This window comes from Hakea prostrata, chromosome 2, assembly GCF_041222555.1.
Source record: "Hakea prostrata isolate BN-2017 chromosome 2, UWA_Hpros_2, whole genome shotgun sequence".
NCBI lineage: Eukaryota > Viridiplantae > Streptophyta > Magnoliopsida > Proteales > Proteaceae > Hakea > Hakea prostrata.
In genome coordinates this window covers 44,567,984-44,712,162 of record NC_142601.1, presented here as the reverse complement: position 1 = coordinate 44,712,162, position 144,179 = coordinate 44,567,984, and the positions used below count along the sequence as shown (strand labels likewise).

Here is a 144,179-nt window from a genome sequence, read left to right as displayed (position 1 = left end):
TCATCAGTCACTCTCCCATTTCCATATCTTGGGAATGCCCGGGGAAGATCTGTAAAGTCATAAAAAAAAACCGTGGTAAGGGGATCGGTTACCGCTCTCTCACATCACCATTTGGTCAAGTACTGGTGCATGTCACAGTAAAGCCTAGCCCAATGCAAGTCATCTACTCAGTCGGTCATGTCAGATTCAGATACGTCCATTCCTCGCCCCCGACGATCCTTTCCGGTATCCTTCACACTAGAGTCAGCGAAATCCCGGATTTCGGACTCATCAACCCTATTGGTCATCCACATATAGTAAACGGGAAGCTCTCACGTCCTCTCACGGATTGTTTACCGGTCTTGAGCGTCCGTGAGCCCAAGTCTATCCATATGCAACTCTACCAATAAATGGCCCCTTTCAGGTATCCATAGCATGGTTTATGTTCCCTACCGGATTGGTTACCGGCCTAGAGCGCCCATCCAACCATACACTACCACGGGTTGTTCGGTCTCAATGCCCTTCCGATTCGGGTTTGACACGACAAGGATAAACCTAGCCACCCAACTAGACAATCCTATGTATGTCATCCAATAACCCGGGAGAGTGTCGATAGGCACCATCGGAGAACATCCCATACTATTCCCTCCAATGCCCAAGGACAGAAGTGTCAGTAGGACACCCCCCAATCCCAAGTCATACGTAAGCAATCACATATCCAATCTCATCATTTCTCATGCATCCAATGCATATCCATAATAGTAATCAAATCATGATATTGAAACGAATCATTATAAACATAAGCAAATCAAAATGATAAAGTAACACAACAAGAGTATAAAGATTTAAATGCTACTGTTCTAACACATATGTAACAGTCTTATAATGATTGAAAGAAAATTAAGAGATTTCATTCTTTAAATAAAACACAATTCAATATTTGATGACTTATATGTTTATGAAGATAACCATCCTTACCTTGGATGAATTGATGATGAATTGAGAATACCAAGAATAGTCCAATAGAATTGTTAAGGCCCTAAACAAACATCAATAATAAGTTAGAAAAGAAGTTGGGAAGATCGGATGTTAATTGGATAAACATTGGCCAAGGTCGCTGTCTGCCAACATTTTGGTCGATGGTATCGACCAAAAGGATCGACCAAAATTTCCTTCGAGACAGAAATGTGGATTTTCGGGGTTTTCATCCGAAATGAGTCTTCCAGTGTTCGGATCAATCTGGAACTTGGAGGCATACTTAACAATAGTAGTAGGACACTATAAATCAAGAAATTTACCCAATCCAATGGTCTAAACAAAAAGCCCCAATTTGAGCTATCAAGTTAAAGTGATAAACATCATGGCATGACTTGGAATTGATTGCATTGATGAGGAATGGCATGTAATAGTTAGAGGAACTAATAGAAATTCGATTGGAATCATATAGAAGTGATAAACATGAACATAGCATGCCCTACAACTCAGTTTGGTACTGATACGGAGAAATTATGATCAGATCGGGTTCATACCTGGTCCGACCCTCGACCCCGGTCGAAACGGAGGGAACCGACTTGCTCCCGAGCGAACCGGATCCAGAAGATGGCTTGCTGAAGAAGAAAGCTTATTCGGCTACAAGCGTGCCCGAATCCTACTTATGGATTAGGGTAATTACCCTAATGATGGCAGACTCGAATTAACGGCTGCGGATAATCTTTGTCGAAGGGATAATCATCACATAACCTAAAGGTTATCTCAGGAGTCCTCTACTAGTCCAAACTAGTAGAAGTCTATTGCTCAACGGATCTAACTGTTAAGATCCAACGACTACCCAAAGAAGGCTCAAGTGCATCCAACGAAAGAGATTCGAAGGTACACTCTATATAAACCTCACTACCATACAAGGTGAGGGGATCGAAAAAACACAATCTGAGACTCAGGTTCAGATACATACTGATAGACTTAAACTATCAGGGCTCTGCTATCTAGATCACCTTTCCCAGTTCTTCATTCCTTAGCTTTGTGCTTCTAGCAGAGCCGTTTGTGATTAAGTTCATCAACTGACTTAGCCTTCGGAGGTGGACTCCCGACCCCAGCGGTCGGGCCACATCTGACGCTTTCGTTTTGCAGGTCATCACGAGGAGATCTAAGGGCTGAGCAGATTTTGGACGCATCATTTGGCGCCGTCTGTGGGAAACGACTTGAAAAGCCATGGTGACTAGATCAGCAGCCGCAGCAGCTGCTGCACAGCGCAATTCCGGTGTTCAGATCCCTGGAGCGAATAATCTAGATATTCCCCAGGGAAGCCAAAATCCTATCGAGGTAGATGGTGGCCAGGGAGGACGTAATCCTCCTCCTGATACACTCCAAGATCAATTGGATCAGGTAAAGATTCAACTCTTGGAGGTGAGCCAAGCACTCCGCATGCTCACCGGACAGTGGTTTTACCACAAGAACACGATCAACACGATTCGGGGAGACGTGCATTGCCACGTGATCGGAGATTGGTGAAGACCGGAATATCGGTCGGAATTTTCGTGAAGGAGACCGAGGACTTAGGAGGATTGATGATCAACCTAGGCGAGACGATCGGTTCGACGGACCGCAAGAGAGTACAACTGATTCAAATACAAGGTTGGATACAGGGGTAAGAACTCACTCACCCATTGTCAGAAGAACCGTTCGTGATGATCGAGTAGTTCGCGACGAGCGGAATGCTCGGGAAGGACGGGCTGTTCGTGATGATCGAGTAGCACGGGATGATCGTGTTAATCGAGGTCGTGATCATATTGCTGAAGATCACCCGACCCAGTTGGTCGGGAATTGGCCAACATCAATGAGAAATTAGGGCGGTTGGCTAAGGGAAGAATAGCGAGGATATTTACTCGGTCATTCGGAAGACTCCCTTTGCCGAGCCAATTGCGGGATATCGGTTTCCCCATAACTTCCGTTTGCCTACCTTTTCAACATTCGATGGCTCCGGAGATCCAACGGCTCACATCGGCTATTACCAACGGACCATGGCGGTTTGGGGTAATTCCGATGAAATTTTATGCGGGGTTTTTGGTTCATCTCTAAGCTGGAGCAGCACAAAGTGGTTTTCAAACCTCCCCTCGGAAGGATCGTAAACTTTGATGATTGGCGCGCAAATTCATAGGGCGTTCGAGTGGAATACGAGGTCAAGAAAACGGAAGAAACCTTGTTCTTGTCGGACAAGGAAGGAACGAATCAATCGGAGAGTTTACGAAAAGATTCAACAAAGTAACGATGGAGATAGAAAATTTGGATGAGCAAGTAGCCAAGCTGCTCTATTCACGGGACTCACTAATCGGAAACTCCTGGAGTTATTACTACGGGATATGCCTGCGACTTATCTTGAGTTGGTACGGAGATGCAGAAGCGGCTGAAGTCATGGAGATTCTAGATGCGCGCCAAGGAGATAATAAAGTCTCCAATAAGGAAGAGAAGGCTCTGAGCGAAGCGAAGCCAAAGAAAATGTCCGTGATCGGGTTGGAAAATCTCGGGCTTGGCGCCAAAGGTCCCCCGGTAAAAGTGAGTACACTCCATTGAATGTTCCTCGGGCTGATATTTTAAATATCATCAAAAGAAAAAATATTTTGAAGTGGCCGCCTAAAATTCTTTTGAAACCGGAGAGCAGCGGGATCGAGAAAAGTTTGCCGATTCCACAAGGACTATGGTCATTATACTAATGAGTGTCGTCATTTGAAAGCTGATATTGAGAGATTAATATCTCGGGGACATCTGTCAAGTTTTGTTAGCAGAAGGAGGGAGGAGCCACGTGAGCCACGTACGGCTGCTCCTAAAAGGGATCGTTCGGTTAGTTCGGAACGATCAAGGGAGGCCCCGAAGTCTAAAAGGGCAAGGAGGTGATTGAAGCTACTCGGTCACCGATCCTTACCATCTTCGGGGGACCAGAGCCCGAATCACTCCGGAGTCGAAAACAAAATCCAAATTTGTTGGAACCGGAGAGACGCGAAGCGGAAGAAGTTGAATGGTGAAGATTCTATCCCCTTTAGCGAGGAGGACGAAAGAGATGTTTGTTTACCTCATGATGATGCCATAGTCATCAAGGTAGAGATTGCATGTCGGGAAGTGCATAGAGTTTTGATTGATACAGGGTCTATAGCTGACCTAATTTCTTACGAAGTGTATCAAAATTGAAGGTGGATCGGGACTTGATGAAACCTTCATCCACACATCTATATGGTTTTGCGGGGTCATCTGCGGTGGCGGAAGGATCGGTCCAGTTGGACTTATCTATTGGAAGTTTTCCTAAGGAAACAGTCCGAATCAATTTTTTGGTGGTTCGGGAGCTGCCGCTTATAATATGATCCTCGGGCGACCATCTTTATCCAAGATAGGTGCTATTGTTTCGACAAAGCACCTGAAGATAAAATTCCCGACTGATATGGGAATTGGTCAAGTCTCCTCTGACCAGAAGATCTCTCGGCAGTGTTACGTTGCCTATTTAAAAGACAAGGAGGGCCCGAGGAAGGTAACTGCCCTACCTATAGAAGTTCGAGACGATCGGGAAGAGCGAGAGATGCAAAGACCCGAACCGGTGGAGAAGCTGGAACAAATCCAGCTATGTACCGAGGATGAGAAAAGATTACTTATATCGGGTCTTAGCAGTGGAGGAATTTAAAGATGAGTTGAAGTTATTTCTTCAACGGAATAAAGATGTATTTGCATGGTCTGAGGACATGCCGGGAATCGATCGGGCCTTCGCGAGCACAAACTCGGATAGATCCTAAGGCGAAACCGTGATACGAAAAGAAGAAATTTCTCCATTGAAAAATATGAAGCCGTTCGTAGCGAAGTTGAAAAACTCAAGAATTCTGGTTTCATAGAACCAATTGAATGCCCAACTTGGTTGGCCAACGTAGTAATGGTAAAAAAGGCGAATGGGAAGTGGAGGATGTGTACGGACTACACGGATCTTAACAAGGCTTGCCCTAAAGTTGCTATCCGTTGCCTCGGATTGACCTCTTGATAGATGCGGTGCGAGGATATGAAACTTTAAGTTTCATGGATGCCTACTCGGGGTATAATCGGATCCTTATGAATAAGGAGGATGAGAAGTATACGGCTTTCATGGTGATCGTGAAAGCTATTATTATAAGGTCATGCCTTTTGGCTTGAAGAATGCGGGAGCAACATATCGGAGGGCCGTCAAGAAGATTTTCAAAGAGCTGTAGGAAAGAATGTTGAAGCTTATGTTGTGACATGCTAGTGAAAAGCTTTACAAAAGCAAATCATATTGCAGATTTGGTGAGGTATTCTCGATCTGCGAAAACATCAAATGAAGCTAAACCCGAGAAAAGTGTGCCTTTGGAGTCTCCTCGGGCAAATTTTTGGGCTTCATGGTATCACGAGAGGGAATTGAGGCTAATCCTGCCAAAATACAAGCTCTGGTTGATATGGAGGCTCCCAAAACTGTTCGTGATGTGCGGTGTTTAACGGGGAGAGTTCTTGCTTTGAATCGATTCATCTCCAAGTCGGAGAAAAATGTTTGCCTTTCTTCAAGGCACTAAAGACCTGAAGGGCAGCAAGGAAGCAAGGAAGCAAATGGTGAAGAGTGCAGAAAGCTTTCGAGGAGTTAAAAGAAGCACTTGGACAACCACCGATCTTGTCCGGACCGGAGAAGGGGAAATATTACAGCTATATCTAGCGGCGTCCCTTTTCGGTCGGTGCAGTACTTGTTCGTGAAAAAGATAAAAAACGGTGGCGATTTACTATGTAAGCCACGTGTTGCTAGATGCGGAGACAAGATATTCACAGATTGAGAAGCGGGCTCGGCTCTCATGATGGCCGCCGGGAAGCTAAGGCCATATTTTCGGGCTCATCAATTGAGGTATTTACAACTTTTCCTCTTAGTAAAGTTCTTAATAAACATGATTTGTGCGGAAGGATGGTGTCTGGTCGGTTGAACTCAGCGAGTTCCAAGTGAGCTTTAAGCCCAGAACTGCAATCAAGGCTCAGGCATTAGCCGATTTTGTAGTAGAAACTACTGCACCGGTGGAATCCACCATCGAGGATCCCATTATACCAACCACTTGGGAGGTATATGTGGATGGTTCGAGTAATAAAGATGGAGCGGGAGCTGGAATTCTATTAAAAAGTCCAGCGGGATTTATTATTCGATATGCTTTGAGATTTGCATTTGAAGCAAGCAATAACAAGCGAATATGAAGCTCGATAGCGGGACTTCGGTTGTCAAAAGCATTATCTATTGCAGATGTTACTATTTATAGTGACTCTCAACTTATAGTCAACCAAGTCCGGGGGGAGTATGGTATTAAAGAACCACGCTTGCGAAATATCAAGAGATAGTGCGGGCATTTCAAAACCAATTTTGGAATTTGAAGATATCTCGGATTTCGAGGAATGAAAATTCGATGCGAGATGAGCTATCCCGACTAGCCAATGCCAAAGAAAAGAATCTAGACCCTTCGGTCTATATTGAAGAGATAACTTTTCCAAGTTATCATGAGAAAGAAATTTCTTATATTGAAGCAGAACGTTGCTGGATGGATCCGATAATCGAGTATCTAAGAGATGACAAATTACCTGAGGATCCAAAAGAGGCAAAGTTGATCAAGATTCGATCAGCTAGATTTGTCATGCAGAATGGGAGACTATACAAAGATCTTATTTGGACCCCTTATGAGATGTATAGGCCCCGAAGGAGCAAAATCAGCTTTGGCTGAGGTTCATGAAGGAATTTGTGGAGCTCACATGGGTGGACGAGCCCTGGCTCACAAAATTCTGAGACTTGGGTTATATTGGCCTAAGGTCCAAGAGGCTGCTATGGAATATGTTCGTCGATGTGGTAACTGTCAAATTCATGCTACAGTATCGAAGCGTTCAGCGGAAACCATGACTTCAATTCTAGATCCCATTCCCTTTGCGATGTGGGGAATTGATATCATGGGCAAATTCACCAAGGCATCAGGCGGATGGGAATATCTGATAGTAGCAATTGATTACTTCACAAAATGGGTTGAAGCCGTTGCGGCAGCAATTCTGAGAAAAAAGTGGAGAAATTGGTGCTTGAATCAATCATATATCGCTTTGGGATTCCAAAGATTATCGTCACTGACCATGGTACTCAGTTCGACTGTCCGCAATTTGAGCAATTTTGAGGAACATATATGATCGAGCATCGTATGTCCTCGGTGGCATACCCCCCGAGCAATGGATGGGTAGAGGTTACTAACCGAACGCTCTTGGAAGGAATAAAGAGAAGACTCGAAGGTGACAAAGCTTCTTGGGTCGAAGAACTTCATAATGTCTTGTGGGCTTATAGAACTACGGTTCGAACACCCACAGGAGAAACTCCATTCAGGTTGGCATATGGATCCGAAGCATTGGCACTAGTGGAGATAATGGCGGGGACATTAAGGGATCGTGAGTTCGAGGAAAAAGCAAATGAACAAGGACTGCTTGATAGTCTTGATTTGTTGGACGAAGTTCGGGCAAAAGCAATAGCACGAACTCAACATTATCAAAGAAGGATAGCGTCTCATTATAATACTCGAGTGAAGAATCGTCGGTACTTAGCTAGAGATTTGGTGTTGAGAAACACCCTAGCTTCCGACCAGCGTCACCAAAGAAAATTGGACCCTTCTGGGAAGGACCTTATATGGTTGTAAAACCGGTTGGTTCGGGAGCTTACAGGCTGAAGAACATCAACACCCAGAAAGAGTTGGATCGTTCGTGGAATGCCAGGCATCTCAAAAAGTTTTATCCTTGATGATGATTTCAATTTTGTTCGCGATGTAATCATTTTCAACTCAATCAATGCAATTTTTGGCTTTCAACAAGCTATCTTTTGATTGGGGGGCATCATACACTACATTCAAGAACAAGATCCAACTATAAGGCATCGGATGAAAATTCGTGTGGGTCCTTCAACACTTATGGAATTTTTTCGGACTTTCTTAAGTCGAGGCATCGGATGAAAATCCGAGTGAGTTCCTTTTGCAAGGCGTCGGTTTGAAACCCGAGTAAGTTCCTTCAAGACTTATTGAATTTTTGAATTATCCTTAAGTAAAGGCATCGGTCTAAAACCCGAGTGAGTTCCTTCTCAGACTTATTGTATTTCTCCGGAAATCCTTAAGTAAAGGCATCAGTTTAAAACCCGAGTGAGTTCCTTTTGAGACTTATTGTATTTCTCCGAAATCCTTAAGTAAAGGCATCGGTTTAAAACAGTGAGTTCCTTCTCGGACTTATTGTATTTCTCCGGAAATCCTTAAGTAAAGGCATTGTTTCAAACAACTAAGACCTAATTCAACAGCAATTCAAGTGAATAGCAAAGCTCAAGATGAAGTTAATTTCTTATTTCTTCAAAAGATCAAAAGAGGCCAATATCAAAACAATTACAAAACTGGATACAATCTTCGGTCAAAAAGAAAGTCATCATCGGTGAGTAAGAAGTTATACAAGATCGACGCGACTTTGCTAGAACAAGCATATGAGTCAACCATGGTGTGGATTCAAGGTAAAGAAGAGAAGAAATGAGGATTACAAAAAAATTGGATCATAAAATCCGAATCAACGTCCGGCTGTCGGGAGAAGTATGGTCCTCGACCAAACTTGCATTAAGCGAGCTTGTCATAATTGACTTCTTCCGGGGAGAATAACAGGAGAATCTTCCAATAATCTCTGGATCGGAAGGTGGAGGATCAATCTTATCTTTGGTCCAGTCGAGGAGGAATACCCAGTCGTAAATACCGGGATGGCCGATGTAGGGAGTAGTATCAAAATGAGGATCCTTCCTAATATTGATTCCCCCTCTCACCATCCCCCAAGTTATAAGCATTCACATATCAACAAAGGGTCGTGTAAATACTAAGCGCTGCGAACATCAGTTGGAAGGATTCGGGCAAAGGACGAGCTTGCCTTTGAGGTAACGTTTCAGATCCTTTGGCTCTGACTTACGCCGCTTCGGATCTTCTCCTTGGCATCATCCAAGTCTAAGATGACCGATCATTGAATTCTTTTCTCTTGCCACCTCCCAAGCTAGTTTCGAAGGCGAGCAATCTCGGCATCTTTAGCTTAGATTTCAGCTGGAAACTTCTTGCTCACCTCGAGCCTCTGCTTCCACTGGTTGTGGAAGTTCCATAAGACTAAACACAGTTAAAAAGGAGCAAGAGTAATTTTTCAGAATCGAAGATAATGAAGAAAGACACATCACGGTGACTTCGTAAAGACTTCATCTAGTTTGGAAAGAACTCGCTCTCGAAGTCATTCGAGCGCGGTACACCATTACGCTCTGTCAAACTCGTTTGACACAATTGGCGAAGGTAGAAGGATGAGCTACATCAAGAGAAGGATGGTGCATCACTTGTCACCCCGGCTCTGGTGGCAAATCCTCCCTCGAAGGAGAGGAGGAGGATGCCAAAAACACTAGTTGGAAATAGGGCAGCCTGTGGGACCACACCTTCATCGGATGCCAACATAGTTGCCTCGGATGCCCAAAGGGTCTCCTTCGGGGGTGCACCAACGTCTCACCAGCCGCGCACCATCGACGGGTGATCAAGATCTTCTGGAAAGCTCACTAAAAGAGGCAGGACATCAATAACGTAAGACGCAGGTTACGCTGGAGGATTCACGGACCGAAGATTCGCTAGATTTGCTCGATAAAGTTGGTTGATCTGGGAGCCACAGAAACAACAGCGTATCGGAAATCAAACGGACAAAAAGAGGAAAACCCTAGTTTTCTATCACTTGACAAAACCAAATAACTAAACCCAAGTATACACGGGTTTACTCGGGGGAAGTGGGGAAAGAGATGAGTAATCAAGAAACTCACTGTTGAAGTTGATAGAGCGTTGTTGGAGTACGAGGAATACGGGAGCGGCGAAGGACGGAATGTCGCTTTAGCACTTTAGCAAATCTAACTGAGATAGCACGATAGATGAAGAGTACCCACGAAGGCTTTAAATAGCCTCGGGTATTAAGATGACGGTTGAAGGCTAAGGACAAGACGACTAGATCGAAATGGAAATCGAGGAAGCAAGATCAACGGTGGGAGGGATGCCACATGGAAACATGTGGAAGCGAGCACGACGAGAGATACCTCCAATCGTGCACTAAAATAATGGATGTATTTCCGATTCATTGGAAGCTGAATGGTATACAAAAGCAAGAAAACGTTTGAACTTCGAGAAGGAAACGTTGGACTTTGCAATAAATGAAGTAGTGGGGAAGATTAATGCATCTTTCGAAACGCATCTTCACAATATTTCTACAAGATTATTATTCGGCGAGGAATGTAAAGTTAAGTGATAAGTTTTATCATTTATACTTTGATATTCAAGGCAAGATTTGGCGGGAGACGGGGAAATGTAAAGGCCAACATGAAAAAGAAATGTCTATTCATTAATAAGAGGGTAAATCTTTACAATAAAAGATAACTCCTAAGCCTCTTCTTCATTGTTGGGGACCCGGTGGAGGACTTTTCTCGGGATCTTGAGAAGAGCCTTCCTCAAGAATGGCATCGGTGAGTCCTCTACGGCTTGAGACTCGGTTGTGATTTCTCCTCTCGAAGCGCGGCTCGTCAGCCGGGTATGCCTCATATTGAGGGTCGCTGGAAAAGGATCATCTTCTTCCCGAGCCCGGTCCGGAGATCCATGCCAACTTTCCCGAAGACCTCTTTGTGGCACACCTCACGAAAGGGAGCGTATCAAAGGAAGGGATTGATGCGAGTTCGCTCCCAACGTCGTTCGCCCAGCGATAAGCTTATGTTGTAGGCACCTAGCGCTCGGAGAAAGGTCGTTGTTGGGTATTTCCGAACACCTCCTTCCGAAGCTCGGCTTTATATGCTCGGGCTTGCTAGGGATCGCCAACTTCAGATGTTCTTCGAGCTCCCTGCATTTGAATTCAAGCTGTCACCGACACGTGGCAGCTGCTTTTGCTTCTGGCCTCGCGCTCGGCGGCGGCGGCATGAATCTTGAAGCTTTGAGGGCCTCCTTGAGGGAGATCACTTCTTCCTCATGCTTTCTGGCTCTCGGCGGCTGCGGTCGTGGTCTATTTCAGAATTGGCCTTGGCCAAATTCTCCTCCGGGTTTGCGGCAAGGAGCTGGTGCGACCAACCCGGCTCAATGCTTCATGTGTTGATAAAAGCTCAACACGGCATTCTGGGAAGGCGGAAAATATCGAGAAGAAGTCATAAGAAATTATGAAAAAATAAGTAAGCAAGAAGCCGGTACCTTGTAGATTGACTAACAAGGGAGATGTCATCCCGGGGCTTCAAATTCTGGCGTCGAAGGAGCAAGGCGAGGGAGCTCCACTCTGCGGCTTTCTCGGGATCCCGAGTCACCTGTCGGTCGGCTTCGGGGTCCAGGGGGTGAAGACCTCCTCACAATCCGTTGAAGCTTTGGATTTTTTATGGGAGGAAGCATCATTGTGTCATGCCTCCTTTTGGTTTGGGCGGAGGGAGAGACATTAGACCTCTCCACCATCGGTTTTTCCCTTTACCAGAAGCATCGGCCACGGGCCTGATATTCACGATACCCCTATAAGAGGGGTCGGGAGAGGGAAGAAGCCTCTTGATCTACGGTCAAGGCTCACGGGTGATCGTTGCTCGGCTGTCACAGCGGCCCTAGCGGCCTTCACTCGCGAGGTTCTCGGGGTTCATTCTTGGAGGCCTTGCAAAGAAGAATGACAAGAGTGAGAATTAAAGACATAACACTTGAGTAAAATTAAAGGATGGTGGTTAGAAGCTCACAATGAGCCAAGCCCCGATCTTGAAGAATGGAGTTATACTCCACTTCAAGTCCATGTATCTCTTGATACCATGGAATGGATTTGATCTTCTGACGGCCGCCTCGTCTTCTCTGGATAAGGGAAGGCCTCGGTTATTCTCGGAAGAAGAAGTACACCTCCTCCGGGCGGTTGGGAAGTTAAGATCTGATGGAGGCGCTCGACAGAGAAAAGTATCGTTCGCGCCATCTTTTGTGGTTAGAAGGGCAAGTTCCTTTAACAAGGATGCTGCCCCTCCAATCAAGTTCAGCCTTATTGCGTTTGGACGGAAAAACCCATCCGGGAGGATGGGAGATAGAAAGAACATGAAAATGTACAAAGAGAGAAAGAGATGGCGTAATGCCAAGTTCAAAACACAAACCCAAGAAGCCGACGATGAGACGCCGGCTATTGGGGAGGAGCATTCCGGGACAAATGTCCCAATGATTGAAGCTGCGGAGAACAAAGGATTAAAAAGGGAAAGCGAACCCCGCTCCGGTGCATCTATATACGGAGAAAATTCACCCGAAAGGGTTGGATCAACCCTCTCATTAGGGTGGGGAGCCCTAACCTGATAAGAGGAAGGAAAATCAAAATCTTGGATGGGTGAAAGAAGGGTTTCCTCATTATAAATGGAGGGAGCAGGCCGGGTCCACCATCGGACTGGGAGTTTGAGGCTGCCTAGAAGACTCGACAATCTTGGAAGATCCGGACTCGAGGAGGGCGGGAGAAGTTTTGGTTTTCTTTCTAAACCTTTTGAGAAACTTCAGCAAATTCGCGCCGGAGGATAGTTAGGGTTTTGTTATCACTATCCGATGTCGGGAGCGGGAGAAGCAAAAGCCTCTTGCTATTACCAACAGGTACCGAGAAAGCCCCATCGTCGCCATTACTTGTTTCGAGTAAACTACAAAAGAAAAAGACCAATAAACTTATCGATTCGGTGAGGCGGAAGCTTGAGAGCAAGAAGGCGCGAAGCGAACAACAAGGTTCAAATTCAGACGGGAAGAATGAAACCTACGAAGACAACGACCGCTTTTAAAACTCCCGCACGAGTGTTTGGGAACGAACGATCGAGATTGAAAGCGTTTTGAAAGCTTGAACTCACGAATCCGAAATAGGCGTTCGGAAACCGTCGCTTGGATGACGTGAGCCATGACAGATCAAGCGCAAGGAGATACGTGGCCTTACACTCACAACGCTCGAGGAAAAGTGACCACCGCATTAAATGTGATATGACATTTAATGAACCACGCAAGATTCTCATCACCAACGCAACCCATATAAAAACCAAGCCCTGGGATCGACCGAACGTTTGAGCAGGGGGCAAGTGAAACTGATAAAGTAAGACAACAAGGGTCATACAGGTCCGACCCTCGACCCGGTCGAGACGGAGGGAACCGCTTATAACGATCGAAAGAAAAGATGGCTTGCTGAAGAATAAAACACAATTCAATATTGATGACTTATAGATTAGGGAGATAACCATCCTTATCTTGGATGAATTGCGGATAATTGAGAATACGAAGGGATAGTCACACATAACCTAAAGGTTAAACAGACCTCTACTAGTCGAAAAGTAGTAGAAGTCGGTTGCTCATCGGATCAACATGGCCAAGATCCAACGACTACCCGAAGAAGGCTCGAGGGCATCCAACGAAGGAGACCCGAAGGTACACTTTATATAAACCTCACTACCATACAAGGTGAGGGGATCGAAAAAACACAATCTGAGACTTCGGTGTTCGGATACAACCGACTTGGAGACTTAAACTATAGTAGTAGGACACTATAGATACCTTTGAAGTTTCCAATCCAATGGTCTAAACAAGAGCCCCAATTTGAGCTATCAAGTTAAAGTGATAAACACATGGCCTGAGGTGGACTCCCGACGCATTGGTGGGGACATGGCATGTAATAGTTAGAGGAGTCATGCATGATTGGAGATCATATAGAAGTGCTAGCAGATTTAGGATGCCATCAGTACCAAATGGCATGATGTTAATAGATAAATCATAAATACATATGCTAGACATGAGATAGAGGCATAGCATCAATGAATAGCTAAGGAAATCATGGATTGAACATGAGTAGACACTTGGAGTGGTGGTTGCAAGGTTGCAGCACCATTCCCAATGTCTCATCAGCAAGGTGGCAATAGAAAAGAGTAGAAAATGGTAGGGTAGAGAGTGGAATGATGATTCATACCTTAGTGTGGAAGATGAAGACAAGAATCAATGATAAACAAAGAGTTTTTGATGAGGTGCCCTTCACACTAGCCAAGGAGCTGCTTTGGGAAGCTCTCCCCACATTTCCAGGTGAGAAAATGATTGCAAAAGGGCTCAAGGCTCGAGGTTATAATAAATAGAAAAGGAATATTCCATGGAATCATTAACTTGGCAGACTGGGATATTTTGGTCGACGGTCCTTGGTCGATGGTATCGACCAAAAGGATCGACCAAAATATTTCCAGCAGAAAACTAAGGTTTAGAACAACAACTTCAAGTAGGGATTTGAAAGGCTATACAATGTCAAATTGAGTGAGGTTTTCTTCCACAATTCAATCAAGGAGTCTAGTTTCGGGGAATACCTTCGGATTGTGCACAGGAGGTCATTTGGTACATCAACTATATTAATTTTCTCTGATGCGCAGACTTTCCTTAAACACCAACAATGCATTTAAGCAAAGGGGTATCATTGTCAATGTCCATGGGCTCAGTCTCCGAATCATGATCATCAATCAGAATGGTCCATAAATCTCTTCTTCCACCGCTTCGGGTCTTCGGACCTGAATACAATAGTGGATCCGGGTCAGGGTCAAGGTTAGAATAGGGCTGGATATTACACTAAACCTCTCCAACAGTAGGAAGATCATCTTTTAATAATCATACTAGATATAGTGTTGTTAAACAAAACAACATATTTTCTATCCAAGTTTAAGGTTCAACCCTTCAAACTTTTCCATCTATTTTCACTTACATGAAAGAGTACATAAATTAGATACCAATAGATAGCAATTCTAATTGTGGTCAATATCCAATTTCAAGACCATACTCTTTTTGCTATTTTAAGCCAAGATACTCTATGAGTATAGGAAATTGCAATATCCATATGATTCAATATTCCCATACCAAAGTGAAAAATAAAATTTGAGTTACACATATTGATCACACTAGAATATTATCTAGCCCATATGTTTATGCAACTCATCCGTTCCATAATGCAATTGTGGATCCATAAACTCCAAAACATTCTCTTTGGAAATACCAAGATAGATTGATATAACAATCACGTGAACCAAGTAAACACATTTACTCATGAAAATTGTAAACCCAATGAACTTCTGTAGTTCCAAAAGAATCATGCCTTTAACTTTATTATGAAACAATAAACTCAAGGCTAACAACTTTGATCATTTAGAGTTTTTGGCCAACCCAACAAAAGCAAATCATATTAAATAAAACATGATAAAGTTGGGTAAATACCTTGAACAAAGTATCTCACAGAAGAATAATATTCACAAGATGAACTTAAAATCTTCTTTTATTCTCATACTTCTTAACGAATTTTTAGCCATCACACTTCAATATGTACTAGATGAACTAATTGAAATCATAATTTCAAAACACCTAGTATTTGAAACTAATAAGAACCAATGTAATGGTTCCTTGAGCTTGGGTAAGCAATTTTTTAGAAAAACCTTTTATTTACCCATATTTAGCACAGGAAGATGAAAAACCATATAAGCAGTACACATCATCATCTTCTCTTTCTTTCAACTTTATTTCTCCTTACATTAAATATATTGAGAAAGTAAAGTAAATAACATTATAACCTATAATGTTATGTTAAAATCCTAAACAACCAAATAAATAGATGAAAACCCATGGTAGTCATCCTTGTAAATTCATTCTCATAATTTAAGGAAGGTTTTCATACTAATTAAAGCAACAACCACTATGTAATATCTCAATGAGGATTATTATTAGAATTACATAAACAAACAAACATATAACAGTCTTGTACTGATGTTTCAAACATCATAAAAATAGGTGGAAATATCAAATGATTCCCTTTCATTAGGTCCTTAGGGAAGGAGCATCAAGCAATTTAGATAGTAGTTCATGGAGTTTCTTAACTGCTAAAGAGTCTAAGAAACTCTCTGCCCTTACCATGATATCTAATAAATCAATTGAAGAGGATAAACTCTTAGCAATAAAGTCAAGATGGCTTTCACCATGCTTGCACCAATCACTAAGTATTTCAACCACAGCTACCGTCCACTCATTTATAGCACCATCTGCAGTAAGTAATTTATCTTTCCAGAAACTCAAAAGATTATCAAGAACTAGCCCATCAAAGGTTTCCATCTTCTCATTCAGAGATTGGACTTCTTCTATTCTTTGACGCTTGGAATAAGAACCAATGTCTTATACCTTAAAGAATTTGTTTTAAGATTGTTGGACAAAATTGATAATATAATGAGGGGAATAAAGAATTAAGAGAAGATCCTTAAAACACACTTAGCATTCTTCTTAAATCATAAAAGAAAACACAACCCAACTACCATCTTCACCAAGGGGGATCCCTATTTATAGAGGAATTCTATGTCTCTTTAACTAGCTTGAAAGATGAAAAGCCATAGTCATTATTCCCCAAACTTAATGAATTAAGTTTTGGAAATGAAAAACTTTATTAATAACCAAGCTAGAAACGAGAAGTTTCTTGGAAATCAAGAGTCCCCAAAACCCTCCATAATTATCTTAGGGAAATGAAAAGTTTGTTGTTAGGAAATAGAAGGTCCCATAACCTTCATTCATGAACTCACCTTGGGAGATGAAACACCCAAAAGTCCATACATATTCCATACATTTATTTCCACAAATGTATTTATTTCCACAAACTCTCCATATGAATGATTTTCATTCACATTCACTCATGCTCAAAGAGCATATTCCAACATAAATACATTTTTGTTGACAACAAAGGCATGCCCGATTCTAGGAAATCCATTTCCTCGTCCCATAAACTAACTACCAACATCTCATGTAAACCCATCTATTTCATTTTTGTCTTTAACACTCATTGCTACCTATCCCCTCATCTAACACCAAATAAAGATTTGGCTTGAAGACAAGAATAGTAAAAGGAATCTCAAACATCTCCCTTAATCGGAAAGGTTAGACCCACAGTAGTACCCTGTGGCTCTCAATATTCGTGGTCGGTAAGTATCCGGAGAGTAGTGTTCGAGTCGCAGATCCGAACTTTAGTAAAGGACCTTAAACAGGTGTTCCTTTTTAATTCATAATATTATTTTATCAGCTTTTATAGACTAGCTTACCCTTATTATGTGGTGAAGTGTAAGGGAAGTAAGGACCCCACACTCCAACTCTGTGAGCCAATAATACATCCCTGATCAATGTCACTATGAGAAAAAGAAAAAAGAATAAAAAGAAAAAAGAGATAACCAATTATAAATAATAAATAATACCTGGAATATCTAATCCATAATCATAATTTGAGGGATGAGATTAGACAATGTTCCTACACCATTCAATAAATCCATCCGAATAAAAGAAGAAAATGGAAGAACAGGTCATTGTCTTCCCTCGCATGCTCATGTGAGAATCGAGATCTCCCAATATCAGCAGAGTATCTTCAATGGCAATTGGAGCTCAGGATATTGATGAGCTAATGAAGATTGAAGTCCAGGGGAGTACTTCTCGAGCAGGACATGCGCTTCTGAAGCTACATCAAAGAATGCCCAAATCTCTCGTGCAAGATATCTCATTAGAGAGCGAGAAAATACAGAATTTTGCCACCAATACAAATGCATATAAATGACAAACAAAATATTACTTGCAGTGGTCCGGTGGATGAGTCCAAAACAAGATTCCTCACATAACCCAATTGCCACTATTTCACTTCGAAGCAAAGCAATTCAAATATCTTATACAAATACATCATTGGTTAACCCCCAACAATCTTTCAATAGAAGTTATCTTCCATGTCCCGAAAAAGAATATCCAAATGAAATCAGCATCCACCACCAATTGTGTAGAACAATCAAACATAGAAAGAAAGAATAGAATTACTAAGTGTTGGTAAAACTCCATATATATATATATATATATATATATATATATATATTCTTTCCACGTTCTCGTTCCACCACCAAATCTCTACCGAGATGATTCCACAATCACAAAAAAAGAGAAGTATTTCCACAACCGAAATGCCGTGTGGAAAGAAGATGGAAGAATGATCTTAGGCAAAGGAAGGAAACCTCCACTAGGTTTCTCCTTCCTTCGTTTCTTGGAGAGAGGGAGAGAGAGATGGGAGCCGCCGTTTCTCTGGTAGAATTCTCGTACGAATGAATCACTCACCTCAAGTGATGCGGTGGTTACAAATATATAACCTATATTCTGTAACCGCCCTAATTGTGAGTTTCCAGATTTGCCCTTGGGCATCTATATTAATAAATTCCAACAACTCCCACTTGCACAAGGGCAAGTGTTAATATCTCAATGTGTCCCAGACACACATGTATATCCCAGATATACATATATATATTGAACTCTTCGCTATGTATCCCAAATACATAGACCTCTTGTGTCCCAGGCACACATGTATATCCCAGATATACATATATATTGATCTCTTCGCTATGTATCCCAGATACATAGACCACCTATGTCCCAAACACTAACATCTACAAGTCATACTGGCAAAATGGGTCATGCGACCGGTGATATACCTGCACGAGTGAGCCCCAAACTAGAAACCTTCCTAGAAAGTCAGAATGGCACATCACTCAAAGAAACATATCAAATAAGTATTAGTATACCACAGTGTCCTAGGTTTATTCAAACTCACCAAACTAAAGGTATCTCGATCCCTTTGAGAGATCACCTTCTTGTTCTTAAAATGTTCACTACTGTAACACATACAGTTGGCACCAGCTAACACTTTTAGGATGCAGTTGAATCAAACCTTTCCTTTCACCCCCGACCATCACTACACTTAGGATTGACTCCTTTCCCGGTAGTGCCCCTTTAGGTCAAATCTATCATGACCATAGGTAACAACACCCCAAAGTAGCCACATCAATCCTTCGTTTCTGATGTCGTCGAAAATCACTAAGAACACTAACGGACCATAAAGTCCAGGACTCACACAATGAGAGGAGCAGGGATCCATCCTCTCATTTCCAATGATCGCTAAGCACACATAGTATGATGTATGTGCTATGGTGGAGCATTCTATATACAATAGAACATATGTCCATCTCAACACCATACAAGTCTTAGTCTAATCGCAACCTCTTGCGCCTAACCCGAGTTTATTTATTGTCGCCACCCTAGCACCACATAAAGTACTCGCACCCTGCCCCTATAGGCAACATGAATAGTGGGAACGTTCATGTTGATTCTCTTCACAATAAAGAAACTCATCTTGATTCCAAATCAAGGCGGCATTATGATTATGAATTGACATACACAAAGTCATTCACAATCCGTCTCATCTCTGCTCGCCTCCAAGGCGCTAGAGGCAAATGCTCGTGTGAGTGAGCCATTATCTTGCCTATTGACATATCTTGTTTTATGCTAGAAAAACACAATCACACAGAAAGTGAATAAATGAAATGCTGGAATGAACTCATATTACTCATTAATAAGAAAGTCTCAGTACAAAGATAAGTCACAATCTACGCAAGCCCAAGGATTTTACATGAGAAATAAAAACATCCTTGGCTATAGGTTTGGTAAGAGGGTCAGCTACCATCTGACTAGTAGATATGTGCTTAAGTACAACTTTCTTCCTTGATGTAATGTCACTAACAAAGTGATATCTCAACTGTATATGTTTTGGTCTTCCCATGATACTTGGGGTCCTTGACATAGCTAAGAGCTGCCGTACTATCACAGTAGACAAGGGCAGCCTCTTTGGATGTCATCACAATCCCAGTATGTCGAAGGAATCTCCTCAATCAAACAGCCTCTTGAACCGCAGCTGAGCATGCCACATACTCTGTTTCCATGGTCGAGAGGGATATACAAGCCTGCTTCTTGCTACACCACGAAATGGCCCCGCCATTCAGCAAGAAAGCATATCTAGAGGTTGATTTGTGCTCATCGATGTCTCCAGCCCAGTCGGCATCGCTATAGCCAACTAACCGCAAATCCGATCCTTGGTAAACAACATGTAGTTACTCGTTCCTTTGAGATATCTCAATATCCTCTTGACTGCTTTCTAGTGCTCTATGCTTGGGTTTGATTGGTACCGACTAACCAAACCCACTGCATAACAAATATCCGGCCTAATACACATCATAGCGTACATAAGGCTACCCACTGCACTGGAATATGGAACTCTTTCCATCTTGGCTTTCTCCTCTGGAGTCTTAGGACCCATATCAAAGCTCAAATGCAAACCCTTCTCCACTGGAGTATCAATTGGTTTGCAGTTGTGCATCTGGTATCTTGTCAAGACATTGTCAATATAGGTCTTCTGAGATAAACCCAGTAATCTCTTTTGCCTATTTCTGACAATCTTGACACCAAGCACATAGCTTGCTTCACCCATGCCCTTCATATCAAATACGGAGGACAACCATTTCTTAATGGTTTCCAATAGCTCCTTGCTATTGCTAGCCATAAGTATGTCATCTACGTACAGTGTTAGAATGACATAATTACCATCAGATCTCTTGGTGTAAACACATTGGTCTTCCTCAAGCATGGAAAAACCATTTTCCATCATAGCTTGGTGGAAGTGTACATTCCACTATCTAGATGCTTGCTTTAAGCCATATATGGACTTCTTAAGCTTGCATACTTTGCACTCAAGTCCATTAGCTTCAAAGCCTTGAGGTTGATCCATATAGATCTCTTCCTCAAGTTCTCCATTGAGAAAAGCAGTTTTTACATCCATCTGATAAAGCTCCAAGTCCAACTAAGCAACAATGGCTAGAATGAGGCAAATTGAGGCAAACCTAACCACAGGGGGAAAAGTTTCCTCATAATCAACACCCTCTCGTTGGGTGTAGCCCTTAGCCACTAAACGAGCCTTGAATCTCTTAATAGATCCATCCGCCTTTCTCTTGATCTTGAGAACCCACTTGTTCCCAATTGCCTTTCGGCCCGGTGGCAAGTCAACCAAATCCCAGACAAGATTAACTTTCATCGACTCCAACTCTTCCTTTATTGCTTTCAACCATTCCTTTGAGCTTGACCCCACAAGAGCTTCCTACACGCTCTTCGATTCATGCTCATCGACTGAAGTCATCTCACAGTCGATCTCTTCAGGAGTTACCATGTAGGCTTCATCCTCTATGTTGAAAAGTCAACGAGGAACTTGCCCGCACCCACTACGGCGCAAGTGCATGTCAGATTGCTCACCCTCTGAGGTAGCTATATCATTTGCACTCCCACTCCCACTCCCACTAAGATCTTCTGGATGAACCCCAGGTTCATTATCCAGAATTTGAATCCCTGGAGTGACAAGACCACTATCTTGTATCTCAAAGAATTCCGATGATTCTTTGTTAACTCCTAAAAGAGATGGAAAATCATTCTCCAAGAATGTTGCATCCCTAGTCTCAAGTTCCATTCTCCTCTCACCCTCATCTAGTCCAATGAAGACATGGCCCTTTGAGGGTTCAGAATATCTCACAAAGATACATTTTCTTCCTTTGGGTCCAAGCTTTCCATATTGGTGAGAAGTAGAGTGAACATATGTTGCACATCCCCATGCGCGCAAGTAACTCAAATCTGGCTTCCTTCCGGTCCACAACTCATATGGTGTGGAAGGAACCAATTTGGTTGGAACTCTATTGAGGATATAGGCCGTAGTTAGCAAAGCATCTCCCCAATAAGAAATGGGTAGATTTTCCTGCTCCATCATGGATCTTACCATGTCTAGCAAGGTTCTATTCCTCCTCTGAGCAACCCCATTTTGTTGTGGAGTCCCTGAAATAGTAAGTTGTCTAGATATCCCCTTTTCATCACACAACCCTTTGAACATATCAGAGAGATACTCTCTACCTCTATCCGTTCTAAGAGTTTTAATCCTTTTATCTAACTTATTCTCAACTAAGCTCATGAATTTCTTAAAACATTCTAGAGCTTCTGACTTATGAGAAATTAGATAAATGTGACCATACCGTGTATAGTCATCTATGAATGTGATGAAATAAGCATGTCCTTTTCTAGTATGCAGATTCATGGGTCCACACACATGTGAATGGATAAGTTCTAAAGGAAGAGAGGTTCTCAAAGCCCTTTTAAATGGTTTTCTAGTTGCTTTTCCTGCTAGACATGATTCACAGGTTGGTAAATCAGATAGTGAACCTTGGCCTAAGAGACCTTCTCTTGCCAACCTGTTCATCCTATCTAAGCCAATATGTCCTAGTCTAGCATGCTACAAATTAGAATCAATACACACAGTATTTTGGCAAACAAAAGCACTACTAGAATTAAATGAATAATCAATTCTATCCAATACTAGAATTAAGAAAAGCACTACTAGAATTAAGAAAACCATAAACATATACTGTATCACCTAGATACAAAACCAAAAAATTGTTTTCAAATACAACTCTAAAACCATGTCTCATAAACCTCTCTTGTTTCCTGTTCCCACCTCGTTACTTGGCCTAGAACGATGAGGTTGAGCTCTCTCCTTCTTGCGCTCAAAGTCTGCACCCTTACTAGTGCTTGCTTCAGCAGCAAGTACTTTAGTGTGAAGGACATCGGCCAACATCCGATCCTCCTCTAGCTGAAGGTGCTTGGCAGCTTGATCAAATGTCTTGACCTCATCAACATGAGTCAAGAAGATCTTCATATGCTCCCAAGACTTAGGCAATGACCTGATGATTGCAGAGACTTGCTCCTCATCAGTCTTTTGGCGCCCACATGCACTCAACTCACTAATCATGTTGGACATGATGGTTATATGCTGCCTCATGGTGTGACCCTGGCGCATCTTATAACCATCAAATGTGAGTCTGAGCTGGCGGCCTCTTGTGGTGGAAGTCCCTCCATACTGGAACTTCACAGCCTCCCACAAAGACTTTGCAGTCCTATGCTTCTCAAATCGAAGCATCAGGTCATCCCTTATGGAGCTTAGGATACTAATCCTAGCTACCCGGTCTTTCCTCTTCAAGGCATTGTAAAGCTCAAGGTTCCTGCAATACTGTGCAGTGGTACCTTCCTTAGGTGGGGACATGGTCTAGTTTACGGTTTCCAGCATATCCTCTTCCAGAGGTGGGGCGGTCATATCCTCTCATTCAACTTATCTCCTTTAGTGAGGTCGCAACTATGCTCTTTGTAGCAGCCATTTATTCTAGAGATATGGTCTAGTTTCCGCCTGCTCTTCCCCGCGAGATATTGCACATTTCGGTGCCAGAGGTCATAATTCCTCTCATTCAACTTATCTCCTTTAGTGAGGTCAGCAACTATGCTCTTTGTAGCAGCCATTTATTCTAGAGATATTACATACAAGAACGAGTTCAATAAATCTAGCATAAAACACAACTCATGCAACAACAAATCACACTAGCATAGTCAACCTATGGGGTAAGCATTTAAACCAAAAGAGATGCTAACAAACATTCAATCAAATTCTCATGCAAACCCACATAGACTTATACACTAGTTTCATTCTGTGCAAGAAACATGATTGATAGACCCATAATTAAAACAGTTTTAATAAAATAAAACATGCAATCATGTTAATGATATGAGGTGGTTCACACAGAACACTTCTACCTCATTAGCTCCCACTAGGCCCCATTAAATCCTCAATGCCCAAATCACACAGATTGTCGGGCCATTGGTGTCCAATAAGTTAGAAACACATTCTGAACTGGACAGACCAATATCCAAAAAAATCCATCTTCCAGACGGTCATCCGTCTGCCTTTTATGCCCAAACGGATGACCGTCTGGCCAGACGAAATTCCGTCTGGGTCACTGTGATCAATCTGACAATAGACGAACGTCCGTCTGGTCCACAATGACAAAAAATGGCGTTTTTTCTTTTCTTTTTTTTTCACAATTTTCTTGAACGAAATTTTTCCAAAAAACGGAAAATCACGTTTTTTTTCTTTCAAAAATTCATCCAAAAACACATGAAAAAAAAATCCAACAATAAATTTTAAACAAAAATAATTATCATGGATTATCAATTCATACAAAACTTCATTAGGGAAATTCACAAGGATTCTCCCACTCAGATCCGAACCCAAAACCCTATTAATTCTCCCATGGGTTTCATATTAAACCCTGGATTCTCCATGGGTTTCCATAAACCCTTAATCTTCCCATTGGATCCATATAATGAAATTAAACAATGGGGAGGAACAAAGAACCGTGGGAACCAATGGCTCTGATGCCATTGTTGGTAAAACTCCATATACATATATATATATATATATATATATAATATATATATATATATATATATATATATATATATATATATATATATATATATATATATATATATATATATATATATATATATATATATATATATATATATATATATATATATTCAATTCAATTTAATTGACAAAGGAAATATCCTTACCTGGATTCGCTTTCCCTTTTATGAAGTATTCGTAGCGGAAGTAAATTTGGATCCACGTTCTCGTTCCACCACCAAATCTCTACCGGGATGATTCCACAATCACAAGGAAAGGGAAGTATTTCCATAACCCAAATGCCGTGTGGAAAGAAGATGGAAGAATGATCTTAGGCAAAGGAAGGAAACCTCCACTAGGTTTCTCCTTCCTTCATTTCTTGGAGAGAGGGAGAGAGAGAGATGGGAGCTGCCGTTTCTTAGGCAGAATTCTCGTACGAATGAATCACTCACCTCAAGTGATGCGGTGGTTACAAATATATAACCTATATTCTGTAACCGCCCTAATTGTGACTTTCCAAATTTGCCCTTGGGCACCTAATTTATTAATTATATTAATAAATTCCAACACTAAGAGAAAACACTGAAACTAAATTCATAATGGAGAGAGATTTCTTACTCAGATAGCTAGGTCTACAGTCTACGCAGCAGAGTAATTCTTGATAACCCTTTTCAGATCAGAATTGAAGTCTACAAGTTTCACCAAGATCAAGGTTAGATGACCAAAAGAAGAAAAATAAATAAATAAGGAAAGCAAATACAGAAATCTAAGCGTCCAAACTCCTAAGAGGTCATATATATAAAAATTTGTGCAGACAACATTGAGAGAGAAAGTCCCAGATAAAATTTGTACAAAGGAGAGACTCACACCAGCACTAACGATTAAAATCAGTCACCGTCGCCAACGCTCTTCTTTGAACAGACATCCCCACCCCCTTCATTCTCTGAAACATTCTCAGAAACTTCTTTGTGCTTTTCATCCTACGCTCGATTTCCTGTCTCCAAGCGCAACAATCTCCTTCTCAAGTCCAACAACTCACTCTCTATCAAGAAAAGCCGCTCCTTGAGTGTCATTTTCTCCTCTTCCAGTTGTGCTATGTGAGTGTCTTGATCATCCACACGATTCTCTAGTAGGTTTCCATGCTCATCGCCACAGTTTGGGTAAATCATCTCAAACCGGCTCAAATCATGATCCAATCTCCTCTCAACCTCAACATGCTCGACACCCCAATCTTCCTTAGCCATGTCACCAAGAACCTCCCTCAACGAGAGCATCAAAGTTGGGAGAATGGCTGGGGTTACAAGGCAAGGGGAGATGTGCGGTGCAATTCCACCAGATTTCTTGGCTTGAATTAAAAAAGAGGTGGTGTTCCTCCGACCTTTTCGTTTATCAACGAGTTTCTTCGGATCCACATCCTCTGTAATTCCTTTCCCTACAATTCCTTGTAATTCTCTCATAGGATTGTGCCATGTGGCAATTAAGTAATCCCAAGGTTACCAACAAACCAGAGTTTAAATAAAATTCAAATTTATGGGTGGGTTTAAATAAACTTTTCATGCATATACTGGCTAACAAGACTAACTGCAAATGTGATGTCAGGTTTAGTGTGAGATAGATAGATCAACTTTTTCACTAATTTTCGATACCTTATCTTGTCAACTGGTTCTCCTTTCTTTGCCTTCAAGTGTAGATTAGGCTTAATAGGAGTCTCAGCAGGCTTACATCCTAGCATTCCAGTTTCCTCAAGAAGATCCAATGTATACTTCCTCTGGGATAGAGATACACTGCTAGTAGAATATGCCAACTCTAAACCTAGGAAATATCTTAGTTTTCCCATATCTTTGATCTCAAATTCAGGTCTCAAAAAAGTCTTTAATATTGAAATCTCATCCTCACTACTGCCTGTGATCACAATATCATCCACATCTACTAAAAGTATAGTAGTGTGGCAACCATCTTTTTTAATAAACAAAGTGTGGTCTGCATTGCTCTACTTATAGCCATTAGATATCATTGCCTTATGGAACCTTCCAAACCACACTCTTAGAGATTGCTTCAGCCCATATAAAGCCATCTTTCACTTGCACACTTTCCTATAAGTCTCTGTAGTAGAATACCCGAGTGGTATATCAATATATACCTCTTCTTGGAGTTCTCCATGCAAAAAGGCATTCTATACATCTAATTGTTGTAAACTCCACCCTTTATTAATTGCACATGGAATAATAGTACGAACTGTGTTCATCTTGGCAACAAGGGCAAATGTCTCCTGGTAGTCAACGCCATAAGTCTGAGTGAAACCTTTGATCACCAATCTTGCCTTGTACCTTTCAACAGTCCCATCTACCTTGTACTTGATCACAAACACCCATTTGCACCCAACAGACTGCTTTCCTATGGGCAAAGTCACCAAGTCCCACGTTTTTTTTTCTTTTCCAGAACTTGCATTTCCTCATCCATAGCTTCTTTCCAGTTTGAGTGAGATAATGCCTCTTGCCAAGTGTTAGGAATAGAAGTAGAGGACAAAGAGGAAATAAAACTTTGAAATTCTGGAGATAGAGACTGATATGAAACATAATTGGAAATAGGATGTTTGGTGCAAGTTCGAGGCTGCTTTCTTAATGCAATTAGTAAGTCTAAAGTAGGATTAGAAGAAGGGTCAAAAAGAGACTCACCTGGAAGAACGGATTGTTTAGGGCCAAGAACCAAAGCTTTTGACTGGCTTGATTCAGAAGGGATCACTTGTTGCCTTTTTTTTATAGGTCTTCAGAGGTCTAGTCTCTCCCTGTATATCATCCACCAGTTGTTCATGTTCGATTATTCCATCTTCCAAAGGAGGATCATCTGTAGGAATCTCAGGAGAAATATCAAAAGGAGGAATCAACATTGGAACCTCTTCACTAAAACTCTCCCCCTGAAGAGGTCTAGGGAAAAGAAAGGAATTTGTTCCTGAAACACAACATCCATGGAGATGAAAAAACAATGAGAACTAGGATGATAACACTTGAACCCCTTCTATGTAGGAGGATAACCCAAGAAAATGCACTTTAACCCACGAGGATCTAATTTTCCATGAACATGGTGGTTCCGAACAAAGGCAACACATCCAAAAACCTTAGGTGAGACTATAAAGACTGCTGTACCTAAAAGAACCTCAAGGGGACAACATTGGTCTAAGACTTGGGAAGGTATTCGATTAATTAGATATGCCGAAGTAAGAACGGCTTCACCCCAAAACTGAAGAGGCACATGCATAGAAAACATGAGGGAATGTGCTACCTCAAGTAGATGTCTATTCTTGTGTTCGGCAACCCCATTTTGAGATGGAGTGTCAACTAAACTAGTTTGGTGTATGATGTCATGGTTTGCTAAGTAGGAAGGGAACGCACCACCCAAGTACCTAGTTCCGCTATCTATACGAAGGATTTTGACTATTGCCCCAAACTGAGTCCTAATCATATTATGAAAATTTTGAAAGCACGAGAAAATTTCATTTTTTTGGTGAAGTAAACCCATATGGTCTTAGTACAACAGTCAATAAAGGTAATAAACCATCTATGATCAGATACAGACACGGTCCGAGAAGGACCCCACACATCAGAGTGAATGACTGAAAAATGAATTTTACTACGATTATTTGATATAGGGTAAACATGTCTGGTCTGTTTGGCCAAAATGCATGCCTCACAATAAAATCATTTAAATTGCACCTTTTAATCAGATCAAGAAATAATTTGGACAAAATAGGTAAAGGAACGTGGCCAAGAACGACTATGCCATTGTAATAAGGTAAAAACTGTAGGGGAGGTGGAACTAGAGACCGTAGAAATAGCTGATGGGGATCCATCCATTAAGTAGAGCCCCCCTTTCTATCTACCATTGCCAATCGTAAGCCCTATTTCCAGGTCCAAAAACACACAATGAGAAGGAAAGAAAGTTATTTTGCAGTTCATATCACGAGTAAGGCTACTAATAGATAAAAGATTAGCCGAAAACTTAGGAACATGCATGACATTAGATAAGGTAAGAGAAGGCGAACAGATAATAAATCTTTTCCTAGAGATAGGGGAGAGAGACCCATCAACTGTTCGAACATCCTGAGCAATAGGGATAGATGAATAAGTATGACACAAAGTAAATGAGCTTGTCATATGGTCAATTGCCCCAAAGTCGATTACCTAGGAGGGATAAGTCAAATTGACATTGTGACAACCAAAAATTCCTGTGGGGATTTGTGGATCAACGGAGGGATCAATGACTGAAGCTATACTCGTACTAGAAGTCGATACTGGAGAAGATGAATCAAGTCTGGACATCAATTGGCGAAGGTGCTGGAGCTCATCTAAGGAAAGAGGTGTTGGAATACTCAGGGTGTCAGAACTGGCTTGATTTGCAGATGTTTGATTTCTACCCTTGATTCCATTTCTACCTCCTCCAAGGGAATTTGTTGGACGTCCATGCAACTTCCAACACTTGTCCTTTGTATGATGCTCTTTTCCACAATACTAGCACTTTACTGGAGGGCGAAAATTACCAGAACTAGATTTATTATCGCCATAACCAGCCACCAATGCAGATCTATTAGATGTTTAAGTGTGTACCATAGCTGTCCTTCGACTGTCTTTGGTATCTACCATGGCATAGGCTTGAGCCAGAGAAGGGAAAGGCTCTCTAGAAAGGATCTGTGCGCTAATTTGATCAAATTCTATATTCAATCCTGCCAAAAAATTATAACATCTTCGGCATTCTTCGGTGTAAACTTCCCATAGAAATCTAAAGTCTGGTAATATCCCGAAGAGTGTTATAGTACTGAGAAAAAGGAAGGTCCTTCTGCTGCAGCTGATTGATTTTCCGTCTAATTTCAAAGCACTGTGCATCATTGCCAACTCTGGAGTATGTATCTTTAGTAACTTTCCAAATAGTTGCCACATCAAGAAGGAGGAGATAACTCTTTGCTATGCTAGATTCAATGGAGTTGATGAGAAAACCCATGACCAAGCATTCATATGTATACCACTTGGAAAGTTGCAGACCAAGTGTCACACCCCACCCATCGGTCTCGGTTACCCGCCCAACAACCTCGTGGGTGCGATCCGTCACAAGATCCAAGGTTTTAGTCTATCAACAATATTTAAGACAACTAAAGATAATCAAGAGCAAAGACTATTCAATAATTGAATTAAATGAATTACAAGAGTCCAAAATACTCCAATCTCAATAAATAAAGGAAAGAAATAATGAATAAAAGGAATAAAGGTTTCAGCGGAAGTAAACAACAAGGTTATATCAATTTCTTCCCATTTTCCTTTTCTAAATCTAAAAAGTGTTTTTCATGGATCTCAAGGTAAGGTGTTCTCCAATTCAACTCTATTCGCCAAGCAAACTTTCTGACCACCCTCCGCCTTTGATCATCAATAGGTGCGATAAGCGCACTCCATGCAGCTACAGGAGCTCCCGCACATGCTATTTCCATCTCCCACTGACGGTGCCACATCTTCTTCATACGGGATGGTTCCTTCATAGGAAACTAGTCCATCTTCCTGTAAAGTTCCTTCTTTTGTGCAGGCTAATAAACAATACAAAATAAAAACGTGAGTTCTAAAGAACTCAGTAAGAAACAATCAACATCCCATCAATATATCCAATAATGCCAAGATACATGAATAATATAAATGAATGAAAAATATGAATGATACTATGATTTCTAACTATGCAGGTCTCTAATAGTTGACATGCTTTAAGTTAGACACCAGCCCTCCTCTGGGTAAGTCTCATCACTCTGATCCGGCAAGGACTGGCTGCCTCTGTAGGGATCCTGGGAAAAAGGGAAAGTCCACACCTGGCTCTCAATTCCATGGCTGGGGGTTAAGTCAACACTCTCTTACCACGACCGTTGGTAATGAGTACTAGCGCATGTCGGGGTTTCTAATCCAATGCAAGGTCATATTGGTTACATGTCTACATGAAGTCTAGATACATCCCCTATGGCGCCAACCAACTTGGTTCAATATCCTTCGCAACCTAGGAGAGAGAATCCTCATGGACTGGATACCTCTATTGGACTCCACTCCTTAACCCTATGGTCATCCACATATTATTGGGGTGGATGCTCTCATGATTCCTCACGACATCCGGTCCGATCCTTGGACATCCATGAGCCCAACCCTAACATATGCAACCCTACCATTTATATGACTAACAGTGGAACACCAAGTCACATCATTGTCATCACGGGTCACTCGGTTTCAATCCCCCTACCGAAAGGGTAGTAGCATGTGGGGTACCAAACCAAGCAATTTAGACTCTACCTAAATAATGCCATCAAATAGTAAAGACAGTGCTGGAGACATCAGCAGGCATGTGTCCCATTCCACAGCCTCCTGATATCCCTAGCTAAGATATCCCAAAATAGATACCTCATCCATCAGAACTATATACCAACTACCATCAATCCATAACATCCAAAATCAACACAATATGTATATAAGTAAGACAAACAACAGTAAAGTAATATGATTTCTATATAAGACATATAAACAACAGCATATATAAAGAAATATGATTTCAAATATACACTAGATTCACATATTATAAGTCTATTCAAGATATGAGATGAATTGTCCTTACCTGCATATAATAAGATTGTCCGTAAAATGAAATCCAATAACAATTACATAACTTTTCTTTCAAACAGTGGTTACCTATATGCAGGGTTACAGTAACATATAAGTTAAATGAATCAATTTGAATCAGAACCAAAAACCATTTGGTCTTTATTTACCAGCCGGTCGCTTGGATCGGTCGCTTAGGTTAAGCGACCGCCACTAGTGACCGCCCCAAAAACAGTGAGTTTCAATCCGAAACTCAGGCTTCTGATTACTCAATTTCAATCCGGATTTTGAGTAATCTTGACCTAAGTCTCAAATCAAACACTCCCTAAGCCAAAAGGGTGAGGGAAAACTAACCATTACCATCAATAGATTACCCATAACCCTCCCCTTGACTGGATTAACCTTCTCACGGAAACAGGGTTTCGTTTACGGTTATTCCATCTCAAGTAGATTAAAAAGAGAGTTAAAATATCCAAGGGGGTAATCACAAAGACGAGGGGAAAATGGTTAATACTAATTTAACGGACAAAGAGAGTAAAGAATAAAGGATTAATTCAATACCTCACGCCAGAGAGTCAGAGAAGGAAAGAATTGATCTTCCAAGTCACTGCCAGCACTCCAGAGACTCTTTCGGATCTTCCCCGCAGCCGTCTAACCTCCCAAATAAGCAACCACGAATAAAGTATTTGTTAATTAGACGAAGGTTGCCTTTATAGAAGTCAAGGGGCAAAATAGGGCAAAATCCCTGAAAACAGACCGGGCGGTCGCTCCAGGCGGTCGCTTGGTTTGATCGACCGCCACTAGTAACCGCCCCCATGTAATTTGCCATACAATGGTGCTTTTGCTAGGGGGTTGATACCCAAGGCCAACCTAGCCCTAAAGAAGAGATGGGGGAGATCTTACCTTCATTCCGGACATCTCTGAACAACACCTGACTTCCAGAATTCCAAAATCCAACCAAGACAGGCTCTTCAGATAAAGGATCCAGATCCATGGGTCCAGGGTATGGATCATGGGCTTCAATCTGGACACTCCACAAGTTCACCCGACTAGACCTTCGGGTTCTCGGACCTGAAATACGGATCTCGGGTTAGAAATATGGGGGTTGTTACACCAGGTGTGGAAGGTTTTATAGAAGTCCCATCAAGATGGCTAGTAAGACCACAAGCACCAACAACAAGGGAAACTGAACGAGACCATCTAAGATAATTTCTCATTAAGTTTCACAGTGATTATTTGAAGCGGAGAAACTCATGATCCTTATGAATGGAAGACATGGGGACTTTTCAGATGTACCAGATAAAGGAGATATGGGATCGTCCATCATTGCAAGGAGAAATTATTCAAAAGTCCCTGAACTTTTTCAAAATTTACAAAAAAGTCCCTAAAATATTTTCAAAATTACTCCCACTAATTCACGTGAAAAGTATCTCCTCAAGTTACCTCCAATTGGTATATTGTTGAATCAAAGTACACCAGGAAAGTTTCCAAGAAAGACTTGAGGGAGACAACTGGTCCGTTTAAATACCAGACTCCTTAGACAAAATTTTCTTAGACATGCACTTAATCACCCAATATACATTTCTAGGATACCCGAAAAGAAAACAAACATATGAATAACGACTTTAAAAAAAAAAAATTTACAGCACCTTTGTAGGATGAAAACAAAACCTTGCTCTGATAATGAATAGTGACTTCAAAAAAAATTTCTACAGCACCTCTATAAGATGAAAACAAAACTTGCTCTAATACCATGTTGTAATTTGAGGAATTGCTCCTCTAAAAGTATTTTATTCACAAGACCCCAATAGGGTATTTATAGTTACAACCTAGTTAAGTCCTATCCTAAGTAGGAAACCTCAGTCCATGTTTTCAACAGGACCCTTTGGAACCTATTGGCAAATGCTTAACCTTGCTTAGCATGGGGTCCTAGCCCATGAACCCTCTTTAACTCCTTGCTCATCCCTATTTCTCCAACCTTATATAGGTAGAAGTGGACCCCACATCGGGCAACCTTTTGGGTAGGGGTAGGCCTGTCACTTCATCTTCCTGGCTTTAGCCCCAAATCAAGTCGGGTACGTAGTTGAGTGCCACACATCTACTGTGTCACTTGACTAAAGAAGTGCACACCTCAGGATTGGAGACAAGATCGCTTGGGAATATGGTGGAACTAAGAATAGCCAACAACAAGCGAAGTGAGAGGGGGACATTGCTTGGGTGCTGCGTAATTAATACGCAACACCTGTAGTGTATCTTGACTTTCGATCTCATCCCGCTGTCCTAGATTGCTAGTCTCAAAATCTATCATAGTTGGTCTTGACAAATACTTCGCAAGTCACCTCTTGTGAAGATTGTGCATCCACACATACTAATCAATAGAGAAGCCCACCTATAGTCTATAGATGGTTCTATCCCACATAGGTAAAGGGGCCAACACATCTAATATTCTTTCCCCTAGTCTGAATGATCTCTAGCAGCTCATCTTGCCCCACTTTTAGCCATTGGTGTTGTAACCAAATCTACCCCAAGGCTTTGGAGGCAATCTGTCGATCCTAAATTTGGTCTATCTCTAACCTCACATGTATTCTTAATAGGTACTTGGCTCACTCAAGATTAGTGTGAAACGTCAAATTTGATCTCGATAGTCACTATCATTATTAGTAAGTTTGAAGCTGGTAGTAGTTTGGATACACATATACGTATGTCAATTCATCAGCCTGTGCAACAATAGTATGTTTTTAATAATCTAACCTAACAAAATGTGTATGTTATTATACTTTACGTGGTTAATAACTACTTTTAACATGATTATTTGAATATATTATATTTTTTTTTTGGTAATGATTTCAATGAATATGGGACCAAAGATTTGGGGGGTGTTGAAACTTGTTGAGGAATCTGTAAATACACTTGAACGCTTGTTCTTACAATACTTATTCAGAGTTGAAATGTACTAGAGGTACTTTCTTTAAAGTATTTAGACACCCCGATTTGTGCAATATGGGTTCTACAATGTCTTCACCCCAAGATCGATTAGCCCAAACCTTTAAGGTTGCACCCAAAAAAGTTACTTAAGGTGAATCAGGTTATGTTCACTGCTTAACAGAATAACAATAGGGAGAGAGAGAAAGAAAGAGGAGGAGGAAATTCAATGTTTAGAATGAACTCGAAAATGGGGTTTATATAGAGCCCCAAAGGCTATGGGTGAAAGGGTAAGGTCACCTCTCTTTGTGAGGGTACCTTTCAGCTCAACTCCCTTCAGGAAGGTATCTGTCCACTTCACCTCCCTACAGGAGAGTGCCTCTCTAATGGCATCTCCATGTTTTCACCCAGAAGTGGGCTTTCCAGAATAAGGCCCATAACAAAATGGGTTTTTGGATCAAGGCTTCCCTACAAGAGAGTGCCTCTCTGAATGATACTGAAAATTATTTACGTGAATATATTAAAAAGATAGAGAAGGAAAATATTGACCAAAATAATGCCCTTGTCATATTCAATAATGGACAAATAACCTAGATAATCTTCTAGGAACTCCCCAAAAGAATCCTCAAGATAAAGAAGGATTTGGATTTAATGGTGAAACTATTACTCCTAGAAAAGGCAAGGACGTTAGATTTGAAAAAGGAATCATCTAGCAAAAATCATTCACCAAAACTAGGGATGTCAAAGGTGTGGTTTTGGGCTCAAAAACACTCAGCCCAAACACGGCCCATTAGCAAAATAACGGTTTCGAGCCGATTTCGGTTTGGTGCGGTTTGGGTTCGGGCTAACTAACGGTTTGGGCTAACGATCTATTCTCGAGTTGTCTAACATTTTGGATTAATAAATTATGGTATGCAAAGAAAAGAATAAAAATAAATAGTCGAGCATCCTACAACAAGAGCCAAAATTCTATGAAAACAAAATTGCTATTGATAAATTTTCATTAAAAAATGAAAAGTCATTCCATGTTGTAGAAATCCCACCCACCTTATAAAAATCAAGAATTCAAATAATAAGTAGTAACATAGAAACTCTAAGTTCATTCCTTAGGCTCTATTGAATGGTCCTAAAACAAATCTTCAAACCAAAAACCCTTTTAAATTCTAACTTGTGTTATGATTGATTATCTTGAAATTGAGTTATTGTTTTGTGAGAATGTTAATTTTTTCCCCCTTCTATGAAATCCGTCTCTTTTTTGGGTTGGTATTTAGTTGATATACAAAAGAAATACCTTTGATAAATATAATCATACTTAATCAACATTCTCATATTTGATAAATATTTACTTAATTTAAACAAACTTTGTACATTCAATGATTCAATTGGACATTCATATTTAATCCTTCTAATTGTCTCTTACAAATAGTAGAATGACTATTTGATCTTTAAATTCATGGGTTGTGTTATAGCCTGAACTAGTTGAGGCTATAACGGGCTGGTTCACGTAAATAATTTACAGTATCATTCAGAGAGGCACTCTCCTATAGGGAGGCCTTGATCCGAAAAAGGCAAGGAAGTTAGATTTGAAAAAGGAGTCATCTAGCAAAAATCATTCACCAAAACCCAAAAACACTCAAGGAAATACTGAAAGTGGGAACAAAAATTACCCTCGAACTAATAAAAAGAAAATGGAAGAGGAAATTAATATTATCAAAAGAAATGACAAAATGAAAAGCAAATGAATGGTCCAAAAGAATAACCAAGAAGTAAAAAAATCAAATCATTTTAAACAAGGTGTTGCTACAAAGTCCTGTCGGGCAGCGCAAGCGAATAACTTGCAAAAAACGTACTCGACAAGGTTGGCCTAGTAATGTCTCCGACTATCGAGTTAGTAGAAGCCATAGCTTTAGGAGAAGAAAATAACTTGTAGAGCTCTCAATGCTCGAGAGAGTGACCCAAAAGTACATACCTCCGAATGAGGAAGGTGTGGGTATTTATAGATCTTAGGAGAGGTTACCTTAACTGTGTAGTAATGGAGTTCGAATGGAACTCTATAATTGTTGCTAACTTCCTGGAGAGAGGAATTTTGTCTACCAAGTGAGTATTACTTGGATTGTAGTTGTGGAGTCCAACCTAGACTCTAAGAGCAATTCAAAATACTTGACTTGATCAGAATCCTTATCCTATCTTTAAAGAGGTTGGATATGATTTAAATTGTACACGTTGCTTAGTGCCTTGTTTAATTCGTGGTCTGGCCAAGGTTTGATCGGTCCGATTCTTCTTTAGTCGACCTAGGTAGGCCTATTATAAATTGTCCATAACACAAGGTTATTCAAGTAATAATAGGGATATCAAAACAACTATAGTCATAGGTGGCAAAGGCCTCAAAATTACTACATACTCAAAATCGATATCCTTGATAATTTTGGCCAAACCAAATCAAATAATTGATGTCTAGTTATAGTTAGTCATATCCCTACTATGCTACTTTTGAGTATATACCTCAATCATCGTTTATACCACAAATTCCTAATCAACAAGGATCTAGAAGAAGTCAAAACTCTATTAGAACTAGAACCAAGGGAATGACCAAAGAAGCCAAAATTTTAAATGGCAAAGGAACTAAAACCCCAAGTTCAAGAACCTTTTGATATTTGTGACTCAAGATTCCAAAGAACCAAGGGATATCAACCCACATGGGTTAATAGGAAATTCTTAAAATCTAACAATAATGGACCTATGTAGATGTGGGGACCAATGCATATCTTTTCCTTTCTTGTATAGGTTTGTTTGATGAATACAAAAAAATTGAATAACACATCGATAGCGGTTTTTCCAAGTACATGACGTCTGATGAGCACATTTATGTGTGAAATCTTAGAGCATAAAGCATGCATTTTACACACTTTGAGTAGAGCTTTTTATGTTGTGTTTGCAGATTTTATGAATTTTTAAGACTTAAGCGAATATCTGGAGTTTTGGGTATTAAACATGCGAATTTTACACGTCAAGAGGTCCATTCAAATTCTGAAGTGCGAAAGTGGGCCTGATTTGGAGCATGATGGGCTAGAGATACAATTATGGGCTAACTCCAAAATATCTTGTAAAATTAGATTAGGATTTTTATTTTATTTTTCTTTATTGTAATTGAGAATTGTATGGGGCCCACAAGTAGTCAAAGACTAGGATTTTCTATTTTTTTAAAAAAAAATTATTTTGTTAGATTTTATTTATTTATCTAATTAGTTTTTTTTCTCTCTCTTCCCACTTTCTATTATTTTCACTATTTTATTTTATTCTTTTTCCTTAATTAACCCAAAATCATTTTTGTAAAAGTATATTTTTTTTTTCTTTCTTTCCTTCTTCCACTCTTTCTCTTTCTTCTCCACCTTCTCTACATGTAACTCAATCTTAAGTTTTATTTTTTTAATTTATTCTTTTTCTCCACTTTCCCTCTTAACGTATTTCTATTTTTTTATTTTATTTCTCCCCACATTCTCTCTCTCTCTCTCTCTCTCTCTCTCTCTCTCTCTCTCTCTAACGAATTTTGCTCTTTCTTTATTTGTTTTCTTTTTCTATTTTACTCTTTTGTTATTAGTATTATTATTAGGTATTGTTATTTTATTTCTTTGTTTGTAAATTATTCTCCTTCTTCTATAAATATTACCTCCCTCTTAGGTCTACTTGACAATTTACTTTCTCTTTAGTTTTACTTTAGTCTTACACTTTATTTTAGTCTTGCACTTTCTATTCTCTTTAGCTTGCTCTAGGTTTTCTCTAGTTCTTTGATTAATTTGTGGGTTCTAGTTTTTTTAGATTGAATGTTTAGGAATATTGAAGTTGTGTAATTTTTCTTTTATGCAAGTGTAATTCCTTTAGTTTTATCAATACAATTTCAAGTTCAAGTTCAAGTTTCAAGAGGATTCGCTTTCTCTCTGGGTCTAGCAATTGCAGATCTAGTTTATTCTAGATCTGGTTGTTAGGGTTGGTTGAGATTCGAATCATTTATTCAAGTTTTGTTTGGAAGATGCAAGTAAATAAGATTCTTCAATAATCTTCTCTCCCCCCTCCATTCCCATTTCTATCTACCCCTCCATATTCTTAATTTAGGATTTAAATTTCAGCATTTACTTACTGTTCTCCCTTCCCCCTGGGTCCTTGATCAAAGATGCCTACAGTCGTGCTTCTCTTTGGTTAAGGTTTCCCTATTGCTATTATTGCTTTGTTTATTGCTTTGTTATTTACTTTCTGTTATTTCCTTTCTGCAATTTCTTTTCTTTAAAATCATTTCCCTTGATCGGTGGACTGTAAGCTATGGCAAAGGGTCCATGGTCAAAGTCATTATTATTATACTCCCCTTCCCTCGATCCAGAGCTGACACTCGGATCACTTCCCTTTTATTTTTATTGTTCGCATTATTTTTCCTGTCTTTTATTTATGCATTGGTTATGTTTGCTTTATTTTTCGTTTTAATTCAATTGCATTAGATGTATGGATTAGGATTGTTGGTTTAGTTTAAGTAATTAGTAAACAAAAATTGAATCATTCCACTCTCGCATTACTATTAAGAAATTGAATTCTAAGTAGCATATCTCCCTGAGATTGACCCGTTAGCTACACGATATTGTGCGCTTGCGGTTATTTTATTTTGCAAACAACGTCTAATCTACAGCTCTTCATAAAACTTAGATCATATGATAGATGATACTTTACTTATGAAGATAATAGTAAAAGAAAAATAGTGGGTATTGGTCAAGTCAATATTGAAGGTACCTCTATCACAAATGTATCTTTAATTGATAAATTATCCTATAATTTGCTTAGTGCAAGTCAATTGTGTAACATATAATATCAAGTGGTATTTGATGTTTCATGTCATTATATGAAATATATGAATGAAAAATTGATCTTAAAAGGCATTATGAGAGATAATATATATACTTGAGTTTAGATGAATCTTCTCATAGTATAACTTGTCTTATATTACATGAAGAAACTCTTATTTGGCATAGAAATTTATGTCACATTAACTTGAAATTAATTGAAACTACAGCATCAAAAAAACCTAGTTAGAAATCTTTAGAAAATAAAATTTAATAAAATGGATTATTACTATTGCTCCCTTGTACTTTGATTTTATTACTAATCAAACCTCTTTCTTTATGAAATTACTATTGCCCCCTCTTACTTCTAACGGTGTTAAGTGGCTGTTAACATCAAATATGTAATGTCTATTTTGCCCTTCAATAAAATTAAGAAGTCAAAAATATGACATTACCCTCATTTATAGAAACTATAGTAAATGTCAATTATATCTTTAAAAACTTATATTTTAGAATCAATTTTGGATTTGGTGGGAGCTCTCCTATTCCACTAAAATTTTTCACAATTATAATGATGGGAGTTTTACAAATTAATTAGCATATAAGATGTTAATTAATAGAAAATTTGGTAATACATATTGGTTAGCATGCATATATTAGGTGATTTTCATTTTCAACGTTGAATTACTTTTGATATTTCCTAATAATTTAGTTTATGTTTTAAGTTTATTTAATAGCATATTTGCTTTATTCGGTGATTCCTTTTTTTAGAGAAGAAAAATCAAATCTTTCCTTTATTCAGTGATTTCTTTTTTAAAAAAGAAAAGTTAATGTAAAGTTAATTTTTTCCCCACAGTTAAGGGTAGTATTATAACTTGATAAAAGAGTAAATAAATAAATAAATAACTACAGAGTTATTTTTGGGATTTTGAAACCACATCATCAATAAACTAACCGAGCTTAACAATAAGGGACATTAGTAATTGTAGACAAAGTTAAAAGTTGGATTAGCAATTTTTAAAAGTACAAGAGATCAAATAGTAATAAAATCAAAATACAAGTCTCTCCTTCTTCACTAGAAGACCCTCTCCATTCTATGAGGTCCCTCTTGTTAGGGTTTTGAAAGGCTTTGTAGCGAAGAGCTATATCGAACTTTTGCCTGAAAGTTTCTGCTTTCCGCCTTGATGCTTGCCGGAGAAATTTCTCTTTCATAATCGACCTTTGGTTTCCTGCTTCTCTATACCCTAAAACCATTAGGTGTCCCCTCCCGTGAGGGGTTTTGGCTTTTACTACTTTATTAGCTTGAACTGGGTAGGTAAGGTTTGTTTAATGGTAGTTGTGGTTAAAGTGGATTTTGTTATTGCCATTGGAACTTGGGGTTTTGTATTCTTGTTAGCTGTAGGAAATTTGGTGGGGCTGATTCTTGCTTTCTCTTAAATCTATTTCACGTTGTTCTAAGTATTTGTGCTCTACAGTTGCTTCCACTTTCTCTACTTTGTCTCCTTTGCTTAGAATAAATTAACATCTTGGATTTTGTCTATCTTTCTTCTTTTGCTGGTGGCCTTGGTTTTTGCAGGTTAGATATCAGTTTGGTGGAACATGGCTACCCCACCAGCGATTATAGAGGAATTTACTCCAGATATTGTGCTACATGAAGAGGACACCCCTGCTCTTAATCCACTGCTGAATCGATGGGCAAATTTGGGGGAATTCGTGGTCATAGGGAAGATTATAACCTCTAAACATATCAGACATTCAATGATCTCTCTTTCTTTGGGAAATGCTTGGAGTATTCCCCGCGAGCTTGAAGTGGCACAAGTTGGTTTCAACCTGTTTCTACTACAACTAAAAAATTCAGAGGAAGTAAACACTGCTCTCAACCAAGGACCTTGGCTCATAAAAAATCAACTGATGATATTGAAGCGATGGTCTGCTGCTACTCCGGTGGATCAATATACCTTTGACTCTTATGAAATTTGGATCCATGCTATAAATCTCCCTCCTGATCTGAAAAATGCAACTATGGCTGCGCTTATTGGAAATAAAATGGGGATATACAGGAGCTTTCAATCTCACAACAGCCTTAGAGATGTGGGAAAACCGCTTGTGATTCGCATGACTTGTTCTATCTTCAACCCCATAAAGCCTGACATCGAGTATTTCGACCACAAAATGAAGAAATCTGGGTCGATTTACAGTACAAGAAACTCCCATTAATTTGCTATTTCTGTGGTTATCTAGCTCATGAAGGCAGAAGTTGTATGATTCGTAGGAAACTTGAAAGTGGGGGTATACCCGGTTTTGAAGGAATTTCGAATGCTGAATGTGGAGAAATATGTGCAGCAATGTTCGGTGATTGGATTAAGGCTGGTAGCTCTGTTCATCGACCTCCAAGAGATGTAACCCGGAAATTGTTGGCCAAAATGCATTTAGAAGAACAACATCTCCTCATGCCACCATAGGATGTGAATGCTACAACACATCTTCATCCCCAAATATTTCAGTTTGTTAAAGCACTTCTTAATCCACCTCCAAATCTTGGTGAGTCTCGAATTTTGCTTGTCGGCATTGATAATGAAAATCAAAGAACAAATGACTGCCAAAATGAGATGCAACGGCCTTCCACAATTAATTCACAAGTTGTGGTTCCCCAACACTTTAATCTAGCAGCTGATGGTTTCGGTTTAGAAGCTTTCAACCCTTTGGATTTAGTGAACCATACTTCAGATGAGCAATCTATTCTAAGGCCATTTTCTCAAAATGGTGTTACAACACTTTCTCAAGCGCATCAGCAGAGTTTTGAGAGTCAATCTCAACAAACTGGATTGCTTTCTCACAGAGACTCAATTATCTCCATTTCAAACAAATATCATTCTGTTGCAGGCCCTTCTAAAATTCACAATCTTGAAGTAGGAGGGAATGAAGATATCTCTCCAGTGAACACACAGGAGACCATGGAAGAAGGGGAAATAAGGTTGGAAGATTCGGTTTCCCAAGGACCAACTCAAATTATTCTACCTGGAAATTCTATGCACATCCATGAACAACAAAGTACATCCATGACTCTTGTGAGACCTCAACCAATCATCATTAGAACTACTGTTCAATCCATTCAGATCTCTAACTCCTCAGTCCATATTGAGGAATTAGCTCCCTTTGAGGTAGATTACAGTGAAGTGCTTCCAATGAATACAAGAAAAAGGGCTTGCTCACCCGAGGAAGTAACTGTGTTATTTAAGAGGATGAGGTTAGAAGAGTATGAGGCATCAAATATTATCAAACCCAATGTTGGTAATAGAATTCATGGAATGGCTCGTAGAGCTAGGGGGGTCCAGCTGGTAGGTTTCGAGCAATTATGAGGTACCGAGGTACATCCTTAATCTCTTTTGAAAGGGTGAGGCAGGCTGCCCTAAATCAGCCCCCAAGATCTCCATGAAGCTCCTAATGTGGAATTGTCAAGGAATTGGCCCAACCTTGACACAACAATACCTACAAAAACTTTGTAGGAAGAGTGGGCCAGGTTTGATATTACTTGTTGAAACAAAGAATGATGGAGCTACACTGTCTAGAGTAGCTAGGAAGATAAGGTTTGATAATCATTTTAGTATGGATGCCATAGGTAACTCAGGTGGTATTGGTTTAATTTGGAATAATTCTATTTCCATTACTTTTCTCTCATCATCTGCACATATTGTTGATATTCTAATACTTGTAAATTCCTTTAGTGCAGAATTCAGGTTAACTTTGTTATATGGGCATCCGCAAACTGAGCTGCGAGGTAGGATTTGGGATGAACTCTCTTAGCTAGGAACCTTTGTAAGTACTCCTTGGCTTGTTCTTGGTGATTTCAATGAAATTTTGAATAATGATGAAAAATTTGGAGGGAGACCTAAATTCCAGGCCCAGATGGACTGATTTAGGATTGCCATTGACAATTGTAATCTTTTTGAGGTCAAGTGTACTGGGCCAAAATTCTCATGGTCAAATAAAAGGCGGGGAGCGGGTTTAATTAAGGAGTGTCTTGATAGAGCTTTTATTAATATGGATTTTCTGGACCTTTTTGGAAGTGTCCAAAGTCATAGGCATGCTATGGTGGGATCTGACCATACCCCTCTTGAGGTTACCTTATACCCATCCAAGCATCGCCCAATGAGGTCCCACTATGAAACCAAATGGGAAAGCCACGAAGATCTATCTCACCAAATATACCTCGGATGGGCAGCCCCAAACATTGGATCACCTTCCTACCAGCTACACCAGAAAATCAAAAATTGCTCAGGATCACTTCGGCTTTGGAGTAAGAATACTTTCAAGAATGCATCTAAAGAAATTACAAAAATCTCCCAGCTTCTTGAAGAGTGTCAACAAAAATCTTCTTCTGATTCCAATACCCTTGAGGAAATTGACCTTAAGCAGCAATTAGAACAACATCTCCTGGCGGAGGAAAAATTTTGGTGCCAAAGATCTAGGGTTTTGTGGCTAACCGAGGGAGACCGTAACACCCAATTCTTTCATGCCTCGACTGCCCAAAGAAGACAAAAGAACACTATCCATCGATTAAAGGACAACTTTGGTCAATGGATTAAAAAAGAAGCCCATATCAAAACTGAAATATGCACCCACTTCTCTTCCCTTTTCACCTCCTCTTCCCCAAGTGACCCTCGAAATTTTCTTCTACGTACATCTCCATGCATTTCAGCTTCAGAAAACCAAGTTCTATGTGCTCCTTTCTCCCCAAAAGAATTTAAGAGCACTCTTTTCCAAATAAAAGGAAACAAAGCCCCAGGAATTGATGGCCTGCCTGCCAGATTCTATCAAAAGCATTGGGATACTATTGGGGATGACCTTATAAAAGGGGTGAAACATTTCCTTAGGAGAGGTCATATGCTCACAAGTCTCAACAAAACAGTTATCACATTGATCCCAAAGAAAAGCAACCCTCAGAATGTATCTCAGTTTAGACCCATCAGTCTATGCACCACTCCCTACAAAGTCATAGCAAAATGTCTAGCTAATAGACTTAAACCCTTATTGGGGTCCATTATTAGCCAGACTCAAAGTGCCTTCGTTCTAGGTAGAGCCATCTCAGATAACATCTATCTTGCCCATGAATATCTACATTTCCTTAAGAAATCCCAATCAACATCTGGATACATGGCTTTGAAACTGGACATGTGTAAGGCCTATGACAAATTAGAGTGGTCATTTATTGAGGATACTTTGAGATATCTGGGTTTTGCTGATCAATGGGTTCAATGGATAATGCAATGCATTTCAACTGTTACCTTTCAAATTAAGATCAATGGTTCCCTTTCTAGATGTATTTTTCCTCAGAGGGGTATCAGGCAAGGCTGCCCATTGAGCCCATACATCTTTATCTTGTGTCAAGAGACCTTCACCCAAAGACTTCAATCCAATAGAGGGATCCCTAGGTTGCCTAGTATAAGACTAGCACATCGGGGTCCAGAAATTAACCACTTGTTTTTTGCTGATGATTGTATGCTTTTTTCCCCTGCCTCTGTTCAAAATGCTTCCACAATATCTGCTTTGCTTTTGGAGTATGAACAGGTGTTGGGTCTCCATATTAATCTGGAGAAGTCAGCTGTTTTGTTTAGCAAAAGAACACCTGCAAATACTAGGGCTGATGTGGTGACTTCTTTGGGCCTAAAAGAAGTGCAATCTCATGGAACTTACTTGGGTCTTCCCTCATCCATAGGGAAATCTAAAGTGCAAACTTTCTCCTTCATCTTAGATAGACTTAATTCAAAGTTGGCAGGTTGGAGGGGCAAACTTTTGTCTCAGGGAGGTAAGGAAATTTTGATTAAGCTGTGGCTTTTGCATTACCAGTGTATGCTATGTCTTGCTTTATGATTCCCAATGAGATTTGCAACTTAATGACTCAAAAGATTAGGAACTTTTGGTGGAAAAATGATCAAGGATAGGGACTTTATTGGGTAAAGTGGAATACATTATGTAAGAGCAAAAAAGAGGGAGGGCTTGGTTTTAGAGATGTCCTATGCTTTAATAAAGCTTTATTAGCCAAACAAAATTGGAGACTCTTGACTAATCCAACCTCCCTATGGGCACAAGTAATGTCTGCCAAATACCTTAAAGGCAAATCCATTTTGGAGGTTGAACCACCATCATATTGCTCTTGGGGTTGGAGAAGTGTTTTAATGGGGAGGGATGTGCTAAGACATGGTTTGATTAGACAGGTTGGAAATGGTTTACATACTCACATATACCATGATCAATGGATTCCCTCTCTTCCTTTTAAATATATATCCAATCCCCCACAAACCAATGGGCCTTCACTTGTACATGATTTGATTGATTGGTCAAATCTTCATTGGAAAAGAGATTTGTTGGCTGCTTTGTTCTCTCATTTGGAGGTTGCTGCTATTTTAACAATTCCCATCCTTTCCATCAATACCATGGATACATGGGTGTGGTACAAATCAAAGCAAGGAACTTTCAAGGTAAAATCAGCCTACTACCAGTGTTTGGCAATGTCTGATTCCCAAGGTAATATATCTTCATCATCATCACCATCTTTTTGTTGGAACAGAATTTGGAATATTCCTACCTTACCAAAGATTAAGCACTTCTTGTGGAGAACATCTTATGAGGCGCTTGCTATAGGAAAATCTCTCTTTCATAGAAATAGTGCTCAAACACCATTATGTCTTATATGTGGTAAGAATAGTGAAAATTTTGGTCATGCTTTACTATTTTGTTCCCATGCAAAAGAATGTTGGAGAATGTCTCCTCTTAGGCTCGATGTTTTAGATTTCCATGGTGAATCCCTTCATGATTGGATATATTTTATATCTGATAAATTTAAAGAATATGGGAATTTGAATTATTTAGATCAAATGTGGAGCTCTCTTATGTGGTGTATTTGGAAATCTAGAAATTTCATTCTTTTTAATGGAAATGATATTTCCATAAGACAGACACTCACATCTTTTCATACTTTATGTGCAGAAATTCAATCTTTTTGTACTAATACATCTCATGGAGACACTAGGGCAGCATACCCTTTGCATAGAGTGGAAGGCATGGATGATGATTCGGAATTATTTTACCTTTTTGTCGATGGATCATGGGATTCTAGATTTCTTTATGGTGGTAGAGGATGCATTTTGTGGGACGCTCAACAGGTTTTCGTGGCAGCACAATGCATTGGAAATGAAGGTTCATCAGCAGCTTTAATGGAATTGGAGGCAATGAGAGATGGTCTCCTCTTGGCAAAAGGTTTGGGAATTTCGAAGGTGCATATTAGCTCGGATTTTAAACCGGCCATTCAAGCTCTTCAAGGTCTTAATACCTCTCTTGATTGGCAATGTTTAAGCCTTGTTTCTGAAATTAGGACAATTGCGTTGAATTTCACCTTTATTAGATTTGCTTACATATCTAGGTCTAGAAATAGTTTTGCTGACCATCTAGCTCGGAGAGCTAATCTTTTTAAACTCTCTAGACATTGGTGGGGTTTGCCACCTTTCTTTGTTGTTTCCCCAAGCTTGCTCCTCTCCAAGCCTTTGTCTTTGGATGCTTTTAATTAATGAAATTTTCTGTTGTTGACCCAAAAAGAGGCCTCTCAATATATATATATAAAAAAAAGAACCCCAAAAAGAAGAAAGGGCCGCGGGGGGGGGCAGGGGCGAAAAAAAGGCGGCAAGCAAGATGAGGTCCTCTCTTTTTAAAAGTCTCTCCCTTTTGTTTGGTTTTCCCTTATTTAGTATTCTTAGTTTTAGAATGTCTTTTGCCTTTTGCTTTCTTAGTCAAGTTTCATTTTTTATGTTCCCCCACCCCCCCCCACCTTTTTAACTTTTTTTAGGTCTAACTTTTTTGCTCCTACCTATACCTTGAAAACCCTATTTATATTAATTTTTCATACCCACATGGTTAATAAACCCATCCTCACTTCAAATCTTAAAGCCCATGCATCAACTCTCATAAGCCTCTACACCCATAGCCCCAAGGTTATTATCCAAGGCCGACATTACTTAACCCATCCATGCTTTTCATTTATACCCATAGACCATGCATAAACTCCACTTTACCCCTCCTATTGTGTTAAACCCGTATGCCCGCCCCATTTTGTGTAGCACAGTAACTTCTGATTAGCTATTTGAAATGAACAGTTGTGGACTTGTTTTGTGCATTTTCGCCTTAATCTGAAGTAGAGGTTTTACTTATTTTAATATTTATAGTCTCCCAACAAGTTGAGAAGGAAAAAAAAAAACAATTAAGGTTGCACTCTGTTCGTCTGCTTCATAGTAAAACCATCTCTAGTTTGCTATAGAAGTTGTTTGTGAATGAACTACATAAAATTTTGTCTTGTACATGCATTTTTACTTTGTTTTGCTAACACTTAATATGCATAATATATGCATGACATAAACAACCTTTAGTATTATTATTAGGGTAAATATCAACTTACATCTCCTTTTAGTTGACCAAATGACACTTAGTACCCCTTTTAGTTGGATAATATCACTTACTTCCCGTTGGCAAAGTTATCAAACACCTCCTTCCTATTAACTTTTTCTGTTAAATTATATTTTTATCGTTAAATACTTTCTTAAAACCCCAAATTAGCCTCAATTGAAAATTATTTTAATTTAAATTTTAAATTACCTTCAATTACTACAGTAATTAAAATTTTAAATACCTTTAGTTAACATTATTGTTAAAACTTAAAATACACTCAATTATTTTAATAGTTAAAATCCTAAATTACCCTAAATTAGTTTTATTATTAAAATTTCAAAATGCTCATGTGTTCTTTATTTATATGTTTCTTTTACATTAGAATTAAAAAAAAAATTAAAGGTCTTTCTTAGGTTTGCTTTTCCTTTTTCTTTTTCTCTCCTAATGAACGAAATGCATCTAAATTAAAAGACATAGGGGTATTTTTCATGTCTTGAAATAAAATTAATTAAAGGTAATTTAATGTTTTAACTATAAAGTAATTAAGGGTCTTTTAGGATTTTAATAATAACATTATTGGGGATAATTTGAAATTTAAACTAAAATATATTTTTAGTTTAGGGTAATTTGGGATTTAAAAAATATATTTAACAGTAAAATTAGAACTTAATGAAAAAAGCTGACAGAAGTGAAGTATGTGATAACTTTGCTAGGTAAGAGGGGAAGTAAGTGATATTATTAGGGTTCAAAGTACCATTTGGTCAATTAAGAGGAAGGTTAGTGATATTTACCCTTATTGTTATTATTTTATAAAGATGATTATAGATAATGGCATAGTGATACTATGCTTTCGAATTATTTTTGGAAACTCTTTTATAAACTAAACCATGTCCAGTTCTATATAGAAAGATTGCCTTGACCATGATACAATGTATGAAATGTGATTTCACACTATAACCCAGGGAGTTATGAACTCATCTACTAACTAAGGATACAAGGAAGTCTCTGTAATCCCCTCTTGGGACACTGTCACTGATGGCATCCTTCAACTCCACACCGAACTTCTTCTTGAAAACCACTTTAATTTCATCCAAGTCTACTTCAGCTCTGCTCATCAAAACATGTGCCAATGTGCTCTTGTCTGTCTTGGATCCATTGATGCATGCAAATAATGTCTATAACATCAGATAAAGAAAGCTTGTTCATGAATCATGACATGAAAAAAAAAAAAAGAACCAAAAGCTTCTGATGAATCATAGTTACCTTCGCATAGTCTGAAGATGGGTAGCACATGCACTCTACAACTACTCTCAGTACATCCTCAAATTCCCCTGAGTTTGCCTTCTTGAGAGACTATCAAAGAAAGAACAGATAGAAGACTTCAAGTTTAGTTTGTTTCTTACGTGCGTAAACTGGACTGTATTGGACTAGTGGCTAAGTTGGGTTAGGCCGAGGTATTACATAACCTTAAACCTAACCCTCATCCTGATCTTGATCCTGATTCTGGTCCTAATCTTAACCAAAAAATAATAAAATAATACATAATTTCATATTGTTTTCTTGCATTTATCAAAAATATCATATGGGGAACTAGATCAGTTCAAGCATTGAATCTTTACTCATGGCCAAATTAAAAATGTTTTTAGGCAAGAATTTTGAACTTATGTTGTATTGGGACATACGGCAAGTTAATAATTAATATGCGTTAATTTGGACCATCACGGCCGAATTTTGAACTTAGATTCTATTTGAATTCAGAGCAATAAGTAAAATTCGGGTTTGGACCATCAGGATCAAAGCACTGTTGCGTTGCTAACATAGATCCAGAAAAAGTATTTATAGAATACGGTTACCTTTGAATAACTGTGTCCATATATGTGCTTATAAGAAGAAAATGTTAGCCTGAGCTGTGGAATACTCCTCTTGCAGAGTATCTCTAACGCCACAGATTCTTCAATGGCTCCACCTCTTGCCTCCCCCGTTTCGTATAGCCTTCTTGCATCACAATTGGCTACATGCTGGCTAACATCTGCGTGATGTGACTTGTGTGATGTTGATAATGCGATCAGGTTCTGCCATATATTCCAAGTCATTAATTCAGTAATATATAGAAGGATTGTGTTTTTGTATGAAAACTTGTGCCAAACCAAATCCAAACTAACCAGAACCGACACATGAAAATCCAGTACAACCCTTAACCAAACTAGAGCAAAGACATAATCAATCTGAACCGAAACAACTCGATCAACCCAACTGGGAGTCTGGGACTACCCCAAAACTCACTCACCTTCTGGTAAGAACTTGGGGGCTCAGAACTGAGGATATCTTGTTCTAATTGCCTCTTAAACTTGACTTGATAAGCTTGTCTAACAAGATGGATATGACTTGATTTCCGGCCAACAAATATTTCTACGAGTGCCTTATAGTTAGTTTCTCTACCCTCAAATGCAGCATTGGCGACAATAATATCACGCTCACGTTGGTCCATCATCCAGAGAGACAATAACTCAAACACCTTAAGAGCACAAAGTGAAGACAACAATAAGCAATACTATAAACAAGTCTAGCAACATAGATGAGTAAGTGTGAATGATGCTGACCTCATTATCTTGGTTGCTTGTTACTTGGGTCATCCTCTGAAGCTGATGTAATAGATCTTCACCGTACATGGCAATATAAGTTTCTCTGAGCTGCTTTCGTTCAAGCTGTGTTCGGTGAGCCAAGCTACGTACCAAATAATTTTGCTGTCCCTTTGAATCGTGAATCTCTCGACAGTCTCTCTCAAAGGATTGGCTTGAAGAACTTGGATTAATGCAGGTTGCCATGTTGAGAATTCCTGGTTGGTGCTGAAGCTGCTATGTGGTTCCATGATATATATTTATACGTAAATGCATGCCTTAGAAAATAAGGAAGTGATTTTTGACTTTTCTCTTCTTTTTGGTCTACTTCTGAGTGGAGTCCATGCAAGAGAAATGTGGTATGGTGATAGTGGATTCATGGTTGGGATAAAAAGGATCTTTTGATGACCAATTGGTGTTATATGATCTGTACCAAGTTGTTTTATTGTAGGAAAGTGAGTTTTAGGATTTTATTTTTGATTCAAACTGTGTGGACTCCTAGTAGACAATGAGTCTGAACATGTCTTTGCTTTTCAGGGCTTTTCATGCTCATGCACCATTCGCTAAACAACACTTTATTAGGTTTTCCAAGTAACCTAGCTTTTCCTCACTTGTAAGGTAAAAGCTTGAGGGTTTGTTTGGTTGCAAGGCAAAGCAAAGGGAAAGGGAAAGGGAAAGAAAATGAAATTCTTATAAGCAAAAAAGAAACTTTTATAATCGCAATTCCATAATGATATATATTACACGTAACGCTTATCTACTTATTGAAAGCAAACAAAAATAGAAGCAAAGTAAAGTAAAATTTGATGACCAATATGAAATAATTTGGATTTGGCCATGTAATCACATAAAATAATAAATACAAATGATTACAAAAGTTTTTATTCTAAGCATGAAATTTTTATTTTTTTTCATTAAATTCTCCTTGTAACCAAACAAACCTAAATGGATTATATATATCCTTTGAAGTGTTAGTAACGTATTAGGTGTTTATTGGTTTGTCTTGGTTTTGATACATTAACTTGGATTCAAAGTAATAACCATTCAATAGCTATTGAAGGGAATTAGAGTTTTAACCTAATTCAACTCATCGAATGGAAGATTGTGATGATCCTCTATATGTAAAGGAGGCTTTAGGAGCTCTCCATCCTGTTTTTTTTTCAAGTTAATTACTCTCGTTGATGAGGTACACTGAATGGGAGGAAGAGAAATAAACCTTGAGTTTCAAAGTGTACTGTAGGTGATCTTTAATTGTCGCCCTCTAATATCAATCAATGGTGAACATTATATGTTTCCTTATCCATCTTTGTGGTTGTACTTAATTTGAGATCCCATAGGTTAGTTCCTACTTTCTATATTTGTGTGGGTTAAAAATTAAAATTCTTGGTTTCTGCTGCTATGGAAATTGCCTGATCGGTTGAATTATTGATCAAACCCTCGAGTGTATCGAATTCTCTTGATCTGAGATTCATTGCAACTATGAATTAAGTCTGGTCAGTTTTGAATTGAACCAGAACCTTGGTTCTGTGGGTTGATTCCCAAGTCATCGACTGGACCGGTGGTTGGCCAATATTATCATAACCACATCAAGCATTGCTATTTTATTGTCCTCCTTTTTATTTTTTATTTTTATTTTTAATGAATAAATAAATTCATTCAGCCAAAGGAAGAGGGGAGAGAAGGAAAACTACAAGAAGCAAAAAGGCAGCCCTAACCAAAGATGACAAGCCATAGGCTCAATATAAAAGCCACCTAGGTTAAAAGCAAAAGGAAGTGACAACAAAGGAGGGAGACAATGGCTACTTTGTCATCTTGAGTCTTCTTCATCTTTGGTAATTATGGAAGGACTACCCTATATCCTCTATTACTCACTCTAGTTAGTATGTTTTTCGACAAGATTAGAGAAGGGGTGAAACAAAGGTGGAATGGGTTTGGTTTTCCAAACCATAGCTTGGCCTTGGCGCCTTTAGCACAACTCTGGTCCACCCTAACAGACTCAAGGTTGAAAGACCTCAACGCAAACCAAAGCTTGTCGAATAAGGCCACCTAGCTGGTTTATCTTGGTTGACCTTCATTGGGCTAGGCTAGATTGACCTAATTTTTGTGTATTTAAAAAAAAAGGGCAAATGAAAAGAATATTGGGTAATTTATCATGAAGATGTGCCGTAAAACAAGTGTTTTTTTTTTAAAGTAAAAATTAACAAATCAAATGTGTAAAATAATCCAGAACTCCCGTTCCACCCTAGTTACTTTTAGTTCACAATGAAAAACAATGACCAAATACCAATTCCATCACATCCCAATAAGGGAAATTTGGGAGAGAAATAGAATGGGAAGTGAGAAACGAAAGCCCTCTGAGAAGTCATCGTGATTTTAGACAGAAAATCATAATTGTATAAAACTAAAGCCTAAATTATAATCGAAGGATAGAGTCATGGTTGTGTTTGACCTGAGGTATCAACCCCAACCCTGACCCTAAGCTTACACTTTGTAACCTAACCTGCCCTCGGTGTTGGAAAAACCTACCTAGGCTCTCTTCATGCTTAGGGTGGGCCAAAATGTGGTTAAACAGTTAGGTCCAAACTTACACCCTTACACATGAGCGTGTTGCATTGAGTCCCTTCCCAAGGAATTTCAAATGGATGTCCACATCCCCTTTTTTTCATCGTTTTTTTCCTCAACCATTAATAAAGCTGATGATATGGAGTATGATATTTACCATTAAATTAACTAAAGTTGGATGGATGAAGTTGAGAGGTGCATTGATTGAGAGTGTTATATGACAAACATATGTTGTTTAAGCTTATATGAAATTCTATATGACAGGAATAAGACTAGGTATGACATATAGAACAAGTATTGCACAATCAAGAAGATTCATGGACAATTGAGTATAGTAGAGATACGATGTAAAAGAGGATATGCGACAAGACCAATAAAGTTAGGACAAGGAATAAGTGTACTAGAGTGGAATCAGGAATAGCACCAACCGTAGGTAGGTTATGTGTGTGAAATCCCCTGCTACCCCTTTAACCCGTGGTTTCAAGATCGAGAACCCCGGCCTCAAATCGGCAACAATTGTGGGCCATTCAAGTCATATCTGAAGGATTGAAAATAGAACCAGTGTTGGTGGATGACCCTTGTGATGACTCAACAACTCTCCTAGAGTTTAAGTGAAGAGAGAAGATTAATCACAATAGTGTAAAAATGGTGATTTTGGAACGTCCATAGATCGGCGATGGAAAATCCGATTAATGTGAATAAGGTATCAAATTGAAGATCGTTGAAAGACCTTTCCAACAAGCCAAAAATCACTAAATTCGAAGTCTGTTTGGGATCCAACCATGGACGGTAAGTTGGGCCAATTGGGTGAACCAACCCTTCGTCCCATTTTCTGTTTAGGGGTGTTGGTGCAACCTAGAGGGGGTGATTAGGCTGCAACTAGTGGATTGTCCCAAGTTTTCGGTTTGTGCTGAAATACAAGATAAATTGAGAATTCAAATGAATTTAAACAATGACAAGCAATCACAACACAAGATTTATAGTGGTTTGACTTTACAAGTCTACGTCTACTCCTCTCTTGGCCTCAAGAGAGATTTTCACTAATGATTCTCTTTCAATACAATGGGTAGAGAATCAAACCCTTTATAATCTTTGTTACGGGGCAAGAGCACCCTTTACAATCTTTGTTTACCAACTAGGGCAAGAGCACCCTTCACAACTTTGTTTACGGGCAAGAGCACCCAAAGACCAATTCTAATCTACCTAGACTAGAATTGAAATAGTTTACAAGAGAATGGTATTACCTTACAAGAGGTGTGACACTTTACCTCTTGTGTGAATGTGATGCAATGAGAGTTGTATACTCAAGATATGAAATGCATGCACCACCAAAGCCTTCAATCACCTCAAGCTTGACTTCCACAAGCTTACTTTAGCACCTTGGTATGTTCTTCAAGGTTGGAGAGAGGGTGAGAGGCAAAACCCAATCGCTTTCTTGTATTTTGAGAGCTTTAGATTACTTGGGGAGTAGTTGATCAAGTGTGAGGTTCAACCCTCTCAAATGAGGTGAATTGGGTTTATATAGAGCACATTTGAGTGCCTAAACCCAATCCCCAACGGATAGAAAAAGGACATAATTTTTGTCCTGTTTTCAACCCAGACGGTCGTCAGTCTGGAAAAGATCCGTTAAAAAAACTAGCCATTATGACTTAGTCAAGGCCAGACGGTCGACCGTCGACGGAATTCCGTCTGGCTTTCTGTTTCTGAAAAAATCAAAAACCCAAACCAGACGGTCGATTGTCTGAGCTCTATTTTCTGAACAAGTTTGGGGCTGGGACGTGGCTTGGGTTTTTGGACTTTTTGGTCAACCCTAAGCATTGTACACCTCACTAACATGTCGTAGGTCACTCTAGTAGCATGAGTTACATATTATCAATGCATTTACATAAATGTGTATGCGAGAGTGTCCTAAGCCCTAATTCAGCCTAAGTCTTGATCATTGAAGTTCTTGAGTCTTCTTGTATTACATTCTTCATGATTATCTCATGTCCATCTTGGCATAATCTTGGCTTTGACTTGACTTGAGCATATGGCTTAGACTTGGAGTTGGTACATTTGTTTATCATCTTGAACTAAAACAACACAACTCAATATGGTCATTAATAATTCATGTTTGTTATCATCAAAACAAATGGAGGATGATGTGGCAAATGTTGATATGGTATTTTCCAACAATCTCCCCCTTTTTGATGATGACAAACACATGAATGATGGAAAATGTGAATGATCATTAATAACAATAAATATTCATTCGTATGCATATTATCACATGTTTTCCCAATGAATTATCTAATTCATTCAATTCTCTCCCCCTTTTGTCATCAACAAACAATATAGGAGATGCTTCCCCTCAAATAGTACTCCCCCTTTGTCATTACCAAAAATCCGGGATAAACATGAAATGCTCCCCCTAAAATAACTCTCCCTCTTTTCTTATGTTCCTCCTAGATTAATGCATAAGAAGAAATTCTCTCCCTCACATATGCACCCTCCCCCTACATGAATGCATAAAAGGAAAGAGAATACCACATTCTTCCTTAATATCCTTTTTCAGGGTCCTTAATAACTTTGGACAATACTCCAAATGAGTTGTCCCTATCCATGTCATTTATTTCACCATTGCTAATAAAATTAAAACTATAGGAAGAATTTACCTCAAGGTTTTCTTATTCTTCCTTGGTTTTTGCCATTAGAGCCAAGTTGATTCTTTCTTCATCGGTCTTCTCCTTTTCTTTTTCATCATAACTTGTGATATAGGATATTTCAGCCATATAGGCTTTCTTCTTTTCTTCATTCGGGCACTCGGATTTGATGTGATCCGGTTTCCTACACTTACAACAATTAACATTAGATACACAAGTTCTTTCCTTAGAAAGATTTTTACCTTTGTGTTCTTTTGAGGATTCTCCTTTGTGAGGATCATTTCCTCTTTTTTTTTTGAGAAGTTTCTTGAATTCTTTGACAATTTGGTAAAGCTCAATGTCCAAGTCTTCTCCTTCACTCTCACTTTCTTTTAACACACACACACACACACATATATATATATATATATATATATATATATATATATATATAGAGAGAGAGAGAGAGAGAGAGAGAGAGAGAGAGAGAGAGAGAGAGAGAGAGAGAGAGAGAGAGAGAGAAATATTCATATTGTAAATGCTTCTATAAAGTCTCCCATTGGTATCCAGAGTTTGAATTAATCACCTTGAGACTGGGAGCAAATCTTTGTGATATATTTAAATTTAAATTATATAAAAATTACCTGTTAGGCTAACTCGAATGAACCTCATTTTCAAAAAAAAAAAAAAAAAAAACAATAGCCTAGATGGGCTGGAGGGATCAACTCTTTGCACAAAGATTTCTTCCCTATGGTATAATTTTCATTTTTTTTAGTGTGCTAAATAGAATGAATGCGTTAGAAGAAAGTACCTTAGTGCCACTAGGGTCCTTTGTTTTTTCATTTTTTGGTGAAATTAGGGTCCTTTGAAGACCATCTTTTGTGAACTTCACAAAAAGCATAAAAGATTATTAATAGAGACCATTAGTCTAAGATCCTATTTTGGTAAAGATGATTTAACTAAAACACATTATACAAATTTATGTTTTGACTAATGGTTCAGTCACTTAACCTCACTCTAGTAGTTTTTAATTAATAGAGGCGATGCTTTACCTCTGGCTCCGAAGAAATTCGAATTTTCTGACTTCCTACGTGGAGGCATTGATCTTTTACCGACTGAGCCACCCTCGGGTTGAAAGTCTTTGTTTTGCATTACTCTAATTAGGGTCATAATCTTCACCATAACCATAATTGAAAATTAATCCGGTCCACCCAGGACGCCAAGCCGAATCGTTTTGCTCCACGATTCCAGCCCCTGTTGGACCAAAATGTCGCATGTCGATCCTTAAACCCTCAAAGTCTCGAGTGACGGCTTCTCTTCATTTGATCCCGAGTGAGTTCATCACCTGTGCCAGAAAAGAGACGAGAGATCTCAGACGGCTGTTTCGGAGCGAGCTGAGAGAGTTCACTGCTAGTTTTCGCGAGCAGAGCAAATGTGGATCCAGCGGCCTCTGCTCGCGAAGACGATACACCTCCGGTTCTTCTCTCAAGCAGCGGCAGCTGTTCTTCACGAACCTGAGGTTCCACTCGCATACCTCGAAGATTTACCCAAACCAGACCCTAAACACGACGAGACGATACTTTCAATCCCTCGCGATACATCCGGTAAAAGTATAGCAGCGAAGGAGAGGAAGGTTGGTCGAGTGCCTAGCATCGTGTTCGAGCAGAAAGATGGCCAGCACGGTGGGAATAAGCGACTCATCTCTGTGCGGACCAATCAGATGAGGAAACTCGTCAATCATCTCGGTCGATCCTTCTTCCTTTCCAGGCTCTTTAATCTCGAAGTTAGACCAACGTTCGACTCCGACGAAATCATTGAGAAAGTCCGCGTCTTACCTCGATGGGTATGGATTTCATTTCCTGCTAATCTCTTCCTCGATTTCTGCTGTAATTCTTACACTTTATGTGGTTTTTTGATCTCTTGACAGAATAATAGTCAACGTTTGATGTATGTAATGAATATAGAGGAGAAGTTCACTTTAGTTTGCTGTTTTTAGTCAATTCATTTTTAGGCTAACCAACCTTGTCACTAGTACTGGTCTACTGAACGGTGAACTCAACAAGGTTTCATATACTATGTAGAACTCAGACTTGCACGATTGATGGTCTAGGTGGGATATTGAGGAACTGTATGTTTAACTATCGAAAACATTGAAAGAGTTACAATTATGAGAGTCTTTCTTGAGGAATACGGATCAAATTTACATCTAGAGAACGAGAGGCTTGTTGTTGAAAAACTATGTATTCCACTTGACAGAAAATAGTATTTTTCTGGGAGCTGCCCTAGCAATGTACTGTGTGCCATGAACACCTTAGCCATATGAAGTTCTTTGATGTGATGGTTAATAGATAGCTTAGGTGTCTGAAGACACATTTTCAAACAGTTAGGCAAAATGGAAATAGTTAGAATTGGAGAGTCTCCAATCCAACCTTCATGGGGATACTATAAAAATCTGACTGTACTGGGATCCACCTCTTGGCGAAGGGGGACTTCTACCAGGTTATAGCCTTATATTAGAATGCCATTACTTTCTTTAAACTTTCCGTACTCTCAATCATTAAAATGGACAAAATGAAAAGTAACTGGAATGGTTGAGTTCAGATAAAAGATTCTGAATGGAAAGTACAGAAATATACATGAGGTGTAGAAGAATTTATAGATAACAAGAGGCTAGTTGTAGAAAAAACTATATATTCCCACTTGACCAAAGATAGTATTTTTCTAGGAGCTGCTCTAGCAATGTACTCGTGTGCCATGAACACCTTAACCATAGAATTGTCTTTTGCTGAATGGTCCTTTGCTCAACCAGCTCTAAGTGGCCATTGTTTTGTCAATTGTGTGGTGGTTAAAAGCTTGAGCATCTGAAGACACATTTTCAAACAGTTCGGTGAAATGGCAATGGTTAGAATTGTCTCCAATCCAACCTTCATGGGGATACTATGAAAGTGTGATCTGTGCTGGGTTCCACCCCTTGGCAAAGCTGAACTCTTACCGGGTTATAGTCTTATATTAAAATGCCATTACTCTCTTTAAACCTTCCATACCCGCAAACATTAAAATGGGCAGAATGAAAGATAACTGGAACGGCTCAATGCAGATAAAAAAGATTTGGATGGGAAGTATAGAATATACATGAGGTGTAGAAGTATTCTATATATATTAGAATTAGTTTTTAATTGTATTTTTTTTCTTTTACAACAAGTGTTGATGTGAACCAGGATCTAGGGTCTGATTGATTGAAGTAAAACCCTTGATCTAGGTCCACCTACAGGATCCTCTTCAAGAGAATCAGCAGTCTTCTAGGGCTACCCTACAGTTGAAAGTTATAGGCTGCTTAGGGATTCTAGGGTTTATAAAGGGGGAGGTATAGGTTTGGTTAGGGTTTAGTAGCTAGGGTTTTGCACTTCAAGTTTGAAACTTTGCCGTCCTGTTGAATTCAGATCCAAATATTCAAGTTTAGGGTTTTAGTTTTTAGGGTTTATGGGAACTAGGGTTTCTTGAGCTTAGTTTAAGGTTAGCATTAGGTCGAGTGTCAATTAGGCTGTCAGGAAGGTTGTCCTAAATCGTTTAAGCTTTGGACCACTTTGTTTGAGAGTTTGGTTGAGATTAGGGTTAGGTTTCTAGGTTCGAGTGAAGGGGCTGCGACTAGGGTTTTCTAGGGTTTAAAGAAGAGGGAAAAAGCTGGAATGGGAATTGAACGCAGGGAAGATAGAAGGGAACCTAATTCTTGAAGGGGGGGGGGTGGGGATTGGGTAAGGGGTTAGTGAATTCTAGGGTTTTAGAGTTTCAGATAAATTCTGGTTTATGTTTTCTGGGTTTCCTATGCAGCCACGGGTAGTAAGGATGGAGGAAGTTAGGAGAGAGGGGCTAGAAGGTTTTACCAGGGTTGGGGAAGGGAGGGGGTTAATGAAATAGGGGTGAGGGAGGCATAGGGTTGCTGGAGGGGGGGGGGGGATTGCCCTACATGGGGAGTGGGAAGCTGGAATGGGGAATTAGGGTTGGGAGGGGTAGGGGAGGGTTGTGGATGGGGGAGGAGAAGGAAAGGGGCTTGGGTTGGGTGGGGGCTTGGTGCTTAGTTGGAGAGGCAAAAATGGATGCTGGAATTTTAAGTTTCTGCAGAAATTCTCTCTTCTCAAGGGCAGCAAGCCCCCTCCAAGCGAACTCACAACTTTGGCTTATGCTCCTTCAATCCTCAATCAAATTTCTTTAATCATAAACTCCGTGGATTACATATCATGAGGCTTATTTATAGCCTTTAGAAGGACCTTATACTAAGACTAATTCAGCAAACAATTCAAATTGGAACTCCTATTTGACTAATGACTCATTCACAAAAGGATCGTTTATATCTTTCTCAAGAAGACTCCAAATTGAATTCTAAATAGTAGACATAGAATCCTTGCAAGAAGTAGGACAAAACTAGAGGACTACTCCTTCATAACTTAGGAATCCTAACCTAACAAGGAGTCTTTAATAACTTAAGAAATATGAAAAAAAAAGAAAAAGAAAAAGGTGTGGATCTAGGGTCCCACAAACATATGGGACCCAACTAAAGCCTAAGTATATTCAACCGAAGAAGTGCAAAATTACCCAATTCCCCTGCTGGTACTAGAGGGCCATATGGTTTGGGGAAGCAACCCTATGCCGTATTTCGGCCCTGGATCTGGTTCACATCAGGTGCATTTTTAATAGTTCACCAACAATGCAAGAGCTTTATATGTAACCTTAGATGACTTTGAAATAAGTGAAAGGATGATGTTAGTGATAATTATTGTTCATCATCCCTCAATGGCGAATTTGCTAAATGCAAGAGGCACTGGTTATGGCCCTTTTTAATATCCAATTTTGGTGTAGCATGTGGATGCTAAATGATGAGGGTGGGCCTTGGTGCAGCAGTCGATGGTCCATAATTACAGCCTAGGGTCAAGGTATCTAAACAGCCCCTCAGCAAAAATTGATGCGGTAAGACTGCATAGGAAACTTTCCCCTCCCTCCGTTACTTCGCTTGGTAGCCTTTGGCACCGTGTTCACCCTTACTTTTTACATGCATGCTAAGTGATGTCTAAAAACAGGGGTTTGCTGGAGGGAAAGAAAAAGCCTCATTTATTAGATGGTAAATCAGGGCATGCAGGTGCTTTGCCCAGCATGAGTCTGTCACTTCTCCACCCCCTATTGAAATGACTCCCCTGCCCTTCCCACTCAACAGCTGCTGGCTTCAGGAATGACAGCCTTGTGCCCATTTAGCTTCATGAATTGAATATACAAGTGGAGAAACCCCACATGGGTAGCTCAGTTGAATACCTGGTGATTAAAACGGTAATGAACTCCAACCTCCTTGGGACCTATCTATCAAAAATTTAAAAAATGCATGCTGAGAGTGTCAGGGTCTTTACTCAAGAGAGCAAGCTGATAATCTGAGGTTGTTGTTGTGTAATGTGAGTTGTGCAGTTCAATTAAATCTGACTTCATTTGAAATTTTTAATTCATATAATGCCTTTAACTTGATGTTCAAAATTGTTGTGTCAGATTCATCTCCATGCAGGCACAGATGCAGTGCTGAATGTTACATTTCTAAGAGCTCCATCTGAGGCATTATTGAAGGTCGATGTTCCTCTTGTGTTCAGAGGAGAAGATGTATCCCCTGGATTAAGAAAAGGTATGCCAATTGTGCATTTTTTGGTTTATATTTATGTTTTTTGTGGACTATTTAGTTTTTCTCGGGTACAAATTTGTAAAGTGCCTGGCATATGTTGCTTGAATATGCTCTTGGCTGCAATTAATCTGTGTACAAGTGTTTTGGATGGGTAATTGCCCGAAACTCAAACTAAGCCAAATTCAGAGTCTCAAGTCTCAACCTAAGATTTGGTGCTAAGCTTGGGACTCCACAAGAAAAGAAAAAGAGGGTGAACATTGTGGGTTCATGTATGGTGTCTGGGGAGATCTGTTAGTCAGTTTTCGTTTTTGCCCTGTCAACTGATTTTATTATTGATTGAATGCTCTGGACTCTGCTAGGATAAGTCAATTGCAGTGCTATAGTATGGTGGGATTAGGTCCAGTGACTTCTGTGTCTCTGCATTGGAATCTCACCTGGTGGGGAGACCCTTTGCATCCTAATGCTCTCTCTCTCTCTTTATTGTACTGCGGAACAACTACCCTTTCTTTGTAGATTATCCACTCTGCACCTCAAAGCTAGTTTTTCTGTTCAGGCTTGTTCTGGTTTTCATCTGTTAACCATAAAGATTAAGGAACTATATAAAGCTGTGGCATATTGATGGGGTTCAACCATAAGTGCTAAAACATGTGTACACATTCAAATGTTTTCAGGTTTTTGAATTTGTAGCATTTGGCAGGATATTTTGGCCATCAATGTTGCTTAATTCACTTCAGTCTTGATCATTATTAATTAATTAGTTGTAAAATAGTGCATAGAATATCCTCTCTTCGAATGTACCTGCCCCTTTTAATATGTTCATAAATCTAATATCAAAAGAATTTAGATAAATGACTAAAAATAACCCCACTTTAGGTTTTCCCTTTCATTTAATGTTTTCTCTCTATTTCTATGATTGTTTGGTCAACCAAAAGTGGTGCCATGTATGAACAAAGGCTCAACACCCACATCTATCAACCGTAAGTTGATTTCAAAGGTAAGTTGCCCAATTTGGTGCCAGACCTGCATCAAAGCCAAACTCAAAAACCATTCTTATAGCATTGAAGTCCTTAAAAATAAAATATCAAATTGACTTAACTGACGTGGGAACTTGATCATTGAATTTAATGGAGAGATTGAAAAGAGCTGCCTTAGATTGTTGGAATACAGTGAGCAACTCAATGTGCCTAAAGCCTGGTTTCTATGGACTGAAGCAGCAAGACAGGTTTGTCCAGGGGAGGGTTTCACACTGACCCTTCTGATTTTTGTAGCTTAATCACCTTTCTTAGGTCTTGCAAGTTAAAAAAAGGATTACCATTCTAATTGGGTGAAAGATTTCTGGGTATGCAATCAGTTCCTCAAGCTTCCTCCCCCTTTTCTTTTGGCAGCTTGTGGGTTTCAAAAACTGCATGCAGCTTAAGTTGCAATTGCCTTACCTCACATCCTGTAGTTGACATGAAGTAAAATTTTAAACTTGCATTTTTGTGATCTTTTAAAGGTTTGCTGTACATGATGTATAGTTAATATGAGTTGTATATATTTTGTTATCATTGGCAGGAGCTTATTTGAATACCATAAAGAGGACTGTTCCATATCTTTGCCCTGCTGATATTGTTCCACCATATATTGATGTTGACCTGAGTGAGTTGGATGCCGGCCAAAAGTTGGTAATGGGTGATCTTGTGGTTCATCCGGCCCTTCGGCTTCTTAAGTCCAAGGATGAGCCTGTTTGTAAGATTATGGGGGCTAGGATCGAGCAACAAAAGAAGTCTAAATAATGGCCTTTTTGAACTAGTGAATCTATTATTTGGGTGCCTGACACCACTTTTGATTTCAGGAAGTTTTGAGCTCATCCATTCTTTTTGGCCTTATCATGCCAAAGTTTCTTTTGTTGAAATCTTGCACCTGTTCTGCTGGCAACAGCAGCCAATGTTTGTAGTTGATGACACTTGCATCAAGGCATGAAGTCAATGTTCTGGTGAGTAATACAATCTAGGCAGTCTAGAAATGACACAGGTACATGGATCAGTGTGGCTAAGTTGTTCACTTTATTAGGCATTTCTTGTTAGTAGCCAAACTTGTGCCAATTGTTCATTGGTTTTTCAATAATGACATACCTTGTTAAATTATGGACAACATCCAAATATTTAAAGTTTAACTGTAGCTTTCTATTTTTGTTTATCACCCCTCATTTGAGTCGTTTCTCCCTTCCCCACTTCATTTATTTCACCCTCCTGACACTCTGAGAACAGTGAACAAAGGATAGGAAATACATGTCTAAACTTTAAATAGAGTGAAAGGGGTTCATATCGTCTATATGAACTAAACTCACAATAATGTTTGGAATCAAATCCTATTAGGTAAGAAAAAGTATGGGGCATGAACTGTTCCAATTTTAAAACTCAAAGATTGGTGTTGGATTGATTTATCTCCTGTGAGGTAGCAGTATCATGGACAAATCAGGAGCTTAGAGTGGAGTACATGTCTAAAAATCAGCTAGAAGAGCATCACTTTCTTTGACAATCAGGAGCCAGAGAGATGAAGATGTCTACTATTCAGCTGGAAGCTTGGGGCAGCTAGGTCTTAGAAATGGTTAGACCAGATGGTTTTAGTTGTTGCTTGTATGTTTTTGACAAGATAATCAAATGACTTCCCCTTCAGTTTGAAACTTAAAAGGTGCCAATATGGCATGATGTGATGGCATAGAAATCGAATGACTTGAGGACTAGGTGGTCTTGAAGATTTTTGGGAACTTGAGATATTTCTGTACAACATTAATGGGCAATTGTTTCAGTTTGAGAATTTCTCACTGGTTACATTCTGCTGGACTTCATATTTATAGCATGATCCATCTGATGGGACCAAAATTATGTGGGCCGGTAAAATACAAAGTCTTGGTTGTACATCAGTGTTGAAATCTAAATGAGTAAGGTTCTAATATCCCTCTAGATGATAATATTTATGGAATGGTGTTGATCATGTAAACCTGGGTTAGTGAAGTTAGAAGACAAAGGCTCTTGCATGCATCTACATAAACTAGCTACACTGTAGTCAGGATTTGTTGGTAGTGTGTTTGGTAAATTAATGCCACTGTTGCTTGCATCGACTCTAATGTCATATCTATTGAATCAGAATCCATAGAATAGTAGTTCATTAAAAGTTAGCTGTTTGGTTATCTTGATTTTTTGAACTGATTTGACTTGAGAGATGATTTAATTACCATGATTACACAAGTGGAGAGTTTTTATACTCAAGGTCTGTTTAGGGGAATTCATGGATTTACTTCCAACTCTTACGCAAAACTTACAACTCCATGTGGTTTTGCTTCTGATGCCAATCACTTAACAGAAATAATCAAATAATTATTGAAAATCGAATTTAGGATTTCAAATCCATGAAGTACTTTGACATTGTAGAGGAAACACACCCTTTCTTTGGTCAGTGTTTTTTTTTTTTTTTGGTCAGTGTTCATGACTGCTTTCTATCATTCCAATTATATTTTTCGGCAAAAGATAAAGATATCTGTGATGGTTTCAACCCCAACAAAAGGGATATCTATATTGGCTTCAACACAAGAACAGGGATATCTTTGATGGTTTGACACCAGTTGCCGCTCCAATTTTTTCAGAATGTACACAGGCGTTGAGGAAAACTACAGTGACTCCCGCCCCCTCCTTTTTCCTTGTGGAAATAGTGTTTATAATCAATTCATGTGGAGTAAGTTTTCCTATAGGGAGGTAAACTGATGAAATTCGACTTGGATATGGTAATATTCAAATTCGATAATTAAACGTTATTTGAATTCGAATCCGAGAGTCAGATGTGTAAATTTATGATTGAATTTGAATTTGTTTAGTTAATCAGATTTTTGGATAATATCCAATTTGAATTCAAAGTAATGGGATGGATAAAAATATTCGAATCCAAATGGGTTTTAAACTCATTATTGAGTGTTCGGCCAATTAATATAATCATGTATTGCGTCAATGATGAGTTAGTAAAGCGGTTAAAGGCCCAACTTCCCTAGGGGAGGTTTTGGGTTCGCACCCATTCGGCGGCATTAATTATATAATCGTGGTGCACGCAAGCTAGCCCGGATGAACTTCATATCCAAAAAAAATATAATGGTGTTTTGGTAGTATAATGCAATTAGTTGTTATTAATGAATACTAATGAAGAGATAATAATGTATTTCTTAAAATTAAACTTTAATGGAATTGTATCTATCAAATATCTAATCTAAAAATATTATCCTACTTAAAATTGAGACATCGAAATTCAAATCTGATTCCTCTTAAACGTTCGTGATGCAAATCCAATCAAAAGTCCCTATCGGCCTGTAGGAAAAGCCTCACACTCCAGCGAAAAATTAATGGTTTTCGGTTACAACCAATAAAGTCCAGAAGAAAGGTTTGTGAAGCTTTAACACAACTACATAAGGAATGCCTCTTGGTCACACAATATATATATATATATATATATATATATATTTTTTTTTTTTTTGAATCATGAATATTGATTGGCTTTTGGGTGACTTCAACGAATAATGAATCATGAAGATTTTTTTTTATTGGATGAATAAATAATATATTAAAAGAAACAAACAACACAACAAGGAAAAGAATACAAAGGAACTAGGAAAGAGGGAGGAGCAAGGAGCTCAAGAGGCGGGGATGAGAGAGCAGTTGATACCCCAAAAACTAACAATTAACCTATATTTGGATTATTGCCAATAGGGGGATGGGGGAGGGATAACAATCTAGAAGAAACATCAAAGTAGATGGCTTTCCAAATCAAGTCTAAGGATCGAAATTTGGAAGTCCATCTTCTAAGGTTGCATTCCCACCAAATGTGATGGATGGCGGCACTAAAGACTAGCTTGCTAAGGCGATTGCAAATGGAATGACCGGCAAAATTCCTCGAGATCCAAGACCAATCAAGAACAAACTCGTGTGAGCGTTTTGAGAGGGGCCAAATGGATGCAAAGGCTCTCGTTGGGACCTCGCCAGGCTGTGCTAAGCTTGCCCAAGGTCCCGCCCAGATCCAGGCTCGAACCGAAGTAGTTGCTAGTTACGGTATAAGGAAAATTAGTGGCACCATATCCACAGGTCCGAACTTTTGGGCAAGCGCTTGATCCTACAAGTGGTATCACGATTAGGATGTCTCACGTTTGAATTCCTGTGGTGCTATTTGGGGGTTTTATGTAAGATTTTAGGACCTTTGCTGGGTTGTGTTGGGACCTCGCTAGACTGCTGTGCTGAGAAGAAAAGGTGGTCAATGTCCTTTGATGGCGGCTGTGCGGTTAATGAGGACGGAATGGGTAGGGAGGGCAAGGTTAAGGGATCTCCAAAGGGAGAGTGACGGGATATGTGGCCTTTGAACCAAACCAAATGGGACCATGAAGATTGATTGGCTTTTAGGTGACTTCAATGGATAAACTGTTGGATTTTTATTTGCAGCGGACGGTTGTGATCGCACCACGTCAGTTGAAATGATCTAACGGCTGAGAATCAAAAGGTGGGGTATATTTGTAAATACCAATTAAATTTTTTTTTTTTTATATTTTAAGGATTTAAGTTTCCCAATTTACAAAAGTCCCTCATATACCCACGACCCAAATCCCTCTCTCATTCTTTCTCAAGGCTCTTCTTCTTTGTCCGGAACAGAAGAAACCGAACGGTAGTGGATATGGTCAATACACTACAATAGCTTTCAACCCACTTCAAGAAAACAGGTGATCAGCTAGCAGACATTCAACGTTCTAGCTTCATTACTGCAATATATTCTCTTTAGATGGAACGTAACCGTCAAGTATTTTGCAATAAAGAACAACTCTACACAGTGACCTTCAAGCTTAATGCAAGGATGACCTAGGCTCAGACTTTTAGAATCTGAAAATTCGGCACTGGATCCCCCCCTTTTTCATAGGCAAGTTTATAGCAACTGGCAAATCGTGGTCCTGTTTCATATTCCTGGGGCACTCATGGCTTCCTCCTCGAGTCGGATGGCAAAAATTAAATTGTGACGGTTCGATGCGTGGAGAGTTGGGCGGTTATGGCATTATTGCCTGAGAACATGATGGGAAAGTGATATTTTGTGTGTGCTGGTGGTAAGAAACTCACCAACGTTCTTCAAGTTGAAATGTGGGCAATTAAAAGGGGGTTTGCAATTAGCGGAGTAGTTCCATTCAATAGGATAATGGTCTTCTCAGAAATTGATCACCACGTTTCGGTTTCTTCTGTTTCCGTTCAAAGAAGAAGAGCCTTGAGAAGAATGAGAGAGGAACTGGGTCGTGGGTATATGAGGGACCTTGTTTTGTAAATTAGGAAACTTAAAACTTTAAAATGTAAAAAAGTAATAATTAGTATTTACAAGAATACCCCGCCCTTCAATTCTTAATCGTTAGATCATTTTCGACTGATGTGGCATGATCATAGCCGTCCGCAGCTGCCATCAGTTGCTGCAAATAAAAATCCATAAACTGTTGTAGCTATCTACAATTAGCAATGGAAATTTCTCTTGTTTTCTTTTCTTCTGAAGAGTGAGCAGTTGACCTCAACTATTTATTTTGGTTTTCGAAAATATAAACTCATATCAATAAAGGTTTGTAAGCTTCCATAATTTCAAGGGGTTAAGTGATTTTTTTAAATTTACCCCTCAAGTGTCCTTTTAAAAGTCTTTCATTTACAACCTACTTGGATTGAACATCTGGAGTTTAATTTCGAAACCAATTTGAAAGTAAGTGGAACATTTTTATGAATTTGAATATTTTTTAATTTTCTTCCCTATGTTTTGTATTAGGTTAAAACTCAAGGATGAATGAACAACTTCCATCTATCTAATGGTTAATTACTAGTGTTACACATCATATAATGGGATGAACAATTTCCATAATTTTATCAAACAAGTTGACAATGGATTTTGCCATTTTCGTCCTTGAAAAGGCATTTTTTGCATATTGATTGTATCTTTTTAAAAGACAAGAGAACAAAATATTTTAAATTTTTTGAAGAATATCTAAAAATGTTGACGTAAATGATGAAATCTTTAGTAGAAAATTTCACACCAAAATTCTCCTCAAATAAAAAATATCAAATTTTCATACATGTCAAATTGCAGTTTGCTAATGCTTGTATTTAATGCACATTTGACCCGTATTGCACGAATTGGGGTGTCTAAATACCTTAAAGAAAATACCTATGATATGCAGCTCTGAAGAAGTATTGTGACAACAACAGTTCAAGTGTGTGTGCAGATTCCTCAACAATTTTCAACAGAGTCGTATTGACAAGATCGATAGCAGATCCAAAGACCTAAACACCACCATACTCTCCCCACTAAAGCATAGTCGTTAAGTACTAAGAAAGAGAAAAAGGAGAAGAACATGAAGTGGAAGCATGCATGCAGTTAAACTAGATTCCAGAGAACCCTTCTGCAAATCTTAAACTTGCACTTTCTAATGGCCGAGTTGCTCTAAGGTCTTTGATCCAAATTGGCCGAGTTGACCGAGCGATCCACCTTCAGTTCTGCAAACCCTAACTATGAATTTTCGGATGTTTATATAATAAAAATGCCACGACTTTAGTCAGGGCAAAACCTTGGAAACCGGGGTTGGCAACCAAAAAAAAAAAAAAAAAAATGTCACGGCTTTCCATTATTGTAAAGTAGAAGTTAACCTGGTCTAGCTCAGATTGGCTGGTGTGAGGAGGTAAGGTTTTCCTCTTGCTTTCTTTGGAATCCAGTTTGCTTTGTTGGATCAAGAATAGCAGGCACAATTTAGAATACCTCTCTTCATTTGTTTTCTTTTCAATTCTAATACAGAAAGGTATCGATTACAAAGAAGAGTTTCAAAGAATGAAAAATGAACAAAGAATTTTCCCCTTTTAGGCCAAATATCTTAAGGCTGACTTAAACTCAGAAGAAACAAACCAAAGCGGCAATCCTAAGAAACTAGTTAGCTAAGGAATAGATTCATTCCAAAGAAACCCTAAATAGTAATTTGTTTCATGCATATAAAGCCCAATGCAAAAACCTTCTTTTTCGTAGTTTTCTTTCAAGGATTTCTAGCTCACAGGGAAGAAGAGAAGACAAGAGAAGAGAGACAAGAGAAGAGAAAGACCCAAATGTTTGCAAGAAGAAGAGATTCTGCTGGCCGACGTTCATACCAAGAGTTTAATCCCTCATTTGAATGGGTACCAGAGAAAGAATCTTATATTCTTGTGATCCAACTTCCAGGTATGTCTTCCCATGCATGTTGATTTAAGAGACCCTGCGCAGAATAAAATACATAATGAAGTATTTGGTAGAATTACAGTAGAAGCATCAAAAGGCTGGGAATCCTAGCTAAATTCATTACATCTGGGGACACAGGGCCAGGGTGAATGTTCTGATCACTTAGCAATCTATGGACTTTATGAATAACCCATATCAGATCATATAAGCCTCGTAAAGAACTCTAGCATACTCAGTTCAAAACTAATTAATTTGGTTTCGTTGTGCTTTTGAAAACGATTAAGCTCGTCGAGTTTATCTATCTGATAGAAATAGCAAGTCTTGTTTGATTTGTATGATTTATGACCTAGTCTCACCATTTTTTACGTAGTGTACGTTCACAATTTTTACTCAACTTGGGTAACTCGCCCCCATTGAAAACCTGATTTTCTAACATATATTAGTTAGATTAACGAAGGAAAAATCTTTTAAACAATATGATAATGTGTATGAGACTTCAAGAGATATGTAAAGTGTTCATTTTTCTTTTAAATGCAGATTTTAAGAAGGAAGAAGTGAGACTTCAACTGGATACTTCTGGGAACTTGAAGATCACAGGAGAACGAAACATTGAAGAAAACAAATGGATCCGTTTCTTAAATAATGTATCTGTTCCACCTGAATATGATCGCAAAGGACTTCGTGCGAACTTTGAGAATGGAGTACTTAGGGTCACAATGCCCAAGAAATTCATCCCAACCCAACCCCAACCTGAACAACCTTCTCAAAAAACTTCCTATCTTAACCAACAAATGAATGAGAAAGTTAGTGAACCAATAGAAAATCAAAAACTTTTAGAGAAGGATCAAGAACAGATTAGCGCACATTCCAGAGACAGAAGAGATACTGGCGAAGAGAGTGAAAAATATGAGTCGGCCGAAGAATGTGCAGATGGTGGTGCTACAAGAATGAAGGATGGCTCACCAACAAGAATGGTAGCCTCTGGAATGGGGCGAAATTGTACAAGACAAATGATTATAAATGTAATTGTGGATGCTGTGGTTCTGTTGGCTCTAGTGATGTATATAAAATATAATATAAGGTCGTCCTGTAAAAGAGCCACTGACAACTAAAGTCTTATATGAAATATGCATTGTAAATGCAAGTCTGAAACTAAGAATAAAATAACACCTTAAACATTGGTTATTTTAGTGGATTCACCAAATTTGCGTCTTATGCTGTACAAGACAAATGATTATAAATGTAATTGTGGATGCTGTGGTTCTGTTGGCTCTAGTGATGTATATAAAATATAATATAAGGTCGTCCTGTAAAAGAGCCACTGACAACTAAAGTCTTATATGAAATATGCATTGTAAATGCAAGTCTGAAACTAAGAATAAAATAACACCTTAAACATTGGTTATTTTAGTGGATTCACCAAATTTGCGTCTTATGCTGTATTAATAGATGTTTTCTTGTCATGTAAGAAAGGATATCTCAACAATGGAGTGTTAGTAAACTTGTATGCCTACCAAGAATTTTTACTTAATAACAGCCAGCACCTTTTAGTGAAAAAGTCATGTATTCAACTCTTCCAAGTGGTATATATAATAGTTTCCTCTAACCTTCTATACAGTATATATAGAAGCTCCTTTGTACCATAAAGAAAGAATTTTTGGTTTGGTCATGGAAGATTAAAGGCATATTGATCTTAGAAAGGAAGGAGTGGATACTAAGTATGCCCTTTATGCTGTACTAATATGATTCTATTCATGTCTTTAAAAAGGAGTGAATCAAGTATACACTTTATACACTCTGCTATGTTTGTTTCATTGGGTCCCTTCTCCATAGCTGCGCGGACAGCATGCCTATCCAACTTCCTTCAACAAAACTTGCAAAATATGTTCATAGGATGCACAGGTAGCTCCCTCCAGTTCAGTCCCCTAGCTTACAAGAGGTCTTTGCGCCCCTTACCTTCTTATTCCAAGGAAGATGTTTGTCACTGGGTTGGGAACCTGAATGGTGAATTTACCTTGAAGTGAGCTTGGGATTTGAGTTGGAAAAGCTGTAAAAATAGGGTGGAAGTTGATTGTTTAGGATAAACACTTGCTGCTCAGACAATCCATCTTTGGATGGAAATTGTTTCAGGATAAGGTTTCTGTAGATGAGGTTGTAAAGTCTAAGGGTGTGGTTGCTAATCTCTCGTTGTGACCATTGTGTGGTGGCAAATGAACACATAACACACCTTTTTGCACTGTCCTTTTGCACAACAATGTTGGCTTCGATTGGCATCTTCCTTTGATATTTCATTGGATCAAAAAGACTAGATGCATGATACTTTGATTTGGTGGCAGCAATAGACTAAAAGATGTGATCTTGGTCAAGCTTGGTTGAATGATTTTGTCCTTGTTCCATTTAATATTTGGTGGATACGGAATCTGAAACGTTTTGAAGGTTGCTTATGCTCATTGGACTGGGTGATATTTTAGGTGTTTAGGGACATGGGGCAGCAACCTTACTCTGTATCTGGCAAATGCTTTACTCAAGGTATGCTTCTGAAATCACGTTGTTTAGGTATTACTTTAAACTTTAGCAGGGTGGGTGGTCCTCATGAAATCTTTGGAACCCTCCTTGTCGAGATTGGATTAAACTAGAGCAGGTGGGGTGTTTAGGGATCATATGGCAAAGGTACTCTGATCTTTCCAAGTATTCTTGGGGTTAAGTTGAATTTTGAAGCTGGATTTGAAGCCTTACTACATGCCTTAAAATGGGCATGTGCTTTGAAGGCTTATTGTCACACCCCACCTGATACTATGAATCTGCCCCGACAACCCATGGATGTGTGATCTACAGCCACAAGATCTCAATTACATTGTTAGTAATAATTAAGACACAATTCCATAATCAATAGCAAAACGAACAGTTCAATAATTAATTAAGGAAATAAAGGTTCTAAAATCCAATGAATGAATATTGAATGAATAAAAAAGAATAGTATCAACAGAAGCATAAATAACAAAAATGTCTCATTATGGTTTGCTATTGTCTTTTAAGTTTCTAGGGCATTCTTCTTCAAGTTTCTCAATAAAAGGAGTCATTATCCCCTTATCCAAGCGGTGAACTACCAGGGCTCTTTCCCCATCAATGGGTGTCGTAAGAGCACTCCATGCACCCATAGGAAGTTTTGTACTCATAATGATTGGATCCCATTGGCATCTCTAGTATCGCTTCACTGGGGTTCTCCCATGCATAGGGAATTTCTCTTGTTTTTGTGAAGGCATTTGAAGAAAACAAAAAAATCCACAAAGATGAGTTCTAATGAACTCCGTAAGGAAACAATTATATATATAATGAAACCGCATAACATCATGATAATGTATAAGGAAATGACATGAAATGCACATATGCACCTAAGAGGTATAACCATGCCAGTCTCTATCTAGGCAGACATATTTTAAGATAAACACCAACCCTCCTCTAGGTAGGTCACGTCACTCTAATCCCTCAATGATTAACTACCTTTGTCCGACTAGCTACCTCTGTTACGATCCACATCATCAACCATGGTTGGGTTATAGGTCCAAACTCTCTCACCACAACCATTGGTCTGAGTACTAGCGCATGTCGGGGATTCTAAACCTAATGCAAAGTCATATGTTAACACACTACATGTGGTCCAGATACCTTTCCTTATGCCTAATGCCCTTTTTGTCGAGTATCCTTCTCCACCTAGGAATGTGAATCCTCACGGACTAATTACCTATTTTGGACCAAATTCCTTAACCCTATGTCATCCATATATAGTTGGGGCGAATGCCTTTCATGTCTCCTCACAACACCCAAGCCCAACCCTAACATATGCAATCCTACCATTTTATGATAAATAGTGGGCCACTGTGTCTCCTCACGGACTAGTTAACTCTGTTGGACGCCCATAGGACTATGTCACTACCATCACAAGTCCCTTAGCTTCAATACCCTTGTCGAAAGGATAGTATCATGTATGGATAACTTAGCCATGCAACTAGAAAACAATTGTGAAAGGTGCTAGGGGTATCAGACGATCGACAATGTCCCATACCACAGCTGCTGATATCCCAAGCCAAGAGTACCAAGCCAGGTATCACCCAATTCATAGTTGCACCAAACAACATCATTCCACAAAAGAAGTAAAGTGCAATAAACATTATTCACAAATCATAATCAATCAGTAAACAAACATGACAGTAATTACAGTAAGCTATTGAATCACTAACATGCTTAGATCGATTAACGAATCATCATATTAAACAATTCAGTTACAAATGCAATTGTGTCCTTACCTAACTTAGCGGGAAAATACAATTGGAAGTGCTAAGTCCTCTCAAGCAAACACTTCAACAGATCCTAGAAACCCCTAGATTATGATCATATGGTTACATTAGAGCTTAGTACTCCAAAGTAAGCGGAACAAATTCAGAACAACTTCTAGAACCCAACCGATCGATTAAGTCGGTTGCTTGAGCGCTTGCGCTAAACGACCGCTTGAAACGATTGCCCAAGTCTCGTGCAGAATTCCTAGTTTGAAATTCAGACTTTGGATCACCCATCCTCGATTTGTATTTGGGTTAATCCAAGTCTAAACCACATCCTTACAACACTAGAGAAGCCACTCAACAATATGGATCTTAGCAAGAAAAATCTGGATCTACACCATTTTCTTTGATAAGACCATTGAATAGGATATAGAATCCATTCCTCTTGGTACGATCTAATCGAGATCATTGATGGAAAAGCAATATACTAATCCAAACCACCACAACAAAACTAACATAAGAATAACTACTCCCTAATAAGGTGAGATTAAATAGCCTAAAAGATTGGTTAAATTTACCTTCACTTAGGATTCGAAAGTCAAGGAAAACTTGAAAGATTCTTCGCGGAGATGCTCTCTTCCACCAACCACACGTTTTTTGACTCTCCCCACGGTAGCCTTCAACAATAAAATAATACGAAATTAGGTCATGGAAGGTTTAAATAAGGTGTCAGAGGGAAAATCGGGCATTTTTTTGCCGAATTTCCCAATCAACCACTAGGGGTGCTGGTTGCTTGGTCAATCGACCACCTTAAGGTCTAGTTGGTTACATGAGTTTGGAGATTTCAAATTTATATATTTCAAATCTATGGAGTCATAATTAATAAAATTAATTGTTTGGTTACCTAAATTTGCGGAAGTTTCATTATGAAAAACTATTTGGTCAACATGATTTTTGTGAATGAGCAAATGTTTAGTGCTTTTATAGTAGGGTTGAAATCCAAAGATTTCTCCCCATACCCATACCCATAAATCTACATATTCATGTTTTTAGTGTAAAAAGATGAATCTCTAGATGTCATGAATCCAGGGATTTTCACAACCAAACGGGTATAATTCTCGCATTCATAAATCCACATGATTTGAAATCTCTAGATTCATGTAACCAAACAGGCCCTTAAGCAACCAACCCCTAGTACTTTCAGTATTAGAGTATTTTGCTCTCCAATTGATCCCTAACTCTGTTACCACCTTAATCAACATGTGGAGGGCACTTACCTCGCTCGTGGACATCTTCCAACTTGACCTTTCTCATGTTGTTTATCCATTTGGGTTCCGGCTGGATCTTCTTTTAGTTCCCAATAAGGCAGGTTCTTCATTAGCACCATCCAGATCCATGGGCCCTGGGGCTGAAACATGGGCTTCAATTCGGATGGCCCACAACTTCTTTTGACTAAAGCCTTGGGTACTTGGACATGCAAGTTGGTTTCATGTTAGGAATATGTGGTTATTACACTTACAAGACTAGGATCAAATGCGACTTTGTTGTAGTTGTTCTTCTAGTATAACATAAGCATTTACCTTGGTGTGTTCTCCAAAGACGGTGAGGTCTTGAGGTGTATTTGGACTCTATATAGTGGAAGATCTCTCACTGTTATAGAGAGACCAATGTTGTGTAGCAAATTTCTTGGCAAAGTCAATAGCAAGGTCTCAAATTTTAGAGGTTAATGCTCCTTGGTCAGCTATGATCAGGTTTGAGTTAGATCAGATGCCTCTAGATGTCCTCAATATTGGTCTTGATTATGCATTGAGTGCTCACAAGATTTCATATTGAGGTGACAAGAGGTTGGGTGTAATGGGGACATCTATTGTTGCGGGTTTGAGTGTTTGAGGTGGCTTCTCAAAACCTATGTATGATTGTAATCGTATATTTTCTTTTCTCTTTTAACACAAATATTGACCATTCAGAAAAAAAAAAAAAAAAAAAAAGGTAATAATAATGAATAAATAAATATAAATATAAATATAAATACAAAAATAAATAAATCCTTTAAAAAAAAATTCTTTTGAGGGTTTGGGGTGAGAATGAGGAGTTTGGATCGTCTTCTTAGAGGGGCTCTCTCCCAATGAGTGCAAAATGAGTTATAGCATTTAGCCACATGTAATATTCTAATCTAAGGGTTAGGGTAAATACAATGAGTATTCCTTAATTAGAATATAAGACATGATTGAACCCTATAACTAATTGGACACTCATTGGGAGATTCCCTCCAAGGAGAGGAGCCAATAGGAGGGAGGGGTTTTCCCCCAAAACAAAGACAAAATTTGGCTGCTACTCCTACTACAAAGTTGGAAGCCAAGAAAACAAGATCTTAAGGGGTGTTAAAAAAAATTAAGAACTTGAAGGACAAAGGGAAGGTTAATTATGCCATTTCTTTGGCTGCCAACCATATACTAGAAACATTCCCGTTAATAAAGGAATTTCAGCACACATGCCTGAGAAAGTTCCTCCTCGTCCATGATAAAGAAAATAAATCAACAAAATTCTCTCCTTCTCAATTATGTGAAACCCAACATTACTCCCATCCAAAGGCAGTAAAGACACAGTAGCTCTTCTTCACATAGAGAAAAACTTGACATGTCAAAAAGGAATTACTTACCCTAAAAGAATACCAACAAGAAACCTCTTGACTCTCTCTTAGATATAATTTCCTTAGAGACCTCTCATTTTTGTTCGAACATTTCACAACTTCATCAACTCCCCCTTTTCTCATGTAAATATTTGACAATTTTTTCAACAATAGTAAGAATCGGTCTTTAATGGCCAACAAAACAAATCAAAAAAAACATGTGTCGATCTCAACCAACTTACACCTGGTTGAGAGAAGAAGAAGCGGACATCATTAAGGTTGATCTCCCTGGAGGTACATTTCTCTCATTTACTTTTCATTAATTATTTTTTTGAATTCAAGGTTTATCATGGTTTTATATGGCTTCAATCTCTTCAATTGTTTCTTTATCTTTTAGAATTCATGAAAAACCACTAAAGCTTATGATCGACTGTGTTAGAATGAATACCAAGAAATCAGAAACATAAATGGAAATAAATCGAAGGAACACAAAGATTTAATGTGCTTTACATATGAATATAGCTTGCTACATCCACAGGCAAAAAAGAACTTTCACTATGTAGGAAGAAGATTATAATGGAGTTCTCCATTATTATAAGATGTAATTTGCTGGAGTCTCTTGAGTAGTTGAGTTTGAGTTTGGTTCTTGAAGTCTTGCACGTATGGAGGTAGTTGAGTTTGAGTGGAGTTCATGAAGCTTTGCATGCATTGAGTAGTCGTGGCTAGGGCAGCCCTAGATTGGGCTAGGGTTGCCTGTGACATTCCTGTTTTGCCCTAAAACTGCGAAAGACCGTTATTATCCTTAACACGCCCCCTCAAACTAAAGGGTGCATGGAGATGATACCTAGAGGTTGGACAAAAGAGTAAAAGTGATAGTGAGGTTAAAGCCCAGTTTATGAATGGCGTTCTTGGCATTATATTGCCAAAAAACATAAGTTAAATGCAAATTATAGAGCTAGAGAGAGAGAGAGAGAGAAACTATGTTTATGCGGTTCCGCCAATTTTCTTTATTACTATCTGTTGTAGAGAGAGAAAGTGAGATTGTGTTTGTGTGATGCCACCAATTTTCTTTATCACTATCCGGTGGTCATACATGTCTTTTTATTTTAATGGGTAAATGAATGTATGTGTCTATCAAATCTTATTTAGGTGAGGGGGGAGAGAGAGAGAGAGAGTATGTTCTCCTGTATATTAGAACTTTGGAAGCCATGCATGGGTAGGGTGAGGGGTAGGAGCATTGTTTGAAGTGTTGACAATATATCGCCATATCGAAAGTGGGCGACACGACCTCCCACCGACACGTCTTATATAATAAGTCAACGATATACCGTCCATAATCAAAAAAGCAACTGTTGATGATATATTTATCTGCAATATAAATGGGGTGTAGTTGGTCAAATTTTCACCCGAATTTTCCCTATTTTCTCTTTGATCTCCCAAGCTTCTTATACCTTCTCTCTCCTATTTCTTGCATTTTAACCATATTCTGCTCTGATCTTTGACGTCTGTGAATGCATTTTACTTCATTATTGTCGGCTATCACATTGTTTGCGTCAATCAAATGAGATTTCACACAGATCTACGAATTTTTTCATCTTACAGGTAACCATTCTTCTCTAACTGATTTTGACAAAATGCATGCCATAATGTTGTTGGATGGTTATGTAATTAAAGTATGTTGAATGTCGTGAGCCAATCTATAAGCTCACAGAGTCGAAATTTTTTTGTAAAGTAAGTTATTTTTTATTTTTAGGCATAAAAAATTGTATTTTTTTATACTGAAAATGCTAACTTTTTAAGTGATAAACTTGTTGTATTGTTATAGAAAAAACGTATGTGGAACTCCATGGGCCGATTTATGGACTCATAGAGTTGAAATAATTTTTCACCTAATAAATAATTATTTTAATTTTTAAAATTATTAAAATATTAATAAAGATATAAATAGTTATGAAAAAAAATAGGGAAAAAGGTTTTCAAAAGTATAGAAAATTATGGAACAGCTATGTATTTATTTTTCAAGTGCTGCCCATATGGTTCATCACCGGTTTTGATATAGGAAGTTTATTTTTTTGTCAAAAAATTGAAAAAAAATCATTTTTAGATTTTAAAAATAAAAGAAATTTTTTTGGTTAAGTACTTAGGTACATAATTGTTTCTTTGTGTGGAGAAAATTATTTTTGGGTTGTTTAGTGACTTATGCAATCATTTTGAAAGCAACAGTTATCATGTCTGCTAGTGAGAGTCAGAGGGGAGTTGGTTCACAGAGTAGACGGGGACAGCCATAGGGAGAGCCTCAAAGACCAACAGCAAGAAGGAGAACTAACCCAGCATTGCAATACTATGCAACTATTGATGGAGATAAGAATAAAACACAATGTAATTTTTATAGAAGAGAATCTACTTAGGTGGCATCAGCATGTCTAAGGGTCATGTTTGTAAAATAAAAGTAACCGCAAGTACACGGTATCATGTAGCTAACAGGTCGATCTCAAGGAGATATAACACTTCAGAATTTAACCTCTTAATGGTAATGCAAGAATGTAAGAATGCAAGAATTCAAAATTTTTAACTAATTAATTAAACTAAATTAGCAGTCCTAACACATTCATCTAACATGAGCGAATTGAGAATAAAAATAAAACAGACATAACCTAACCAATCATCATCTAATAAATAAATGCATAAATAAAAAGTAGGAATAAACAATGCAAACAATAAATAAATAAACAAATAAAATGGAAGTGATCCTAGTGTTAACTATGATGACTTTGATCGTGGACCCTTTACTGTAGCTTACAATCCACCGATCGGGGGAACGGATATTAAAAAAAAAGTATAAAATAAATAGTAGAACAAATAACAAAGCAATAAATGGAAAAAGATAAACCTTAACCAAAGAGAGGCACAACTATAGGCATCTTTGATCAAGTACCCAAGGATAGGAAAATAATCAATAAATACTGAAAAGTAAATCCTGAATTAAGAATATGAAGGGGTAGACAGAAGTGGGAATAGAGGGGGGATAAAATATTACTGACAAAAGCATTATTACTTGCATCCTCGAATCTTGAAAAAAAAAAAATCTTTAACGATCAATTCGAATTTCAACTAACCCTAACAACCAGCTTTAGAATGATCAAAATCTGCAATTGCTAGATCCAGAGAAAAACAATTCCTCTTCGAAATTGAAACTTGAAACTTAAAGCTTGAACTTGAAATTGAAATTGCAATGATCAAAATAAAGAAAATACATTTGCATAAAATAAACTAAATAGCTTGCACCTTTTTTACTGATGTAGCACCATTTCAACGCCTCTTGTAGAAACTCCTTATCCTACAAAATGATATCAAATGTAAATGCTAAGCGAGTCCAACATTGACAAGCAAAAGGGTAGAGAAGGAAGAGATGACTTAGATCACCAGACCAGGGAACTTAATTTTGGCGAAATATCGCCGAAATTCGCTGATGTCGGTACTCAGCGAACCGAAAGGGTGGGGCGAAAAGACATGGGCGGGATATCGGCGATATCTCGCCTTTTTCTCACCGAATCAGAGAAAATCCGATTTTCCGGCGAATCATCGTTGAAGGGTTGTAGTTGTTTTTTAAAGGAAAAATCCTTTTTACCTTCCCCTTATATTTCTCCATGTCAAGTCTCAACGCCGTCGGTGTCTCGTTGTTCAGCCGCTGCATCCATTTGTGTTATATACAAAAGAAGTTCACAAAGAGAGGAGAGAGAGAGTTGCACTAGACCGTCTCGCGTTCGACTTGTGGGAGAAATTTTCGATCCATTAAGAGAAGATTCGTTGCTATGGAGGTGGTTTTTCGAACTGTTGCACCCTAATTGCAGAGGGTGACAGAAGTCACCAGACTTCTTTGTGAAGAAGACGACTTCTCCGTGAAGAAGTGAAGAAAACAAAGTGATGAAGATTTTTATTTTTTACACTTTAGGTTGTGAAATCCAACCACACACGTGGTTCATGGAACACCATGGAGTTATAAAAAAACAAAATAAAAAATATTAAAGCTAAACATGAATTGATGTTTTGCAGAGATATTTATATTATTTTATTAATATTTTGAACTTCACTTTCCAGTAAACTTGATACGTGTGAGGGTGTGAGTCATGTGAGTATTTATGATGTATGGGCCAGGTTAATATCGGCGTGGCGAGATTTCGCCGGTTCGCCTGGTTCGCTAGGTGGCGAACCGGCGAATTCCGGCGAGAATTTGTTCCTTGCACCAGACTCTAACTCAGCCAACATCACCCCTTAGACCTTAGTAAATCATCCACAGCCACCTTTCCATGAAGCATTTTCCAGCCAAAGAGGGACTTGTCTAGGAAACAAATTGTCACATCCTCCCAGCCGGTACCCTAACTGGCATACCCGAGAGTGTGATCCACAGCCCTAAAGATATAGTTTAGGAACGATCATATCCATTTAGCACAATAACATAATCAAAAGCAAGAACAAATCATTGTATTCTAATAAGTTAATAATAAAATTCAAGAAAAGATCTCAAAAGAATCACTAAGAATATCAGAGTGCGAAAACATGATACCAAATCAAAAGACAACTGTAGAGTATAGCGGAAATATACTCCACAACATATGCGGAAGGTAGATCGAAATCTAAGTAAAGCTCTAAGCTAATACAAGTAAAGTAAAAGATAAGTCTAGAAGAAACAAGAGAAATCTAATCCACATCTTCTGTCTGCTCTTCTTCATCTTCAGTCTTCATCTTCTTCACCTTGCCCTTCCTTATATGGACCGTCATCATATTTCAAACCTGCAGAGAAGTCTAACAAAAGATATGGTACAAAAGGAGTGAGTTTCGAAAGAAACCCAGTAAGGCAGTTAAATCCATAATAACATAAATGGCAGGATTACAAAGCAAACATAAATGCAATATGGTATGAGACAAACAATGAATGTATGAATCTAACTCTATGTATGCTAGTCTCTATTGGCAGACATGCTTTAAGTCATAGCACCATACTTCTTTGGGAAGGTCTCATCACACAACGCCTTTTGGTAGTGGGTCCGGCATCCCTCGGGACATTCCATGGCTGGGGGTTAAGTCACCTCTCTCTCACATCACCATTGGTCTAAGTACTGGCGCATGTCAAGGTTATGCCTAGCCAAATGCAAGTCTTCTACTTAGTTATATCAAGTCGGATCCGGATACGTCCATTCCTGCCCTGGCGATCCTTTCCGGTATCCTTCACACTAGAGTCCTCATAGTCCCGACTACGGACTCATCAACCCTATTGGTTATCCACATATGGTAAACGGGAAGCTCTCACGTCCCCTCACGGGTTGGTTACCGGTCTTGAGCGCCCGTGAGCCCAAGTCTATCCATATGCAACCCTACCAATAAATGGCTCCCACAATGTGATTCCTGTTCTCTCACGGGTTGGTTACCGGTCTTGAGCGCCCACGAATCCCCATTGCTACCACGGGTCGTTCGGTCTCAATACCCCTCCGATTAGGGTCTGACATAACGGGACATCCTAGCCAAACACTACTAGACAATCCTAAATATGTCATCCAACAGTTTAGGAAGGTGTCCGAGAGGGCATCTCCGGAAACATCCCATAATATTCCCGTAGTTGTCCAAGGGCAGAAGTGTCAAAAGGATACCTCTCCTTCCCGAACCATACTTAATCAATCACAATCACAAATCAATCATATCATACACATTTACAGTATATAGAAAATATACCATAATAAGATTCATCTCATATACAGTTGACAAATAAAGACTTTCATAAACTAAAGAAAGCAAGTAAATAATGCTACGTAATTGAAGTAAATACAGCGATAATATATTCATAAAAGAATCTAACTATGGTAACAAATCCAAAAGATTCTAATATAGAAACTAAAGTCACACAATCTATGCTATTATAGAAGTAACCATCCTTACCTTATATAACTTGAAGAGAATCTCCAAGGATCAAGGAGAATCTTCCCAAACTTGGCAAGAAGGTCCTAAACAAGTATATATATCATATTAGGAAAGAAACCTAGAAGGAAAGATATCAAAACATCCAAAACAGACCAAATCAGGAGTTCTTTGTACTCATTGGTCGATTGGATTGGTCTATTGTCTCAGTCGACCAATCAGTCGACCAACAGAGACAGTGGCCTACAAAATCAGAGTTTTAAGAATAAAGAACCGAATTTGGTGGTTCAAAAGGGTACCAAACAAGGGGAAAATTACTATGATAGTATCCTAGTATATAGAGGACTTCAAAACACTAATCAAATCAAATCTTCAAGTTACAAATTAGGAAACAGAAGTTACCATAATTAGATCAATCATGGTTCTTGAAGAATTCATAGTAAAAATCATGGACAAGAACAATAGGATGATGGATCATTGATTGTGATAAAGAAATCATGAAAAGCATGCATAGATCTTCAAGAAAAATAGATCTAAGACTGAAGAACATGAATCTAAATAAGGAAACAAAACTTACCATAAATGTATCAGTTATGGTTTTCGAAGAAAGCATGGTATGATCAAGAAGAAAGAACTAGATATTGATAGGTTACAACTCTTGTAAAGAAAACATAGCAATTGACTACTAATATGATCAATAAAACAGATCTAAGAAGATCAGAATTTGAATTAAAATATGAATGAAGACAAGATCATGATTTAGATCATGATTCCTTCAAAAGCTTGCAATGATCATGATTAAGATCATTGCATTAGCCATTAATCCTTAGGAAGATCATGAGGGATGAGTAGAGAGATGTTTGCAACAGAGAATGCAGCATCTTCTCTACTATTTCAGCCCAAAAAGGAAAGAAAAACAGAGATGGAGAAGAAGAAGAGAGTGTAGACATACCTTTGATGCAAGAGGAAGAAGATTACTTGAGTTCTTGCGAGGAAAAACAGAGATGGAGAAGAAGAAGAGAGTGTAGACATACCTTTGATGCAAGAGGAAGAAGATTACTTGAGTTCTTGCGAGGGATCAACCAAGGATGCAAGGAAATTGATTAGAATGGAGTTCTAACTCGCTCGAGAGGCTTAGGAGGCAGAGGAGACGAACTAATCCCGAGATTGGACTTAAATAGAGCAAGAAAGACCTAAATCTGGAAAACGGATCTCATTGGTCGATTGGATTGGTCTACTGGCCCGATCGACCAATCGATCGACCAATGGAGACAACAAGGTGCAGATTACCTTTGTTTTGGTCATAACTTCTTCGTTTGAAGTCCGATTGATCTGAAATTCGAAAGGGAACTTCACACAAACATACTAAGACTATCTAGCATGAATTGGGCATCATCCATGGTCCAAAAATCAGTACTTTATAAATTGGGAACATGAGTTTCTAAATTGGAAACAACATGGTTCTCATAGCAAACTCACCATGGATTCAAGGGAAGAATTAGAGAGAACAAGGCTTCTCTCTAATGGAATATCAAGAACATATCAGAGGCAAGAATAACTAAATAGAAAATCAAAAGAATACTAATCCTAGAATGAGAGGAATCAAAAATAGAAACTTACTAGAATGCTTATATCAATGGTCAACATAGAAGGCTAAAATGGCTAGAAAGAAAGGGGAATTGATTCAAGGAGATGAAATACATTGGAACAACAGTAAAGGCTAAGATCAAACATGTTAAACATTAATGAGAAAAGAAGCTACAGTAGAATGATCATGCTGTCCAAAACTCAACCAAAATCAGTGAAGAATTGAGGAGATTCACCATGTGGTTTCAAGGAATGAATAAAGTAATTGGGGTTCACTCTGAGACATAAGGAGATTAGAGAATAGGTAGTTATAGTAGTGTAACACCTTCTCACAATCAAAACATCAAGATAGAACAGTAAGAAGAAGAAAAGAGAGAAGAAGGAGACAGAACACTGAAATCAAAGTCCAACTTCAAGATGTAACATTAAACTAACCTTTCTTCACCCAAAATAGATAGGGTGTCTTGGCTAGGTTTGGGCTGGATTTCACACAAATGCACTTCCCAAATGATGAAATGGCAGCCCTCCTTTGTTTCTCTTTTCCTACTTAACTCCCAAGCAGATTTTAAAGAAAATTCTTTGTTTGGGGTTCCTTCCCAAAGATACACATCCTCCATTGGTTAAGAAAGGAGAGAACCCTCTGAATTAGAGGAAAAACCTCTTGTAACCTAGGAGACTACACTGATGGAAGGAGCCAGAGTGAGTCTTGTATATATATTCTACCTGTTTTGTCAAAAAAAGTCGACTTGCCAGATTTTATCACTTGCAAGTAATATAATTCTTGAGTAGTTATTTGTCCATAAGAATATGCATAATCTATTTTTAGAGATTAGGGAGCTTTTATTAAACTTAAGTATGAGATTACATGCTTAATCTTATCTCTTGGGCTTAAGACTCAAATAAATCAACCTCTTTAAGTAGTAAAGTAGGTCAATCTTTCTAACTTGCTTCAAAATTCTTAAGAAAAGGTATGATATCTCAATTAGAAACATAAAATTACGAGCTATATGTAATGGGTTATTATGGGTTGGGGTTTGATATAGTTCGTGGTTCGATTCATATGGTTTGGACTCATGGGCCACTAACAGGTTAGATCAAACAAACCCAACACCAATAGGTTTTTCAATCCCCAACCCATACTCCTAATTAACCTCAGGTTAGTTCCATTGATTTTGGTTTCAATGGTTCGGTCCAAAACTTGAATTTGGTTTAAATGGTTCAGTCCAAAATTTGAATTTGATTTCAGCTGTTCGGTCCAAAACTGACACCTTTATGGAGACCACGCTTCCAAAGTTCCAATAGAGAAAAAAGTTTTCCCCAAAATGCTTCCTATTGGCTCAACTTTATGCGTCATGTTGATTAAGAGATGAAATACATTGTATTTGGCTCCTTTATTTTAGAGAAAATATTCCAATAAAACACTTTTCCTTACCAAATTCAATTTATCTTTTCCTTCCATTTGCTTAAGAAAAGCTACTCTCGCAAATCATGATGTGATGTATGCTAAGCTATTCTGCTTCAGTGGTACATATATAATATAGGGTAATTTTCATCTGGACCCCTGAGGTTTGGTCTATGTCATTTTTAGTCCAAAAAATCTGATACTTTGCATCTGCCTCCCCTGTACTATAGAAAAAGTCAATTTAACGACAAATTATCACTTTTATGACGAATTTGCCCTCATTTTTTTTTTTTTTTTGTTTTTGTTTGATTTAAATCTTTTTCTTTTTACATTTTAAGAGTTTAAAGTTTATTAATTTACAAAATCAGACCCTCTTCATTATCCGATTCCCAAATCCTTGGTCTACCCATTCTAAATCTTTATTTTCCAAATCCTAGTTGAAGGCTAGGAAATGAAAATTAATGGGTGAAACGTAATCTCTAACTCGTGAGCAATAGGTGTTTGCAGTTTGAGCTCAGAGAGAGAAGAGAGCCCCCAAAAGATAGAATTAAGGTACTAACGATTTCTACTGCTGCTGAGGTTGTTTGCTCTTCACAAGTCCTCCGTTTCAGATATTCATTCAAACCTAAATCCTCTTCAGTTCTTCTACCTATTTGAAATTTCATTGGAGACGCAAGACCTTCATTTACAATTTAAGAGTTACCTGAAGAGCTCTCCTGCAGATCAAATCGAACCAGAAAGAATTACCCACTTGATCCTCTTCCAGATTAATGGAACCACGAAGAAGAGAAGGTCAGAAAAATAAATGGGCAGCGAACGAAAATTTTTAATTTATAGAAGAACAATTGGTGGCCGTGGAAGACTGGGAGACAATGGTGATCAGAAGTCTTCTTGACTCTCGAACCCCACCGCTACACAAGTTCAGTTATAAAGAATCAGTGAAAGCCGCCAAGGCTTCCTTTTACGTTTTAGTAAGAATAATAATGGTAAAATCCATCCCCCAGCAAATCCAGAAACAAAATTTTACTACTGATACCTACTTTTTACTTCGCCTCTTCGAGAATCTTTGCCAGAAAGAGAGGCGGGTCTTGCAAGGCCTCAATGACTTGTTTGCCAGAAAGAGAATCCTGCCTTGGTTGGCTCACATTTTCAAGTAATTAAGATGTCAAAGCGTGGTTGATGCCGCCATTACGCTTCGTTACGAAGCTTATTAGTCACTGTTGCGTATAGAACTTCTTCGAGAGCCGGATATTGAGATGACCACCTTAAGAGCTCTCCAACCAAGTTGGAATAACTGAGATGCCTGCACACATAAAGAAAGCAAGAACGGTCCGGCCTAGTTTTGGCCGGGGGACCGCCTCCGACGCTCAAATCAGCCTAGATAACAATAATGATTCTTGAGAGAGAGTTCTCAAGAACGTAATGAGAAAGTACTCAGATGAAAGTTCTCGTTACCTTTCTCCATGTTGGAGGTAGGTTTATATAGAAGTTACCTGGAGGCGGCGATTCCTTAGATTCCGGATCGATAGTTGAGGAGTGAGTGGAGTAGTGGAATAACGGCTCCTTCTTTGTCGCACCTGATATCGCCGTTATGATGACTCACCTCCCCAATTCTCGGAATAGATATGCTGAGTGTTTATGCGTAACTAACTCTTCTTGACTTAGTCAAGAGAGTCTTCTGAGAAATGCTAGAGTTGGATATTTTTCCCAAGTGTGGCACTTCTCCAACGAAGAAATGAACCTGCCAAAATGGAGGTGTCTCTCCCGAATGAGGCCCTCGGGACCTTCTTTAGGGAAGAGGTGAGCCATCCCACATGGGAGGTGTCTCTCCCGAATGAGGCCCTCGGGACCTTCTTCAAGGAATAAACCAGATTACAAAAGAGGGAGGCTTATGTCCCGAGTGAGGCACTCGGGACCCTTCAAGAGGGAAGAGAAGCACCAGCCCGAGGGAGGTGCATCTCTCCCGAGGGGGGGGCCTCTCTCCCGAGTGGGGTCCATCGGGACCTTTTCCCCACAACAGAGCCCCCCATTCCGTGCGATTGACTTCTCGAACGTATGGAATGTTACTCCCAGGCTTCTTAGAAAATTTTCTTTCTTCTTGGAGAAACTTTAAGACGTCGTCTTGAATGAGAGCCATTATTTCTCCAAGGCCTTCGCAATTCCCAACCGTCGTACTAATTCACATTTATTGCTGCTCCTGATATGCGAATGGTCGTGTTATCTCGGCCGTTGATCTATTCGATCAAGGGCCATTTGATTGAGATCTTGAGTCCCTTAATCTTGACCGTTGTGTCTGTTCATTGCTGGTCGTTGGATCGCGACCTTTCATGTGCCAGATCTCAACCGTCGCTTTGCTTGATTCACAGCCGTTGGATGTGTCTCTTCATCTTCCTACTCCTCACTATAAATAGAGGTTCAACCCTCATTTTCAATTTTTTGCTTGCGAACTCCCTCTGAAGTCCCCGGACTGCGTTGCTTGCTTTCTCCAACTCGCTATTCCAATCTTCAAACCAGTAAGTTTCTCTAACTTTTCTTCATTTCTTTCCTTTGTCATTTCCGTATTATGGATAACTTAAGAAAAGGCAAGGAAATAGCCCGAGCTTCCTCCCGACTGGAGGTCCCGACCGCTACGATCTCCAGTCCCGAACTGTCTTCCCGAACCCAATCCATGCATTATTCCAGTGAAGATGCTTTCTCTGGCTCTTCTGACTCTCGTATTGTGAGAGCAGCGACTTAGCTAGGGACGACCCTCTTGACCAAGAACCTCTTTGCTCCGACTTAGGAACGGACTTAGTCAATCTTGGTCTTTCTATGGATTCTTCGGATGAGCGGGAAGTTGATAGTATTAATCAATCTCCTAGTAAATTCCGAGTGAGTCAGAGACATTATTCGCCTCGCCCACCCCTTTCTCGTCCCAGGATTGCCACAATCGCTGGCACCTTTTATTTTCTCCGAATCGCTTTCCGAAGAAGCAATTCTCGAAGAAAGGAACAAACCCAAGACGCCCTCTCACATTGATTATAACCTCAAGTCTTCGGGTCCCGAGTTCTATCCCGGAGATCTCGACTCCAAACATCTCCAGCGTCTAAGGGATTTCTGTGAAATTCCAAAAGACTATCTCTTCCAGCTCCCGTCTCCTTCTAGTCGGGTTGGAGAGCCCCCGAACGGGGCCTTCTCCATTTATTACGATGCTTTCTTAGGAGGTCTTCGCTTTCCCTTTCAAAAAATCTTTGAAGACCTTCTCGTCCATTATGGAATTTCTCCCTCCAACCTTATTCCAAATAGTTGGAGAAGTGTTTCTTGCTTCGTTGGTTTTTGTCACAATGTTGGAGTCGAACCAACATTCCCCCTTCTTCTGCGTTTCTTCGAAGTTAAGAGTCAATCAAAAGGGGGTTGGCTCTCTCTTCTTCGTCGGGCAACCGACGCTGTGGAATGGTCAGGCAACATCATTTTGCCGAAGTCTATGCCTACCTCCACCAAAGGGTGGAGACATCCCTTTTTCTTTTGTCAGCCCCCAGTTTCGCCGCCATTCCCAACTTCTTTTGTGAAGAAATCCAAATCTGATCTTAAAGGACTCAATAATCTCATTGAGTTATCCGCCGCCGAAGAAGCGGCTTTAGAAAAGATCATCCAAGTCGGCGGAGATTCAGCCGCAGTTCACGGATATTTACCTGAGTATCAGGCTGCTCTTCAGTTGTGGGGCTTTTCTCCGGGTGAGCCCCTTCTTCATTGACATTCTTCAATTTTGTATATTTTTCTTATCTTCGCACTTTCTGACTTTCTTCGTTTGTTGTCGCAGTGTCTAGCAAATTGGATATCGATGCTCTTCGTGCATTGACAACTGGGAATGTCAAAGAGGCTTTCGCCCGAAAGCCAGCGAAGAAAGGTGGTGCCACGGACACGGGTCCCGTTGTCCAAGCTCTCGGCGCTCCGGGGTCGTCCAAGCCTTCGGGCAAGAAGACCGCAAGGAAGAGCATCTCCTTGGGAGGGGGGCCTCTTGAGATAGGTATTCCCCAGGCCTCTCCCTCAAGCCGCTCGGGAAGGCCCTTGAAGAGGGCTCGGGAGAGCGAGAAGGCTGTTGAGGAGGACTCCCCAAAGTCCCCTGTCTTCGTTCCCCGGCTGGGATCCGACTTCTTCGGACACCGTCTTTGGGGGACTCCAACACTGCCAGATCTTGGCTTCTTGAGGGGATGATCCCTTCGGACCGAAAGTATCTGAAGGATCTTTCGGACGACAAATTCTATGCCAACGCCTACAGGTAATTCTCCATCTTTAGTCCCTCATAGTTCTCCAAGTGATTTCTTTAACGTGGTATTCTGTATTTTCTCTAGGTTCTTCTCTGGAGGGGCGCATTACATGGGCGAGTGCCTAATTCGTTCCGAGCACTTGAGAGATCAGCTTCGAGAGCTGAAGGAAGATCAGGAACGCACCGCCGCAGACCTTTCTGAGTCTATTAAGACTGTCAGGTCATTGAAGAAACGTGACGAAGAAAGGGGCTTGAAGCTGAAGGAGATATCTCAAAGCAAGGCGGCTCTCCAGGGGGAACTCTCCGAGGCCAAGGAAAATTTGGAAGAGGCCCTTCAAGAAATGGAGAAGTTACGGCGTGAGAAAACTGAGATGGAGTCCATTGCCGGGCAACTTCGAGAAGAAGTCCGAGCCGGTAAACTTCCCGTCAGTGCCGATGAAGTGCCCGAGGTGGTCCAGAAAGAGATCATCACTTCTTACCTCGGCACTTCTCAGTTCAAGAATCTCCAGGTGGCTCTCTCTGCTTCTACCTACCGCCTCGGGCTTAATGATGCTTTCACTGCTGTTCTCCGACGGGTCGATATTCCTAACCCGAAGGAATTAGGCGGAATGCTAGACGGTAGAGTTTATGAGACTCTTCAAAGAGCCGTACCCGAAGGGGTTAACTACCAAGAACCCTTCAGCCCTCCCGACCCTTTTCTATATGTTGATGAAGATCAAGCGGGGGGCTCTGGAGAGAGTCTTGAGAAGGAAGCTCTCGGTGGCGACGGGCTTGGTGAAGACAATCCTCCCGAGCTTGAGAATTCTCCTGAGAAGTGAAAGACTTCAGCCTTTTCTTCCTTCCGTTTTCTGAGAAACGTTTGGAATTTTTTATAAACAATGTTTGAATTTTGCGCAACTTTGCGCTTTCTCTGTAATATTGGTCCTTGTGGCCAAATGTTTTGAATAGTTGCGCAACTTGTTGTTTTATTCAAACTGAGGCATTAAGCTTCTCTGTTGACTGGTCTCGTGTGTCTTCTCCCTTAGCGTAATGCCTTAGGGTTGATGATATTTTGATTTCTCCCAAGCCTTTATTACAAATGGTCCCGAATATGGTCCCGAATGAAGGACTTGGGGAGAAATGTATCTCATGGATAAAATTCCATCTCATGAGAGTCTCACTTGGAATTTCCTGAGAGGTGGGGAAAACTCCCGAGTGGCTACCCGAGCGAGGTCCCGAGTGTAACGCTATTGAATAATTCCATCTCATGAGAGTCTCACTTGGAATTTCATGAGAGGTGGGGAAAACTCCCGAGTGGCTACCCGACCGCGAGGTCCCGAGTGTACGCCCGTAACGCTATTGAATAATTCCATCTCATGAGAGTCTCACTTGGAATTTCATGAGAGGTGGGGAAAACTCCGAGTGGCTACCCGAGCGAGGTCCCGAGTGTAACGCCATTGAATAATTCCATCTCATGAGAGTCTCACTTGGAATTTCATGAGAGGTGGGGAAAACCCCGAGTGGCTACCCGAGCGAGGTCCCGAGTGTAACGCTATTGAATAATTCCATCTCATGAGAGTCTCACTTGGAATTTCATGAGAGGTGGGGAAAACTCCCGAGTGGCTACCCGAGCGAGGTCCCGAGTGTAACGCCATTGAATAATTCCATCTCATGAGAGTCTCACTTGGACTTTCATGAGAGGTGGGGAAAACTCCCGTGTGGCTACCCAAGTGAGGTCCCGAGTATAACGCCATTGAATAATTCCATCTCATGAGAGTCTCACTTGGAATTTCATGAGAGGTGGGGAAAACTCCCGAGTGGCTACCCGAGCGAGGTCCCGAGTGTAACGCCATTGAATAATTCCATCTCATGAGAGTCTCACTTGGACTTTCATGAGAGGTGGGGAAAACTCTCGTGTGGCTACCCGAGTGAGGTCCCGAGTGTAGCGCCATTGAATAATTCCATCTTATGAGAGTCTCACTTGGACTTTCATGAGAGGTGGGGAAAACTCCCGTGTGGCTACCCGAGCGAGGTCCCGAGTGTAACGCCATTGAATAATTCCATCTCATGAGAGTCTCACTTGGACTTTCATGAGAGGTGGGGAAAAACTCCCGTGTGGCTACCCGAGCGAGGTCCCGAGTGTAACGCCATCGAATAATTCGAAGAGATAGATGTCGACAATGAAGATGTGGATTTATTGAAAATCAAATGGTCTTTCGACTTTACCTGCAAATGTTACATATTTGGATTAATTCTATTGATAGAATTTCCGAAGGTTCATGGAATTCCAAGTTCGATCAATTGTCTCGCCCGTGGCCAAGCTTTTTAGCTTGTAGGTTCCTGGTTTCGTCTCTTGTTCGACGAGATAAGGCCCTTCCCATGTGGGTGAGAGCTTGCCTTGGTTTCTTGGGTCTGAAGCCGCAACTTTGCGGAGCACTAAGTCACCCGTACGATGTCTTCTATTTTTTACCCGAGTATTGAAGTATCCAGCTACTCGGTTTTGATATCTTTGATTCCGGTATTCTGACATGCTCCGTACTTCGTCTATTAGATCAAGATTACTCTTCAAGCCTTCTTCATTTGCTTCTTCATTGAAGTCAGTATATCTCTTTGATTCTGCCAATACCTCCACAGGGACAAGTGCTTTTGTGCCGTAGGCTAGCCGAAAAGGTGTTTCTCCCGTAGGAGTTCTAGCCGTGGTGCGATATGACCAAAGGACGCTTGGTAATTCTTCCACCCATTTGGTTCGACTCGTCTCCAAGCGCTTTTTTATTCCATCCAACAGCGTCCGATTGGTTATTTCAACTTGCCCATTGCTCTGCGGATACGCCACGGATGATGTTCTATGCTCAATGTGATATCTCTCACAAAAATTCTTGAAGTCGGCTCCGATAAATTGCCTTCCATTGTCAGTCACAAGGATCTTTGGGATTCCAAATCTGTAAATGATTCTTTCTTGAAAGAACTTCTCCATTTGTTTCTCAGTAATGGATGAGAGAGGTTCGGCTTCCACCCACTTAGTGAAATAGTCGATTGCCACGATCAAATATTCTCTATTGTTGGCTGCCTTAGGGAGCTTTCCCACCAGATCCATTCCCCACATGGCGAAGGGAATCGGACTAGAGACAGATGTAAGAGGGACAGCCGGAGTCTTCGGAACAGATGCATGAAGTTGACACTGCTTGCATTTTCTGACATATTCTACGGCATCTTTCTGAATAGTCGGCCAATAAAGGCCTTGGCGTATTATTTTATGGGCCAAAGCTCGGCCTCCCATATGCGCTCCGCATATTCCTTCGTGTACTTCGGCTAAGGCATATTGAGCTTGAGAAGGGCCAACACACTTTAGAAGAGGCTGTGTGACCGATCTTTTATAAAGTTGTTCTTTAATAATGGTGAACTTTGCTGCTTGATTTCTAACTGCCTTAGCCTCCTTGACGTCTTCCGGAAGGATATCATTCTTCAAGTATGCTATAATTGGGTTCATCCAACTAGGCTCTTCTTCAATATCCATTGCCTCGGCCTCCCGAATGCTAGGAATTTCTAACTGTTCAATATAAACGGCTGAGCCTAAGGTCGAATATTTGGATAAAGCCAACTTGGATAACTCGTCTGCTACTTCATTTTCCTTTCTCGGAATTTGCTTTATCTCAAGATGATCGAAATAATGGCGACAATCGTCAATTTTGGCTAAGTAATTTGCCATTCTTGTTTCCTTTGCCTCGTACACGCCATGAACTTGATTCACGATCAAGCTGCGAGTACGCCGGACTTCCAATTCTCTGACTCTTAGGGCTCGGGCAAGTCTTAGTCCTGCTAGTAGGGCTTCATACTCGGCCTCATTATTAGAGGCTTTAAAGTTGAATCTTAAAGCATAATGAATAGTGAATCCATCCGGGCTGATAAGCATTAGTCCTGCTCCACTCCCCGAAGAGTTGCTTGAGCCGTCAACATGTAAAGTCCATAACTCTGGACCGGGTGAATTTTGTACTCCCGAACTAGGCATGCTATTCTCAAGAATGAAGTCGGCCGAGAACTTGTCCCTTTATGGCTGGACGAGTTCTATACTCAATTTGATACTCGCTCAACTCAATAGCCCATGTGACCATTCTTCCGGCTAAGTCTGGTTTCTGTAGTATCTTCTTCTTTTACTAAGACCGCGTTTACCGCCGCTGGAGAAATGGCTAAGTATGTGAATAATTGTTCTCCCGTTGAAGGTCGGGCTAAGAGAGGTGGAGTCCCGAGCTTCTCCTTCAATTTCTCGAACGCTTGCTGACATTCATCGGTCCATAAGGTATCCTTTGCCTTCCCGAGCTCTTTAAGAGCTTTGAAGAAAGGCAAACACTTCTCACCCGATCGTGAGATAAATCTGTTTAAGGCTGCTACTCTTCCGGTTAGACATTCGATGTCTCTAACCGTCCTTGGCGACTCCATCTCGAGCAAGGCTTTGATTTTCTCCGGGTTTGCCTCAATTCCTCTTCGGGATACCATAAACCCAAGGAATTTTCCGGAAGAAACTCCGAAAGCACATTTCTCCGGATTTAGCCTCATCTGGTATGTTCTCAAAGTATCAAAAACTTCTTCAAGATCTTTCAGATGACTTCTTCGGACGATACTCTTTATGAGCATATCATCCACATATACTTCCATATTTCTTCCTATTTGGTCTTTGAAGACTTTGTTTACCATTCTCTGATAAGTGGCCCCGGCGTTCTTCAACCCGAATGGCATTACTTTATAAAAGTAACTTTCTCGATCCGTCATGAAGGCCGTATCCTTCTCGTCCTTGGGATTCATCATAATTTGATTATATCCCGAATAAGCGTCCATGAAGCTCAATACTTCATGTCCCGCTGTAGCGTCGATCAAAAGGTCGATCTGAGGAAGTGGATAGCAATCCTTTGGGCATGCTTTATTCAAGTCCGTGTAATCTGTACACATTCTCCATTTGCCGTTGGCTTTCTTCACCATGACTACATTCGCCAACCAAGTTGGGCATTCTATGGGTTTTATAAAACCCGATTGCTCTAGTTTCTCCACTTTGGTCCCGATGGCGCATGTTTCTCGAGCGAAAAATTCCTTCTTTTTTGGATCATTGGAATTGCATCGTCCCTTATCCATAAGCTATGTTCGCAATTCTTCGATCTATTCCGGGCATGTCTTCGGCCGACCATGCGAATACATCTAGGTTGTTTTGGAGAAACTCGGTGAGCTCTTCCTTGAATTCCGTAGGCTGTTCGGACCCGATCATAGTTCCTCTCTCGGGATGATCCAGATGAAGTTGAATTCGCTCAAGCTTTTCAACTGGTTCGGCTCTCTGCATAGCTTCTTCATCCCGGTCATCCCGAATTTCAATACTCATTGTATTGCCCGATCTCTTGGCTTTTTTGACTTTCTTAAGATAATTCACATAACATTGTCTGGAGAGTCGCTGATCAGAAGAGCACTCCCCGACTCCCGCTGTGGTTGGAAACTTCAACTTCATATGTGTTGGAGAAACCACCGCCCCTAAGGCGTTAAGAGTTGGCCTCCCGAGTAGAACATTGTAAGCTGAAAGGTCCCGAACCACCATGAATGTTGCTTGGACGACTGCATCCCGAGGGGAGGTCCCGATCCTTAGATCCAATTGGATAGTCCCTTCGGATATGGCGGACGACCCGGCGAACCCATATAAGTGAGTCCCGCATGGAGTCATCATCTCGTCCTCGAACTTCAATTTCTTAAATGCTTCATAAGATAGTAAGTCGGCGGAAGATCCCGTGTCCACAAGAACTCGGTGAACTTCTCGGTTTGCCAATTTCACTTTGATAACTATAGCATCGTCGTGAGGAGAAGTGACGCCCTTGAGATCTTCGTCGGTGAAGGTTATTGGATCTGGGCATAGGTCATTTCTTCGTTTTCTTGGCAGTTGCATCGATCCAACGAACCGTGCCTTTTGCTTCGCCTTCTTAATGGATTCTTCCGTCGGATTTCCCAAAACGATGTAAATGGGGGAAAACTCCCGAGTGTCGGGTTTCTTCTCGGGATTCTTATCCGCCCTCTCGGGACTTTTGGATCCGAGTCTTTTAGTTGATCTAGGTGGGGACTTCTCTCGATCTTGTCGCTTCTTCTCGAAGATATTTTTCAAGTTGCCCCGCTCGGATGAGCTTCTCGATCTCGATCTTTAGATTTCTGCACTCATCCGTATGGTGACCGTAGTCTTTGTGGAAACGACAATATTTTGTCATATTCCTATCTTCGGGTCGGGCTCTTATCTTGCCCGGCCACTTCAAGTTGTCGTTGTTTCTGATCTGTAATAGAATTTCTGACCTCTTAGTATTAAGAGGTGTAAAGTCTCCATTGGCGAGTCTTTCTTTCCAAACTCCCTTTTTGTCATCTCTTGCCCGAGCATTTGAATTCTGACCTCTTTCTCCATAATTCTTCTTTTCCTTCACGCCTCTCGTAGACTCTTCCCGGGCTTCGATAACTTCTGCAACCGTTGCTTGTTTTTGGCATTTCTTGAGAAGTGCTCCATAAGTCCTCGGCTTGTCTTGGAGTAATACCTCGAGCAAACGTCTTTGGGTTATTCCACTCCATAGTGCATTGTACGCTACTGTATCATCCAATTCTTCGACTTCAATAGCCACTTTATCGAATCTGAGAAGAAAGTCTCGAACGGACTCATTTGGTTTTTGCCTGATGGCAAAAAGGCTATCTGCTGTCTTCTTACTCCCGATGCAACTTCGGAATCGGGCAATAAATTTTCTCCCGAGTTCTCGAAAGTTTTGGATGGATCTTGGCGGTAGGCTAGAAAACCATTTTATCGCCGGGCCTTTGAGAGATGCCGGGAAAGTTCGGCATAATAGCTCATCTTCTCGGCCAATAACAGCCATGACCGATTTAAAATAACTAATATGTTCTCGAGGATTGGACTTACCTTCAAAGGGAGTGAATGTCGGCATGATAAAGTTCGGTGGAAGAGGTGCTCACATGACTTCTTCTGAGAAGGGTTCTCTATCAACCACATCATAGTCGTCATCGAGGTCCCGATCATCAAGCCGTCTCTCCATGGCATCTAATCTTCTCCCGAGACCATGCGCCTCTTGACGCACTTGCGGAGACCGAACACTTCCGAGATCAGAATATTGGGAAGTTGGTCCATGAGAAGATCCATATTGACTAACCGACCCTCTCGGGTTATTAGATCTAGAATGGCCTCTTCCGTGACTTTCTCCTTCTTGCTCCCGAACTCCTTCATTTCTCGCGCCCTTTTCTAGGTAAATCTTGAGTTTGCCTAAGCCCAGCCAAACGGTGGAACACACTTCCCCTTGACCGATCCTCTCGGGGACGTGGCTCTTCAATATGCACTCCTTGAGATCTTTCTCCAACCCGTTCGGCTGGTCTCCTTGGTATTCTGGGATTTCTCCTTTCTTCATTCATCGGGCGTTGCCTATCCCGGAGTCCGACGGACGGCTTCACGCCTTCGTCCCTCTTGGGAATTTCTGGGGGTCCGGATGGTACCCCGATCTGATGGACTAAGCCTCGAACAACTCCTTGGAGTTCCAACATTTGTTGTTGGACTTCTCTTTGCATATTCGCAAATCGGCCACTGTCGGTTGGAATAGGAGGTTGACTCGAACCGCCTTCTCCAAATGGAGTTGGAATAGTTAACGGGGGATTCTCCGGAACTCCTTCTTGATCTTCCTCTGGAATAGGAATTTGTCGATCTAGAGAAGGGAGAGTTTGTTCTTCAACACGTCCGTTTTCTGTCTCCCTTTCTCTCGCTCGAGTGAGAATTTGAGAACTTGTCACCTGAGGTGTGGTACGTCTCGTCATGACTTTTTGTGACGTTTCCCACAGACGGCGCCAAATTGTTGCGTATAGAACTTCTTCGAGAGCCGGATATTGAGATGACCACCTTAAGAGCTCTCCAACCAAGTTGGAATAACTGAGATGCCTGCACACATAAAGAAAGCAAGAACGGTCCGGCCTAGTTTTGGCCGGGGGACCGCCTCCGACGCTCAAATCAGCCTAGATAACAATAATGATTCTTGAGAGAGAGTTCTCAAGAACGTAATGAGTAAGTACTCAGATGAAAGTTCTCGTTACCTTTCTCCATGTTGGAGGTAGGTTTATATAGAAGTTACCTGGAGGCGGCGATTCCTTAGATTCCGGATCGATAGTTGAGGAGTGAGTGGAGTAGTGGAATAACGGCTCCTTCTTTGTCACACCTGATATCGCCGTTATGATGACTCACCTTCCCAATTCTCGGAATAGATATGCTGAGTGTTTATGCGTAACTAACTCTTCTTGACTTAGTCAAGAGAGTCTTCTGAGAAATGCTAGAGTTGGATATTTTTCCCAAGTGTGGCACTTCTCCAACGAAGAAATGAACCTGCCAAAATGGAGGTGTCTCTCCCGAATGAGGCCCTCGGGACCTTCTTTAGGGAAGAGGTGAGCCATCCCACATGGGAGGTGTCTCTCCCGAATGAGGCCCTCGGGACCTTCTTCAAGGAATAAACCAGATTACAAAAGAGGGAGGCTTATGTCCCGAGTGAGGCACTCGGGACCCTTCAAGAGGGAAGAGAAGCACCAGCCCGAGGGAGGTGCATCTCTCCCGAGGGGGGGGGGCCTCTCTCCCGAGTGGGGTCCATCGGGACCTTTTCCCCACAACAGTCACCATTGGCAAGAAGACGAAGAACAGATGCTCTACCTTATTTCACGCCATCACTCCAAACAGAGAAGCTTTCTTTTCCCACCTTGCCCTAGCCTAGTTCTTTGAAACCACATTCTCAGATTCTAAACAAGGTTTTTTCGATCTTGTTGTAGGAGAGAAGGTGAAACTTTATTTCCGATCGATCAAACGATTAATCTCTCTCTGGTATCTAGTCTAGTAAAATGCCGGAAAAGTAGACTTACAGAGTTTGCTTCTATTTCCGTCGGATATTCAAGATTACAGTAGCGGAAGAGAATGCCACAAAAGAAGCTGGAAGAGGTCTTTCCTGATATGTGAACCCTAGTTGGAGATTTCGTTTTACCCAATAATTTTTCATTTTCTAATTTTCAACTAGGATTTGAAAAATAAGGATTTAGAACTAGTAAAACAGATTTGGGAATCCGGTAATGAAGAAGGGTCTGATTTTGTAGATTAATAAAATTTAACCTCTTAAAATGTAAAAATAAAAAGTTTAAATTAAAAAAAAAAGAATGAGGGCAAATTCGTCATAAAAGTGATAATTTGTCCTTAAATTGACTTTTTCTATAGTACAGGGGAGGCAAATGCAAAGTCTCAGATTTTTTGGACTAAAAATGACATAGACCAAACCTTAGGGGGTCCAGATGAAAATTACCCTATAATATATTAGGTGTGATAAGGATAATTTTTCATCCTTTCCCTAATTGTCTCTAATTTGAATTCTTTCCATATCATTTCATCATCTCATTTGAATTCTTTCTATATCATTTCATCTTCTCATTTGAATTCTTTCCATTCATCACTCCTCATTTGAATTATTTTTTTTCATCATTCTTTACATTTGAATTTTTTCTATACCATCTCATCATTCCATTTCATCAATATCCTAATTTGGCTTTGGCTTGATTAGGTTTCTCTATTAAATCATTTCCATACAAACATTTTCATGTATTATATTTCCATACAAACATTTCCATGTATTGTATTTCCATGTTTTATATCTTTCTTTTATTGTTCATAGTTACCTAACAGCATGGGATGTATGTTGCCTATATATTTGAGGTTCTCTCATATGAAATAATTCAACCATTTTTTCCATTGAGGTTGTTTCTTAATATAATAAGTTATAGGTGATGCATCTAAAAATCTGCTCAGCCTTGAGATCCCTAGGGGATGACCTGCAAAACAAAATTAGACGTGGCTCGACCCTGGGGTCGGGAAGCCACCTCCGAAGGCTAAGTCAGTAGTTAAAACACCACAAAGCTCTGACGAATTGTAGAGCTTAATTGAAAAATAGAATGGAGGAAGAACAATTGAGTTACCTAGTACGAGCGTAGGCCACTTGTTTATATAAGTTTTACCTCTGACTCTCGATCGTTGGATGAGTTCTGATCTTTCTTGGTAGCCGTCTGATTGTAGGGTTTTTCTCCTTTTCTCGAGATGGAAGCAGTTTCCATGATTAACACAATTGCTTATTCCTCATGGTGGTTGTAACTATATATAACTCAATCACGTATCCCGAATTTCTCAAGATCGTGCTTATCCTTGGAACCATTGGGTTCCTTCCTCATTACGCTACCATGATGCCCGAACCCAATCATGATGGCCGAACCCGATCGTGAGTCCAAGCCGTCTTCGACCGGGGTCAAAGACTGAACAGAAGATGAACCCGGTCCAGTAATATTTTATCCACAACAATAGGATTCAGTCATGTATAATATTTTAATCTAAGATTTATTGAATTTTATTTTAGTCCTTGAATTAGAATATTACACATACTTAAAATTTTACAACTCATTGATCACTCATTTTGTAGAGCCTAAAGATCCAAAAAATAAAAGGAAAAATAACATTGATTTATTATTTAGCTATAAGACATTTTTTTAAAAACATTTTACACTAACGTATTATATATTTTTTTAAGAATTACCTATTCCTTAATTTAGTGCTGATACTTCCTTCCAAGCAATTAAATTTTTCCAAAATTAAGGTATAAAAAATAAATTAGTCGAGGATATACCAAATAAGTTTCTACACCTAAAACGGGCTTCTAGGTTATCCTCTGGTGGAAGGCATCATCTTCTCTACGAAAAGAGAAGTCCGAAAACATTTTAAAGAGAACAATTAAGGAATATTTCACCTTAATAAAAGAATTCCATGAAGAAACCTCCTACCTAGCCCAGCTAGCCTATTTAGTTTCGTTCTTTTCTCACTCACGACTTTATCAGCAAAAGTAAGAGAGAATCAACAGTCTTCAAATGCCTGAAGCATGCTTCAATCGCACATATGAAGATTTCCAACCTTCCTTCAACTGGTCGAAGGAAGAAGGGGAGAATTCTCTTGCGATCCATCTTCCTGGTATTCTTCTATCGATCTCTCTACTACTTTTTTTGTTCAGATAAATCAAAACCCATGTAGTTCTGAATGGTGTCTCATCATGGTTCAGGTTTCAAAAGGGATCAACTGAAGGTTCAGATCGAAAGTCATGGCTGCTTGAAGATCAGTGGAGAACGTTTTCTTGGAGATAACAGGTGGAGTCGTTTCCGCAAAGATCTTCTGATCCCCAAAAAGTGTAACCGGAATGAGACTAAAGCCTGGTTTGCAAATGGTGTTCTTTACATTAAATTGCCATTGGCGATAACTCAATTTGCTACACAAGATAAAGCCACGCTGAAGCAACAACCACCACTGCCAGCACCAAAACAGAAAATTCTAGCTGAGAAGAAATCTAAGGTAAATGGTGGTGTCACAGAACAGATACAAGAGAAGAGCAATCAAGCAAGTCAGCAGAAATCTGAAGAAGATGACAAGAAGGAAATGAATGGCAAAGATGGAATAAATGCAGCCTCTGAGCTTGGCAATGATGGGAAGATGATTGTATCCTTGGAAGATCAAGTAACTGCTCCACAAAAGCAAACCAGTTGCAGGCTTGGGATGGGAATAAGATTCAGCTGGCTTAAGGAGGAAAGACGAAGGATCATGATTGCTTCAGTGGCCACTGCTGCATTGGCAATTGCTTTGGCGTTGGCTCTTGGTTTTTATGCAAAGATTATAGACTTCAGCAATGGGCAGAGGCTAGATGTTAATTAATCATTGTATTAATTCTAAACTAATTTCAGCCCTTCTGCAAGCTTCTCACTAATTGGCTCCATGGATTGAGGTAATTGGTTTCCAAATCACCAAGAAATTTTGGTTGTTAATGAAGGGCGGGGAGAAAGGGGGGGGGGGGGGATCTTCCATTTCGATGGATTTCAAATTAAAGTTTTAAGAAACCATGGAATGGACCCAAAGGTGGACGCTGAGGTTGTAGCTGAGGTAGGGCTGCGACTGGGCCGGGCTGGGCTGGACTTTTGCATTCCCAAGCCCAGCCCTATATGTTCTAATCTAAACTCATTCTCGCCCTGACCCTAGTTCAGGGCCAAGGATTATTGTCCTTGGACCTAAGCCCTATAGGGCTAAAGCCAAGCCCATTCCCGCCCTAATTGGGCCAGGTCGGGATGGGTTGGCTCTGATTGACCCTTTCTTGGCCCTAGCCTTAATTGGTCCTATCCTTAGACCTAAAATATCAAATGTAAATTCATAAAAAATAATAATAATAAATATAAAAATAAACGTATCATAAGTAAATTAAAAATAAAATTTATAGAAATATAAGATGATTCAAGCTCATACAAAATGATAAAATAGTCAATAAGTTGATAGTATTTCTTTAAACATAAATAAATTCATACTTCATAATTCTATATTGATCTCTGAAATTCTCTCATTGCTTTGATGATGGAAATTAAAAACCTCTCCCATTACTTCGGTGATGGAAATTGAAAACCGCTCCCATTAATATCCGTATTCAACAAAAAAAATCATATTCAAAACTTTGTTAACAAGTAAATCAACAATAATTTAGTATTGATATTTTTTTCGTAGTTAAAGAAAATTATATTTTAGTTACAAACATAGCTATCTATCCTTAATAAGTTTTTTTTTTTTTTCCCCTAAAATATCACATTGGAGGCAAAAGAAAGATCTCAATATTCATGATGAGAAGTTGGGGTGTAGATTTGTTAGGTATTAATTCTTTATATACTTATATTAATCTCGCCTTAGCCCAAAAAAAAAATCAATGATTTTTTGGAACTAAAAATGACTTAATTCGAAAATTAAAAATTATCTTAAAAATAATATAAAAGTGAACTCATAGTCTAATATGATCAAAATGACTAAAGGTCAAAGTCGACACTTATAGTTATATCAATGTTAATATGAAGATTAGGGTAAAAATCTAATACATGATCATGGTCAAATTAACATTAAGACTAGAGCCAAAATTAGAGTCAAGATCGGGCCACAATCAGGTGGATGCTTACTACATTGGTAATGAAGATATAATTTATTTTTATTAATTTTTTACAAAACATTATCATATTTTTAAAATTTGACACGTGTCAAATATTCACCCATGTGGATTATATTAATTCCTCTCCATATGGGTGGAGGGTCTAGACTCAAATTAGCGCCAAAATCATGGGCTTAGATCAAGGCCTAGATCAAGGCCAAGATTAGGGCCAAGATCAGGACCAGGATCAGGGCCAAGATTAGGGTCAGAATCAGGGCCAAGATTAGGGTCAGAATCAGGGCTAAGATCAGGGCCAGAATCAGGGCCAAGATCAAGGCCAAAATCGAGGCCAAGATTAGGGCCAAAATCGGGGCCAAGATCGGCGTCAAAATCGGGGACAAAATTAGGGGGCAAATCGGGGGCGGGGGCCAATCGGGCGGGTGGGTGGGCCGGAGAGTTCATCCAGCCCACCCTTGGCCCTAGTTCAGGGCCAGAATATTTTGGCCCTAACCCGCCCCTAGGGTCAAAATCTTTAGCCCAAGCCCTATTCGAGCTCAGGGCGGGCTTATGGCGGGTCAAGGCCGCCAGGACGAACTTGCACCCCTAACCTGAGGTGCACATAAAGTAGCCTACATAAACAGGATTGGTTCAACCGCCCACGCATCAAAGATTAGGCCAGGAAGGCAGTCAACCAAACTAAAGCCTTCTAATTATAACTAATAGCTAATATGTATATTTCTGTAGTGAAGTAATTATAGATCAATTCTATTAATTAAAAAAAATTAGAAACAAATCTAACCAGAAATAAAGTATTTGCCTTGGAGGTTAATATTTTTATTAATTTAGAATTTGTTGTGAAATGCCATGTCAGCATTGCTACATCACCCTACATTAGTTTTGATGATAACAAACACGAATTACTAATGTCCATATTAAGTTGTGATTGTCCAGCTCATTTCGAAAGCTAGTGGACCAACTCAACTCATTGGACCAAACTCATCGGATGCTCAAGCCCAAGTCAAGATCAAATAAACTTGGACAAGGAACCAAAGCCAAGATGAACGTCAAGATTAAGGGTGTCAACGGTGCGGTTTGGAGTGGTTTCGGGCTGAAAAAACCCCAGCCCAAACCAGCCCATTTAAAAGATAACGGTTTCGGTGCGGTTTTGGTTTGGTGCGGTTTGGGTTCGGGTTAACTAATGGTTTGGAAATGAAACGGTCAAAATGAAATTTGAAACCCTGATGCCTGATTTCACAAAAGTGAAAATGTGAAAGACTGAAAGTCTGAAACTGAAACAGTGGTAACGATTAAGATTAAGACTTTTAAATTTTAAAATAATAAAATTAAATGAAATTTGAAAATTAAAAAGTTAACGATAAGATTAAGACTTAAGAGTTAAGAGTTAAGAGTTATCAATTAAGACTTCTAAATTTTAAAATAATAAAACTAAATGAAATTTGAAAATTAAAAAGTTAAAACTTAAAACTTAAACCGTTAAACGTGTTAACACTCAACTCTCAACTACTCAAACTCGAGTCTCAACGTCTCAAACACCGAAATTCATGGATCATTAATTATGTTTAAACAATACCAAAAAAAATAATTACATTTAATATTTTAATTTTATTTATGTAAAAGACTAACGACGGGTGGGGGGGGCGGCAAGCACGCGGGTGCAAGCTCTGAAACGTGGGTACGGAGGACCCTCACCATTACGGCCCATTAAGGATCGGTTCGCGCCGGTTTGGGCTATAACAAGCTGGTTCGGTCCGGTTTTAACGGTTCGGGTTGAAAACTGACACCCCTAGTCAAGATTAAAGCACAAGAAGATGCGAAAATCATAAATTCAGTACTTATGACGCCTCCACATTCACTCACATATAATCGCACTAAATTATATGCATATCATGTCACTAAACTGACCTATGACATATTAGGAGAGTGTATGAGGCTTAAGGTTGGTTGGCTTAGGGTTGGCTAAAAATACCAAAAACCCAATCATGTCCATGTTTGCACCTAACTATGCAATTTGTGCTTTAGACGGACGTCCGTCTGGTTCTGACTTAAGCCCAATGGCTATTTTTTAAATGGCCATTTTTTAGACGGAGCTTCAACAGGTTCAGACGGACATCCGTCTGGACTAAAAGCTGTGAGAAAAAATTATCTGTTTTCTATCCTTTGGGGGTTGGGCTAAGGCACTCAAAGACCATCTATATAAGCTCAATTCACCTCATTTGAGACCTTCAACCTTGCCAATTGGTCAACTACTCCCCAAGTTCTCTCAAGCTCTCAAATTACAAAAAATCACTTGTTTTGCCTCTCACCTTTACTCCACCCTTGAAGAACATGCCAAGATATTTAAGCAAGCTCATTGAAGCAAAACTTGAGGTGATTGAAAGCTTTTGTTGGAAGGTCATTGGTAGTGCAAATCATATCATTTGAACATACAACTCTCATTGCATCACATTCACACAAGGAGTAAAGTGTCACACCCTTGTTATGTAATATCTAACCATCCATTGTATTTGCTTGTCTTCATCTTGTCTGGTGGGCTAGAATTGGTTTTGGGGGGCCCGCCCCCCGGGCCCCGGTTGTTTGGGGGGCCCCGCCCCCGGACCAAGGGGGGGGGGGGGGCCCCCGCCCCGGGAAAAACAAAAAAAGCTGCCCCCCTTAAAACTTCCCCCCTTAAAAAAACCCTCCCCCCCCCCCCCCCTAATAAAAACCCCGGGGGGAAAAAATTGTTTGTTATTGTTTAATTTCAATTGAATTTTCAATTTACCTTGAATTTGCAATCAAACCAAAGAATTGAGGAATTCCACTAGTTGCAACCTAATCACCCCCCTCTAGGTTGCCTTAACAGAATCTATTTTAAATGGAAATCAATAGTTTTTCTTTTCCATATATAATTTAAATGGTAATAGAATTTCTCGTCTATGAATTGAATAATTAATGCATGTTTGGTAACAAGCCAGGGAACTATTTTTAATGTTCTATTTTTCTCAGAATTCATAAAACGACTAAAAAATGTTTGGCAAAATGGGTTGTTCTATCATTCTCAGGAAACAAATCAATTTAATTTTCATGCTTGAGTAGGATTTTTTGCAAAACAACTTTGACTTATTTAGTCATTCTCAAAACAAAAACAAATTTGACATTGGAATATGAAAACAAGATGCAGTGGCAAACTAACCCCCCATCCTTGAGAATCAGTTTTCAAAACTCTAGCTGTCTCTCTTTCAGCACTCTTTCATGTACCAAAAACTAAACGTTAGAATAACTGAAAAAACCTTAGCCCTAGATCACTAGTAATCTGCTTTTCCTTGTTTTCTCTTCTCCTTTTTCTCCTTGTTGTTTGATGCAAAATACAGATCTAGAGCTAGCTAGAGCTAGGGTTAGGGTTTTGAGAGAATGAAAGGTGGTGATGGTGCCTCTAGCCGTTCACGACCATGACTATTGTGCGGTTCCTCATTTTAGTTGGCAAAATTCCTTCCAAGCTCTTCATAGTAGCAACCCATTAGTTGTTGTAGCAAAAAATCATCCCCTCTTCCTCTCGTCTCTCCTTTACAAAGGATCTGATCCAATTCTTCCCCAGATTGCAGACTAGAAGTCAAAAGTTTTTGCTTCAAAAGCCCTAAATTGTTCAAAAAACACTAAGTTTTCATTTGAAGCAAAGTCACCAAATCCTCCTATGACATTATCTGATCACAAGTAGGAAGCCAACCCCACCCTCAATATCCTTGTAGTTCTCTACCTTCCGGACCAAAGCTCTCTTGAGAATCCAAAACCTCCTTACACTTCTTTGATGGGATTTTTCCAATGAAAACTAAGCATCACCTTTTTTTTACCAAATCAACGGGCTCAAATTGGTCATTAGAAATGTTATGCCAAATTGTTCTTGAGACTTTTGAACCCATGTGAGCCATATGAACCAGGGTCAACCGGGTTAGGCTTAGTTGTCCTGGTCCTTTAAAACAGTGACTTGTCGGTTGTTTGTCAGGCCATGGCACTTCTTGGAACTTTGGTTACCAGATTAACCACTTGGCTGTAGGTACTTGCCAAAATAGCTACTTGGTGGACTTCTCAACCTTCAGTTGTCGAAAGGGTTGTAGTCAGATACAAAGTACTCCTTTTATAGTTGTACACATGCCAAAGCATTGAATTCCGCATGTAATGCACCATATCTATGCATTTAATGATCTGTGCTTATCAAGAGATATGTCAACATATCGAAATCCCTCTGAGTTTTGTTTCTCACCAACTTGTTGAGAGATCATAACAAGACATGTCACATCTAGTGTTTGCTTTTTCAAAGAGAAGTACAAACCTTGTCAAGCGTGCCCAAAGGAAGTTCTTGTATTGGTTCCTCTGATGAGGTTCTTTGGGAATCGTATGTGGCCACCATATGGCTAGCATCAGTCACCTCCATGACCTTCTCCAACTATAAAAATGGTCACTTAGACTCTCATTTGGTAAGACAGAATTGACTCTTGCACCTCCCCAAGAGCTTCATCATTTACTCCTCTCTAAGAGGAATTGTTTTGTCCAGAAACCTAACTCATCATCAGAGGAGGCTTCCCATCCATTGAGGTGGCCCGCTCTCACGTGTTTCTTTGTTCACAAATCCCTGGTTCGATACGCTACTTCATTGAACTAGAACACGAAGATTTTTTTTGGAGCAACAAGAAATGTCACTTGGTTTAAGCTTCCCATGGCTAGCACCTCTAACCACAAGATTCATGTTTGTTCTTGTGAGCTCACCTTAAGATTTTGTAGAGCCTGTGGAGGGATAAGAAAAGAGACAATGATGATTTCTACGATGGTAGGGAAGGAGAGAAGGTGAGAGGAAGAATGAATATATATATATATATAAGGCTTTGAGACTTGCAACACCTTCCAAGTTAATTTTCACAAATATTTACTGATGTTGGATTCTTGTATATATGTTATGTGTCAACATTTGGAGGCTGCAAAGGAAAACCCATGCTAGAGTTCATCATGAAGCACTGTAGTTTTGGAACCCAGATCCTCTACCTATTAAATCTGAATTTCATTTGAGTATAACTTAGCGAATGTTTTGTTGAACTACAATTTGCATAACTCAGAAAGCATTGAGAGAATGAGATTGACCCAAACCCAAAAAAGGAATATAAGAGATTGGGTATAGGAAATAAGGACATTATGGACAAAATAGATTAGGAAATAAAATAGAATGTAATATTGCCCTCAAGTTGGAGAATGAAGATCATAAATGCCCCACTTGAATAGAAGACGGAGTGTGCTTCCTTCACACCCTTCTACTGCATATTTTGGAGGGAGCCACTTTCTTCTTCTTCTTTTTATTATTATTATTATTATTATATTTTATTTGTTTATTTATTTATTGAGTAGTAATCTGTTCAGGTGGCGACAGTAAGGCTACATAGCAAATCTCTTTGAGCCAAGGGAGGGAAGTAGGTCATACAATTGTTTCAACCACTAACTAGGCCTTCTGGGCTAAGTAAACCACAATTTCGTTAGGGTTCCTAGTAGCATGGGAAAAACTACATGTAACAAATTAAGTAGTAATCCTCCATATATCCTGAACAATGGAACTAATTCATAGAGGGGGTTTCAATGAGTTGTTAATGCAGAAAACAGCTCCAGGCAATCAGTTAAAAAAAATGCCTCTTCTATGACCTCCTGTAAGGTGAACAACATAGCAGACCTTAGGGCAGTTGCCACCCCAACTAGTGCCTTTTGTAAATAAATATGGTTTTGAGAAAGAAAAAACTATCCCCCCATTTTGATCACAGGCAATATATCCAAAAACCCCCCACTGAGAAAGTTGCATCCAGATTCACTTTAATCTTCCTCATATACTGTGGTTCCTAGGTTCCTAAATTACGCATTGGGTGTTGTGTGCTTCTCCTTTGAGGATCCTTCTGCACCTGAGGTAGCTCCTCTGTTGCTCTCATTGCCACCTCTGCAACCTGAGAAGGGGACCAACTCCTTTTGCCAAATAAAAGATCAATATTACGAGCAAGCCAAAAATGCCACACCATAAACAAGCATCCCATTACAAATTTCCTCTTATCCATTGCTAAACCATCTACGATTGTGGGAAGGTGATGAAGCCACCAAAATAGAATGGATGGGTAGGGTGCTATGACTAGTAGAGGTGTCATGTTGGTCAAGCCGGGCCGGTCTCGGTCAAGCCTAGTTTGGCTATCTGTCCAAAAAAGTTGGACCTAGTATGAACTGTTAAGTACCCGGTCCGATTCAGCTTGGTCTATGTCAGGCCATGTTGGTTTTTAGTCCATAATCGGGTCATTGCAATCAAGTTTAATGGGGCTTAAATTGGGTTCAATTGGGTTGTAGACTCCATTGGAGTCTTATCATGTTAAACTGAGTGAGAAAAAGAAAACTGAGACTCTTATAAACTTCTCATAGTCTCTGATCACATCTTTCCTTTTTCTTATCTTCACTCTCCATTAGAGCTTTGAGAAGACATACCATCGACGCCACCCTGAAAAGTATGATTAATTTTTCTTGGAATCTTCAAGTGGTTATGCATTTTAACCTTTATTTCATAACCTAATCATCACTCTCTTTCGTTATCCTTTCTTATAGAAGGAAATTAACCTATGGTGCATTCAAAGAATTCCATAATTGTTCATTTGGATTTGCAACATCAAATGCTACATGATTATTATTATTATTATTATTATTATTATTATTATTATTATTATTATTATTATTATTATTATTATTATTATTATTATTTCTTGGTCTGAGGCTCATCCAGGCCAGTTTGCACGCACCGCGATTACATCCTTAGAGGGAGCTTTGTCATCCGCAAAGGTCGAACCCATGACCTCTCCACTGAGAAGTATGGATCTTACCACTCTACCAACCCTGCATTGCAATAAACTCATTATTGGATGTTCATGAAAGAACATGACCAAATGAAGAATTCCATATTTTTGTATTTTGGAATAATGTGATGAGGGTTTATTAAGCAGAGGTGAGATTATTTTCACATACATGCAAAAGAGATCAAAGGGTTTGGATGGTGTGCAGTGGGTATAGGGGAATGGCACAAGAATAGGGAACACGGACCCCCGAGGGGCCAACACGGCCACAAGCGCATATGGCTCCCCGAGCAATAAATGATTAAATAAGGACAAGTTTAATATAAATTGTTAGTTTAATAACTTTGTAACAAGAATACCCGTGCCTTAGATATTATTAATTTAATCTACTAAAATAGATACTATAAAATAAATAAATAATAAAAGCACGCACCACAAGACCCCACAGCCACGCCAAGAAGCCACGCGCGCCACCACCGCCCCCACGGGACGACCCGCACCGGGATCAGAAACCCCGCCGAGAACCGCCAAGACAACCCGGCACACAGTAACGCGATTCACCAGGAGCCGCCCGAGAATCGATGATCGCCAAAGAAACCAGGGCCACCAGACGCTAGTGCGACCCGAACCCAAAGACAGCAAACCAAACACGCAAACACAGCAATGCACAAGGACCCCGGAGGGCAAGCGAAGAGCGGGCCAAGAACCCGGCCCAAACAAAAGAGGGGCGCGGCCAGAACCCAAAGTGATCCAGAACGGAACCCACCGGATAGTAAACAAAATAATAATAAGAAAAACACCACATCTCAAAGCAACACGCCACACCGCGAGAAAGATACGTGAGAGAAAGGGGGAACCCCACAAGATTGGAAAATGAAGGGACGGGCACGAGCAAAGGCGAAACGAGACGGAGACGTGAGGGAACCCCAGGTACGAGAGCAAGCCACCCAAGCCGACCCACAAGAACCCAAGAGGAAAAGGAAGGGAAGGGCAACAAAGCAAAGGCGAAAGAGACGGAGAGGAGGGAACCAGGGAGAGAGCAAAGCCACCCAAGCCGACACAAGAACCCAAGAGAAAAAGGAAGGGAGGGCACAGAGCAACGGGAAGAGAGGAGACAGAGGGAACCAGGAGAGAGCAAAGCCACAAGACACAAGAACCACGCGGAGGGGGAAGAAGAGGGGGGGGGGGGGGAGGAGACGGGAAGAGAAGAAGAAGGGAAGGAGACAATAAATATAGTACATTAGTAGAAAAAAAAAAAAAAACAGAAAGGGGAACAAAGAAAACAAGAGGTTATTTAAATGAAACACAAGGGAGAGCAAAGAAAACAAGGGCAAGGCGCCAAACCCGGGGCGTGACCACAGTAATATAAACAGACTTAAAAGAGGTAGGACATTATGACCCTCTATGTATGTAGCCTTGCTTCGTTTGTTTTAGATAGCAAATTGGACAAAAGTATAGTCTTTTTCCTCCTTCCTTACAACAAACAAGTAGAAGGTAGATTTTGTTTTCCAAACCTGTAGATGTGCCCTTATATATATCAGCTTGGTCTTAATTCAGTTTCAATTTTGAAATCATGAGGACTAGGCACCCATTTGTCATCCCATATCCTAATAATATCACCTTTCTCCACCTTTCATATGAGCTGAAGTTGCAAGGCATTCCTTCCTTCAACCAAACTTCACATTCCCAAGAAGCTTGAGATCTTCTTTCTTCCTCCCAAAATAAAAAGTGTGGGAAATAAATTGCTTTGACAAATCGGGTCTAAAGAGTGTTTGGTTTTAAAGACACCAACTAGCCATTTTAGAAAACAAATTAAAGCAGTATTCTGCATGGCTAAATCTTTAAACCCCATACCCCCTTTCTCCTTAAATAAATGCATTTTATCACATGCAACCCAATATTCTAAGTTCTCCCCTCAGCCTCACCCCCAATAAAAATTCTCTGCTTGCTTCTTAATTTTCTTATGCAAAGTTTTGAGAGTTTGAAATGAGAACGGGCACTTTGAGGAAGGGCAAACATAACTAACCTCATCATAACCTCCTTGCTAGCATGAGACATCAACCTTAACTTCCAACTTTGTAGCTTTTTGACACTCTATCCTAAATGAATTGAAAAGCTGAATGTTTTGAACTCCCTCTATCTGAGGGAAGGCCAACATATTTAGATAGTTGTTGAGTATGAGAGATCCTTAACATTGCCGAGGACGAGACCCTGAATTTCATATGAGTGTTTGGGCTAAATGTGAGACTATAATTTTTTTAGGTTAATGGCCTGACCACTAGCCTAAATAGTACAAATCTGAGCAAGGTTTCACATTTCACAAATAAGAGGCTATCATTAGAAAAATGAAGATGGGAGGTGGAGGGAGCTCTATTTCTCACCTTTACACCTTTAGTTAGACCATAATTTTCAGCTTAGCAAATAAGAGGCTTCAATGAATGGTAACCCAAGTCTGTCATATGTTGTGCGCATGTCTAGCTTGACAGCAAGATACCTCTTCCTCCCCTTCATTCTTTTCTTTATACAGTGAAACAACTCATGGGCCATTTTAAGTGTTGTCGAGGATCAACATGGAAGGGATGAATGTTGACTGGTAAGGTGCCACTACAGAATCAAGAAACTGTTGAAGCGTCTTTGCTATGATTTTTTATTTGAGTGTGCTAGGGCTGCAACTAGGCCGGGCTGGGCCGGGCTTTTGCAATCCCAAGCCCAGCCCTATATGGTATAATTTGAGCCTATTCCCGCCCTGGCCCTAGTTCAGGGCCAATGATTATTGTCCCTGACCCTAAGCCCTACAAGACCAAGCCAAGCCCATTCCCGCCCTAATTGGCCCTAATTGGGCCGGTCGGGAGGGTGCCCGATTGGCCCGTCCCCCGGCCCAACGGCCCCCACGGCCCTGATTGGCCCTGATTAGCCCAGGCCCTAATTGGCCTTGTCCCTAGCTTTAATTGGCCATATCTTTGGTCGTAAATATCAAATGTAAGACAGGTAGTAATTAAAATACATATTAAAGTAAATAAATACTTAAATTCCAAACTCAGTTCTGGAAAATAAAATAGTAAAGATGTCAACAAATAATCCAAAACTATATTCAATATGTATTTAACTATTTATACCCATTTAGATTTTAGAGAAATAGAGAAATCCAAATTTCTAGGGTTTTTAATTTGCTATTCAATGAAAATTATGGTTATTACATGTAAGCTTGAAGGGAAAAAGAAAAAGATTTATCTCAATTCTCAATAATCTAGCCACAAGTCTCTCTCTCTCCCCCTCCCTCCCCTCCCTCTCTCTCCTCTCTCTCTCTCTCTCTCCCTATATTCTTTTTCCTTTGGTTTTCTCCAGCGGCAAAGAGTTAAAATTATTCATGAAATAGAATAAGTGAGAGAAGAATTGTAATTAAATTTAGGCATATTTGAAAGTCAAGTCAATTATAGAGAATGTCACACAAACCTTTGTAAACTTAGAAACATCGAGATTCAGAATTCAAAAGGAATCGATAAATGAAAATTTTATCTTGAAAGTCAAGAACTAAGCCGTAGGTAGGTATGTTTCATTCACAACTGTTCAATAAATTGATATCTTTATTCAATACAAAAAAAATCATATTCAAAACCTTGTTAACAAGTAAATTGACGATAATTTAATATTCAACAAAAAAAAAAAAAAGTATTTTTTTCATAGTTAAAGAAAATGATGTTTTAGTTACAAACATAGCTATATGTTTTTAATAAATTTTTTTGAAATATCACAATAGATTTGTTAGATATTCATGATGAGAAGTTGGGATATAGATTTGTTAGATATTAATTCTTTATGTAATAGTTTTTATTATTTATAATATATTATCTTGCCTTAGTCAAAAAACAAAATCAATATTTTATTGAACTAAAATGACTTTGTTGGAAAATAAAAATTACCTTAAAAATAATATAAAAAGTGAATTTATAGTCTAATATGATCAAAGTGACTAAATGTCAAAATCAAGACTCATATCGATGTTAGTATGAAGATCAGGGTAAAAATCTAGTACTCTAATACATGATAATCGTCAAATTAATATTAAGATTAGGCCAAAATTAGGGTCAGGATTAGGGCCAAAATCATATAGATGCTTATTACATTGGTTATGAGGTTATAATTTATTTTTATTAATTTTCTACAAAACATGATCATGTTTCTAAAATTTGACACGGTCAAGTATCTACCATATGTATACAATAATCCCCCAGTGGGTGGAGGGTCCGAGTCTTAGACTCAAACGGGGCGCGGAGGGCATATCGGGGCCAAGATCGAGCCAAAATCAAGGCCGGACGGGGCCAAACGGGGCCTAGGTCGGGGCCAAAACGGGTGCGGCGGGGCCAAGATCGGGCCAAACGGGGCCAAGATCGGGGCCAAAATCGGGCCAAGATCAAGGCAAAATCGGGCCCGGGTGCCAAAATCGGGACGGCCAAGAGGGGGGCGGGAGAGTAACCCAGGCCCGCCGGCCTAGTCGGGCCGAATATTTGGCCCTAACCCGCCCAGGGCCAAAACAGCCCAAGCCCTATCGGGCTCGGGGGCGGGCTTAGGGCGGGTCGGGGCCGCGGGGGGAAAGGCGCGGAGGGGGGGGGGGGGGGGGGGGGGGGGGGAGGGAGGGGAAAAAAGAAAAAAAACAAATCAACGTTCATTTCTTCGTAAGAAAAGAACTTAAGTACAAAGGATATAAGATCTCTTTAGTGACCTCTCAAAATTAAAGTCTGGGAAAATATAGGCATAATCTATCTGGACCAAGGGCATTGAGGGAATCCATATCAAAGAGTGCTAACTTGGTCTCCTCCCCTGAGGGGGGATTGATGAGAATGGTATTCATCTATGGAGAAACACAAGGTTGCACATAGTATTAAGAAGAGTGTGTAGAGCTTGGGTATCATATACTTCAAAAGTAAATGCATCACTAAATTGCATTGATTAAGGATATCATGCATTTGGGTTGGGACTACTATCCATTTCCCAAGCACATCTTGAAGTCTCATAATTTTATTGAAATGCATCCTCTCTACTATTGTGGCATGAAAAAAAATGCAATATTTCTATTTCCCCCATTGAGCCATTCCACTCTGGCTTTTTGCCTCCATAAATCCTCTTCCCTGGAAAACATTTCAATCAATTGCTCTGAAAACAATATTAACCTTCTCCTGTGAATAAATTCCTTCCCCTTACTATTGTAGAAGCTCCAATCCCTGATAAAGGTTGTGACTAGATATGTTCACATGTGTTTCTATTCTAGCTCTTACGTAGGATTTACAAGTTGCCATCTTCTATTTGAGAATAATAGCAGTTGAGCCAAAAGTAGTTGATTCCAAGCCCTTGATATTGCAGTTTTACATCCCTCATGCCTTGGCCAAGTCCTTTTGAACCTGAAAGAACTTGGATCGTAACAAAGAAACACGTGAGAGCGGGCCATTCATAATTAGCTAACACTTGGTCAAGCTTGACACGAATAGTGGTCATGCCTTTGCATTTGTCCATCCAGGTGAAAGGGGAGCCTTTGAACCCTAAACCAACAAAGCCATAGTTATTATCATCTCAAAAAAAGGCTGACAATCCTAGGGGGAAGAGGTTGGACCTCCTGATTTCTCTTGCCATGTGATGTGGGAGGTGAAATCACCTAGGTAAAGCCAACGGGAATGTCTCATGGAGCCTAAAGAAGAAAGTTGATCCCATACCGACCCTCCGTTGCTTTTAGTTGGATTGTCATACACAAATGTAAGATGAAAATACTCTTCTTTTTTGAGATAGAGGCCTTAGTGTCTATGATTTTGTGACTAGAGGAATACTATAAGGACCTGTATATGTTGCTAACATAATATGGATGATCCACCTCCAGTACCAATAGGCTTTATGTGAAATGCAGAAGAGAGTTACAACTTCTTTCCCACCTACTCTATTTTACTCTGAGGGTTGTGGGTTTCCTTTAGGAATACAATATCCAGTTGCTCTGCTTAGATTAATTTGGCACTGCTCTAAGAGAAAGGGGATTACCTGTACCTTGGACATTCCAACGATCAATTTTAATGCCCCTCATGGCTTAGCTCTTCTTCTGAGGCCATGGAGTCCATCATCAAAAGAGGCTCAATAGGTTCTTGGTCCATAGGGGAAGTGGGTGAGTGTTGAAAGGAGGGATGGGCATCTAAGAAGGCTTTCTCCTTTTAGTTTTGTAGCTTTTGGGAAGAGGATGGTAGAGTGTGTTGCACTTGAGGAGGAAGGGCTACAAGTATCGGATCTAGGTAGTGTATATTTGAAGGGGACGCAGAGTTGGAGCAGCAATAAAAGTAGGGTATTAGGTGAGGTTTTTATTGTATAGTTGGGGAAGAAGTTGTAGGAGGGTGGAGGTCAGATCACTAGTGGTTCAATTGGGCCTAAAGATGTGAGAGTAGGGTTTATAGGCTTATGGGCCCATGGTTGTTGGGCCTGGGATAAGGGGTAGGAATCATGGATATTCAATCCCAATGGCTAATGGGCTTGGGTGTAGTATTGGGTTCATGGTAAAAAATTCAACGGAAACTCAAGTTTCGACCGGGTGAAAATGGGAAACTTGAGTGGAAACTTGGAAAATTTTGAAGAAACCGAGGACTTTTCCGTACAAGTTTCGACATCAAGTTTCGACAGGTTTTAGAGAGTATTTTGGGGTGGGATCTTGTATTTAAGCTAATTAGAGTATAAAGAATACATTTGTTGTATTTTTCTAAAAAATCAATGTAGATATATCTTTTAATGTACATAACATCAATGTAGAGTTGCCCAAAAAGTACATTATAAACTTAACTACTTAAGCACATAACATTCAATATATAATTTCTAACTTCAAAATAGTTGACAATAAAAGGAAAATACAACTTAGTGCTAAGAGGAGTGCCAAGAGTGGATTCATCCTATGAGCTGAGTAGTACTATGCCTGTAACATCCTCTCCTCCAACCAACGAACATAGACATCCCATAACATTTTATGCCTATGGTTGTCAAGTTAATTGACAACTGTAACTTTATGAGTCTGGTCACCAATATGCTTAAGATAACCAACCTCAGGGAATATGCACTTTGGACAGGGAAGTCTTAATGGAGGGGGTATTTGGGGAAACATGAAATAAACAAAAAAATTTTGAAAATTTGGGAAAGCTTCAAAATTTACAGGAAAAAGTCTCAAGTTTCCACAAAATTTCCCAGGTTTCCAAGAAATTTCCTAGGTTTCCACGAAATTTCTCAAGTTTCCACGAAATTTTCCAAGTTTCCCACAAAATTTGGGAATTCTTTTTCCTCATGAACCAGCTGGTCCAACTAGGTTGAACCAAGTTTCGACAGGTTTCGAGTTTTCGACAAGTTTCGACAAAATTTTGACAGTTTCGATCGAAACTGAGGACTTTTTTTCGGTCATCATGAGTTTCATTTCGCATTTTCCAAAATGGAAAATTTCTCAAGTTTCGATGGAATTTTGTTCTATGATTGGGTTAAGCCTAGTGTTAATTGGGGATGGGTCAAAAGGTTGATGGGTTGTGTTGAAGAATTAATAAGGTATGGGGCCTCGATGTTGTGGGCAAACCAGGTAAGACAAGGAAGGGTTAAAACCATGGAAGTATGGGGAAGGGATGATGTGGAAAGGTCATATTGTTATTCAAAGGGAGGCCATCAACCATGGGTTGGTTTTCAATGATTGGGAGATTTACTGATGTTAGAGCCATGGCTAATGGGCTTGGGTGTAGTATTGGCTTAAGCCTAGTGTTAAGGGGGATGGGTCAAAAGGTTGATGGGTTGTGTTGAAGAACTAATAAGGTATGGGCCCTCGATGTTGTGGGTAGACCAGGTAAGCCAAGTTAGGGTTAAAACCATGGAAGTATGGGGAAGGGATGAGGTGGAAAGGCCATATTGTTATTCAAAGGGAGGCCATCAACCATGGGTTGGTTTTCAATGATTGAGAGATTTACTGATGTTAGAGCCATGGGTGGTATATGGGAGACAGGATCAGATATAGTTGTTGATGTGGCATTGAAAGGAGGTAACTTGAGCAAGTTTGTTTGATGTGGCATCTCTGTATGCATGCATGGATCAGTGAGTTAAATGATGGCCTTCGTTGTGGCTTTTCAATTCTTGAAACTTAGCACAACACTAGGAGTCTTCTTGACCAATAATTCCACAAAAGACACAATAATAAGGAAGGCACTTGTATTTGACCATTGCATCAATGTGTACTCCAGTTCTCCATTCAGTGGGCAGCTGTATTTTTAGTGTTTTGTCTAAGGCAATCGAGATATTACCCTCATGCAATGGACTCGCTAACCAAATTGTTTCCCATAATCACTATTGTTGACACAGGATTGCCAAGCTTCGCTGCTTGTTGCTTGGGAGATCACAACTCTATAGGAACTCCATGAATCGAAGCCTAAAAGTTTGTTGTAGGGAAGTCCCATAATGGCTTCTCACACCACCACATGATAAGCACTATAATTTTTCCCCCAACAGACCACGAACCCTCGTCTAATAGATTGTTACGATCCATTTTCGAAGAGAAACAAAATATGAAAGTGTGTTCACCTGCGGGAGTAATGATGACAACACCCCTAGTATTCCACCCTTTAATCAACGCTTTGGTGACAACTTGATCCCATACCTTTTGCCCTCAAGGATTCGCCCTACCAATGTGGTATTCAAGGAGAAGGACTATCTTCAAATTTGTCATCCAGGATGAAAGGATCATTCAGGTGAGCCATAAGATGCAACATCTAGGAAAAAGCAGGGGAGTGGAGAAGAAAGGGTTAGAAATGAGAAAGTTGGGAAGGATAGGTCACTCCAAAAATGGAGGAAGGGGAGTCACTCTAGAGGAGGAGAGAAAAGTTTGGAGGGAGTCCACCTTTGAATACTGACAATATAAACCTAAGTGAACCACCTTCTAGATATATGGTCATAAAATGTGAGGATAGCACAATCCTCACTTGTGAGCTAGAGGATCCCAAGCCAATAAGTATATGTTTGGTAATGATACTTCATAAGCATGGACAAAATTGCCAATGGTAGGTTAGTTGAGCGGTTAACAACCCAAACTCCAATGGGGAGGTCTTGGGTTCGTAGCCGGCAGCACGTATATTAGTAATATTCCCCCCCCCCCCCCCCCCAATAATATCAACTCGCCAGCTCCACAAAAAAATAATAAAAATAAATCAAAGAGCAACTGTTTGAGCATAGTTTGGCCTATTTGGATAAATGTATGCTCGAAATGTTTGAAACGACTATGGAACAAATTAGCGTTTGGTAATTCATTTTCTTAAAAATGATCTTTGTGACAACGTATATGATTATACATGAACACCCCCCCCCCCCCAAAAAAAAAAAGGGGAAAAACAAAGAAATAAAAAATAAAAAATAAAAGAAAAAGGAAAATTATTATTGTCCTCTCTACTATGGCTTAATTACTAATAGAACTTTGTTCTTTTATGAAATTGCTAGTGCACCCTCAGTTTTAATGGTGTTAAGAGGCTATTAAGGCTGGATGTGTAATGTCCACTTTGCACTTCATTAGAATTGAGAAACCAAAAGATGAAAACTACCCTCATTAGGAAAAACCATACGAAATACCAATTTTTTGCCCTTATTTTCTTGTTGCTTTGGATTTCAAAGAGTCAAATCCAAGTGAGATGAAAAAATAAGAATAAACTGTAGGGTTATTTTAGGGGCTTTTAAAAATTGCAAAGATGCCAGGTTATCAATTAAGTAATGGAGCTTAATAGTAGGGGACATCAATAATTTCAAGAAAAGTCTAAGGTTAGATTAGTAATTTCAAAAAACTATAGGGGATGGGTAGTAATTAAGCTATAGTTTCAAGGACATAAGTAATTATCCCTTATTTAACATCTTTAATACTTTTTTGTAAAAGCAGGAAGGAGTTGAATCATGTCTAAAGGAAATCTAAATTAAGCATACTCTCTTCTCGTTTCCAATAAAGTTGCTTTTTGATTTGGAGAATGACTAACTATGTCAAAGTTGTTTTACAAAAAGCCTTCTCAAACACAAAAATTGGACTAATTTATTTCCCAAAAATTATAGATCCGATTTGCCAAATACATTTTACTTGTTTTTTGGGTACTCTAAAAAGGATAGAATGCCAAACACAATTCCCGTGCCAATCACAAAACGTGCTCTAACTACCCATAAATGGCAAAAAATCACATGATACACAAAACCCAATATTCCTTAAGAAAAGCATATAATAAAATAATCCAATAAAAACAAGAAAGGGGATTAGGTCGGACCTTGCTTCAATTCTACACACTAAATGCACAGGACCGCCTACAAGATTTGGGGGATTGTCGGAACGAGATTTTGATCTCAACCTTCAAGCAATCAATAGTCGAGATTGAAGTCTTGCATCCAACGGTCTTGAATCTCGGAGGACAGTAATGCACAGGACTAGAGCTCAATTTATTAGGATCTCACTAATCACAACAACATACACTAGACTCATAGATTGCGATGGTAAGAATGATAGAGTTGAAAACCCAAGTAAAAAGAAGCTAGAGGCATCATAGAGCTCACTAACACTTTTGGAAGGCCAAAATTCACCATATATGGACACCTCGCAATCTTTAGGTAAAATAATTACAATAACAATATTGGAAGTTGGAACCGTGCATGCTACCAACAAAAGCTCCAAGTTCATTAAAACACCCTATAAGACAATCCTTGTATGGTTTTGCTTCAGTCCTCTACATTTAATGTGCATGACCATCTTGCGGTCATTGGATGGTTGCCACATGATCGGGTTTTAAATCATGACCACTCATTGCTTTAAACTTATGTGCATAAAAGATCCAAATAGTGGTCGGGTTTGGCAACCATACAATGGTTGCAGGGCATTAAATGCGCAAGATTGAAGCATCATCCCTAAGCGTCAGCAATCTTTTTCCAAAATAATTATAGTGACTATGTTGGAACCTTGCATGCATGCTCTCAATGGAGAAAATCACATGGATTGGGCAGATATCTTTGCAAGGGATCGTATCCAAGCTCTAGCAAAAGCTCCAAGTTCATTAACACACCCTACAAGACAAATTCGTTGTACGCCTCAACGTACCGAAGAAGAACAGATTGTGGCAAGGAGGATCCACACTATTGTTAAAGAGCAGAAGGAGAAGGATGAAGCAAGCTTAGAAGGAGGAAACCCATGGAGGATAGGTAAAAACTTTCTTGATCAATCCTTCGTCCTCTCTTATCCCTCCCTGAAGATGACCTCTATTTAATTTTTAGACTATTTTAAGTTCTATCACTCTAGAACTGAAAAAACCCTCCAAAGTAAAAATGACTCTGAAGCTGTAAGTGAAAAAGACTGACAAAGTAGCCCGTAAATGGGTTTGGTTCCTCTCCAGGGAGAATATCTCCCTAGGAATGCCCAATGAGGTCTAACAGCTGGCCATGTAGATTATACTAATCCAAAGGCAGTGATAAAATCTGTATTTTTACCCACAGAATCCAAGTGAGATCCCTTAGATATACTATTAGGATCCTAGGGGATTTCACATTGAAAGCCATGAGGAGCAGGGAACGAAACATCGATTGTTTCGCTCGGTTCGCGGCCCGGCGAACCGAGCGAAATGGCGAATAATCGCCGAGATTTCGGCGAGATCTCGGCGGCAACGAACTGAACGGTATTAGCCTCTACAGCTCTTTCTTTTCCTTTCTCTTTTTCTTCTTCTTCTTCTCCGGCGAAAACTGCTGCTACCCACCTCAGACTCAAGGAGCAGATGTCTCTTTCACTCTCTCTCTTTCTTCTTCTTCTTCTTCTCCCGGCAGAAATAGCGAGGGGCAAGTAGGAGAAAAAAAAAAAAAAAAAAAAAAAAAGTTTTGAAGTTCGCCGGAAAATCGACGATTTTCCGGCGAAATATGAAAGTTTCGCCGGAAATTCTTGGTTTCGCCGGAAAATCGACGATTTTCCGGCGAAATATTGTAATGTCGGTTTCGGCGTCAATCTTATTTCGCCCTCCGGCGAAACCAGCGAATTTCGGCGATATTTCGCCGAAATTCGCCGAATAAACGTTCCTTGATGAGGAGACACGTAATACTACTAGCATATCATTAGTGGTCAGGTTGCATATGGTATGGAATTGGGCTTGTGGGCACCCAAAAGACGGTCTAGAGCCCTGAGGGGACACGAGGGGCCCCCCCTTTTTTTTGGGGGGGGGGAGGGACAGGGGGGGGGGGGCCCACCAAAAGGGGGGGGGGGGGGGGGGGGGGGAAAACCTGGGGGGGGGGGGGGGGGGCCGCACGGGGGGGGGGGGGGGGGGGGTGTGGGGGGGTGGGGTTGTATAAAAAAAAAAATAACCCCGGGGGGGGGGGGGGTGTTTGTCTATAAAAAACCAGCTAGACGCTAATGTGTGTGGGGGGGGGGTGGGGGGAGGGGGGGGTGGGAAGGGGGTAAACCGAATATTATACATTGTCATATTAGCCGGGTTCCACCCGGTCTCAACAGGACAAAACCTGATCGGGCCTGGACCGAATGGGGCTCCACATGACAGTTGATCGGGAAGGATGCCGATCACCCATGACCAAAAGCGCAACGTACGCCACAGATATGGCAATCATCCTTGTTATAGAAGGTCAACTCAGCAGCTGATTGAATGGGACTAACAACAAGGGAGCATGATCCAAGGAGAAACATCAGCCCTTGTCTGGCTGACTTACCAAATACATAAAAGGTAACATCCATACTATAAATGCACAGATCTACCCCTCCGGTAAGCAACCAATACACTCTGAGTCTATTCTTGTGTAGCTTTAACACGAGACCTCTCGCTCTTCGTATTCTGACTTCATCATCGGAGGCGGTTGCCCGGCGCACAAGCCGGCCCGCATCTAACCCTTTTTTGCAGGACTCACCGTCCCGGATACGAGAGGTGACTCAGCCGGATCCAGAAGCATAAGTGATCCGCATCAGTTTGGCGCCGTCTGTGGGAACGACAAAGCTTGGAAGTCATGGTGCGACGAACTAACGGACGTTCCCGACAAGAAAGTACAGGGGATGATCGAGTAATTCCCGAAGAAATGATTAATCCATCGGTTCACGAGGAACAAGAGGTACTTCCAGACAACATGGTTCTGGACGATCCAAATGAAGAAGGAACATCGCGAGGTCCCCGGGACCAGGCCATTATGGCAGATATGGACGAGATACGCAAAGGTATGCTCGAAATGCAAGGGGTATTACGCGGTTTGGTCCATCAAATTGGGGTCGAACAAGGACCAAGGCGTAATACCCAGTCCGGAAGGTTAATGAAAGCCTTCAGGATGGTACGAGGAGCCCGACATCCAAGGCGCATCCCGAGAACAAAAAATACTCGGGAACAAAGGGAAATACAACCCGATCGTAGCAAGCGCCAAACCACGCCCAATGGGACAAGGATCAGTGCTTTAGAGCGTATTTCGTTGCCGCCTAAAACAGGATCCTTGCCCCCCAGGGATCGTCGGGAAGAGGTCGATGAGATCGTGGATAAGGAGGAAGAAGGGGAAAGCCAACCCCAACCTTCAAGGTCGAGAATTTCGACCTCTCGGGCACCATCCCAAAGGAAGGAGACTACGACCCCTCGGTCGAGGGGGGAGCGTGTCGAGTCCGATGAAGATGGAACAAGGCAAAACCGGCTGCGAAGGCGAGTGGCCGAGGTCGAACGAAAGCTGGAAGACCGGGATCATGACGAAGATCTTGACGTAGTAGATCGGGAGCCGTTCTCGGATGAAATCATGAACATGCCTCTCCCTAGAAATTTCATCATGCCGACCTTCACCCCTTTTGAAGGGAAAACAAATCCAAAGGAGCATATCAGCTACTTTAAATCAGTAATGATTGTGCTAGGTCGGGAGGATGAATTGCTCTGCAGAACTTTTCCAGCGTCACTCAAGGGCCCGGCTATTAAATGGTTTAGTAGTCTACGACCAGCATCAATAAATAATTTCCGGGAGTTGGCCCAGAAATTCATAGCCCGATTCCGCAGCGCAATCGGGAGTAAAAAGACGTCCGACAGTCTCTTTGGCATACGACAAGGACGAAATGAGTCCATTCGGGATTATCTGAAAAGATTCGACGAAGTTGCCATCGAGATCGAGGAACTTGATGATCAAGTTGCATATAGTGCGCTTTGGAGTGGCATTACCCACCAAAGGCTTCTGGAAGTCTTGCTGACGGATAAGCCAAGAACGTACGGGATGCTGTTACGCAGGTGCCAAAAGCAAGCCAGTGTTTATGAAGTGATAAATGCTCGAGTCAAAGCAGATCGGGACAGAAGATCAGATCGGGACGTGGATAAACCATCCCCAAGTGACAAGCATCAGAGGTCAAAAAGTAACTGGAAGCGTGAACAAGTGAACTATACTCCTCTAAACTCGAAGCCGTCAGAAATTCTGATGAATATTCGGGATAAAAAGGAGTTGAAATGGCCCGGGAAGATACGTGCACCTCCAGAAGATCGGGATATGACGAAATATTGCCGATTCCACCAGGATTACGGCCATCATACGGATGCCTGTCGGAATCTGAAGTTTGAAATAGAAAAATTGATTCAGCAAGGAAAGTTGGGTTAGTATGTAAAGCAATCGGGGAAGAGCCGAGCGTACTCACCCGCGCCAAAGAAAAGAGGCCGATCCCCAAGTCCAAAAGAGCTTGTCAAAAAAGCGGACAAGGGAAAGGAGAAGGCGGATCGGGAAGAAACACCTGTGTACGTGATTATGGGGGGACCAACTGTGGAATCAATCAGAAAGGCAAAGCAAAAGGCTCGGTTCGTAGGGGCTGTTCATTTGCCTAAGAAAAGGCAAAATCCGGCATGTCCCGAGCCAATAACTTTTACGGACGCGGACTTAGATGGTGTCACGTCACCACATGATGACGCGATTATCATCAAAGTCAAAATAGCAAACCGGGAGGTTCACCGAGTTCTGGTGGACACAGGATCCTCTGTCGATCTCATCTCGTATGATGCCTTCAGAAGATTGAAGTTGGCTGATGATTTGTTGACACCATCATCAACGCCACTATATGGTTTCGCAGGATCATCCACAGTGGCGGAAGGAACGATCCATCTGGATCTCAAAGTTGGAAAGTCACCTCGAGATACTTTGGTTAGGGTGAACTTCATGGTGGTCGGGGAGCTGTCGGCATATAATGTCATTCTGGGACGACCAACATTGAATGCACTTGAAGCAGTGGTGTCTCCCAGACATATGAAGTTAAAGTTCCCGACCGAATCAGGAGTCGGGGAATGTTGCTCAGATCAATCGGCTTCCCGCCAATGTTATACAAACTACTTGAAGGAAAAGCGTAAGCCAGAAAGTTCGGGAACAGCCATGAACGTCGAGGTTCGGGACGATCGTGATGAGGAAAGCATGCAACGGGCAGAACCCGTGGAGAAGCTGGAAAGGATCCAACTTAGTCAATCTCTTTCCTGACCGAGGAACGTTTATTGGCTTAGAACAACCGGAAGATTTCAAGGAAGAACTTACCCGGTTCTTGTGTGATAATGCGGATATCTTTGCATGGTCGGCAAATGATATGCCCGGGATAGACAGGCGGGTAGCAGAGCACAAGCTCTGGATACGGAAGGATGCAACCCCGGTCATCCAAAGACGAAGAAATTTTGCGATTGAAAAGCACGAGGCAATCAGGGTCGAGGTTGACAAATTAGAGAGGTCGGGTTTCATAGAACCAATCGAATGCCCGACCTGGCTGGCCAATGTAGTCATGGTTAAGAAAGCAAACGGGAAATGGAGAATGTGTACCGACTACACTGACTTGAACAAAGCCTGCCCTAAGGATTGCTACCCTCTCCCGAGGATTGATCTTCTGATCGATGCCACTGCTGGTCACGAAGTCCTTAGTTTCATGGACGCATACTCGAGATATAACCAGATCTTGATGAGTCGGGAGGACGAGAAACACACTTCCTTTATGACTGATCGGGAGAGTTATTACTACCGGAGTAATGCCGTTCGGCTTGAAAAATGCAGGGGCAACTTATCAGAGAGCTGTCAATAGAATTTTTCAAAGGCAAATCGGGCGAAACATGGAGGTCTATGTAGACGACATGCTTGTAAAAAGCTTGGTTCGGGCAGGACATTTGGCTGACTTGGAAGAGACATTTGATGTTCTCAGGACGTACCGAATGCGCCTGAACCCTGAAAAATGCGCCTTCGGGGTTTCCTCGGGAAAGTTCCTTGGGTTCATGGTTTCCCAAAGAGGAATCGAGGCTAATCCAGAAAAGATTCAAGCACTGATCGAGATGACACCACCAGTTACAATAAAAGAAATCCAGTGTTTAACCGGGAGGGTGGCCGCTTTGAACCGGTTCATATCCCGAGCTGGGGAAAAGTGCAACACGTTCTTCAAAGCCTTGAAGACTACGTCAAGCTCGGGAACAGTCACTTGGACACCGGAATGCCAACAGGCCTTTGATCATCTTGTAACGTATCTCGGGACAACACCTGTTTTGGCCCGACCCCTGTCTGGGGAGGTCCTTACGATCTATCTGGCAATTTCGCCAACGGCGGTCAGTGCAGTTTTGGTTCGGGGTGATACCGTTCAGAACCCGATCTACTATGTGAGCCATGTGCTTATAGATGCTGAAAAGCGGTACCCGGACATCGATAAACAGGCGTTGGCGCTTCTCGTGGCATCACGAAAACTAAGGCCTTACTTCCAATCACACCCGATAATAGTCCCGACTAATTTTCCATTAAAGAAAATACTACAAAGACCTGATGTGGCAGGGAGGATGGTCGGGTGGTCCGTGGAGCTTAGTGAGTACCAGATCGAATTTAGACCGAGGACGGCCATAAAAGCCCAGGTATTGGCCGACTTTGTTGTCGAAAGCACTCTACCACGGGGGAGCGACCCAGTATCAACGGCTGGAGTATCCAACTTGTGGATTCTGCATGTTGATGGTTCGAGCAATGTTTTAGGATCGGGAGCAGGCTTGACCCTCTGTAGTCCCGAAAACTTCACTATTAGCTATGCTATAAGGTTTAAATTCCCAGCCTCAAACAATGAAGCAGAGTACGAAGCTGTCATAGCAGGCTTACGAGTGGCCCGAGCTCTCAGGGTTCGGGAGCTAGAAGTAAGAAGTGACTCTCAACTGGTTGTCAACCAAATCAAGGGGGAGTATGAAGCGAAGGATGAAAGAATGGCTAAGTATTTAGTCAAGGTTGGACAGTTTCAAACTTTCTTCGAACGGGTAACATACCGACAGATACCAAGAAAAGAAAATGAAAACGCGGATGAACTCTCCCGATTGTCAATGGCAAACTACAAAAACTTGGACTCGGCGGTTTACATTGAAGAATTAAGTGTCCCGAGTATCCAGGAGGTAGAAACCTTTGAGATCAGTAAGGAACCAGACTGGACCACACCTCTGATTGCGTATATTCGGGATGACATTCTCCCGACTGATCCAAAGGAAGCAAAAAGAGTCCGGAATCAAGCCGCTCGGTTCACCATGGTCGGGGATCAGCTGTATAGGAGGTCCTTCACGAATCCTCTCTTGAGATGTGTTGGGCCATCCCGAGCAAGTTATGCCCTAGCTGAAATCCACGAGGGCATATGTGGCGCACACATGGGCGGGAAGGCATTGGCACAAAAAGTATTAAGGTCGGGAATATTCTGGCCTACAGTACAAAAGGACGCGATTGAATATGTCCGTAAGTGCGAACGATGCCAGAAACACGCTAATGTCCCAAAGTTACCAGCGGTCCCCATGATATCCGTCTCCAACCCGACGCCATTTGCGATGTGGGGAATGGACCTTGTCGGGAAACTACCGAAAGCTCCTAAGAATCGGGAGTATATGGTGGTTGCAATAGATTACTTCACAAAGTGGGTCGAGGCTGAACCGTTATCTTCCATCACGGAGAAACAGATGGAAAAGTTTTTTGAAGAGAAGATAATATATAGGTTCGGGATACCCCGGATATTAGTGACGGACAATGGCAAACAATTTGAAGGCGCCGGGTTCAAATCCTTTTGTATGAGGTACCATATAGAACATCGATTCGCTTCGGTTGCCTACCCCCAGAGCAATGGACAAGTGGAGGTCACCAACAGGACGCTTCTCGATGGGATCAAAAAAAGGTTGGAGGATAATCGGGCAATGTGGGTCGAGGAACTCCCGAGCGTCCTCTGGTCATACAGAACTACGGTGCGAACCCCAACTGGCGAAACCCCTTTTTGTTTAGCTTATGGGACTGAAGCCCTAGCTCCCGTGGAAGTATTGGCTGGATCGTTACGTTATGATGCGTTTAACGAGCAACAAAATGATCAAGGACTAAGGGAGAATTTAGATCTTTTGCAAGAAGCCCGAGCAAGAGCACAACAGAAGAATCTATTGTATCAAAAAAGAGCAGCACAGCACTACAATTCTCGGGTTAAGAACCGAAGATATAGATCGGGAGATCTGGTTTTAAGACGTACAGGGGCTTCAGACCCGAGAAATCAAGGAAAGCTAGCTCCAACATGGGAAGGACCTTACCTAGTAGAAAAAGAAACAAGGCCGGGATCATACCGACTGAAGAATGTAGAAAGCGGAAAACCGATTGATCGTTCATGGCATTCCACCAATTTGAGAAAGTTCTACCAATAACCATTATAGACGTCGGGTCTGCTTGGCCGTGCCTCCGTCTTTTACCAGATCAAATCTTTCTAAGGAAGATACAATAAATTCGGGTCCATCCCGTTTACAATTACTCCTTTTTAAAGGAACTTGCATCTTTTCTTAAAGATACCATTCACTCGGGTTCATTCTCGTTTGAATAATAATTCCTTTTTAAAGGATCTTGCATCTTTCCTGAAAGATACCACTCATTCGGGTTCACTCCCGTTTGATTAATTACTCCTTTTTAAAGGAACTTGCATCTTTTCTTAAAGATACAATTCACTCGGGTTCATTCCCGTTTGATCAATAATTCCTTTTTTAAAGGACTTGCATCTTTTCTGAAAGATACCACTCACTCGGGTTCACTCCCGTTTGATTAATTACTCCTTTTAAAGGAACTGCATCTTTTCTTAAAGATACCATTCACCGGGTTCATTCTCGTTTGATCTATTCTTTAAGGACTTGCACTCCGAAGATACCACCTCACTCGGGTTAACTCCCGTTTGATTAATTACTCCTTTTTAAAGGAACTTGCATCTTTTCTTAAAGGTACCATTCACTCGGGTTCATTCTCGTTTGATCAATAATTCCTTTTTAAAGGATTTGCATCTTTTTCTGAAAGATACCACTCACTCGGGTTCACTCCCATTTGTTTAACAAATCCTTTTTTGAAGGAATTTACATCTAGGAGATACAAATCACTCGGGTTAATCTCGTTAATCCACAGGGGGAAGTTGTTTGTGCAACAAAAATAGAGAAAAAACTTGATTCATTCATAAAAAAGATTACAATATTCGGTATCAAGCTTTAGTCAATTTTCACCGAAGGACTCCCGGGAAGATCTTCTCCGAAGTAGCTGGTTCAGTCGCGCCTTCAAGGGACTCCAAGCATACCTACGATATCGGCGGGGGAACCTTGAACCTCTTCCTCACCCCGATCATGCTCATCTGGCAGCTCACTAACTTCTTCTCGAGCTACTGTTTCTTCATCTTCACCCCCCCCTCTTACTTCGTCCTCAGGGGAAGGTTGGGGAAGAGGATCAATATAATCCATAGCGTCGGGAAAAGGGAAATCTTCAAGCTCGGGAAGACCTTCGGGACGAGGGCGTTTGAGCTCATCATAAATCAAAGGGTCCAACAGCTTCTCCAACTCTAGGGGACGGGGAAGATCTGTTTGCTCCAGAGCCTTTTTAAAGGCAACCCGCATACCTCTCTTAAAGGCGGGAGTAGCAACAGCCAAAGTGAGACTCTTAAACTCTTGAGTCATGAAGTATTCCTCCAACACACCTCGTCTAGAGGCTTCAGGACCCGAGGACTCCAGCTCTTTCAACTTCTCTCTCAGCTGGGCATTCTCATTCTTCTCCGCCAATAAGAGGGCTTCAGACGCCCTCAAATCCTCAGACACCTTCCCGACTCTCTCCTCCAGGTCATTAACCTTCCCTTTATACTTACTTTTGCTTTTGGAAAGGGCATCCCTTTCCTTCTTCAGCTTGGCCGCTTTCTCTTCGGCATCTTTCAGCTTCTTCTCCGCCTCTTCCTTTTCAGTGGTAGCAGTGCGGGCCCGAACGTTCGACTCCCCGTGGAGCTGTTCGCCGCCGCGCTAATCGCTTTGCTTGGTCCCGAGCCCTACGAAGAGACTCGGAAAATATGTGTACGGCACCAGCAACGTATCGAAGAAAGATTACCCGGGTAAGAAGAGTGATAATAGTGATTCGGGAGAAAAAGGGAGAAAAAGACAGGTACCTGAATCCTTCATTAAAAAACTCCCTATTCGGGAGATTGCGCAGATACGTTGCATCAGCATCGTTTGTAGCTTCATTTAGCCATTGTTCGGCATACTCGGAATCACTGAAAACGGTGTTAAAACCGAAATCACCGGCCGAAGAAGAGGGGGCAACCTCCCGAGCTGGTTCGTCGATACGAACCCTTTTTGGAAGGCGAGGAAGGCCGTCCGCTTTACGTTTCTCAGCTCCCGAGGAAGGAGCTTTCTTCTTCAGACTCTTGTCGGGAGATGGTCGGTTGGAGGGGGCAATCGCCTTTGCAGCCGCAGGAACTTGTGCTGGGGCTTTTTTGAGCACTCCCGAAGGAGGTTTGCTGGAAGGCACAGGTTTCCGTCTTCTTGCCTCGTCCATGTTCCCGAGCGCCATTGCCAGAAGATCATCCTCGGAAATATTTTGGCTCACTGGAAAACAAAGGAGACGTATCAGGTCAGCACAACATAGATGACACAAAAACAATAAAACAGAGACTTACTCGGGGAGAAACCCCATAGCCGAAGAACTGACTCGTACTCCATGGAGTACCCATGGACTGCGAGCTCGTCATCGTCAACCATGTTTATTATGTCAACATAGTTTTCCTCGTCGGGATGTAGGTCGACAGGAATATTCAGGCGGTCGATCTTCCCCTTGGGAACTTCTTGAAATTGAGTACGGAAGGGCTCGGGAGAAGGCGGTTTAAAGCAAAGATAAAACTCCCGCCATTTCTTGGTGGTAGACGGGAGGGAGTCCTTTAAGATAAAATTCCCTTGAGAAGGGGAAATTCTCTTGGATAGAAAAAACCAACCGCGTTGGCTGTGAGGATGAAGGGAGTAATAATGATGGAATAAGCCGAAAGTCGGGAAGACCCCTAGGGACTTACAGAAGCCAACGAACCCGATCATAATCCTCCAACTGTTCGGGCTCAAATTAGAAGGGCTAAGCTTGTAATGGTCAAGCACATCTATAAAAAGATAATGCAACGGGAGACGTAACCCCCCGATGAAGGCATCATAATACAAGGGATAAAATCCCTCGGGAGGACTGTTCACTCTTTGGCTATCGGTCGGGATAATAACTTGATATCCCTCAGGAATACCAAAACTACTCAAAAATCTATCCAGATCCTCGGGAAACAGGGAGCAGAGATAGAATTCAGGTCCCGAAGAGTTCTGGATGAAGTTAATATGCCAGGGAGTTAAGGGTTTTGAGCGAAGTAGTTCTAAGGCTGCGGAGTCGAGCTTCTTACAATCAGGTTTACGGGGAATGGCCCCCCGGAAACCGCTGGGACGTTGAAAAGGTGGACGAGGAGGAGCTTTTGATCTAGATACCCGGGAGGTAGACGGGACATCCGTCCGAAGGAAAGCTTGGGAAGATACAGCAGGGGGATCTCGGGAAGTGGCCGTAGACTCAGGTCTTAGGGCACTCTTGGCAGAAGGAGTAGCGGAATCAGAAGCAGGGGCAGGGTTCGAATTTGAACTATGATCGGGACCCTCCCGAGAATCTACACTAGGAATGGCTTCTACTTCGGCCTCAACTTCGGCCTCTTCCTCGGCCTCTACCCCGGCCTCTACCTCCCCTTCTACTTCATCGGGTACGAGGGACGTAGTCAGGGCTTGCATCGCTTGCTTCTCTTTGTCCTTGCGGAACATCTCCTGGATCTCATTATAGAGTCGAAGATCGTCGTCCTGGGTGGAGCAGCTGTTAGATTTGGATTTCTCCTCGTCAGAAGATTGCTCGTGGAGTTCTTTCAGACGATCCCCGGTCAGATTATACTTTTTTGTTTGATCGCTATCACCCTCACTAGTATAACCCTCGGCCCGACGACGCCTATCACGGTAGATGGGAACGGGAACCTTATTCTGATACCTAAACCCTCTCAAGCTTACTTTTGGCTTCTTCGGGGCCTTATATCTCCTCGGGGCCATAAGAAAAGGAAACTTACGATTAAAAGCGAGGGAAGGCTTGAGGAGCCGTGAAGTCGATCGGGAGCGTTGCTAAGTCGAGAGTAAAGAAAACGGTGGGAAGAAAATGAAGGGGAAGGCCCCTATTTATATTGCCGGAAGAGGCGTTACATTTCTTGATCAGACGGTTACGACTCTTGATGATCGACGGTTACAAAATGGAGACGGTTCGCCTCCCCCGAGGCTCTCATTATGAGCCTACGCCTAGCCGCCTGACGTGTCAATCCTAGGTTGGGCGAAGTCCTGGAGGATAGCCGTTACTAAAAACGACTGGTCACTTTAGTTCGCAGGCATTTAATGCGTCCATTAAAGGGTATTCCCGGAATCTCCCGAGGAAAGGGAACTCCTGGAATCTCCCGAGGCACAACTCGCTCCAACCATCTAGCTATCCCGAACATCGCAAGCAACGATCGGGATAGGGGGCTTATGATACGGAAAGATGAGCACGAAACGGGTATAACCCGAATATTATACATTGTCATATTAGCCGGGTTTCACCCGGTCTCAACAGGACAAAACCTGATCGGGCCTGGACCGAATGGGGCTCCACATGACAGTTGATCGGGAAGGATGCCGATCGTCCATGACCAAAAGCGCAACGTACGCCACAGATATGGCAATCATCCTTGTTATAGAAAGTCAACTCAGCAGCTGATTGAATGGGACTAACAACAAGGGAGCATGATCCGAGGAGAAACATCAGCCCTTGTCTGGCTGACTTACCAAATACATAAAAGGTAATATCCATACTATAAATGCACAGATCTACCCCTCCGGTAAGTAACCAATACACACTGAGTCTATTCTTGTGTAGCTTTAACACGAGACCTCTCGCTCTTCGTATTCTGACTTCATCATCAGAGGCGGTTGCCCGGCGCACAAGCCGGCCCGCATCTAACCCTTTTTGCAGGACTCACCGTCCCGGGAAGGGGGGGGGGCGCGGGGGGGGGGGGGGGGGGGGGGGGGGGGGGGGGGGGGGGGGGGGGGGGGGGGGGGGGGGGGAGGGAAACAATAGGGGGGGGGGGGGGGGGGGGGGGGGGGGGTGGGGGAGGGGGGGGGGGGGGGGGGGGGGGGGGGGGGGAGAGGCCTGAGAGGAGGTTGGTGAGTCTTAAAGCATTATCACTTAGATAGAGACCCATATGGTTAGCATGTTAGTATCCACTTTAGGAACCTTGCATCCTATACATTTATATTCATATTGTTCAGTCACAAGTTCAATGTCTTGGAACTCACCTCTCTTGAGGGCCTCTCTTCAGATGATTATGCCTGTTATGATGGGCTTGTTGAGCTAGAGGCACATCCTCAGGTGGAGACGTATGACGTGGGAGCCACATATTCCTATGAGTAGCCACATGATGGATCTTGCCTTTGCCACGACTGTGCTTATGGAGTTTAAAGATATTTTCTAGGATTGCTATTTCATTTTGTGTTTAAGATACCTATATTGGGACGGAGGTTTTATTTATTAAATTATTAAATAGACCCGGTCACGGTTTGACTTCGCTTCTACATATTCTTTGAGATTCTTCATTATTTGTTAATGAATGCCTCATTTCCTTTTGCTCAGGATTATTATTGCATTTAATGTTATGGTTCTGGATTCATGAATGGAGATCATGTATTTGTGGATTGCACTGCAGGTGGTCAAGTTGGCTCGATATTGTCAGGTGAGGTGTGACATAACCATTGCAATGAATATTTTCAACAATGTGCTACTCTATAATTCATCAAATTCAAAACCCAAGTGACTATTACTCTAAAATCTCTGAATCAAAATCTAAAGAGAAAAATAGATATATGATTGTAAAAAAATGGTCATTTCGAAGTTTTATTTAAAAACTAATAAGTAAAGTAAATAGAGTGAGATCCTACCCCCTCCAAAAAATTTTTAATAAAAAGTAAAAAAATAAGAAAAATAGAGTAAGATCATTTGTAACCCAAAACATATTGTAAAGGACAAAATCCTTGCCACGGTTTTTTTTTTTTTTTTTTTCTTGCGGGGGGGTTTGGTAAAGAGATATTAGGCTCTCTACTAAAACTCTTTTGGAGGCTAGAAAAGAGTTGCTCATGCCAAAAGGGGGTTGGGGCTGCAATCAAATTCTAGATAAATTACAAATTTTAGCACTTTTTATCATAGTTAGCCCCAGAGAATTCCTAGATCTATTTACAAAAAGTAATGGAGAGGGAAAAGAAAGAAGAGCTCAAATTTAACTTCTAAATTTTATTAGATATGCGATTGCTTGCCCAATCCAGTGAATAGTTTGCCCATTTGGGTAATGCAATTCAAACTAATATGATTAGAAGGGAACTCTCTAATGAGTGTTGTTCGTTGCTTTAGTTTTAATATCTTAGTCTACTCCATTTGGCAAGAACGCAATAATAGAGTGTTTGGGAGGGGGCAAACCACTATCTCTCAGTTGTTCTGCATAATCACTCGTATGGTACAATATAGGTTCTCAGATGATGCACTTTTGGTGGAAGATACCTCTTCTCATCGTGACTTTTTTGGGAAGTGGGGTCTTTCTGTTTCTTATGCTCTTCGATTGCCAACGTTTCATCATTGGAATCCTTCGGACAATGGCTGGTTAGTCCTTAATATCGATGGATCAGTTAAAAATAATAGGGGTGGTTATGGTGCGCTATGCCGCAACCATGCTGGTGATGGTGTTTTTGCTATAGCAGGGGGTGTTGAGGTGCAGGATATCACTTCTTGTGAGCTCATGGGGATGGCTAGTGGCCTTAGGGAGGTTGTCTCTCAAGGACATAGTAAGATGGTGCTTTATTCAGATTCAAAGTATTGCGTAGACATGGTCAAGAAAGTGGTGAATACTCACTGGAATGTCCTTTTTTTACTTGAAGAGATCTGGGATTCCATAGGGAAGCTGCAACAATGTAAGGTGGTTCATCAAGTTAGAGAGACGAATAGAGGTGCTGACTTCTTGGCAAGTCTGATAAATGATAATAAGAAGGTGATTTTTGATCCGGGAGGGTTCCCTGAACGCCTCAAAGCCATTGTGGCTGAGGAGGCTGGTGGGAGAGTTTTATGAGACTATAATTTGCTTTGTAATATCATTGTATTATTCCTTTTATATATTTTTATATATTCTCTTTGGTTTCAAAAAAAAAAAATGTTATGGGTCGTGGAATCGAGCAGATTCTATTGGTGGTTAGGGTTGTGTCAATACTATAGGATCCTGGTTACCAGTTCTTGGCTACAAATTTTGTCACCTGTACTTTTCTTTGCTTTTTCCTGTAAGACTGAGGCAATTCACGATGACATGCTACTTACATCTTCCTTCTATATTACTAAAATTGTTATTTCTATTGACTCCATGGATATCATCTCAATTTTCAATTTGCCTCATGGGTCCATGGAATGTTGCTACATCAGCTGTGAACAAAGAAATCCTCAAACTCTCCTTGTCTTTCTCTATGATTGGGTTTAGACATGTAAAGGGATCTTCCAATCCCTTTGCTGATTTTGTAGGTCTGCCCTCAATTGTTTTCCTTAATAGGTGTTCTCCCAATTCATTTTCTTAATGAAAAGAATAACTGAGTAACAATTGAAATGTGGTGAACAAAACCTGCTCTCAATAGGGGGAGAGAGGTGTGAAAAATGCAGTGCTTAACCTACATTGAGAGGAGCTGGAGTTCAAAAAAGGGATAAACTGATGGAGCCCACATCACCTACTCTCTCTCCCACCAACCAAGGAAGTTGGAAGTCAAAATCGTCAAAGTGAATGGTTTTTTGTCATGATGGCGTTTTAATAAATATAATCCCTCTTTTAAGTTAAGGAGAAAACATGTACCATGACACCTTTGTGCGCTAATGGATGCCTCACCACGGCACCACTATCAACCTTCACCAACCTCGGCCACCAACTCCACGACCATGAACCGGTTTGAAATGAAGGACCAAACCAACATAAACTAAACCAACCAAATCGATTTTATTTCATTAACTTTGTGTTTTTTATTATGGGTAGGGAGAAAACTCATTGAAAAGACAACCCATACCTATGTAATCTAAAAATCTAGACTGATTCAACAGCCAAATATTATCAATAAGTGGGAAAAAGTTTAGGTCATGAATGTGCATGACAGTCAAGTCGAAATTTTGGCCGTTAAATTCGAAATTTAGACCGAAATCTCGATCCGACCGCTTGAAATGCTTCGCTTGATGGTCCTGCGCATTTATTGCGCATGACCCAAGCAAGACCCCAATAAATAACATTGTCAGGTGCTCAAAGCAATAGGCATCAAAAGATTTTTAGAGACTACGAATGACTATAAGAATTGTACGAGTCTTTAGGCAATTCAGACTACTTCTCAAGCTCTAATATCAAACCAATGTAAGTCTATTTCCATGATAATAGTCAAGGGCTATTTGCCTTTAGAAACGGACATAAGGGTAGGGGCTTCATAGCAACTTTCATTTTAAAGGAAACTAAAACCGTTAGGGTTTTTTATTAAAATCTATATTAAGTTTCAAAATTAGTTTTTATATTTTTATTTTATTTTAATTATTTTGTTAATATGTGGAATCAATGAGGTAAGGGTGATAATTAGGCACCCATAAGTAAAGGAGACCCTTCATAACTTTGATAATGAGGTTCTTCATGACATTGATCATGGTGATGAGGTGGGTTTATTTGTAGGAACTATTGATCTTCAATTTTCATTTCAACTTCATGGCCATTCATGGCCATTACCATGAGTGGAGTTAAAGTTATTGAATCAATTAAATCCAATTCATATAAAAGAGGTGAATATGAGAGTTAATTCTCCAAGTAGTAGAGAGGTTAGGTCAAGATGGTTTATTCTTATTAGTGGAGAAAGGACTAGCACATTGATTCTCCATTAGTAGTAAATTAATTCTCCACTTTGTGAGGAGATGAGTCATTGTGATTCAATGACTCAATTCATTGCTTTGAGAATCTCAAGGGTATAAAGTGTGGTTTGGGCTTATATAAACCCAACATTTCCTTACATATGGTGTGTAATAAAAACACTCTTTACACTTGCATTATTTGTTAGGAACCTGCTTCTCAGTGGAGAGGTCATGGGTTCAACTCCTACCGGCGGCATATGTAATATCCCTATCCCTATATATAAAAGCGCATTTGTACAAAAAAAAAAAAAAAAAAAAAAAACACTCTTTACACTTGCATTATTTGTTACTTATTTTTAAAAGTTTCTTCCTTTGAGTTTGTCTAAGTATTGTGCTTTAACTTTTGGCTTCTTGAAGGGACTAGAAGAATTACATCATCTTCTAGTTGTAGGTTGTTTTATCTTGGAGGTGATGGTGCGAAGAATCCTTGGTAGTAGGGTGCATTAATTATCTTAAAAACAACACTCAAGGTCTTACTTAACTTCATTGATCAGTGGTTTGTTTGATTACAAAATCAAACTCTCCAGATTGAAGGATTTTTGATCTTTCAATTGTATTGCAATTTCATTTTTTGTGTTTTGTAAAATTTGTAATACAATTATCCCAACAAAAAACAACCATTAATCTATCAATAGAAGTCTACTTTTTTTTTTTTTTTCTTCTTCTTCTTTTGGGGAAATTGAGGTTCATCTACATCCTCGATGGGGTAGACGCATTGTCTTAAGGATCGAACCAAACCTATGACCTCTCCACTGAGAAGTATGGATCTCTACCACTCTACCAATCCTGCATTGGCATAAGAGTCTTGTTTCCTTTAGCAATCAATTAATTTCTTAGTAAACGGGCGGAGCACACCTTTGGTACTCTCAATAGGGCTGACACTTCGGAAGAACTTAGAGTTAAGGTCTCACTAAAGGCTCGAGAGTGAAGTTTTCTTATTGATTTGATTCCGAATCAACCTTACCAGATATCAAATTATCCTAGCATTTTTCATTCTCATTGAACTTCTATCCATTTATGTTTGATTGATGACAAGATTAATTATCAAATTCAACCAAGATTAGTTAGGTGACTGTACATCCATCACTACGACGAGTCCGGATCAGCAACCCAGTCGGGGAGCACAAAGTGCTTCCCGAAAAGACTTACCACCACAAAATATGGGGGGGGGGGGGGGGGGGGATGAGAGTTTTTTTTTTTATTATTTTTCAGCTTTGGGGCCCACCGATTTTGCGGGGGTGATGATCCGAATTCCACTATGACTAGTGTTTTTCCCCCCTCAACTATCTACTTGGGAGAGTGATTTTAGTTAGTTAATGGTTGAACCGATCTCAAACTTTGATTGGTTGGTCAGAAGGCAAACCGTTACGGTTTAACTTTTGAACCCTAATTGTGGTATGCTTTTCAACTTTTCAAAGGCAATTATAAATTGCCAAAAATATCTCAAATAAAATATAAATAAAAATAACCACAGGTTGGTAAGAATTAAGATAACTCTACGCAACAAGAAAAAAGAAATTAAAATTAAAAAATTAAAAGACATTGCTGGGATGTATCTCAGATCTAGTTTCTCCTCAGGATATATTATATATAGAACGAACGAAATCCACCATCTTCGCCCGTTCTCTTCGATTCACTTCTCCTCCATAGCCACTGCTTTGGATAGAAGTAGAACCACTCTTCCGTACTTGTCGATTCGGTCCCCGCAAAGGTGCGTTGTCGTTCATTTTCTCAGTTGGTTTCTTCTTATCAAACTGATCTCGATCTGCGGCGCTATTAATCTCTCAAGTTTTGTTTTGTGATTCAATGTTTTAATTTTCGGTGATCAGCCAGCAATTTTACTGGTTAAGTTTGATAAAGGTGTGATTTTGCTTGTTAGATCGGATTGTTTTTTTTGTATTTTTCCTGGGATTTCATCGTCACTAGTGAATGTAAATGGTGAAACATGAAGTCATTTCTGAAGCCAGATCTTTTCGTACCTACTGCTTCACTGTCTAATTTTATACCTGTTCTTGGTGGATGCATTTTCCCGGTATCTTCCATTGTTTTGAATTTTCGATTCTCAAGATTAATAATTCAGAGTAGCAGACTACGTAGATCTGATACTGGATCTGTAATTTCCTCCGGATCTGGTATTAGGTAACTTTCCATCGAGTTTGGTTGCTGTAGTGTTTTACAATCGGGTTTCACGTTTTCTCTTTGATTTGAGATTAACTGACTTAACGAATTTAGATCTGCATCTGTGAGCTTCTATAGTAAATTTACTGGTAGCTAACCAATTTTCATTCGTTTATCTCGTCGTCGTTTTGTTTCTGTGAGTTTGTTTAGGAATTTTTTTGCTATTTTGAATCGTTTGAGAAAAACATGCAAATTGATCTGCTGCGTTTAATCGCTTTTCCTTCAATATATAGTTTGCTTGTCTGAATTGCATTGGTGGATTATTATTTAATCTGGTCACTGTATCATTTTCGTCAATTTGTAGTCAATTTGTAGTTTGCTTGTTGATTTTCAGCTTTTGTAGATGTAGTTTTACTTCCTTACTTGTATACATCTTGAAATTTGAATGTGATACCACTCGGTTTTGGTTCTGAAATCCAGCATAATGGCGTCTCACATTGTTGGATACCCCCGCATGGGCCCCAAGAGAGAGCTCAAATTTGCTCTGGAATCTTTCTGGGATGGGAAGAGCAGTGCAGAAGATTTGGAGAAGGTGTCTACTGACCTCAGGGCATCCATCTGGAAGCAGATGGCTGATGCTGGAATTAAGTACATCCCCAGCAACACCTTCTCGCACTATGATCAGATGCTTGATGCCACAGCAATGCTTGGGGCTGTTCCCCCCAGATATAGTTGGACTGGCGGTGAGATTGAGTTTGGCACTTACTTCTCCATGGCTAGAGGAAATGCTTCTGTTCCTGCTATGGAAATGACCAAGTGGTTTGACACCAACTAGTAAGTGGTTACTTCCCTCTCTATTAAGCAAAGTTGACAATGTGAAAGAGTTTGTAATTTTAATTGATGATTTACTGAAGTATCTAAATGGGTCTTCTCTCCATTGCAGCCATTTTATCGTTCCTGAATTGGGACCAGAGACAAAATTCACTTGTGCTTCTCACAAGGCAGTTAATGAGTACAAGGAGGCCAAGGCGGTATGTATTATAAATTTTGGCAAGATCTTTTGTAGGTTGGTCCAATTGGTCTGTCGGGTTGCTTGGCATATGCTGCTGACACTACTTTTATTAATATTTCGGGCATGCTGCTCTTTTCTTCCTGCAGCTTGGAGTTGACACTGTTCCAGTCCTCATTGGCCCTGTTTCCTACTTGTTGCTATCAAAACCAGCCAAGGGTGTGGAGAAGACATTCTCTCCTCTTTCATTACTTGACAAAATTATTCCAGTCTACAAGTAAGGTCTTGTAACTTGTACGCAGATGTAATTGCTTGATTCTTACTAATGCAGGTTTGTCTTATTGTGTGTTGTATTAATGAATCAACCTTATGTAGGGAGGTGGTGTCTGAGTTGAAGGCTGCTGGTGCTTCTTGGATTCAGTTTGATGAGCCCACCCTTGTGTTGGATCTGGAAGCTCACAAATTAGAAGCATTCACCAAGGCCTACTCTGAGCTAGAATCATCTCTATCAGGTCTGAATGTACTCATTGAGACATACTTTGCTGATGTCCCTGCTGAGGCATACAAAACTCTCACTTCTTTGAAGGCTGTTACTGGATATGGATTTGACCTTGTTCGTGGAACTAAGACCCTAGATTTGATCAAGAGTGGATTCCCCTCTGGGAAATACCTCTTTGCTGGAGTTGTTGATGGAAGGAACATTTGGGCTGATAATCTTGCTGCATCTCTCAGTACCTTGCAAAGCCTTGAGGGCATTGTGGGAAAAGGTATTCATCCAGCTTGAATCCACATCTGATCAATTGCCCAATTTAATATATGTCAAAATTGAATCATGCTACCTGGTATTTTTGTATGCAGAGAAGCTTGTTGTCTCCACTTCGTGCTCACTTCTCCATACTGCTGTTGACCTTGTAAATGAGACTAAGCTGGATCAGGAAATCAAGTCATGGCTTGCATTCGCTGCACAGAAGGTAGTTGAAGTGAATGCACTGGCCAAGGCATTGGCTGGACAGAAGGATGAGGTAACTTTTTTCTTCATACATACTCCAGAAGTCTGCAATCCAATTATTGTGGGTGATGTTGAAGTAAAATAGTTAACACTATTTGATCACCATATAGGAGCTCATTGTAAGACTAAGGTTGGAAATGGGGGCCTTCGGGGTTCAGTTCTTTTATAAATATGTCTAATAGGATTTTTGCTGTTAGCTTAATCACTAGTGACATAACACCATCCAAACAGTTAAATTAAGGATCTTGATGTCTGTTTATTTAACTGAGTTTATGAACATTGGAGGAGACTTGAATAGCATTTTCTGTGTAACCTCCTTTCTCCAGGCATTCTTTGCCGAAAATGCTGCTGCCCAGGCCTCAAGAAAGTCCTCCCCCAGGGTGACAAACGAAGCTGTTCAGAAGGCTGTAAGTTCATTAATGAATTATTTATACTCATCCACATCACAATGTTCTTAATGAACCCTTTTTTAACTTTCTGATGTGTGCTGGTATATTTCCCTGCTCAGGCTGCTGCCTTGAAGGGCTCTGACCACCGCCGTGCTACAAATGTGAGTGCCAGACTGGATGCTCAGCAGAAAAAGCTCAACCTTCCAATCCTTCCAACCACAACAATTGGGTCTTTCCCACAGACCATGGAACTTAGAAAGGTTCGCCGTGAATACAAGGCTAAGAAGTGAGTAATAATAATAATTGTCATTTGTGGCCATTTCAAAACTTCCTCCTTTGACAAGTCTGATGTTCTGTTCTCCCAATTTCAGGATCTCTGAGGAGGAATATGTTGCAGCCATCAAGGAGGAAATCAGCAAGGTTGTTAAGCTCCAGGAGGAGCTTGACATTGATGTCTTAGTCCATGGAGAGCCAGAGGTGAGCTTATCAAAAAACACACCGTGCTGAGTACTTCAGTTGTTGTGATATTTCTAGGCTTTCTTTAGTATGCATTCTAAGAATATATTTGGGTCTGGAGCTCAGTTTGAGTTAGAAAATTGAGAATCATCGGGCTTTGGAAATGTGTTCTAGACTTGGGATTTGTTTCTGTTGTTGCATACCAAACATGGCCAATGGTTGGGTGCATTCTTAGTCATTTGACAGTATCAGAATTGTGATTTAACTTTTTGTCATGTCCATCAAATGTAGAGGAACGACATGGTTGAGTACTTCGGAGAGCAGTTGTCTGGTTTTGCCTTCACTGCCAATGGTTGGGTCCAATCTTATGGGTCCAGATGTGTCAAGCCACCTATCATCTATGGTGATGTCAGCCGTCCCAAGGCCATGACAGTGTTCTGGTCCTCGATGGCTCAGAGCATGACCAAACGCCCAATGAAGGGTATGCTTACGGGCCCTGTTTGCATTCTCAACTGGTCTTTTGTCAGAAATGACCAGCCCAGGTAAAAATTAAAGATCCAGCTATATCACTCTCTATTATCTCTTTACTTGTATGGTGTTCATTTTGAAGGCCTGACATCATTTTTATTCTCAGATTTGAGACCTGCTATCAGATTGCTTTGGCTATCAAAGACGAGGTGGAAGACCTTGAGAAGGCTGGAATTAATGTCATCCAGATTGATGAGGCTGCTTTGAGAGAGGGGTTGCCTCTTAGGAAGTCTGAGCAGGCTTTCTACTTGGAATGGGCAGTTCACTCCTTCAGGATCACCAACTGCGGGGTTCAGGACACCACCCAGGTAATTTTTCTTTGCTTCTTTGTGGTAAATCTGTTTTATGCTTACCCATTTGGTTAAAGCTAACATGTTTAATCTTTCAATGTCTTCTACAGATCCACACCCACATGTGCTACTCCAACTTCAACGATATCATCCACTCCATCATCAACATGGATGCAGATGTTATCACAATTGAGAACTCCCGATCAGATGAAAAGCTCCTCTCAGTCTTCCGTGAGGGAGTCAAGTACGGTGCCGGTATCGGACCTGGTGTCTACGATATCCACTCCCCCAGGATCCCATCCGCCGAGGAGATTGCCGACCGGATCAACAAGATGCTTGCTGTGCTTGAGACCAACATCCTATGGGTTAACCCAGACTGTGGGCTTAAGACCCGTAAGTATACCGAGGTCAAGCCTGCCCTCACCAACATGGTTGACGCTGCAAAGCTCCTCCGCACCCAGCTTGCAAGTGCCAAGTGAAGCAAAAATACTTTGAACTGAATTTTGCAGGCTCTTTGCTCTGCATATCCATTATAATTCGGGAAGTGTTTCCTTGTAACGTGCTCAAATAATTCGTGGACTTGTATTTTAGATCTTCCCAAGGCACGTTAGACTTGTGCTTAGGAAAAAATTTTGCGTTTTTCTCTTTTGGTTTTTATAATTTTTCGTTTCAAAGGGTTTTTATCTATTACTTGGAACTTGGAAGGCCAATGAGGACCCTAGTGTACCTCTTATCAATGGAAGTGTAGTAAATTCTTAGTGATCTCTTCTTGTCTTGCTGTGTGTACGTGATGCTTGCATTACTCCAATTTGGTCATACCCTTGAAAAATAGGGAACCGGATACAAGCCAGGTTATTTGTCATGAGTTCGGATTTTTTTCCTTTCGTTTTTTGTTCTTTTGGGGGATATTTAAGTGGATGAGGATGATTTATTTGCCGGGAAAATATTTGGGATCGTGCATAAGCACTGTTGTAGGAGAATGACCATATAGATAACTACTGAACTAATCAGAATTATAAATCCCCAATTCCCTATATCTACCTAAAGTTTTTCGTCTGAATTTTCTTGTCCTCTTCCCTTGCTTAAAGCAACCAAACAAACATGTCGACTTAACAAAAAAGGATTTTAAGAGACTTAACAAAATTTGAAAAATTTAAGGAATTGTACTTTTCCAGTCAAGAGGAGTAATGTTCTAAAATTATATATAATATATAATGAAATACTAGAAAGAAAGTACAATCTTCTACACCTAGAGTACAAGATCCGAGAAGTACTGTTTTTAAGATTATCTTAACTATATAGTGAAAAGGTATGAGAAGAATACAATCTTCTACACTTGACGTACAAGATCCGGACTGTTTACCAAAAGAATGAAAGACGAACTCATGACAAATAACCTGGTTTGTATCCGGTTCTCCATTTTTCAAGGGTATGACCAAATTGAAATAATGCAAGCATCATGCACATTTAGCAAGACAATAAGAGATCACTAAGAATTTAGTACGCTTCAATTGATAAGAGGTACACTAGGGTCCTCATTAGCCTTCCAAGTTCCAAGAAATAGATAAAAACCCTTCAAAACAAAAAATTATAAAAACCAAAAGAGAAAAATGCAAAATTTTTTCCAAAGCCAAGTCTAACATGCCATGGGAAGATCTAAAATACAAGTCCAAGAATTATTTGAGCACGTTACAAGGAAACATTTCCCGAATTATAATGACATCTGCAGAGCAAAGAGCCTGCAAAATTCAGTTCAAAGTATTTTCACTTCACTTAGCTGTCCTCATGGTGTCCAAGTCTTCCTTCCTTTCATGTCTAAAAATAGTAGTGGTGACCAGATGCAATGTTCGGACTTTTAAGTTTGGCTCATGCAAGTATTAGCCCTGTATACTACCCAGCACAACTACACTTTTTTTTCCTTCATCATTCTTTCTTTTTTTTTTTTTTTTTTTTTTTGGTAAACAGCACTTCATTTAGATAACTAAAAAAAGTACAGACACGACTGCATGTGTTCACAAGGATCGAAACGAACCAAGGAGCGGCAGATGACCAAACTGTCGTACATGCAATAGACAGGGTCAGCCAGGGTAAGGGTTGAGTCAAGCCCAATATGGATCACGTACACAAAACCCTTAGAACAAAGACACCAGAAAACTACCAGTACCCACAAAGGGGGACAGACATATAACACCCACATAGGGGGACATACATACACCCACATAGGGGGATAGACATATAACACCCACATAGGGGAACCTACAAAACGCCGTAAGGGCGGACACAAAACTCCTACAGTTGTGGCGATGGTAGCAACGAAAGTGCGGAGAAGATTTAGACCTGTCATCCGGCTCTGCCGTATAGGCGTACTAGTCAAGCTCGACGCAGAAGAACTTGTACCCAAAATTGGAGTTGTTCCGCGTGTGCACCAAATAAACGCTGCAACCAAAGGAGCTGTTATGTGAAAAAAAAAAAAAAAAAAAAGAAATAAAAAGCAAATTACTGCACCCAAAACAAAACAAGCAAACAGAATAAGGGGAAACCCTAGATCTGATTATTGAAGTGGAGACGGAAAAGAGGAGGAAACGGAGACG

General features: G+C 40.3%; 7 protein-coding genes across 9 annotated transcripts; 6 read left to right on the top strand and 1 right to left on the bottom strand.

Moving 5' to 3' along the window:
• Nucleotides 1-47,797: 47,797 nt before the first annotated feature.
• On the bottom strand, nt 47,798-49,967 carry LOC149024439 (annexin D8-like). 3 transcript variants are annotated; one of them, XM_089142948.1, is made up of 5 exons: nt 49,561-49,967; nt 49,248-49,475; nt 48,814-49,032; nt 48,224-48,313; nt 47,798-48,105 (listed from the first exon to the last, which is right to left on the bottom strand). In XM_089142948.1, exons 1-5 carry the CDS (start codon nt 49,783-49,785, stop codon nt 47,935-47,937), a joined length of 933 nt encoding a protein of 310 aa, XP_088999074.1. In that variant the 5' UTR covers nt 49,786-49,967; the 3' UTR covers nt 47,798-47,934. The 3 variants fall into 3 exon arrangements, with proteins under 3 accessions (XP_088999074.1, XP_088999073.1, XP_088999075.1); XM_089142947.1 differs by having other exon boundaries at nt 47,800-48,135; nt 49,561-49,911; XM_089142949.1 differs by having other exon boundaries at nt 48,014-48,101; nt 49,561-49,910.
• A 6,106-nt stretch (nt 49,968-56,073) lies between these two features.
• Nucleotides 56,074-64,385, top strand: LOC149024438 (Ribosomal protein L25/Gln-tRNA synthetase, anti-codon-binding domain-containing protein). Its single transcript, XM_089144674.1, has 3 exons — nt 56,074-56,604; nt 60,288-60,417; nt 61,969-64,385. The coding sequence occupies exons 1-3, from the start codon at nt 56,194-56,196 to the stop codon at nt 62,187-62,189; spliced, it is 762 nt and encodes a 253-aa protein (XP_089000800.1). The 5' UTR covers nt 56,074-56,193; the 3' UTR covers nt 62,190-64,385.
• A 4,089-nt stretch (nt 64,386-68,474) lies between these two features.
• Nucleotides 68,475-69,805, top strand: LOC149024437 (uncharacterized). Its single transcript, XM_089142946.1, has 2 exons — nt 68,475-68,646; nt 69,181-69,805. Exons 1-2 carry the CDS (start codon nt 68,535-68,537, stop codon nt 69,753-69,755), a joined length of 687 nt encoding a protein of 228 aa, XP_088999072.1. The 5' UTR covers nt 68,475-68,534; the 3' UTR covers nt 69,756-69,805.
• A 29,796-nt stretch (nt 69,806-99,601) lies between these two features.
• On the top strand, nt 99,602-100,483 carry LOC149024436 (uncharacterized). Its single transcript, XM_089142945.1, has 2 exons — nt 99,602-99,705; nt 99,794-100,483. The coding sequence occupies exons 1-2, from the start codon at nt 99,606-99,608 to the stop codon at nt 100,435-100,437; spliced, it is 744 nt and encodes a 247-aa protein (XP_088999071.1). The 5' UTR covers nt 99,602-99,605; the 3' UTR covers nt 100,438-100,483.
• Nucleotides 100,484-121,524: 21,041 nt separating this feature from the next.
• LOC149024435 (uncharacterized) lies at nt 121,525-123,123 on the top strand. The gene is made up of 2 exons (XM_089143480.1): nt 121,525-121,729; nt 122,399-123,123. Exons 1-2 carry the CDS (start codon nt 121,525-121,527, stop codon nt 123,121-123,123), a joined length of 930 nt encoding a protein of 309 aa, XP_088999606.1.
• Nucleotides 123,124-133,336: 10,213 nt separating this feature from the next.
• Nucleotides 133,337-133,945, top strand: LOC149024434 (uncharacterized). Its single transcript, XM_089143479.1, has one exon. The coding sequence runs from the start codon at nt 133,337-133,339 to the stop codon at nt 133,943-133,945; it is 609 nt and encodes a 202-aa protein (XP_088999605.1).
• Nucleotides 133,946-137,364: 3,419 nt separating this feature from the next.
• On the top strand, nt 137,365-142,350 carry LOC149024433 (5-methyltetrahydropteroyltriglutamate--homocysteine methyltransferase 2). The gene is made up of 12 exons (XM_089144673.1): nt 137,365-137,500; nt 138,388-138,741; nt 138,851-138,938; nt 139,066-139,193; nt 139,292-139,683; nt 139,775-139,938; nt 140,252-140,332; nt 140,434-140,600; nt 140,686-140,791; nt 141,062-141,312; nt 141,405-141,606; nt 141,699-142,350. The coding sequence occupies exons 2-12, from the start codon at nt 138,392-138,394 to the stop codon at nt 142,065-142,067; spliced, it is 2,298 nt and encodes a 765-aa protein (XP_089000799.1). The 5' UTR covers nt 137,365-137,500; nt 138,388-138,391; the 3' UTR covers nt 142,068-142,350.
• The last annotated feature ends 1,829 nt before the right edge of the window (nt 142,351-144,179 follow it).

What these genes read in the sequence shown, in the direction of transcription:
- LOC149024439 (XM_089142947.1), bottom strand. Translation starts at nt 49,785, where the DNA reads ATGGCAACCTGCATTAATCCAAGTTCTTCAAGCCAATCCTTTGAGAGA. An exon ending in CAAGCAACCAAGATAATGAG is followed by an intron (nt 49,476 to 49,560) that starts GTCAGCATCATT and finishes TGTGCTCTTAAG; the next exon opens with GTGTTTGAGTTATTGTCTCT. An exon ending in ATGGACACAGTTATTCAAAG is followed by an intron (nt 48,314 to 48,813) that starts GTAACCGTATTC and finishes TTTCTTTGATAG; the next exon opens with TCTCTCAAGAAGGCAAACTC.
- LOC149024438 (XM_089144674.1), top strand. Translation starts at nt 56,194, where the DNA reads ATGTGGATCCAGCGGCCTCTGCTCGCGAAGACGATACACCTCCGGTTC. An exon ending in TCCGCGTCTTACCTCGATGG is followed by an intron (nt 56,605 to 60,287) that starts GTATGGATTTCA and finishes TTGTTGTGTCAG; the next exon opens with ATTCATCTCCATGCAGGCAC. An exon ending in ATCCCCTGGATTAAGAAAAG is followed by an intron (nt 60,418 to 61,968) that starts GTATGCCAATTG and finishes TATCATTGGCAG; the next exon opens with GAGCTTATTTGAATACCATA.
- LOC149024437 (XM_089142946.1), top strand. Translation starts at nt 68,535, where the DNA reads ATGTTTGCAAGAAGAAGAGATTCTGCTGGCCGACGTTCATACCAAGAG. An exon ending in TCTTGTGATCCAACTTCCAG is followed by an intron (nt 68,647 to 69,180) that starts GTATGTCTTCCC and finishes TTTTAAATGCAG; the next exon opens with ATTTTAAGAAGGAAGAAGTG.
- LOC149024436 (XM_089142945.1), top strand. Translation starts at nt 99,606, where the DNA reads ATGCCTGAAGCATGCTTCAATCGCACATATGAAGATTTCCAACCTTCC. An exon ending in TCTTGCGATCCATCTTCCTG is followed by an intron (nt 99,706 to 99,793) that starts GTATTCTTCTAT and finishes ATCATGGTTCAG; the next exon opens with GTTTCAAAAGGGATCAACTG.
- LOC149024435 (XM_089143480.1), top strand. Translation starts at nt 121,525, where the DNA reads ATGGTGCGACGAACTAACGGACGTTCCCGACAAGAAAGTACAGGGGAT. An exon ending in TATGGACGAGATACGCAAAG is followed by an intron (nt 121,730 to 122,398) that starts GTATGCTCGAAA and finishes TGATTGTGCTAG; the next exon opens with GTCGGGAGGATGAATTGCTC.
- LOC149024434 (XM_089143479.1), top strand. Translation starts at nt 133,337, where the DNA reads ATGGTACAATATAGGTTCTCAGATGATGCACTTTTGGTGGAAGATACC.
- LOC149024433 (XM_089144673.1), top strand. Translation starts at nt 138,392, where the DNA reads ATGGCGTCTCACATTGTTGGATACCCCCGCATGGGCCCCAAGAGAGAG. An exon ending in AAAATTATTCCAGTCTACAA is followed by an intron (nt 139,194 to 139,291) that starts GTAAGGTCTTGT and finishes AACCTTATGTAG; the next exon opens with GGAGGTGGTGTCTGAGTTGA. An exon ending in TGGCTGGACAGAAGGATGAG is followed by an intron (nt 139,939 to 140,251) that starts GTAACTTTTTTC and finishes TCCTTTCTCCAG; the next exon opens with GCATTCTTTGCCGAAAATGC.